Below are 143,647 nucleotides of genomic sequence, written 5' to 3'. Positions count from 1 at the left end.
AAAATTGTAAAATTGGGAAGAATAAAAGACGAAAAGGGAGAAAAATAGAGAGGAGAAGAGTTGAGGAAGCAGCGTTGAAGGGCTGCGATGGGTCTCAAAAAGCTCGAGCTCCCCTTTTAAAAATTCACTTTAGTTGGTTTTTACATATAAGGATAATTACACTGGGAATCCAGTTCCAAGATAACTCCTCTGATAGTATATGGTGTTTTGGGGGAGTCTATGGCCTGACAAGATATCGAGAGAGAAGATCTTTCTGGGATGAGCTTATGGAGCTCTATCGGTCGTGGAATCTCCCCTGGATATTTGCGGGTGATTTTAACGCCATGCAGTTCTGCAATGAGAAGAAACCTCCGTCAAATCATATATCTGCCTCAATGCGGGGGTTTTCGGATTTCATTGGCAGGTGTAATCTTGACGAGATTTCTCTCTCCGGGAAAAGTTGTACTTGGTTTAACAGCCAGCAACAACCTATCCTCTCTCAAAACTGGACCGGTTTTTGGCTTGCCCAGACTGGCTTCAATTTTTGGGTAATGTCTCTGGAAGGGTGCTTAATAAGATGGGTTCTGACCATTGGCCTATCATGCTCTCCACCTCCTTCGAGAAACGGGGGCCTTCTCCCTTCCGTTTTCAAAACTCATGGTTTTCTGATCAAAATTTTGAATCTCTTATTAATGGTTGGTGGGCTGAAGGTTCGTGTTTTGGCAGAAGGGAGTGGGCTTTTCCTTTAAAATTGCGATTTTTAAAGGAAAAACTAAAGGAATGGGCCACAAGTCGTCGTGCCTCTTTGAATTCCGCGAAGGCTACTCTCCTCTTTTAGATTGCTGACCTGGACCAGGTGGAGGAACAAAGGTATTGATCCCCTACTGAGTTCTCTTCTCGAATTTCTCTGAACTCTGATTTAAATAAAATTTTGTATCAAGAGAGGATTAGATGGAAGCAAAGAGCCAGATTTAAGTGGCTAAACGAAGGCGATGCGAATACAAAATTCTTCCATGTCGTTGCATCGGCAAGAAGGAGGTCCAACCGAATTACCTTGCTATGTATTAATAATGAGGTAACGTCGTGTTGGACCTCGATAACTAATGTGTTGATTCAGTTTTTCACAGATCTATATTCAAAGGAATGTTCAAATAGGCCAAAAGTTCAACAAATCAGCTTCTCCCGTCTCTCCCCAACTGCAACTTCCCTATTAGAGCTCCCTTTCTCTGCTGCTGAAATCGAGCGTGCCGTATTAGGAATGGAAAGTGATAGGGCCCCTGGCCCAGATGGTTTTAATGGAGATTTTCTAAAAAAACTTTGGCCATGGCTCAAAGAGGATATTTCCGCTATGCTGCATGGTTTCTTTAAGAATGATATCACCTTTCACAGCATTGGAGTATCTTTCATCAATCTGGTCCCGAAGAAGGTCAATGTTGAAAAGCCAAAAGAATTCTGACCTATTAGCCTGCTTACTAGTGCATACGAAATCATTGCAAGAATTTTGGCACATTGACTAAAAGCCCTTCTCCGGATCGTCACCCACTGCGGACAAGGCACTTTTCTCAAGGGGAGAGAAATTCTTGACTCTACAATGGCAGCACTTGAGCTCATTAATCACTTCAGTCATAGCAAAGAACCAAGAAGCTTGATCTGGAAAAGGGCTTTTGATCAAGTAAATTGGACTATTCTAGATGAGCTTATGGAAAAAATGGGATTTGGCGCAAAATGGAGATTCTGGATTAGGAGTTGTGTGGGTTCGGCTTCCTACTCTCTCATTCTTAATGGCTTTGTATGCAATTATTTCAAAGGGACAAGGGGGAATCAGACAGGGAGACCCGCTCTTTCCGCTACTTTTTAACATTATAGGGGAATTCTTCTCCTCTATGTTTTACTCGGCTGTGAATCTTGGGTGGCTCCCCCCAACTAGCCCCCAACAGGCTTTTAATATCCCCATTCTTCAACATGCGGATGATACCATCATTTTTGGGATTGGAAATATGGATGATGCTAGAGGGATCAAAGTTGTCTTGGGTCTATTTGAACTTGCCTCAGGGCAGAAAGTTAATTGGGGGAAAACTTTCCTCATGGGCTTCAATGTCAGCCCTGTGTTACTAGAAGAGCTAGCGAACATCTTTGGATGTAAAACCTCTAGCATCCCATCAACCTATCTTGGTCTTCCCCTCTTCAATGGCCGCATTAACCAAAGTCTATGGAATCCTGTGGTGGAAAAATTGGAGACCTGTCTGGCAACCTGGAAGGGCAGATTTCTAAGCAAAGCTGGCAGACTCATTCTCTTGAAGTCTTGTATCACAGGCATCCCAAATAATGCTTTGTCCTTTATGCATTGCCTCGCTTCGATTTGTAATACCATGGATAGGTCAAAAAGAAGATTTCTATGGAGAGGATTGAGTGATGCTTTTAAGTACCATTTGGTCAAATGGGAGGATGTCTGCTTGCCAAAAAATATGGGAGGTTTAGGGATTCGGAAATCGAAGGATATGAACCAAGCCATACTCTTAAAATGGATTTGGAAGTTCAACAATGTTTCTTCTAATCTTTGGAAGGAAATGGTATCTGTTAAGCTTGGTTGTCCTTCTCCTTGGTAGACTTCAGGAGGCAATCAGAGATGTCTATCTCCAATTTGGAGATCATTATATCTATTTATCCCCAAATTTTCTTCAGTCGTCAGATTCATTGTTGGTAACTGCAGATCTTTAAAGTTTTGGGAGGAGTGGTGGACGGGTCAGAAGCCTTTACAGTCAACATTCAGGAACCTTCTCCTCCTATCTTTACAAAGGGAAATATCGGTTGCAAATGCTTTTGAAGGGGATGGTTTGAACTTGCACCCTAGAAGGGGTTTCTCTGATACGAAGGCTTTGGAGGCAAATAGGTTGATGGAATCTTTGCAAACCTACAGATTGAGGCCTTTAGTCGCTGACAAGATGATATGGTGGCCTAATAAAAGCGGAATTTTCTCTATGTCCTTTGCTTAAATTTTCATCAGTAGTTGTCATTCAAACCAAAGGGATCATGAGATTTCCTTTTCATGGCGTCTTTATGCCCCGCCAAAGATTAAAAAATTCGTATGGAGCGCCTACCAAGGAAAGATACTCACGACAGATGTGCTCAGAAGAAGAGGACACCCAGCTATTGATCCTCTCTGCCCTCTCTGCAACTATGAGGTCGAATCAGTCAATCACATCCTGCTTCAATGCTCTTTCTCGTGGCATGTATGAACTTCCATCCTTAGTAAGACGGGGTTGCAATTCTGTATTCCTGTGGATCTGATTTCTTTTGGTAAGATGCTCAATGGTACTCCCCTTCCTGGGCTTGGAAAGCTTATGATATCCGCTTGCACTAGTTTCATTCCATGGGGGCTTTGGAATGAGCGTAACCGGAGGCATTTTGATACTAGAAGTAATTATGTGGTAAGGGTCGCTGATTGTGTGTCGGGACTGCATGGCTCCTTACAAGAAGTCTTTCTCCTCCTTTGCTGGTTCATTTATCCGCGATAATTGGAGCATCATTGCAAAGATGCGGTGTGGAACCAAAATCCTAGTCATGCAGGAATGGACCCCCCCGGAGCCAAGTTTCCTAAAGTTAAATTTTGATGGTTCTTCTCTAGGTTATCCCGGAATGGCTAGTTTTGGGGATGTTATCTCGGATTCCTCAGGCAATCAGTGTTTATCGTATGCTGGTTCGTTAGGTATTGTTGACTCAAATACGGCTAAATTCCAAGGTCTCATCAATGGGCTCCACGTTTTCTGAGACAATTATAGTGGCCCTCTTCACATTGAGGGGGACTCGAAGGTGGTACTTGGTTGCAAAGAAACCCCCCCGGTGGCGGCATTGGGATTCTCTTCAGGAAATTCTTGAAATTGCTTCTCAATTTTCTTGTATTTGGTCTCACATTCCGAGATTTGCTAACTCTGTGACAAATGTGCTTGCCAAGTTAGGAGCAACCTTTCAATCTCTTGTTGTTAGGGATTTGCTCCCTGTTTCTTTGTAATTCTTTTTGTTCATATATACATCCTTTTTAAAAAAAAACATATAAGGATAATTATGCCCCATAGTACAAGAATGCTTATATCTCTATGATTACATATCAAAATTAAGTGTAACTTGAAACATAAAGTCATGACAAGTATTCTTGCTTGCTGTAATCAGATGGGACCCATATGAGATGATAAAATGACCAAAATACCCCTGAATTAATATTTTTACAAGGGCACTGACATCTCAAGTGCCTTCAAAAGTTTTCTCAAAAATCTATTGCAGAGTGTTGGCTTATTAATCTTATCATTTGGAATAATTAATTTCCAATAATTTGGTCTAGATCTATTATTCGGAAAAGAGAAAAAAAGTGGCCTAAATTTGCAGCTATGAGTTGCAATCAATATGCTGTGGTGGAAGAATACATAAAAGCAATAATAAAGCTTGTATACTACTATTATCATGTTGTCATTGTGGACTCTACTGGAGTTAGATATGGTGATCTCTCTCTCTCTCGGTTAGATATAGTTAGATTGGCCTATTCAAATTAACACTTTCCCCCTATCCTGGGGGCGCACTCCTTTCCGTTTTGAAAATTCTTGGACCTTGCTGGAAGTTTTTAACTCTTCCATTCCGGTCTGGTGGCAAGAATTGACCCAACACCCTAACCCTGGCTGGAATCTTGCCCTGAAATTAAAAGCTCTGAAATTGAAGATTCGTTCGTGGTATGTTTCCCATCGTGCTGCTGCTGCTGCTACTCGGAAGGACTTGGTTCGTAGATGCATCTCGGAGCTCGACTTACTCGAAGAGCAAAGGTCTATTTCTTCTTCTGATTTAATTCTTAGATCTCAATTAAATTCCGAGCTTTCTACTATGCTATGTTGCAAAACTGTTCGTTGGAAACAGCGAGCAAGATTTCGCTGGATAGCCAAAGGGGATGGAAATACTAATTTTTTCCATGCTATTGCCTCGGCCAGAAGGAGGGTTAACCGTATCACTTCCATCTCTCATGGAGACCAAGTGATAACGGATAGCCCCTCTATCTCTAATCTCTTCGTGAAGTTTTTCTCAGAACTATACGCTGAAGAACATTTCAATCGGCCGAAATTGCATCAACTCGATTACTAGAGAATCTCCTTGTCCGAAGTTGCAGACTTAGAAAAGCCCTTCAACATAGAAGATGTTGAACTGGCTACTATGGGGCTCCCGAAGGATAAAGCCCCTGGTCCGGATGGGTTTAATGGTAAGTTTTATCATAAGTATTGGGATACTATTAAATCGGATGTTTATGCGTTCATCCAAAATTTTCACCAAGTCGGCATCACCCATAAGGCAGTAGGTGCTTCTTTTATTGCCCTTATCCCAAAAAACTCCCCTGCCAATCTTCCTCTGACCACAAGCTACTATAAAATCATAGTCCGTCTGCTGGCTAACCGCCTTCGGACACACCTCCCTAAAATTATTAGCCCCTGCCAAAGTGCTTTTATCCGAGACAGAAATATTCTAGATTCTGCCATGGTTGCCCACGAGCTCTTAGACACCTTCAAAAAATCAAAACAGTCAAGATTCGTCCTGAAAATAGATTTTGAAAAGGCCTTTGATAGAGAAAATTGGAAGCTAACTGATTATCTTTTAGATAGAATGGGTTTTGAGACTCGGAGGAAATTCTGGATGAGAAGCTGCATTTCTTCCCCACATTTTTCTGTTCTAGTAAATAGATCCCCTTGCAGATATTTCAAAGCTACTAGAGGAATAAGACAAGGTGACCCACTGTCCCCATTTCTGTTCACTCTCATGGGGAAACATCTTGCTTCTATGGTCGGATTTGCCAAACGGACTGGTTGGCTTAAGCCTATCTCGACTGATTCTGACCAGGACATTCCTCTATTGCAATATGCTGATGATACTATATTTTTTGGAGAAGGTACCCTTTCTCAAGTCTCCCGCTTGAAAGCTCTATTAAACCTCTTTGAGTTGTCTTCTGGGCAGAAGGTAAGTTGGGCTAAATCTTCCATTCTAGGTTTCAATATTGATCCTTTGGTTCTTAATTCCATGGCAACCTATTTGGGTTGTAAAGTTGCCTCCTCTCCAGGTACGTATTTGGGTCTCCCTCTTTCTCCTGTATTACCCACAAAATCTTCTTGGCACCCAGTCGTTGAGCGACTTGAAGGTAGGCTCGCTTCCTGGAGAGGAAAGTTTTTATCTAAAGCCGGTAAATTCACTCTGATTAAGTCATGTTTACATGGTATTCCATCTTACTTTTTATCAGTGTACTGTTGCCCAACCTCTATGGGGAAGAGAATAGAGTTTTTAAAAAGAAGATTTTTATGGGGTGGGCAAAATGGTGAAAAAAAATATTGTCTTGTAAAATGGGTTGACATATGTAAACCTTTTGCTGAGGGTGGCCTTGGAATTTGCGACACTGCAGCAACAAACTTGGCTCTGCTTTTGAAGTGGATCTGGAAATTCAACATGACCCCGTCTCTGGTTTGGCGAAACATGGTGGCGAGTAAAGCAGATAAGTTCTTGGGATGGTGGACTAAAAGAGGAAGGTATAACAGATTATCTCCTATCTAGAAAAAATAGCTAAGTTGTTGTCTGTCTTCAAAAACATTGTCAAGTGTTATATTGGATCTGGAAGTAGCACAAGGTTTTGGACAGATTGGTGGATAGGTCAGGCTAGTCTAAACTCTTGCTATGGTCAAATCTACTCTCTCGCCAGAAACAAGGAGGCTAATATTTCTACTGTTGGACAGAATTCTTGTGATTGGAACCTAAATCTCCGTAGAGGGCTGACAGAAGCCGAAACTATTGAAGCCGCCGAACTCATTACGAGTCTATCTTCGGCCTGTGTAAAAAATGGCCCAGACGCCCTGATATGGACACTTTGTCCCAAATATACGTTTTCTACTTCATCTGCCTATAAAGCTCATCTACCCCCCTCCCATGCTCAATCCTGTCACCCATCAGCCATTGTGTGGTCTCTACACGTACCACCAAGAGCAAAATTCTTTATCTGGACTGCATGCCAAAACAAAATTCTAACATCGGATGCACTAATTCGTCGGGGAACGCACGTTTTGGATCCTCTTTGCCCGTTCTGCATGTCCTCCAATGAAACTGCGGATCATGTACTTCTGCATTGTAATTATGCGCACTCGGTATAGACAAATCTCATCAACAAAATTGGCTTGCACTATTGCTTTTCCCAAAATCTCGTTTCTACAATCCACACGATTACAAAGGTTAATCTCCCTAAAATTGGAAAGTTATTAATCTCCTGCAGTGTCGGTCACATTATCTGGGGCCTTTGGAAAGAATGGAATAACAGAAGGTTTAATAACAAATCTCTTCCTGACTACATTCTCTGCAATCAGATTGTGGGGCAAGTCACCTCTTGGATTCAGATGAGAAAAGAATTCAAAAGTCTTGGAGGGATCATTCTTAGTGAGAATTGGGATCTTGTTGCAAAATTGTCCTATCCCCCTCGCCCTCTAACTATGGAGACTTGGTCTCTTCCTTCGGTTGGATGTTTTAAACTAAACTTTGATGGAAGTGCGTTAGGTTGTCCGGGGTTAGCTGGATATGGGGGGGGGTTATCCATGACGACCAAGGAAAATTGTTCCTCTCTTTTTGCGGGCCACTCGGCATATCAGACTCAACAACAGCCGAGTTATCTGGGTTGTTCAATGGCCTGAAGTTGTTTCATCAGAGAATGGAAGGACCTTTATTTGTCGAAGGCGATTCACAAGTTGTTATCAATTGGTGTAAGAAGACATGCAAACCCCCATGGCGGCATTGGGATCTTTTTGATGATATATGTACTTTAATTTCCCAAATACGATGTAAGTGGAATTATATTCCTAGATCCGCAAATCACTTGGCGGATAGTCGGGCGAAAACAGGTGTTTTTCTCCAACAGCTTGTTGTGGAAGGTCATGTTTAGTATGGTTTGTATTTTTTCTCTCTCTCAGTAATATATTCACACCTTTTTCAAAAAAAAAAAAAAAAATCTCTCTCTCACATACATAATGATTCTGATCATTTTCTCCTATCGACCACACGTGTCCTTAATAAAACATGGCACATTAAGATCCATTTAGTAATCAATGAAGATTATGTGTTTTATTATTTACTAGCTTTAGTTGATAGTGGTACTGACCTTAATTGCATCCAAGAATGGTTAATTCTGACCCAATATTTTGAAAAGACTTATGCTAGTGGCCATAAGATGAAAATCAATTATAAATTAAATAATGTTGTCATCTGTAGTGACTCCAATTGTCTCCCTATTGACTTCTTATTTGTTAGAGATCTTTTACAGCAAGTCATTCTAGGGACACCTTTTCTCAGTAAAATAATGCCCATTTACAAGCATTACAAGTCAAGGAATAGCGGGACATATTAATGATGCCCCTATAATCTTTCCCTTTGCATCTAGTCCACAAACTAGATTTCTCAATGAATTAAAAACTGTCTGTTAGAAAAGAAAGACAAATCAATTACTTAAAGAGAAGAAATTTTTTATTTCATGATTGAACAAAGGTTACAAACACCTGACATCAAAGATCAGATAACCATGTTACAACAACAATTCACTTCAGAAATCTGCAGTTAAATTCTTACTGCATTTTGGAGTAGGAAAAAACATACTGTTTCCTTACCCTATATTGATAATTTTGGTGAGAAAAATATTCCTACAAAAGCTCGTTCAATTCAGATAAAAAAGGAATATTTAGATCTCTGCAAACAAGAAATTCAAACCTTGTTAGAAAAAGGCTTAATAAAAAAATCTTACTCTCAATGGAGTTGTACAACTTTTTATGTCAATAAAAATGTTGAGAAAGAACGAGGAGTTCCTCAATTGGTGGTCAATTATAAACCCCTTAATAATTGTCTCAAATGGATTAGATATCCTATTTCTAGTAAAAAGTATCTTCTAGACAGATTGCATTATGCTAAAATATTTTCCAAATTTGATCTTAAATTTGGATATTGGCAGATTCAAATTAATGAAAAAGATAAATATAAAACTGTATTTATTGTTCCTTTTGGGCATTATGAATGGAATATTATGCCTTGGATTGAAAAATGCTCCCTTTGAATTTCAAAATATCATGAATAATATTTTCAGCAAGTATAGTGAATTTTCTATAGTTTATATTGATGATATTGTTATCTTCTCTACAACTAGAATCTCACTTTAAACATTTAAAAACTTCCAAAACCATTATTAAATGAAATGGTCTTGTGATTTTTGCTCCAAAAATGAAATTATTTCAAAATTTTATAAGATTTTTGGGCCATGATATTCATAAAGGAACAATTATTCCTATCAGTAGATCAATTGAATTTGCTTCTAAATTCCTTGATGAAAGTAGGGATAAAAATCAATTAAAAAGATTTTTGAGTAGTCTTAATTACATTTCAGACTACTATCCAAATCTTGCCCAGGATTCTAGACTTCTTTATAATAGATTAAAGAAAAATCCCGAGTCTTGTGATTTCTGCTCCAAAAATGAAATTATTTTAAAATTTTATAAGATTTTTGGGCCATGATATTCATAAAGGAACAATTATTCCTATCAGTAGATCAATAGAATTTGCTTCTAAATTCCTTGATGAAAGTAGGGATAAAAATCAATTACAAAGATTTTTGGGTAGTCTTAATTACATTTCAGACTACTATCCAAATCTTGCCCAGGATTCTAGACTTCTTTATAATAGATTAAAGAAAAATCCCAAGTCTTAGACTGAAGCCCATACTAAGGCTATTCAAAAAATTAAATCTAGAGTTCGACAACTTCCTTGTCTTGCTCTAGCCAACCCGCATATTGGATATGGAGGAATCCTAAAACTATTAAATCCTGTTTCTAATAAAGATGAATTGGTAAGATTTAATTCAGGCTTATGGAAACAGTCCCAGTTGAACTATTAGACTGTTAAGCAAGAAATTCTTGCTATAGTGAAATGTATTGGTCAATTTCAGGATGATTTACTCAGTCAACATTTTTTGTTATGAGTAGACTGTTCTGTAGCCAAACAAATTCTCAAAAAAGATTTTAAAAAATTTAGCATCTAAACAAATATGTGCCCGTTGGCAAGCAGAATGAAGTGTTTTTTATCTTGATATTGAATATATAAAGGGGAAAAAATAACTCCCTACCTGATTTTCTTACCCGCGAATTTCTACAAGGTTAAAACAATTTATCATTTTTCCGGCAGGGGAAATGCCTAATCTGCCAAAGGAAGAGGCCGAGGCAGATCAAATAATAGAGGAAAAAATAAAGTTTCCGAATCTTCGACTTCTACGTCAATGAAGGTCGTATTATTATCTGAACCTAATTTTACCACTCCTCAAATTACAGAAGAAATTATGATTATCAATCACAAGGATATGCTCATGACTGCTGATCCTTAGAAAATTATTTCCAAGTGGCTGAAGGATTCATTTTTTCCAGTCACTAATAATAATTGCTGGTTTGATTATGAAGCAATTATGGCTCATATTCAATATGTTACCAATAATCATACATTGTCAAATATTAAAAATCCTGACAGTCCAATTGCCTACAGTCGATGCACTATTAGTAAATTTTTATCTTCATTAGTTGCTAATGAAGAAATTGCACCCAATGGCAAAGTGTATAATTAGTGGGATTATGTCAATGCTTGGTATAATATGTTTTATTATCAAAACCCCTCGCATCGACATTCTTGCTTTATTACCCTAAGTGCTGAAATTAAGAAACATAGACAAGAGAAAATACCTAGTCCTTTATGTGGTTTACAAATGGAGGGTTAAATTTGGTCCTCCAATTTCCATTCTTCCTGAACCACTTCAAGAACTGTATGGTCAATGGCGTCATTCATCCCAGTATTCGAGAGGTTAAACCCATAGTAAAAGGATCTAATACATTTCTTTTTGTTTTGGAATTTTCTATTCCTTGGATATGGAAATAGGACAGTTAAATTGCCTTTAATGAATTGCAACTTTCAATCTTGCAACATAGTTTTCATGTAAGATGGTGGAATAAGTTCCCCGCGTTAGAAAATAAAATTGCAGAAATAAAGTCTGTTATTCTTTAGTTTAAAAAACAAACTCCCAAATTAGTGGAGAGAACAAATATGTCAGCCTTTGAAATTATCAAGGCACAAATCAAATCCAAACTCCAAGAAATATCGGATGATGAATTGTTAATAAAAATCCTCGACTCAATTAAAGTCTTTCTTAACTGAATTTAATAAAGATAACAGAGACAATATGTCTATATCTACCTATGGCTCTTCCAAAGAAAGCAGTGACGGTGAAGGTGATAATGACAATCACGATGAAGAAATCAGCTTTGTCCCCGACTTGAAGACAAAGATGCTTCTATTGGCGATTTTTGGGACGTGATTATTAAGCAAGTTGAGAATAAGACTAAAAAGAGATAATAATTTCTGTAGAATAATGGACTATGACTTAGATGCTATGGTCAATTTCTTGCTCAGTCCGGATCGCTAGACTAGAATATTAATGTTGGACCCCATGGCAGTACGAAAAGCACAAAAGCTCAAACACCATGAAGAATACACAGCTAGCTTGCCCAAATTATGGACAACCCAACAAAAGAGGAGTTGTCATCGAAAAAGAAGATTCCCTAGCACATCATGATGAATGACAATTCAACCATGAATCAAAGTTGCTTTTGACAACTGGCTGACACTAGTAAAAAACAGATAGAATTAGTGTAAAAAATGGACACCTCATCACGGAATTTTATCTTGAAGTCAATGTCAAGAAACTCAATTATGATTTTGAACAATAGTGCTTATTTATTGGGGCACTTGCTATAGCTGGATTGGTGGATCTCAAATTCTTTGAAATCCATCAAATAGTTTTTCTTAGTGTGTAAGGTTTTGCCCTTTAATAAACGGAACCATCTCGTTTGTAAGGCATCACTTGGAAGTGCTCTGAGTTTGTCTCTAAGGTTGCCATTGTATGCTTGGAAGTGCTCTCTCTCTGTTTTTTATAAAAAATTGAGTTTAAGTTTCCTTGTATGATATTGAGCTTTTGAAGTGTTGCATAGTAGTAATAGTAGCGATCCTTACACACTAAGAAAAGTTATTTGATGGATTTCAAAGAATTTGAGATCCACCAATCTGGCTTTAACATGTGCGCCAATAATTGAGCACTATTGTTCAAAATCATAATTGAGATTCCTGAGACCGACTTCAAGATAAGATTCCTTGATGAGGTGTTCTTTTTTACACTAATTCTGTCTTTTTTTACTAGTGTCAACCAGTCATCAAAAGCAGCTTTGATTCTCTCTCGAATTGTCAGTTGTCGTGATGTGCTGGGGAATCTGCTTTTTCGATGATGACTCCTCTTTTGTTGCATTGTCCATAATTTGGCAAGCTAGTTGTGTATTCTTCATGGCCTTTGACCTTTTGTGTTTTTTGTATTGCAGTGGGGTATCCAACATTAATATTCTAGTGTGATGATCTAGACTGAGCAGGAAATTGATAGTAGCATTTGAGTGATAGTCCATTCTCCAGAAATAATTATCTCTTTTAATCTTATCCTCAACATGCTTAATAATTACGTCCTAATAATCGCCGATAGAAGCATCTTCGTCTTCAGGCTAAGAGTCGGGGATGCAGCTGATTTCTTCATCATGATTGTCATTATCACCGTCACCGTTACTGCCTTCTTTGGAAGAGCCATAGGCAGATATAGACGTATTGTTTCTGTTATCTTCTATTTAATTCAGTTAAGAAGGACTCCTTAATTGAGTCTAGAATTTTTATTAACAATTCATCATCAAATATTTCTGGGAATGGATTTGATTTGTGCCTTGATAATTTCAAAGGCTGACATATTTGTTTTCTCTCTCTCTCTCCTAGATTTCCTAGATATCATGTGGGATCCCCTTAAGAGGGAAGGTAACAGGATTGTTAATTCTTTAGGAAATGACATTATGTCGAAACTACATATGATTATCTTTATTGTTCTCTCTATTTTCATGAATAGAGATATCTTCTGTATTTTCTTTCTACTGTTAATATTAATATCTCACTTGATATGCTTGACACATTGTTTGAATTTCAAATATCTATGATGATTTCTCATTTCCTTGAAGGTCTTGTATCAAGATCCTGTTGCAGACATAGACGTCCAAACGAATACTTTGACGACGTCTTCAGGCAAACTTCTTAAGTTTGGGTCTCTTATAATTGCAACTGGTTGTTCTGCTGCAAGGTACTCTATCTGCTCTGATTGCTTTTAATGTGCTTCATCGACCTCTTAAATCTGAGTGCATGGTAAGGAGCCCCAAATAAGTTGTTCATCTTCCTCTCAGGTTTCCAGAGAAAATTGGAGGAAACTTACCAGGCGTTCACTACATCAGGGATGTGGCTGATGCTGATTCGCTTATATCATCTTTGGTATTTGCAACACCTTGTCTATTTCATAGTTGTTAATACAATTTTTCTGGGTTTGGAAAATCTTTTTTCTTTTATAATGTACTCATGGCAGCCCTTTGTGCTCTGGATCATATTCTTATCTTTTTAACAAGGGCTGTGTTGCTTCCAGGTGAAAGCAAAGAAAGTTGTTGTAATTGGTGGAGGTTATATTGGTATGGAGGTGGCTGCTGCAACTGTTGGCTGGAAACTTGATACAACGGTGCCAATTCATTTTATGTGTAATCTTACTTTTATAAGAGCAAGGATTGGCAATAGAGCTCGCTCTTATAGTTTAACTTCAAACAATTGTTTGAGTAGGTCATATTTCCAGAGAATCATCTTATGCCAAGATTATTTACGCCTTCCTTAGCTCAGAGGTATGAAGGGCTTTATCAAGAGAATGGGGTTAAGTTCTTAAAGGTAGAAACCACTTGTCATGCTCTGGGTCATACAGGACAACTTTGAATTGGGCCTTTTTTAACTTGCTCTCCTTTATGTTGATTAGGGTGCTCTTATTAATAATTTGGAAGCTGGCCCTGATGGAAGGGTAGCTGCTGTCAGGCTTGGAAATGGATCCGTTGTAGAAGCCGACACAGTATGTCTGCTATTTTCTAACATGCTGCGCAATCTTAAATCTCTTTTGGTTGAAAATAAATATGCTAAGCATTTGGTTAAAACCTCCCTTTAAAAAGTGAAACTTTTAAGTTCAATACATCTGGAATTATTTTGAAATTTAGGTTATTGTTGGAATTGGAGCAAAACCTGCTGTCAGTCCCTTCGAGGAGCTGGGGTTAAATGCCGCGGTTGGAGGTATACAGGTGTGTACTACTTTCTCTTTTTTCTTTTCATAATAGCCTAAGATTTTATTTTGCCACCTGGGAAGGTTGCTTATCATTGAGAAGCTGGTTCCTGCTTTTCAGAGCTACTGGCTGAACTTTTTTGCTATTTTCGCATATTAACGGCTTGTTGGTGGAGCCACTTCTACATTGCATTTTCTCCATGAATTAATAAAAATTTTTTAAAGTAGAAAAACATTACTGTTGTGAAATATGAAATTGTATGATTTAGTGTGAAAATTCTAACCTGAAATGCTTTTTTCAGGTCGATAGTCTGTTCCGAACTAGTGTGCCCAGCATATATGCCATTGGAGATGTAGCTGCATTCCCATTAAAGGTATAATTATCTTGGTTTAAACATTTGGTGCCGATGGAAATTTGAATGAAAAAGAAGATGATCATGTCAGTGGATATAAATTTTGCTGAAAGCAGATATATAACCGGATTGCACGAGTGGAACATGTAGATCATGCCCGTAAATCAGCCCAACATTGTGTGGGAGCATTATTAAGTGCCCAAACTCATCCGTAAGCTTGCTTATTTTTGTTTCTGTGCTAGTATCCTGTTGGTTTTTTAATCCATGCCATGATACCCCACAATCAAGCGGTTGCACTGATTTGCTTAGTCATAGTTGGATTTGTCTTCTAAGGAAAGCCCATATGATGATTTTCATGGTTAACAGATATGACTACCTGCCATACTTTTACTCAAGGGTCTTTGAGTATGAAGGGAGTTCGCGGAAAGTCTGGTGGCAATTTTTTGGTGACAATGGTAAATAGCTGCAGTACATTTCCTAACTGCTCTAACAGATTTTGTTGTCTTGTCCTGTCTTAGAATATCCACGCATTCCTAATTTCATACATTTTTTCTCTTGTTAAGTTGGCGAGACAGTTGAAGTAGGGAACTTTGATCCCAAGATTGCAACTTTCTGGATAGACTCTGGTACAACATCTTCACATATATTGCATTTCTTTCTCTCTCTTTATGTGTGTGTGTGTGGGTGTGCGTGTGCGTATGCGTATGCAAGCGGGTGTTGATGCATTTACTTTCATGATCTGCTACAGGGAGATTGAAGGGAGTATTCCTTGAAAGTGGAAGTCCAGAGGTATCTTATCTATTTCAGTGCTTAATATGTTTTCTAATACTGGGAAGGAAGCAATCCTACTTGAGATGTAGTGATCTTTATAAAACGTAGGCACCATTTTTATAGAAGAGTAGCACCAACTTGCCTACAGAAAGGAGAAAATCTCTTGAACTTAATGGCTTAATGGGTATCAACCAAAATTGGTCCCAGAGCAAGGAAGATATTTTTTTCAGAGGATCTTTTCTGTGTGAAAAAGGGTTCGGATGCCATATTATGCCATACTTAAGCAGTTCCTATAACAATAGCAGATGGTAGTTCTTTTTTGTGTAGGTAAATATATGGACGATTATATACATACAATAATCATCTTTTATTTTCTGTGATTTTTTGGAATTCCTTTTTGTTCTTTTTTTTTCCTGGGGATTTTTCTTTAATTTTTAAGAATCCTACTCTTAAGATTTAATTTAGAGAGACATTTAGACTCAAACATTTGTGCCCACTAATTTAAAAAGGTATCTTTCAGTAGGAGAGTAATTTGTGTCCATCCTTTGCATGGTTAAGCTGCTAGTTGCCATAAAATTTTCTTTAAACCTGGACAAGCAATTCTCTTCATTTTCAATAGGTTTAAAAGCCCTTTTGCTTACTAATTTGATTATTTGACAATTTTGTTCTGTACCTTTTATCAGGATTTCGCCCTCCTCCCTCTACTTGCTAGAGGCCAGCCAGCAGTTGACAAAGCCAAGCTTCAAAATGCCTCATCTGTAGAGTCTGCTCTAGAAATCGTAAGAAACTCCTTCCAAGAGAAATCTGCGGTCTAGTTCATTTTCTTAAGCTATCCGGAGAACCATGACAAGTGCAGAAGAGAGTTTCTGTTTACCAATTCTGTTCTTTACAGTCTTTCACACCACATAGCTTGAGAATCAGGAGACAGACTAGCTACAAATATGTATTCATAATACTCTCTGCTCTACAGAATAAGAGAAGTTATATCTTCCATTGACTCACTTTTATCACATCTAAGCTTCAGAGAAATCTCCTTCGCTCATTCTTCCTGGTATTTAATGCTAATGTAGGCAAATTACGAAAGATAATAGTTGGACGGGGTTTTTGTTCCGGTAAATGGAGAGACGTGCAGTCCTTTAAGCCTTGATAAAACTTGAGACGTGACTGCCATTGTCTGTCTGAGCCTTGCGGTTAGAAAAGCATCAGCAATGCAAGGGATTCAGAACGCCTTGGCAGCAGTCAATATGGCCATTACGGTGGTTCGAAAGCGAGGTTCACAAGCCAAGAACGCGGCGAAGGAGAGCGGCTTGTTTCATCTTCTCGTCCGGCGATCTATCCCAATTCCACCCGTTATTCTTCTCTTGATCATACTGATCGTTTGGTGCTCTTCCACTTTGTTTTCTGTCTCAATTTTCTATGTCTGCCTCTCCTCTCGGAAACTCAACTTACACTGCGTTACGGCCGGAACTCGACCAGATTTGCTTGGAATCCTATCTAAGAACAATTATGCGGAGAAAAGCACCGCTACCACTGCCACCAATGCCAGTGATGCCGGAAAGTACGAGTATGCCAGTACGAAGGAGATCGATTTTGCAAGCATCGAAGATGCCAGATTAATCCTCTTCTACTGTGATTATACATGATCGAATCTCAATATTTTCTTTTTTCTTTTCTCTTAATTTTCTGTTTTTTTCCTGTTTTTATTGTTTCTTTTTTCCCCCCTCTTCTTCCGTTTTTTCTCTTCTTTTCCTTTTTTTTCCCTCCCTCTTCTTTCCTTTTTCTTTTCCTCCATTTTCTCACTTTGGTTTTCCCTTGTTGCCGCCTCGAGCCGCATGCCCGAGGCATTTTCTTCCCTTCCCTTTTCTCCCTCATTTTCCCCCTTCTTCCTCTCCCCAACATTGGAACTTGCCCCACGACACCACCAAAGCTCACTGCATGATGTCGTTCCTCGTCAGTCATCACGCTCAAGTACATCCCTTTTTTTTTGTTTTGCATGCAGGGAAGAGGGGAGGGACGCGAGTCGGTCCGGGTCGGTCTGGTCTAGGCCAAACATTTCTGGGTCAATTTGGTATGGGCCAAACTTGGCTAGTCTAGTTTGGGCTAGTTTGGGCCTTAATTATGCTTTTAATTCTTGTTAGTGTTGCTTTTAATGTTTTAATTATTTTTAATTGTGTTTGATTAATGATTATTTGTTATGATTTTTAATTATATTTCTTGAGATATTAAAGTGTTATAGGATGTTTTCCATCCGGCAAGGAGTAACTATGGAGGGGGAATACAATGGGATCGTCATGGATTTTATTGTTTAGGGTTTATATTCTAGTGGAAGTCATTGCTTACTAGGTAGGGTGTTCAAGGGTAGAGTATTAAGACTAGTTTGTGTTGGAATTATGGTTTCAAATATATTGTTTATAAAATAAAAGTACCATGATTCATATGGCGTGGGGCCCACTTCTAGATGCTTTGTCATTGGATGTTCAGTACAGGGACTAATAGCCAGCACATCCCCCAGTAGAAGTAGATTAAATGGGTGCATTGACTTAGTGGACACATCCCTTGGGAATAAGGAGATGTGTCTCTCTTGAGGGGATGTATCTCTCCTGAGAGGATGTATCTCTTCTAAGAGGATGTGTCCTTATGAATAATCATTAGTGCCATACCATTTGAAAATCTATAAATTCCTCCATGGTCTTACAAGTGAGGCTAAGGCTGGCTGAACGGGAGCAAGCTTATCACTTGTAAATGAATTATCAAATATTATCTTGTGCACTTTAAGTTGTATTTATATTCTTCAAGATAAAAGGTACGCTCTCTTTATTCTTATTATTTTAATTCTATGATATATGTATGACTCTCATGATAAGAAAAATTATGGAGGATTTAATATTTATTTCTATGATGTTTATTTTATTATTATTAGACATCAAGTCTAACAAATACAAGTGATTAATGTCTCTACTGGTATCATAGAGATAGATTCTAGGTTTCTATATTTTTCCATAATTTTTTGGATTTTTTAACTATTTATTAATGAATGCAAATAAGCCTAGTTCAGGCTTATTGGGTTCTGGCGCCGCTTGCGGCCTGCTGTGCGCGGGCCTGCTGTGTGTGGGCTACTGTGTGCGGGCCTGCTGTGTGCGGGCTACTGTGCGCGGGCTACTATGCACAGGCTGCTGTGCGGGCCTACTGTCCACGGGCTTGCTGGTGCAGGCTTGTGCGGTTCGGGTCGTTAATGACCCAGAACCATGAACCAAACCAGGTTTTACTAAAATAATGAGCCAGAATGTGTTTTAAGGGTTTATTTTACCCAGAATTGTATTTTGAATAGAATTTCCATGTTATTTGGAATTTATTTGGCTATTTGAAGTATTTATAATTTGTGTTATTGCATGCCTTGATATATATTTATGTATTTGTATGTGAAAATTAACTTAATTATTTAGTTTCTCGACCAGATTGAGGCTAAATATGGTAAAAAGTCATCTACTCACATCAATAACTTATGGCAAAAGTTCACTCGTGCCAAATGGGAAGAAAATGTTGATGTGAGAAAACATGTAAATGACATGCTTGCCATGGCAAATGAGTTACAATATCATTGTAGACCAATGGATGAAGAAACTAAAGTGGTCACCATTATCAACTCTTTACCCAAATCTCTCAAATATATTCAAGACTTTTATTCTTTGTCCAAGACAAAGTGGACTATATTTGATTTGGTTAATATGATCGACCACCAGTCTAAAAGACTCAATCCTAGTATTGCGTTAGATAAACCTTCACCTAGTGCTAACGTAGTTTTGAAGCCGAAGAAAAAGAATTTTAAGAAGAAGGGAAAAAACTTTCGATTTCAAAACTTCAAGGACAAAAAGGTCAATCAACAAAGGGTTGAAGTACATGCAAATCAACGTGTTTGCTTCTTCTGTAATAAGTCAGGACATATAAAGAAGTATTGTAGGGCTTTGAAAACCATGCAAGAAGGACAACAGGAGAACACCAGTGAATCTTTATCTCTTGAAACTTGTACTATTTATATCAAGCCTTTTAGTTGGTGGGCTGATTCTGGTGCAACTGTTCATGTATCGAATGAGTTGCAGGGCTTCAAGGAGTTAAGAAAGATTGAGGACAAAACAAGCTTTATTTACATGGGAAATGATGAAAAGGCCATTGTGGAAGGCATGGGAACTTACCGGCTAAAGCTTGTTAATAATAAGTTTTTTTATTTAGAAGATTGTCTTTATGTTCCTTCTATGAGAAGAAGTCTATTATCTGTATCTTGTCTTGAGAAACTTGGATTTACATTTTACTTTGGAAATGGAAAGTTTCTTATGTTACAAGATGATAAAGTTATTTTGAGAGGTTTTCGAAATTCTGGTCTATATCAATTGCAACTTAGTGGAAATATGGTGTTCAATGTTTCTACTTCTTCGGATATTAAAGAAAATGAATTGTATATGTGGCATTTAAGACTAGGGCATATAAACAAGGATAGAATTACAAGACTTGTGACACAAGGATTATTGAAAAATCTTTCACATAATGATTTTCCTATTTGTGAGTGTTGTATATATGGGAAAATGACAAAGATACCCTTTCCATCCAAAGGCTCAAGAAGTTCTCATGTTTTGGATATTATTCATTCTTATATATGTGGACCTATGAACGTGAATACTCGTAATGGTCATTCGTATTTTATCACATTTATAGATGATTTCTCAAGATATGGAAGAGTATATTTACTGCATAGAAAAAATGAGACCTTAGATTATTTCAAAACCTTCAAATTGGAGGTAGAAAATGTCACAGGAAAGAAGATCAAAACATTGCACACCGACAGAGGTGGAGAGTATTGTTCGGAGTTATTCTTTGAATTTTGCAAGTCACACGGGATTATCCATATGTTTAGCATGCCTTATACACCTGAACAGAATGGTATTGCTGAAAGGAGAAATCGAACCTTACTAAAGATGGTAAGATCTATGATGGCACTTGCAAATTTGCCAATATCCTTTTAGGGTGAAGCATTATTGACAGCTACCTATATCTCAAATAGAGTGCCTTCAAAGTCGGTTGAGAAAACACCTTATGAGGTATAGTCAGGCAAAACTCCTAGTCTTAACCATTTTAAAGTATGGGGATGCGTTGCTCATGTTTTAAAACTTGATCCTAAGGAAAAATTGAAGGCTAAGACTCGAAGATGTTTATTCGTTGGGTACTCTGAACATTCGAAAGAATATAGGTTATATGATCCCAAGGAGAAGGTGAATATTGAAAATAGACATGTAAAATTCATTGAGGATAGATTTGATTGTGATGAAGATTTAGGTAAGAAGTCTCACTTGGAAGAATGTGTTGAATTGTCTTCTTCTGAATCTCCTTCTAATATAGAGAATTTCACCCAAATGGATATTCGAATAGGGACTAGAGAAAGAAACCTAGTCAACTTTTATCATCTTCAGATTTTTATACCTATGCTGGAGAAACTTATGAAATAACAAGGTTGAATGAAGATGTTACTGATCCTGACACTTACGAGGAAGCACTCCTTGATGTGGATTCCAACAAGTGGAAGTCGACACTAGAGAAGAGATGGACTCTATGTATAAAAATGAAGTTTGGAGACTTGTTGATCCTCCTACATTGGTTAAGCCCATTAAGTGCAAGTGGATTTTTACAAGGAAGAAAAATGTTGAAGGTAAAGTTGAAAGATTCAAAGCTCGTCTTGTTGCCAAGGGTTTTACTCAACAATACGGGATTGATTATGATGAAACATTATCTCCTGTTGCAAGAATACAGTCTATTCGAGCTCTCCTGGCATTGGTAGCATATTATGACTATGAGTTGTTCCAAATGGATGTTAAAACCGTTTTTCTAAATGGAAATTTGGATGAGAAGATTTATATGGAACAACCACGTGGATTTGTTAAATCTGGAACTGAAGCAAAAGTGTGTAAGTTGGACAAGTCTATTTACGGTTTGAAACAAGCCTCAAGATTATGGAATATCAAGTTCAATAAAGCAATTACAGCATATGGTTTTACTCAGAATCCAGAAGATCACTGTGTTTATATAAAAACAGTGGGAGATCGCATTGCTTTTCTTACTTTATACGTAGATGATATTTTATTAGTCGGGAATGATATTCAGTTACTCCAAGGTATAAAAACATGGTTGTTTCAGAATTTGATATGAAAGACCTTGGGGAAGCTTCTTATATTCTTGGCATTAAAATTTTACGGGATAGATCTTTGCGAAAATTGAGTTTGTCTTAAGAGAAGTATATCGACACTCTTTTGGATCGGTTTCACATGTCTAACTGTATACAAGGTAAAGTACCTTATGATAGCACTAAAAAGATAAGCCATGTGGATTGTCCTTCTCACCTCAAAGATAAGTTGGACAAATCTAAGTATCCATACGCTTCTGCTATGGGGAGTTTTATGTATGCTCTTATATGTACAAGACCTGATCTTGCTTATGCTGGTGGGATTCTTAGCCGATTTCAGGCTAATCCAGGTTTTACTCACTGGGAAGGGGTAAAATGGGTAATGCGCTATCTAAAAAGAACAAAGTCATATGCTTTGACTTATCAAGCAGACAAGTTGGAATTGGTTGGTTATTCCGACTCAGATTATCAAGGATGTATTGATACCTGGAGGAGGTGCCATTTCTTGGAAAAGCAAGAAGCAAGACTGTGTCGCGCAATCAACCATGGAAGCAGAATATGTGGCTATGAACTTAGCTACAAGGGAGGTTGTCTATCTTCGCAAATTCTTACGAAGTCTTCTAGTAGTAGACTGTGTGGAGCGAGCTATTCCTCTCTTTTGTGATAATGAATCTGCTATTGCTATCACGAAATATCCGAAGTGTCACTCCAAGGCTAAACATATCGAAGGGAAATACCACTACATACGTGACATGCTCAGGAAGGAGGAAATTGTTCTTTATAAGATATCTTCTCAGGATAACTTAGCTGATCCACTAACCAAGTGTCTTCCCGTGACCAGTTTCACTTTCCATGTGGGGAACATGGGTTTGATTTGTTTATAATCGATGAGACCAAGTGGGAAACATTGTTTTGTATGCATTACGGTCTCAATGATTTGTAATACTATGTATGTCATGACAATGTAATTTATATTCCATGGAATGATTTTGCAAGAATGCATATGCTTTTGTGAGATAATTTTAGTACTCAGTGTATGCCTTGAGATTCAGCTTCCCTATTAGGTATGCACTTGTACGTGTATATGTGAGGGTCTCAATAGGGAATGACGGTTGAGTCTCTAAATTGTCCAGGCCAATGGGACTGCATAGGCACAGTTTCCTTTACGGCTAATACTCATACTGGTATAGAGCTTTACCCTGAGCTCCTCAAGTATTGAGTATGTTATGGACGGTGAGATGCCTTGATGTCCAACTTTTCTATTAGGTATATACTTGTATGTATATACGGAAGGGTCTCAATAGGAAGGTTGGGTTGGATGTCTAAATTATTCAGGCCTATGGTACTGATTAGGCACAGTTACCTTAGTGGCTAATACTCGAACTGGTATAGAGCTTTACCCTGAGTTCAGGTCCAAGTATGCTATGAATGGAGACCGCTGAATTGGCAAATTTGACAAGTATGGATTTGGTTTATTCCCCAGCCTTGGATATCTAAGATATATATTGTGTAGGCCCGGGTTAACTACACATGTATATTAAAGTGTTTAAGGTAATGCATATGGTCATGGTATGATTTTATGTGTCAAGATTGATTTTTTATGTTTTTTCGAAAATCGGAATTTGAAATGGATTTGAAACCAAGTGGGCGTTTGTTGGAATTATGGTTTCAAATATATTGTTTATAAAATAAAATTACCATGATTTATATGGCGTGGGGCCCACTTCTAGATGCTTTGTCATTGGATGTTCAGTACAGGGAATAATGGCCAGCACATCCCCCTGATCGTGCATAACTAAAACAAGAATAGTGACATAATTTAATGTATAATGATAATAACTATGTTGATTTTCAAGACTCCTTGGATTAGCTCATGGAGAAAAGGAAAGACGGAATGTTGGGTAGAAAATAGGAGGAAGAATGAGGTTATGGACTAGTGTTCTAATCCTGCCTCTAAAGCTCTATTTATTGATGAATGAAACTACAATATTATAATTACACTCCTAAAACTTAAAGTAATTACATCAGTGTCATCTTTATTAGATGACTCCTTATTTACCATCATGCCACCACTGTGTGGGTCTTCCTTGGTCTGTGAGTTTGAGCCCATCGTCCACATATCTTGGACGTGTGCCTTCCTTGGTCGTGTGGGCTTGAACCTATCTTCTAATGCACTTGGATGTGTAAGTTTTTTTTAGTCATGTGAGCTTGGGTCCATCTTCCAACACTCTCCCTCAAGTTGGGGGTGAGAGAACATTATAAACGTTCAACTTACAACAAATAGTGTATAGGATCTTTCTATATAAAATAGCAGTTCATTATATCTTCTAACACTCTCCTTCAAGTTAGTGATCTCTTTGTTCTTGTCAAGAAATCCAACTAACATAATAATGGTGAGAGAAAAAATCACTCCTAGTCGTATGACAAAGCTCCATAATCCAGTCAAATGGTCATAGTCATAAATACTCTCTGTTCAATTTCAAAGGCAAAAAAGTAGCCCAACTGTGGGGCACAGAGTCTACCCACTTTCTTAGGGTAGCTCAAAAAAATACCTCTTTGGTGAATAGACTTGACTCACGTTGGATGTTAGACTTACTCTTATCCTTTGTAGGCAATGGGTCTATAGGCATCACTCAAAAGTGATTTTAACAATTAATAAGAGGATAATATGGAATCACCGGAAGATAATATGTTGGGGCTATCATGTGCTTTCTTCTTCATCAAAATAACCAATGCTAACAACAGTCAACAATTGAGAAGTTTTACTTTAATAATAATGTCTCAGTCAGATACACAATAGCAACAACGGAAATAGACCTGGGCCAAATAACATGTACCAAATAATTAAAGTCCTTAATATGGACCATGAAATATTCCTTAAAGAGTCCATCCTTGAATAATGAACTGAATAATAAATTGCCAATAATTCAAGATAATAATCCAGTCGAAGCCGAGGGACCGAGTCAAACTAAGGCAAGCGATCAAGTCAAACTGATCTAGCCGAGTCACAGGAGAAATTGGTCTATAAATCGGAACCTGGACCCATATAACAAAGGCAATAAGCAAATGGGCCAAGTCATGTTGACCCAAACCGAGTTTACTTGGACCGAGTTCGTCCGAGTTAACTCAGTAAATTAAATAAAAGATGAACTTCTTCCTCCCCCTCGCCGAAAGTTGTAATGGCTAGTGCGACTTCCTCGCCGTGAGAAGTCGTCTCCAGCACTATTTTCGGATGCAGCCCGTTATTTCCCGAAGGTAGGAAAAATAAATCAGCAATGATACAGCAGAGGCAATCTAGAATGAGTTTCCTGAAGAAAAACTTTCGTCATAATGTAATGGGCTGGATGACAACGGATCAATCGGCAATGGCTATAAGAGGAAAGCTGAGCGACAATCAATCGGAGTTAGCTGTTGATTCCAAAAATAAGATATCAATCTCGGTTGAGTTCCTTCCGTAACAGTAGTGCCAACAAAAAAATTCTGGAACTGATGCAGATAAGATCCATAACGAAAATATCCAAAAAATTCCTTTGGTAGAATGAATACGATGAACTAGCTCTGGCGTTAACAGTTGAACCTCCACTCCAAGGCTTGCTCACCTGGTTCTACGAAACTCTTTTGTGCGATGATAACCAGCTCATTAGGTATGTATGGTCACTTATAAGTAGCAATGTGCACTAAGAATGCAAATAAATGAAAATTCTTCCTTTTCCATGTTGAAAATTCTTCAGATAGCCCCCGAAGCTTTCTCAACACCACTATACCCAGTTACCAGAAAAAAAACAAAAAAGCATATTTGGAATAAAAGAAAAATTAACAAAATAACTTATTGCATATTTAAAACAGAGAAACAAATGAAGAACAGGTCGTATCCACATGCATCTCCAACAGGTCTCTTCAGATTTCGGACCGTCCTTGCTGAAGCATCGAAAACTCTCCCAACCAGGAAAAAACTCATCTACTAACAACAAAATCTCGCCCACTGGACTGATAGAGCGAAACTATCACCAGATTTAACTTGATGTCATTTCCAAAAAAATGAACAACTGTTGCTAAAACGATGGCTCCATTACCACTCTGTAAGGGTTCCTCATTGTATCTTGAACAGATTTTTCAGTTTCACTACCAGCTTCCATTCCTCATTAGACAAATCTTCCTGTATCAAAAAAAATAAAAAAAAAAATAAAGACAGGGAAATAATTAGATAGGAGCGGCATACATTCCTCAAGAACAGAAATGCTGCTTTGGCATCTGTTTGAGCATGGTTCAGTTACCCGATAATTGACTTTCAGTACATCAATTGACCGCCTTGAGATATGACTAACAAGCTCATCATCTATCTCAAAATGCCGTCCATACATCTTTTGCTGTTCTTCAGCTGATGCACCAACAATCTGCAGAGGAAACACAGCAAGTTGGAGAAAAACACTAGAAAAATTGTAGGCGAAGCAAAAAGGTTTTTCTTTGTGTTCTTGACCCTTTAAAGTACCTTCATGGCAACCTTCTGCCCCTTCTTTGCAATATCAACCTGTTTGTGATTAATCTCTATAGATGCTATGCGTCCAATATCAATGAAATCCCTGGAAGGCACACATAGTGGAGTCCCCACCTGTGCTCCAAACACATTAAATAAACAAATCATTCAAAATATGGTCCAATTGCCATCAATAGATAATCCCAAACAAAAAGAGTAAAGAGCAGCTGAGAAAACAATAATTCACATTAAATATTCTGGCACATAAAAGGCACACTCGATTTTTTTATTTTTTTTGCAAGACATTCAAAATAAGCACTGGACATCCTTTTTGAAGAAAAAAAATGGATGTAAATAATGCTGATTTTCACCATGCATTTTTTATTTTGCAAGACATTCAAAATAAGCATTAGACATCCTTTTTGAAGAAAAAAAAATGGATGTAAATGATGCTGATTTTCACCACGCATCCATCAAGAAACCACAAAAACATATAGCAAGATAAATCAAGAGGAGCTGAGAGAACCTTGGCAAGCCCTTCAAGAACATCAACTCCCAAAACAATTGGGTCCTTCTTGTTGAAAATACAGTTAGGCATAATCTTTAGCACACAGGGGAAGACGGCTTCCTCTGCAGCTTCCTTCTTCTTTTCTTCCTTGAGATTGTCAATATAGGCCTTAAATTGGTCAAATAAATGATAGATAATATCTGCACAAAATATCTTCACACCCATGTCGTCAGCGAGCTCCCGAGCCTCAGGTGTTACTTTGACATCAAAGGCCAAAATGGCAGCATATTCTTTCTTTCTCTCAAGCATAACACTGGCACGCATTATATCCTTCTTATGGACAGGCCCAATGCTTATCCCACTTACTGGAATTCTCACATCCGGAGTCTTCAAGAACTCCAGTAGGGCTTCAAGTGAACCAAGGGTTGAGGCTTGGACACACACACCCTCCCCACTCTTGTCAATCCTGCTCATAACAGATTTCATGTCTTGCATTGTAGAGTCCTTGATGTCTTCAACATCGTCATCAGGTCCCACTACATACAAACCTGTTCCAGCAATTGCATGTTCAAGGCCCTGCAGAAGATGATAGCACAGGAGCTCCTCAACAACAATGTCCCAGAAAAATAAACCCTGTAATTGAAATCAGGATCCAACATTACCTGTGCAGCTATTTTCACACCCTGTGCAGCCTTGAGTTCCTTATGATGCTGATAAGTTCCCTACATCAGAAAACCACAAAATTAGTCACAACAGATGGGCCAAGTTTTTGAGAGAATCCTAGCCTAAATTATCAGTCCTTAGAATCCCCTCACCTTTACTCGGAGCTCTTTCATTGGATGAGGTGTCAAGAGGGCTCTAATGCTGGTAACAATAGGACCCTGGCAAACAAAATATAATGGGTAAGAAGTTTAAAGATGTTGTGTAAACAGGTACCGGTTGTGAAGGATCCAGTTGAGGAGATCAGCTTTCACTTACCTGCATACCACAGACAACAATCTGGTCTCCCTCATGCAGCACTCCATTGACAAGAACAACATCTATAGTTGTCCCCAGGCCTTCAACAACTTTGACCTCTAAGACCGTGCACTGCAGAATAGTTTCCAAACAACAAGAAAGATATGAAGAGAGCACATCTACACAAAATATGGTAAAGATTTCTAGAGACAAGTTGTGAACCACTAGCAAGAAAATACTTTTCTTTTCCTGAAAAGTCATTTACAAAAACAGAAATAAGAAAAAATGACAAATTCAAAGGAAAAAAAATGTTTCTCAGATGGAAAAGAATCACACCTCAATTTCATTAGAAAACATGAGCTTCTTTTCCATAGTTTTCTGCGTCCATTGTACCAGAAGCAAGAGAAGATCTGGAATTCCTTCACCTCTGATATTATCACGAAATGAACACATCAGAAATCTAAAGCATAGTTGAAAGCAGAACTGTACCACCAACAAGTACCAAACTACATACGTGATAGCACTAGTGGGGACAATACTGAATGTCTGCCCCATTTCTCTATTTTTATAGTAGAGCTCAGTGTTCACGCCCTGCTCCATGAACTGTGTGATAATCTGAAATAAAATGATGATACTAATAAATGAATTAAGTAGGCAAATGAAAGGATGAAGACTTTGGTTCATTGCCTGACAGAAAATAATAAAAAAGGTAACTAAAGAATGGAAAAACAACAAATTACCTGCTTAAGCCTCATTTTGAACTCATTTTGTACATCAGGGACCTGTTGCTTCATAGCCTTTACAATAGGTGCATTTGGGCACGTCTTCCACTGATATAACCTATCCACCTTTGAAATAACAATAGCATCAGCTAAAAGACCCAAAACATTTTTATAAAAAAAAAAAAAGCATCAACCTCTGAATCAACAAAATTTTCAAATATTCAATGAAATTCATAATTCATACCTTATTCAAGGCAACAATAAATTCAGTATTCCGCATCTTCAAAAGGTTAAGAGATTCAATAGTTTGTGGTTCCAGCCCATGCATTATGTCAACAACCAAAATTGCAATGTCACATAAACCTGAACCACGAGATCGTAAATTGGTGAATGACTCATGTCCTGGAGTATCAATAACCAGCAAACCAGGAACCCTCAATTTAGCATCTGCCTTGAGCTCCTTAGTTCTTTCCCTGATGTTTTCTGCTGGGAAGTAGGTTGCACCAATTTGTTGAGTAATCCCTCCAGCCTCTCCCTCCTGAACATTAGTGCCCCTAATACAGTCAAGAAGCTTTGTTTTACCAGTATCAACATGGCCCAGAATGCAACAGATGGGTGAACGTAAATTATCAGAAGTCTTATTTGAGTCAGGTTCAGCTGTCCGTGTATCACGGGTCCTAGTGGCTTCTGTTCGTTTATCCTGCTTCTCAGGGGCTTGAACTTCTGTCATTTTCTCCCGCCTAACTGGGGCCTGAACTTCTATTTCTCTGCCTTTATTTTCAGCAATTTGACCTTTCTGAGGTGCAGCAGGAGCTGGCTTCTTAGGAGCCACTTTCACTTTCTCTGCTTCAAGGGGCATGGCCATATCTACTGAAGCCGGTGCAATCACACGCTTGCTGGTTATTTTCTTCACTGTGGTTTTCTCTTCTTCTTCTTCCTCCTCCTCAAAGACACTCTTAACAGGCAAAGCAACAACTTTTTCATCATCCCAACTCTTTGCATCCCACTCATCCTCATCCTCATCTTCATCCACAACTTCATCCTCAGCAACTTCTTCCACCTCCTTCACCTCTTCTGCAACAGTCTCTTCTTCAACCTTTTCCACTTCCACAAGCTCCTCACTCTCAGGTAGAGTTTCCTGTTGTGCTTCTGCCTCCACAATTTCCTCCTTTTCAGTAGGTCCCCCATTCAATTGACCAAAACCAGGCTTTGATTTCTTTCTTTCATATTTGGGCTTTTTTATGACAGTTTCAGAACTGGGAACCAGCCCACTAGCAAGAAATTGATTCCTCATAGCTTCCAATCGGCGGGCCTCCTCCTTCTGTTTGCCTGTTAAAAGTTTACCCTCCTGTTTCTTCTTCAATAATTTTTCCTTTTCTCTTTCTTTTTTCCTCCTCTTTGCCTCCTCTGCCAGTCGCTCTGCCTCCTCTATCCTTTTACGCTCCTCTTCCTCCTTCCTCAACCTCTCTTCTTCCTCTCTCTTCTTCCTCTCTTCTGCCTCTTTATGCCGTGCCAGTGCTTCTTGCATTTCTCTCACATGCTTTGGAAGTTTCTTGTCTGAAATTTTGCTCTTCATCTCTTCTGTTTTCTCTCCTTTAGCTTCTATGGCAGATGCAGAAGCAGCAGCTGCTGCCGCCTTTTTCTCTTTCTCTTTTTCCTTCTTCTTTTTCTTCTTTTTTGCAGCAGCAGACTCACCAACTTCAGCTTCCCCTTCCTTCTCCTCTGCAGCAGCCTCATTGCTAACAGCATCAGGCCGCAGCTGAACCCTCTCCTCCTGTGGAGGGGTCTGTAGATCTGCCTTTGCACTGGATGGAGCCTCCCCAAGCTCTTCAAGAATCTTGTCTAGGTCTTCCTCCTCCTGGGCTGTTCTTGCACTCTTTTTTTTATTCTTTTTCTGCTTCTTGGTAATTTCAACCACATCCTTACAGTCTTTGGAACCCACTACTTCACTTTCCATTATTTCCTCATTAGACTTTTGGTCAGTGCTACCCTGTACATCTTCCTCTGGAAGAGCTGTTTCGAAAGTAGATGTTGTAGACAACTTATTATTATCGCTCTTTTTTATATTTTTAGAAGATTTCTTTTTTCCTGAGAAAGCAATTGTTACAGCATTGTTTTCTTCAATTTCGTTTTCATTTTCATCATTAAATGAAACTGACGGATCCTCATCAATAATGGGAAATTTCTTTGATGCTTTGGCAGATTTCTTTTTTCCAGAGAAGGCAATTGTTGTTTCATCCTCGTTAACAGAACAAGAGAGGCCCTCATCTAGAGAGGGACTCTTCTTAGAAGTTTTGGAAGACTTCTTCTTACCAGAGAATGAGATTACAGGATCATCTTCATCTTCTTGCTTTTCTGTCAGATCAACATCTTCCTCAAGTGCATGAAAACCAGAACCTGGAGTCTTCTTAGAAGACTTAGAAGACTTCTTCTTACCAGAGAATGAAATTACAGGCTCATCCTCATCCTCTTTCTTTTCTGTCATTTCATCATCATCCTCCTCAAGGGCATGGAATCCACCAGTAGGAGTCTTCTTAGAAGGCTTGGAAGACTTCTTACCAGAGAAAAAAACTAGAGGTTCATCCTCATCGTCTTGCTTTTCTGCCATTTCTTCATCATCATCCTCAAGGGCATGGAATTCGGAACCTGGAGTCCTTTTAGATGACTTCTTCTTACCAAAGAATGAAATTAAAGTCTCCTCCTCATCCTCTGGCTTTTCTGCAACTTCATCCTCCTCCTCAGGAGCATAGGATCCACTACTGGAAGTTTTCTTAGAAGATTTGAAAGACTTGTTCTTACCAGTTAATTGAATGCCAGGCTCATTCTCATGCACCTGGTCTTCTGCCTGTCCGTCACCATCATCATCATCATCAAGCGCATGGAATCCAGAAACGGGAGTCTTCTTAGTAGGTTTGGAAGATTTCTTCTTACCAGAGAATGCAATTGAAGGTTCATCCTCATCATCTGTCTTTTCATCCAGATCATCACTGTCCTCGTCAAGAGCATGGAGCGCAGCAAAAGTACTGTTAGTCTTCTTTGAAGGTTTTGATGACCTCTTCTTGCCACTAAAAGAAAGCAGAGGCTCCTCATTGTCATACCTTTCCTCAGGTTCAGCTTTATCATCATCATCCCCATTATCAAGGGCATCATAGGCGGAAGCAGTAAAAAGGTTCTGACTAGTTTTCTTGGATTTCGGTTTTTTCTTACCAGCAAACAGAATAGGAGCAGGTTCTTCTTCATTAGGATTCGACATGTTATCACGATCATCATCATCCAAAGAGTGAGAATCAGATGTTAGGACTGCCTTCTTACCCTTCTTTTTCCCGGTAAATGCAGTAGCTGTCCTTTCCTCATTTTCTTTCAAAGAATTCTCCTGATTCTGAGCTTCTTCAGTTCCAAGGTGGTACTCGTCGTCGTCGACGACGAGATTCTTCTTTTTGGATTTAGTGACCTGAGGCGGGTTATCATCTTCACCGCCGCGTGCAGTCTTCTTCTTTCCCATAGGGATTGAATCCTCGGTGGCAAATCAGATGCCAGAAGAAAATATTGAAACCCAGGCTGAAAAATCGTCTCTACACAAATCCAGAGTTACGAAATGATCAACCCCACAAAAGAACAGTCATAACAAACTGAAAAGAAATTCACATGTAATTATAGCGCAAGAAAGTGTGTAAGTGATTGAATCAAACGCGTAAATATAAGAAACACACATGGACAGACAACAAAACCAAAGAGAAAGAAGAGACGCCAAGCAAGAAAATCCTAGAAAATAAAAACATTAGATACAAGAAAGGTTCGGAAATATAAAACGATTACCCAAAAACGAGAAACAAAAATTGCTCTCCCACGGGACGTTTAAGTGTCGAGCGATGAAATGGAGAAACGAGTACGGATCCAAGTGCTGGCAGAGGCACTGTTTCTTTCCAGAAGAAGAGAGAAGAAGGAAGAAAGAAGAAAGTAAGAAACGGAACCGGGTGGCAGCCGGACTTTAGGGTTTAGGGTAAGGCTTGGGTTCCCGTGGGCCAGTCAAGGATCTGTCTCAAGCTTCACCATTGGGTACAGATAGAGGAGGGAGTCCCGCCTGAGCTTGAGTGTAAAAATCATTATTATTCATTGAAATTTCTTTCTTTTTGTTTGTATTTCTTTGTCCATTTTACTTCTCTTGCTCCCAATTTCGTTTTCACAAATTCTTTATATGATATCAAAGCATTATAGGGAGATTGACTTAGCTTACGAGCATTATAGGACTCCACTGGTGAGTGATCGAAAAAGAGGTTGCTTATAATATGTAATGTGTTGGTCTAGTGGAGCTAATGGCCATTGGCATCCCTGTAGAGGATTGAAACAGGAGCGGTAATTGAGTAAAAGGGTTTCATGTTAGATTCTAGGGTTGTATGTTTGAGAAGAAGAAAAGGGAAGAAGTAGAAGAAGAAAAGAAGAAAAGAGGGTTTTAGGAGAGGAGCACAAGTATGTAGAGAGAGAGAGGCTTTAGGTAAGAAAAAAGAGGAGCTCGAGTATGAATCTCCTTCTCACTAACATCTTTTTATAATTAAGGGTAGAAACCCTATGTTGACCCTAGGTTGACTCCCACATTACTTCTTATGATAATAAAACTTAATTGAACTAATAACTTGAAAATCTCAAGTATTTCAGAAACTTTACCTTCAAGAGCATCTCAAGGTCTAAAGCTTCAAAGCCAAAATAAAGACCTTAAGCATAATTGAAGAACATCTCTTGAAGAATAACCCACAAGGAAAAAGACAATAAGAAAACTCGAGTTTAAGCATCAAAGACAAACATTTAAACTTGGTCATTTTTTTGTAAGAGAGTATTCTAACTCATATTCCTCAAGTACTTGTGAGATCGGAGTTTTAAGATATAAATTGCATATAGATATGTTTAGAATCATTGTACACATTACATAAAAACATGTTAAAGCACTTAGAGAGAAATTCCCATGCTTTATAAAATATATATTTTTAGTCTAGCATTGGAATGATCGATCAGTTACTGACTGTGATCAATCATCCAGAATTTTGTCGACCAGAAATATAAAGCATGATAGATCAACCATAGTTGATTGATCGATCATCCAGGATATGGCCATTTCATGCTATAACACATGATCGATTCCCTCATCAATTGATCGACCATAGTTGTCCATGCAAGAAGAATTTACATAGAATGATCGATCATCCCTTTAGATTGATTGATCGATCTATCAGAACTTTGCCAGTAAGGGACATCAACCATGATCGATCAAATGAAAATGCATTGATCGATCATAGTTGTAATGCATAGCCAAAGAGAATCTCGATTGATCGATAAACCACTGACAATGATCAATCAACTTAACATTTCTAGATCAATGGTAACATATTGATCGATCAGTCCATCGATCAATAAGTCACTATTTGACAGAAAAGTAGCCGTTATGATCGATTGGCCGATCGGTCATTTACCAATAATCAATTAATCAACAATTTGATTTTTTTTTCAAATGGGCAAATAATGGTTAGTTTGAGTTGGGGAAGCTATAAATACCTCACCAAACCGTGAGTAAAGAAGTGAATAAGCATTAATTGGCATATCCTCAAGGCAAAAAACTTTATTTTACAATTTCCCACCAAAAGTGTTTTAAAGAGAAAGAAAGAGAGTCTTACCATTGAAAATCTTCTATCTCTTTCAATCATCCTTGCATGCATCATAGATAGGGGTGGCATCGAGCCGAACTGAGCCCGAACCTGCCTATGTTCGAGTCGAGTTTGATTTAAATATTTCGAACTCGAGCTCGAGCCGAACCCAGTCTAGAGCCTAAAATTGTTATTGAGCTCGAGCCCAAAATTTTTAATCGAGCTTGAGCCGAGCTCGAGCTTCAACATACATTTAAAACTTTTCAAAAAATATATATCAAATAAATTGTATATAAAATTATGCATACATTTTACATAAAATTGGGCATGACTTCTACTTAAAATTGGGCATAATCTATGTATATAATACCTGTATAAAATTCGGCATGACCTCTACTTAAAATTTGGTATAATCTATATACATAATACCTGCATAAAATTATCCATAAACACTCCATAAAGTTGTCTATACATTCCATAAACACTCCATGAAATTGTTTATACACTCCATAAAATAGCCTAAACACTCCATACATTGCATAACATTATGAATAAACTCTATACAATAATCAAACACAACAAAATTAAATGAAATATCACTATCAATTTACAATCATCTGGGCCGACTTCTATGAAAGAGGGTAGTGACTCTGGTAGAGTTGAGTCACTATTTATGGCTACACTAGAACTAGTGTAATTATTGATGTCAATTGAGGAGGTGTTGACATTCTTACTTCTACAAAAAAACGAAATTACAAATTAAAAACATAAAGAAAAGAAAGCAATCCAAACAACAAAGATCCTACACATAATTTAAGATATTTATCAACAATAAGGAGAACAATGCCTATGAAGATTAACAATTCTAGGGGGAACACTTTAATGGCATTGATAGGAAAAGACAAAACAAGATTATCAAAAGATTCAAAAATGCTGAAGTAGAAACTTGTATGTACCTCCTTAGGGAGGTTTTTACATTAACTATAACTTCATAACACATTATCCTAAAATAAAATTACCCAAATAGCCCTAAACTTTAACATTCTTATAAAATTTAAGCCTAATCTTATTTTATCAAACTTGTCTATTCTTAGAGGAAGGTACGTGACGTTGTGACAGTCGGGAATGACCCTTGTCTTTCAATGCAGTGGGGTCTTTTCGAGCAAGTAGCCTTGCACCCAATAGTTTCCAGTCCAATATACTGTTACTTTTTATATATATATAAATTTAAAACTTCTAAGAAAAGGAAATAAGAACACCAACTCTCTCTCTCTCTCTCTCCCTCAAATAAAAGTGCTTCGGAATTGATCTCATCCCTTATATTGCTTGATATGGAACATGTATTGGCAGTAAGGGTACCCTTGCTGAAAGGAAAGTGTTTTTTGATATGGAACATGTATTGGCAGTAAGGGTACCCTTGCTGAAAGGAAAGTGTTTTTTGATATGGAACATGTATTGGCAGTAAGGGTACCCTTGGTGAAAGGAAAGTGCTTCAGGCAGGGAGCAAGAAACACCTTAGGACCAAGTTTGCTAGAGAAAAAAACACTGACAAGTTTGCTCTTTCACTACTCTTCTAATATTATGATGAAATTCAACCTCAATACCAAAAAATTAATGATTTAAAGAAAGTTATAGATCATGTGCAGAGTGGTCGAACCACACTGGATAATACAAAACATTTTACTTACAGAAACAGAGTGTTCATCGTTCAAATTTCTCCAAAAGCCTTTCCAAGAATGAAGGAGCACTACTGAAACGAAACGAGAGTTAGAGCTTTTGTTAGGTCGGCAACGAAAAAAAAGTAGAAGATTAAATAAAAATCTTACCTCCTTCTGTTGGACTATTGCTTTCGTCTCGTCGGCGAGGAAGAACTTCGGATGAAGAAATCGTACAGAAGATAAAAATGAAAAAAATAATCAACACTTACAAAAACAATAAGAGTGTTCGCCGTTCGGATATCTCCAAAAGCCTTTCCAACCGAGGAAGAACTTTGGATGAAGAAATCGAAGCAGAAGAAGATAAAAGAGAAAGAAATCATAGACGAAGAAATCGAAGTCTGAGACAGAGAGTGAGAAATTGAAGAGGGAGAGGGAGAATGAGGGATATGAAGTGGAAATGGCAGATAAGCATAGGTAATGGCAGAGAAGGCATGAGAGTCCCGAGACTCCTGGAAATTTCCCAAATTCCCCCGAATCCCGCCTCTCGTTAAATTAACGAGCAGACTCGCGAGCTGTCGAGTCGAACCTGGATTCGATCGAGTTCGGCTCGTTAATTTAAACGAGCCGATTCCGGATCTCGAGCTCGAGAGATACTGAATCGAACCAAGCCGAGCTCGATCAAAACAAGCTCCTTGATCATTCCACAACGTGCTACAAAGGAGAAGGCAGTTTGAATCTCTCAAGGAGAAGCATCTCTCCAAATAAGGGTGTATTTTTTTCCCTTTATTTTTATGAGTTTGTGAAAGGTTCAACTAAATTTGTTAATCTAGATAGAAATACCTAGTTAGAGCTAGAATTTAGCAGCAAATCTCTTGGGGAGATTGGCTTGTGTAAAAATTGTGTATTATACTACACGTGACCAAAGAGAACTAGAATCTCTTTGTAAAGTGAATTTTTTTCCAAGCAAGGGTTATTGGATGTGTGCATGTTATTATTCTCATTAAATTGCTTTTATGTATGGTATTATGATTACATGCACAAATCGATTTAATTTGAATATTTCAATTCATCACCCCTCTCTCTTGAGAGGCTACTTGGGCCAACACCCCAATCCATGACAAAAATAAGAAAATAATTAAAACACCTTGTAATTACGAGATATGTCATTCAATCTCAAAATTACAATGTATGCCATTAGTGCTCCTTCAACAACAAGGAAAATAAGGACATAAGGCCATGCAAAGAAGGTCATCCGCCAAGACAATGATTGACCAAACAACCCTATGTAAAATAGTTAGAAGCAAAGAATGAATGAGAAAGAAGGCTGACCAACTGGACAAGCCTCATACTTTGAAATCATATAATTAACTCTAGCATTCATATTTAAAGGGGCTTTTATAAACTATGGATTGTTTGGGGCTGTTTTCTAAAATCCAAGTATCATTGATCAAATGCTTTAAAATATTTCGATTGATCAATAAAATCTAAACTTAAGTGAAATCAAAGTAATTTGTTCATATCCTTGACTAGTGAGCTTTTTATTGTAAAATTAGTCTTGCATTAAGCTATCATTTATATTGAATAGGTACTTAGAATTGGTGTCTCTATCTTTTGTGCTTGCAAAAGGGTCTCAATACAGAGTAACCATTTGATCTCTAAATTGTCCAAGCTTACAAGAATTAGAAGGTATAATGTTCTTATTGGTTAAAACTCAAATTAGTATATATTTCCGGTTTGGTGGAGGTATTATTGTAATATATGCAAGAGTCAAGAGCACTCAGAGCAACTACGCATACTACATAGCTTCCAATTTTCTCGGCGGAGTCTTCAAAGTTCAATCTGCTGCATTCCTCGATTTCATCGACGCCCTACTTTTCCCCGTTGCTTCTTCGATTTAACGGTCACTTCCCTCTCCTTCTCAACTAATTCTCATCTGCCTCGGTGTTGCTGGAAAGCTTACATTTTTCTCTCTCGCGTTTTTCTGGTACTTCTCGTATAACTGTTTCAGATCTAATTTGTCTCTGTTTGCGTTCTGTTTTTTATTAAGTAATTTGCGTCGGTTTCAATCTTCCGTTTCTCTGATGTGTTTTTTTCTTTGATTTTGGGTTTAGCATGGATGCCATGATTGTCTGCAAATCGGTCTGCGCGCCTCGTGTAAGTCACTACCCTTTTCCTATTTCGTTCTTGTAGTTGCTTGTTTTGTTTCCTTGTCATTAGTTCTAACTTAGAAAGGTTGTTGCTTTTCTCGCATCCTGTTCTATGTGGTAGCGGAATAATATTAGTTTGTGTGCGGACTGGATGAATTCTCAGAGGCATTCCCATGGTTACTTTGGTCTTGAAAGGTCTAGTGGAAGTTCCAATTTTCGAGGGTCTTTAGCGAATGGATCGGTCTCTGAAATCTGAATAAGAGGAATCGATATAGACTTGTTTCAGAAGTTTGAGAATTAGCTTTTATGAACTAGAATGTGAAGTTGGTCTGGTTAAGAGTTTCAAGTCCAATTATTAACTGATTAATTTTTTTGCTTTTAATTGTGTGGCTTGTTTTCTTTCACATTTTTGTTTATTGACCCAATCTGGTCTCTACAAATTTAGAATCTCCCCCTCTCTGTAAACAGTAATTTAGAAAAAAGAAAAAGCATTTAAAAAAAAAAGAAAGAAGGCCGAAGTTCATTGCTCTGTTTCCATGCTTAATCACTTGGATTTGCTTTTAACCGGAACATATGCTCTTGTTCTGAAATGGAGTATGAAACAATACTATTTGAAAAAAGAAAATACTGTACCAGGTAGTAAAAAAGAGCCATATATCATTTCTATTTTTAAAAAAGAAAAAATGAAAGACCCACATGGTGTTGCTGTTTTTGGCTTGTAAATCTCATAAGTTAAATACTCTTAAAACTATTTGATCCGTTTTCTTGTCATCTTTCAATTAAGTATTCAAAGCACCTTTTCATTGTTTTGCTACTTTGATTTGTCTCTGATTTTTTGGCTGTGTGGCATCCAGTGCTCCAGTAACAAGGGTTTGTTCGCGGGACAAGCCAAAGGAATTAAGAGCTCACAATGCAGCTTTATGGTTGGAAGTAGTTTGCGTTTTCTAAGTCAAAGAGCAGTTCAACTAAGCCGGAAGTCCAAGAAAATGGGAGGAGCACTGAGTGCAACTTGTCGGAATGAAAAGATTCTAGTAGCGAATAGAGGGGAAATTGCTGTTCGAGTGATTCGAACTGCCCATGAGATGGGAATCCCATGTGTTGCAGTTTACTCAACAATAGATCGGGATGCGCTCCATGTTCGTCTGGCTGATGAGGCTGTATGCATTGGGGAAGCACCTAGTAGCCAATCGTAATTTACCAAAATACCTTTTCTTTTATTGTAGCAACGCAGCGTGCATGCCCTATCATGATTATCTATGATTGATAATTTGACACCAAAATGCATTGCTTTAGAATCACTACTCTTAGACATTTCTAGATGCTGCTCATTTGAATGCAACCAGAATGGGCCATTTGTAGGTCCTGATCTACAGAATATGACAAACTAAACATCTGATTGGTCATAGATGAACTATAGAAAACAGGGTCGTGTGAACAATATTCAAAATTGGTTCTAACCTATTACCAGAATAAGTGTCTCAGAATTTTCAAATCCCTTGTCCTGGCTAGCGTTTAACTTTTTAGTTTATATGGTGTATATTGTCCAGGCTTTGGATTTTATTTCCCATTAAATCCTCATTTGCAATTTTTTTTTTTTTTTTTGTGGTCAGGATTGATTTTGTATTTTCTTTCATGATTTAACAGGTATTTGTTCATCCCAAATGTCCTGTCTGCTGCTGTAAGTCGTCAATGCACCATGCTGCATCCTGGATATGGTTTTCTTGCTGAGAATGCTGCTTTTGTTGATATATGCAGAGAGCATGGAATTAATTTCATTGGTCCCAATGTAAGTTCCACGTAATTTTAAAGTGAATATAGAGCTCTGAATCTTTAGGAATGTTTGCATTATCCATTGCCGAGTCTATTCAAGTTACTCAAGACTTGGTTAAGTCCACTGAACTAGGAAAGTCTTGAGAATATTTAAAATTGAGGATCAGGGATTGTCATAAGACCTTTCCAATAATTGGTTAATACCTAGTTTTCTGATATCTCTGGTGCGAGCATCCATTTTCTTCTTAATTTGTGGTTTTTTTTTTATGGAGTTTGAATTAGAATTGCTTGATGTTCATTGCAGCCAGATAGTATCCGTGTTATGGGTGACAAAGCAACTGCTAGGGAGACAATGAAAAAAGCTGGTGTCCCAACAGTACCTGGCAGTGATGGGTTGGTGCAGGTAGTATATTTTTTAATCAATGTTTATCCTTGTTGTCAAGAAGCTGAAACTATCTCCTTTTAAAATATTCAATCTTTGGAGCTAGTTGTTACTGGTATTATGACTTGATTGGAGAATGGATTTACTTTTAATATCTGTTCAAATTTTCAGTCCACAGAGGAGGCTGTCAAGCTTGCCCATGAGATTGGTTTCCCTGTGATGATCAAGGTATACTACCTCCACATAAAGATGTTTCTGGCATGACCTCTTTTCATGTCAAACTGTTGTTTACATTTATCTGCAAATTTTTACTTTTCCAGGCCATGAATGGGGTAAACAATTGGTTTGGTGGGAGGGTTTCTAATAGATGTATGCAAAAAATGCCTATTCTTATGTTCGATGATATTTTACATTTTCCATTGTTTCCTTCTCAAAAGAATGTTCCATTGTTTGACATCCAAACATTTAAAAACGTACCATTTCCTTATGCGATCGTCACAGTTATCTTATGTCTTCTTGTTTAATAGGCAACTGCTGGTGGTGGTGGCCGTGGGATGCGTCTGGCTAATCAACCCGATGAGTTTGTAAAGTTACTGCAGGTACTCTATTAACCTCTTTTATGTTGTTGGCCATGAATTAAATTTCTTTCATGAGAATTTTTAAAACTTTGGCCCTTGTAATACATGTCTATTCTTTAAGTTTAAATAAATTTACATTGTTCAGCTATAGTTGTGCGTTACAGAAGATGACAGTCTTTTTGGTTTGGAATTCATGTTTATCATTTTAATTTCTGTAGCAAGCCAAGAGTGAAGCTCAAGCTGCATTCGGGAATGATGGAGTTTATTTGGAAAAGTGCATCCAAAATCCTAGGCATATTGAGTTCCAGGTAGACCCCTCTCCATCTCTCTCTCATGCAATGTTTAAGAAATACTGTTGGGTAAGTTTCTTTATTTGATGCTTTTTAGAAGGGCCCTCACATCAAACTAGTTAGATTAAATATGCTGATAAATGAATGCAAATAATATGCCTGTGTCAGATTGGCTTGTCGCAAACTCTGTATATCAAATTACATTAGATATGCATAATGTTGAATTTAACGGTATGTTTATCCATTAAATTATTGGGTAGAAGGCTAAAATTGGCTGAAAAATTTACTCGTCTTATTGGTGATCAATGGATGCTCCAAAATAGAGAATTTTTTTATGAATTCTTAGAAAGTGATTAGCTAAAGAGATACATAAGTCAGCTAAGATGAAGGCTTCTCTCTCTCTCTCTCTCTCTCTCTCTCTCTCTCTAAATATATATATATATATATATATTTATGTATATCTATATATATATTTATGTATATATATATCTATATATATATATATATATATATATTTATGTATATCTATATATATATATTTATGTATATCTATATATATATATTTATGTATATTTATGTTAAGGAATAGTCCTACATAGATTAGTGAGTACAAAGATCTTGAGTTTATTAGTTGGTAAATAGGTTTCCTAAGTTGGCTAGTCATTTTGGGATAGGGTCTTCGACCCAATTTAAGATGGTATCAGAGCAGGTACTCATATGTGGGCTTACACCTAAAAACTATCTACTTGTAGAGCCACAAAAGAGGGCCTACACCTAAAAACTATCCACTTGTAGAGTCACAAAAGAGGGCCTACACCTAAATTGCTTACTCCTAAATTATCCACTTGTAGAGCCACAAAAGATAGTCTACACGTGAGGGGGAGTGTTAAGGAATAGTCCCACATAGATTAGTGAGTATAAAGATCTTGAGTTTATTAGTTGGTAAAGAGGTTTCCTAAGTTGGTTAGTCATTTTGGGATAGGGCCTTCGACCCAATTTAACACACACACACACACACACACACACACATACATATTTTCATAGACCTAATTGGATCGAATCTTCAGGTTCTTGCAGATAAATATGGAAATGTTGTTCACTTTGGAGAGCGTGATTGCAGCATTCAGGTACCACTGACAGATACTTGAGACTAGTGATGAGCAAAATAACTTAGCTAGAGGCAAATATTGTACAAATTTGCAGAGCAATCTTCATATAAGAGTAAATATTTTGTAGCACTTCTTCACTGCAAATGCAGTATGTCACTCTTGAATGATTTAGGGTTTTGATGGGCAGACATTATTGTTATTTGTTGCTCTAACAGCGGAGGAATCAAAAGCTGCTGGAAGAAGCTCCATCTCCTGCTCTTACTCCTGAACTGCGGAAAGCCATGGGGGATGCAGCTGTTGCTGCTGCAGCATCAATAGGATATATTGGTGTTGGAACGGTGGAATTTCTACTGGATGAAAGAGGTTCTTTCTACTTCATGGAAATGAACACCAGAATTCAGGTAAATTGTTGCTAAGATTTCAGAAAGACTTCTCTTGGCAATGCAAAATATGTGAGTGATAACTTTTTTTCTGTAAAATTGCAGGTGGAGCATCCTGTCACTGAAATGATCTCTTCAACTGATTTGATTGAGGAACAAATTCGTGTGGCACTTGGAGAAAGGCTCAGTTACAATCAGGTAAATGATCATTTTAAGTCAAGCACCTTTAAATTTATCAATGTGCAGATTTTTGTAATGGTCTTCTCTTCTACAGGAAGATATTGTACTTACGGGACATTCAATTGAATGCCGCATTAATGCAGAAGATGCTTTCAAGGGGTTCCGACCAGGACCTGGTATGCTCAAGTGTGTCTGTGCATGGGTGGAGATTCCACTCTTGACTGGATACCTTCTTATTTGCAAAGCTGCTAGACAAGGTTCTAGCTTTTTGTGAATTCATTTTAATTTTGTCCTCCTTTCTGATGCCAGGGAAAATTACAGCTTACTTACCTTCTGGCGGTCCATTTGTGAGAATGGATAGTCATGTCTACCCTGATTATGTGGTTCCCCCCAGCTATGACTCCTTGTTGGGAAAGGTATGCTAGTTATTTCCCCTACCCACTTCAGTATTCATGTAATCACCAGTATATTCATGGAGTTACTGACTTTTTTCCTTTGCCTTCTAGCTAATTGTTTGGGCTCCAACCAGAGAGAAGGCAATTGAGCGCATGAAAAGAGCTCTTAATGATACAGTCATCACAGGTTGGTGAATGCTTGGATCTAGACAGTATCTCAAACTTTAATTTGCTTTCTATGCAATGTAAAACCTCTGCTGTTATTTCTCATCTTGGCTGACAACCACTCACTTTGTCTTCAGGAATTCCAACGACCATCGAATACCATAAACTTATCCTCGACATTGAGGTAGATGAGCTCCTCCAACGATTGTTTTTGCCTTTCTTATGGGCTTAATATTTTGGATAGATAAGCTCCTCCAACGATTGTTTTTGCCTTTCTTATGGGCTTAATATTTTGGTCACTCAACTGCAACAGAAAGAACAGTGTCGTAAGTTGCATGTGGCTGAAATGTTAGCAGCCTTTTTCCCCTGTGGTAAACTGGGACACTTGACCCATTGCCTCTAGTTCATAACATGACTGTATCGCAACAGGCCTAAGCCTCAGCTCGATTTTTGCTTGGGGATGACATTTAGAAAACTTAATCTAGAAAGAATGTATTTGCCCTTACATCTGTAAATGGTGTGCTTTTCAAGTTTTGTCAAGTTTGATTTGACCACTGGTTGTGCACTTTGTATTGCAGGACTTCAGAGATGGTAAGATTGACACAGCATTCATACCAAAGCATGAGAAGGATTTAGCTGCGGTAAGAATCTGATCTGAATATTTAAGCTGGTAAAAAAATAGGCAAATATTTCTTTTGACCTTTTTCTATTTGAACAACTAGTAAGCCGTTGTGTGAAACTGGTATAATTGATCTGGTGTAAGATTTAACAGACAATTTTAGCCTTTATTTGATATGTATTCTGAAGTGCTTCTTATGTAGTTCTCTTGCATGGAAGTAGGGTATTCTTCCCAACCACCACTTCCACTTTGATTTTAGAAAAATCACGTTGATGAGATCATTTAGTTCAGTTTTTAATTTTTGTTTCCTTTCATTTGAAATCTCTGACTCAATCACTTATTTTGTTTATATTTTTCAGCCCCAAAGTTTGGTTCTATCAAAACCTGAGAAAGCACTAGCCAGCACAACGGCATAACCAGAATTCTGGTACCTAGATTCAACCACTTCCATGTTTTCCCTAGAGTTGAGCGTTCTTTCCTGCCACAGTTTTGAGCAAAGGAACGGTCGTTTTAGTTTTTGGTTATATCAATCCTCAATGGTTTACCTTGTAGCTCTTCCCCTTATTTGTAAAATTATTGGAAACAGAACCTCTAGTTTGTTATGAAAAATCGGTGCTGTGTCAGTTATTTTACTTGATTTTTAAGTGATAATCACTTAAACAACTTTTCATATACTAAATATAAATTTTTAAAAGACATTCATGTGTGTAGATTGTCATTAGGGTAAATAGGGCAACCTCAAATAAGAGGTGACATGACCTTGTAATTATATAAGATGGTGTACATCTTTTGATGTCTTTTTTTTCTTGAAAGGTGTGTAGCCTAAGGGTATTGTTGATATTGTAATCTTCTCACTTTAACTATAAACAGAGGCATGCAGGTATGGGTTAGAGCATTCAGTTCTAGTCTCTCTTCTTTCATTTCTCTTCTTTGCTTCTTTCTTCTTTTCCTCTCCCATGAGTTAAGGTTTCTCCTTTCTCCTTTGTCCTCTCTTTTCTTCTTTCTCTACCTTGTTGTCATCATACTTTGTAAAAATTATGAGAAGGTTCGAGAAATCAACTTGGTATCAAAGCGGGCATAGATTTGACACGGAAAAGGAGAAGACGGAGAAGAAACGGAGGGAAAAAAAGAGTTTTAATATTTTTTACTTTAATCTTCTTTTATCCTAGTTATGTTTTTCATTAGATTTTTCACTATTTTACTATAATTTTCATGTAAAAAATTATATATTATAAAGAATATTTGAGTTCCAATGTAAAGAATTTTCAAAATCTGAGTTTTTTATAAAGAGAAATTATTTGAAGCAACAAAGGTTAGCCAACAAAAAAAATTTAGTAATAAGAAATTTTAATTATTGAGAATTTTTATGCGAAAAAATCAAGAATTTATATTGAGAATTTATAAGCCAAAAGAAATCTCTAGGAATCTAATTTCTAACCCCAAAATCATTTCTCAATTTGATCTTTCTAGAGAGAGATCTCAACATTGGAATAATCAAAGGTATTGCATTTGAAAATCAGAATTTAACCCAATTTTTTCTTCACTTTTTGAGTTACTAATCTTGGTTTGACTAATTTGCTTATTTGTTTTCAAACTTTAGTCAAGGTTTTACCAACTTGAGTATTTTGCCTTCCTGAGTAGTTTATTTTATTTTTATCTCATCTTATTTGAGTTTCCTTAAGAGATGTCTTTCCTCATGAGTTTAATTTTGCTTTTGACAAAGTCATGAAATTTTTGAATTTGGAAGTCTCGTTTCCTCATCCTAAATTCCAAATATTAGTCCTAAATTTTCCTTACTCCGGAATTTCTTTTTTGAATAGTTTTTTTCCAAATTGGTCAAATTGTATAAAAACAAAACAATTGTCTTACATGAGATTCCGATGTTAGAAAGTTTCAATCATCTTTTGTCTCCCTCTTGAATCAAACCTGGTCACTTTTTATCCATTTATATGTCTAAAAGTGTTTCCTTCTTAGGGTTTATATTTATAAATTCTCAAAGCCAAACTACTCATTTTTTTCTCTTTGACAAAAAGTTGAGTTTACATTGATCTATTAGTATAAGTCGATGATTGATCAATCGAGTGTAATAACTATTTTTTTGTCAAAATGTGTCTTATTAACCGATGGTATGATCAAACAATATCTTCCCGTTGAGTTGAAATTTTAAGTTGATCGGTCAATGACATGGTATGATCGATCAATCAGAATTCCCTCTAGCAGTTCAATACAAGTATTTTAGGACTTCTTCTTCAACAATAACGTCTGATCCAATTCCAAAATAACACATACCAAATATGTTGTTATATAGCAGTTGATAACTAGTAAATAGTAAAAATCCTTAAGACTAATAAGGACACATGAAATAATCTGGAGCAAGTTCATCATTGAATAAGGACGATGTGCACCAAATAATAAGTTGGAATCGAGTACTAAGCTGCCAATAAGTTGAACCAAGTGTTTTTAATCTTCTCAAAAAGAATAACTGAACTGGGTGTTACTGGTTCCAAGAGCAACTGCAAGGTCTTCTAAAAAATGGAGAAGAGTGAATAAAACAATAATACATTTTGCTTCCATACTTACTGTATCAGTGATTAATTCAAACACTAAACCGAGATGGCCCCAACTTTATTTGTCTATAATTTGTAAAGTTGTAGTATACTCTACTTTTACTCCACAATCAATATTTCTAATTTCTAATTTACTCCTAGGGAACTCTCTACCTAAAATTTAGAACATCCACCATCAACAATCAACACGTTTGCAACAACAGACCACAAACGTCCAATTAGAGTACCTACCGAACACATGGGACTTATGACAAATTGAGACTAGGTACAAGCATCTAGACCTAATAAAAAGATTTTCAATAACTACCAATTAGCTTATCCAAGTCTTGATTTGTTTACAGCTTAACCAAGGACAATTTGAATTTTAATTAAGCTCAAATCCTCTAAATTATGTAGATATTGTTGGGAATTAGATGCTCTAATTCCAAACTAATGAGAGCAATAATAATAAATACAAAAGAAGGAAAAAACGAGCATGAGAATATAAACAAGACTTATACAAGTTCGCCGCAAAGTGAGACTCCTGCATCATACTACTGATATATATTGATGACTTGTTGATAGCAAGTGTTTGCAAACCGGAAATAGATAAGTTGAAAAGGGAGTTGTCCAAGAAGTTTGCAATGAAGGATTTGGGTGCTGCAAAGCAAATCGTTGGGATGAGGATTACTAAGGATATTGATGTCTTGAAACAGTCACAAGACGAATATGTGAAGAAGGTGCTGAACAGATTCAACATGAATGATGCAAAACCAGTGCGTACTCTTTTGGCTAGTCATTTTATGCTATCTAAGGAGCAGTTACTTTCTACAGAGCAAGAGCGACACTACGTGGCCAATGTGCCTTATGCTTTTGCTATTGGTAGTCTCATGTATGTTATGGTGTGCACTAGACCAAACATAGCTCATGCAGTGGGAGTTGTGAGCAGATATATAAGTAATCGGGTAAACAACATTGGGAAGCAATGAAATGGAGTCTCAGGTATTTGAGACGCATAGTAGACTCATCCTTATGTTTCAAAAAGTCAGACTTGGGATTATAGGGTAATGTAGATGCTGACTTGGCTGGAGACATTGATGACAGGAAGAGTACCACTGGATATGTATACATATTGGGTGGTACAGTTGTTAGTTGTATCTCTAAGTTACAGAAGATAGTTATTCTTTCCACCAGAGAGTCAAACGATGTCGTTGTGATCGAAATCAGCAAAGAGATGGTATGGTTGTTATCTTTCTTAGAAGAATTAGGTCTCGAGCATGGGAAGAATGTATTGTATTGAGATTGTTAGAGTGTCATTCATTTAGCAAAGAACCCTATTTATCATGCCAGAACAAAGCACATACAAGTGTGTTACCACTTTATTGGATCAACTCTTGAGGATGGAGTATTAGCACTTGAGAAGATGCAAGGGAGTCAGAATCTGACTGATATGTTGACAAAGACTGTTACGATTGAGAAAATGAATTTGTGTAAAACTTCAGTTGGACTTTTCTCTAAGGATTGAGAAGTTGTTGCCGTTGTAGAGGAGATATTGATGATGGATTAGTCTCCAAGTTAGAGATTGTTAAGTTGTGGAGCCAAAGGGTAGTTTGGAGATTTCACACTTGCAATTCGGTTGCCCTAATTTTCTCTTTATATATGGGGGCCCCATTGTTAAGGTTTTATCACCTTGACGAGAATCATCACCGAGAAGGAGTTGGAGTTGCATCCCGGGAGGTTAGAAAAAACACTTGTAAGTGTGTGCGATTTCTCTTGTAAACTATTTCATCTTTATAGTAGATTACTGCAACAACGGAAGGTAAGACGTAGTCTCACCTTGAGGCAAACCTGTATAAATCTTTTTGTATTTCCGTGCTTGTTTTTCCTTTCTTCCTTGATTATTATTATTGCTCTCGTTAGTTTGAAATTAGGGCGTCTAATTCCTAACAATAATGGCCTCAAACTAGAACATCTTTGATAATCCCCCATATAATCTCATGCTCCTAGCACGCTCGTTCAAAGTTTTGTTCGTCCTCTCAGCCACTCCATTCTATTGAGGTTTTCCTGGAATGGTCTTCTTCATCTTGATTCTTTTATTAGCACAATACCACTTGAAATCAACATCTATGTATTTTCCCCTATTATCTGACTACAAGCACTCCACCTTCAAATTTGTCTCATTCTCAACCATTGCTCTCCATCTCTTGAATATATCAAAGACATCATATTTATTTTTCAAGAAATAAACCCATACCTGTCTACTTGCATCATCAATAAATGTCACATAGTAATTTGAACCACCAAGGGAGGTAACAACTGAAGGCTCCCACACATCAATGTGAACCAACTCCAATTTTGCTATATTTTGCTCCTTTTCATCCTTAGAAAAGCTAACCGTTTTTGCTTACCGAAAATATAGCCTTCACACAAACTGTTGTTTATAATTTTCAACCCTGGCAGTTTTCCTTTGGTTTGAAGCACTTTCATTCCCTCCTCATTCATGTGACCGAGCCTATAATGGCACAAATCAGAATCAGTAATAGCATCAGCAACTGCAACCGTGTCTCTGCAACTGGAAGTAATAAAGAGTTCCAGTTTTAACTCCTCGCACAACAACCATGACTCCCTTAGTGACTCTTCTGGTAGCACCATTAAAAGTCACATTATAACCTTCATCATCAAGTTGCCCTACTGAGATCAAATTACACATCAATTTTGGTACATGTCTCACCTTGTGAATTTTCTACACTGTCCCATTTGACATCCTCAAACTGACATTACTAATACCAACAATATCCAAAGGTTCTCCATCAGCAAGATACACCTTTCTGTGATCTCCAACAACATAATTCTCCATGATCTCGTGATGTGCAATAGTGTGAAAAGAAGTTCCTGAATCTAACACTCAAGAGTTAATAGTGCTATCAACCAATAGGAGTAAAACATTTTGTACTTCTTCAGTCACCACATTTGCAACATCGCTTTTCATTTTATCCTTCTTCGGTGCTCTGCAGTTCTTCTTTATGTGACTAGACTTGCCACAATTACAACATTCCACATTCCTGCCGAATTTGGACTTGTTTCTACCATTCCTTAACTTTCCTCTTCCATTGCCCTTGTTGGAATTCCTCTCGAAGTTCCTTTCTCTAGTATCGACATTTAGGGCAGAATTAGATGTCGATGATTCTCCAGAGTCCTTTCTACAAAATTCATCTGTGAGAATGGTATCCCTAACATCATTAAAGATCAAATTTCCATTGCTTATAGAGTTGCTAATCGTAGTCCTCATAGGCTCCCAATAATTTGGCAAATACACCAAAAGAATTAAAGCCCAAACCTCATCATCAAATTTAATTTGAACGGAGGTCAATTGATTGACAATCGTGCTAAACTCATTCAAATGTGATGCCACTGATGTATTTTCTGTCATCTTTAAATTTTTCATGAGATGTACCTTATTATTTACGAAAGACTTCTCATACATATCCAACAAAATCTTCATCATCCCCACTTTGGTTTTCTCCGATGCTACATTGTGAGCAACATTCTTTGACAGTGTTAACCGGACTACTCCCAACACCTGTCTATCGAGGAGATTCCAATCATCATCTTTCATATCTTCTGGCTTCATATCCAGAAGTAGTGCATGCAGCTTTTTACTGTGCAAATAATATTCGATCTACATCCTCCAGAACGCAAAATCCATACCATCGAACTTGTTGATTCCAAGTGCTGATCCTTCTCTGCCAGTCATTGCTCTCAATCACGGATCAATGCTCTTATACCACTTGTTACGAATTAGACATCCTAATTCCAAACTAATGAGAGCAATAACAATAAACATAGAAAAAAGAAAAAAACAAGCATGAGAATACAAACAAGATTTATACAGGTTCGCCTTAAGGTGAGACTACGTCCTATCTTCAGCCATTGTAATAATACACTATGAAGATGAAATAGTTTACAAGAGAGATCACACCCACTTACAGGTATTGTTTTGCTCTAACCTCTCTCCGCCATAACTAATACTCCTCGTCAAGGTGATAAAACCCTAACAACAGTGCCCCCATATATAAAGAGAAAATTAGCACAACGGATTACAAGTGTGAAATCCCAAAACTACCTTTAATGACACATCAATCAATATATCGTGGACCACAACAGAGTGTAAGGTGTTAATTAAGCTCCACAACTTAACAAATATTACAATATCAAAGCTCAACTAGAACTACACCCAATCTTATGTGATTCTACCACAACAAATAGCAACTCAACTCAAATTTCAGAAAGTAAAATTTAAAATGCAAGCTCAAAGAGATTACAAGAACTAAATGTGCGGAGTTTGAAAGATATGGAATATCTAATGTTGAACTCAATTCAATCTATTTCAAAGTATGCAAAAATATGTCCAACAAGAAAAAGAAGTAAGTATTCAAAGAATTTCAAATTCGAAAATTTGAATACTTAGTTTTTTAAACAACTTCTTATATGATGCAATCTGAATTTGATTTGAAAGTATGTGGGCACAAGAATGCAATGGTAGCTTCAAAATTGTAGGAGTTGTCATTAGCAGTGAAAAGCACAAAATCATTTCAATAGGGTTGATTGAAACAATAAAAAAATAGTTATTAAAGTGCCATTTAACCCAGAAAATTACACTTTATCATTATGCAAAGTTCAGCCAAATTGATTTAAAAAAGGAAGAAATAATTAACTTCATGATTTGAGTTTGATCAAATTACCTTCGATTGGTCAGTCTTCCTATATAATGTTTGTGCATTTCAATCGATGACTCCTTCAAGCGCTTATCGAGTTTTTCTTCTAATATCATCCAATCAACTTATCATTAGTTGATTTACGTTTTATAGTGTATTTTCTCTTGCAATCTTTGTTCACCTTGTTCTTCCAATGATTTAGGTATATGACTTCAACAAAGAGTTTTTTTTATCTCCGATCGTTCGCTTAAGTTAATTTTTGTCAAATTTATTCATCGACAACAAAAAGACTTGAGTTGATAATGCAAAACATAATTATACAAAAATCAGACCTATTTTCAGCCAATCCCAGATTTTAAAAAATCAGACCTAATTTCAGCTATTTATTTTTAATAAAAGTATTGTATTTACTTGACAAACTAATACCTTGCGGCTAGGTTTATAATAGAATGCCAACAGCAAGTATTCTCTTTTCTTTTTTTCCTCAGTAAAGTGGATGGTTTTTTGAAAGTGGATGGTTTTTTGTTTTGTAGCCAATCCTGAGTTAACGTTTCTTGTCCCGTTGCCAAAGATGGCGAAGTATAGAGATCTAACCAGTAGTGGCTAAATGATTGTTAGGAAAAAGAAAAAGATTGAAATGACTAGAGGCCGTGGACTGTCCTGTCTGCAATGTCTCTTACAGAAAGCGCAGAGATTCTGAATAGAACTGACTGTATCACTTTCTGTTTTCTTCCCCCGAGAAGCTTATTATGATCGAAAGCATCTCATCAATGTCCTGAAAGTTAGCCTAATCATAACATGATCCTAATACCTAACCGGACAAACTCTGGAATCTCGAGCTGCACTCTTGTCTCCTCAATGCTGGAAGGAATGGCTTTAACGAGTTGGTGTACGCAGTGCAGAGCCAAAGAAGTTAGGAGATGAGGGCTGATAAAGAAGTCTGCAACGAAAACGAAAGCTCACCTCATTCCACCTCACCAGATTCGTCTTTAAAGAAAGAACGGAGAAGACCCTTCACTAATTGCTCCTTTCCGCTCTATCTAGGCTTATTATGCTTCCAAAAGCATCTCTCTGATTACAAGAAAACTGACGTTCCAATTTGGTTGTTTTGTCCTCACGCTGAGAGAGACCGGCGACACTATCAAGATGGCTGTCACCTAACGACCGTTAAATTTGAATGTGGAAACCCAATATCAAATATAAAAACCGATTATAATCTAATTATCGATTGAGATAACCATTGATCATACTTCAATCGAATTATCGATTGAGATAACTATTGATCATGATCGAATATTTGAGATAAGTATATTTCGTACTAAATATCTTTTCATATTATTAGATATCCCTATTAGTTTGTCAATGCCTACCTCTCACGAGTTATTGCTAAACTAATGTATTCACTGGCCCCAATTATGAGGAGCGCAAATGTTGATAGTGAGTAAATTAGTTAGCAGTTCCAGCTTAGACGTTGATGAGGTCAAATTGTGACCGCAATGGTATTTGTGAAGAAACTGTAAAATGAAGGCAGGGTAGGGGGCGGCAGCCCCGACGGGGGGTCCAAGGGGGTTGGCTCCCTTGGCAGCGGGGTTCGGGGAGACCCAAAAATGAACGAAAATTAAAATACTCAAGTGTGAAAGGGAATTAATGGAAGCAGTGGGAAACAAAGGCGAACTCTGTATTGACTGTCACATCAGTCAGAGGCCTCCATCGGTGCCGGAAGAGATAGGAAGCTTCCTATCTCTCATTTCCGCAGTTGTCTTCCTCGATTCAGTGCTACAAAATCACCTATAAATAGAGGTATTCTTTAGCAGCAACGGGCATCTAGAGATTAACCTATTCCCTGTTCGTTTTCCTTTTTAGTTTTTTTTTCTGTAAGTCCAGAAGTCATTGAAGCTCTTCTAAGAGCATGTGGTGGACGAAATTAGTTTTGTATTGAAATAAAGTTCAGCGTTGGTTTTCTTCTTAATTGCTGTTGAGATGTTCCTGGGTTGAGCTTACTCTGTTTTATAATCCCTTGTGGAAAACCAACCAAAATCTATCTGAACTTAAGTTTAATCGTTAAAATTCATTTTTTTTTTTACTTCTATAAATAAAATAATTTATCTATTTAAAAAAGTTGAATGTAATGAAACTTAGAATTGAGTCTAACCTCCTTTTCTTTCTTTCTTGTGATATTCAGCTTTTAAAAGGTAGGTAACATCACTTTTTGCTAGATTTGAGACATGTCGAGACCACATGTAGTATGTAGGTTGATAATCCCATGGGTGAAGATAAGCAATGGTTTTTTGACAACTAAGAAGTGTCAACTTGCCAAGTTGAGAGAGAAATTTTTTAGGATTTTTGTTATTTGTAGCAATAGTAGGATAGAATGATAGAGTAGGAATAAAATCTCTTAATTTCAAGACATATCCCAGCCTACCTACATGACTTCTTATCAAATAATTCAGGATAGAGCCGGAGGCAAGGTAGAGTGACAACTGAATTGACTACCATAAGTTGTCCACCCTTACTCTACAAGCTTAAGGGTCTGCTTGGAACCCTTAGAAAAGAAAAGAAAACGAGAATTTAATTATTATTATTCCCAAAAATAGTTAGTAAAAAAAATTGATCAGTATCTCATTTTCACTAACTATTTTCACTTATTTGAATGAATCCACATTAAACATTTGATAAGAAATAATCTTATTGTTATAGGGGTATTTGTGTCTTTTTATACTTCAACTATAGAATTAATTAATAAAGTAATTAATTCTTTTTTTATTTCCTTCTCCCCTTGTATCATCACTTAATGGATAGTAGTTGAGTTGGTGGTGTAGCCTTAATGAATAAATGCACCAAATCATACTTTGAACATTACCACATTTGTTGGCTTAATAAGTCTGATTGGATTTGGTAACTAGACTAATTAAATAAAACTTTAACATATGGTTCAAATTGGTTCAAATTGATCTAAAGTTAGATCATCCATAGTTTCAAAACAAAAGTCGTGCCTCTTGTCTTGATAATGAAAATTTTGGCTAATTTTATAATTCGACGTTCTTAAATGCTTTTATTTTTTAATATACTTATTTAAATATATTAAATTTTTAAATACAATCACTAAACGTACATAAAAAAAATGTATTTTCTATTATTTGACAGCAGAGAATCATTGAAATAAAAGAAAATAAGAGAGAAAATCTCTTAATTAATAAATAGAATTTGGAGAAAAAAAATAGAAACTCGAAAGAAAATTTTAATAATAAATTTTTTAAAATATTAGTATTTTTATTATTTTCCACGTGTATCCAATTAAGAGGGCTCATTGATGATAATAACGTTAAAAAAGAGTCAACACACAAAAAGTTGATTCACATCAACTTTACTTATATATTTCACTTCATACGACTACAGACCACGACGACATCATGATTTCTCACAAGAAGAAAAAGTAGTAGAAAGCATTACAATACAAGTCTAAGGTTCTCTTTATTCCAAGTCTTCAAAACCCCACTACTAACTGCGGCAGCGTCATCACTGATCGCTCCGGTAACTGATTGCTCCTGCTTCAGTCAAACGACAATCTCTCATCACACCAAACATTATTTATTTATTTTTTTTGCTTTTTTTGACACTTTCAAGGCGTCGACTTTGCGTTCCCAATGCTTTTTTTATTCAGACACTGCTACTAGACAGTGATGGTCCTGATATGCATAATGGAGGGAGGGCGATGGGTCCTGCTGGTCGTCCATCGGACTGTTAATTTCTAGCGACGGAAGCTCCTCACTGGGCGAGGGGTCTCCCCCTCCTCCGTCCTCAGCTTCACTAATGTGTAAATGGCGGCGCCGAGCAGAGCGCCGACGGTGGGCGCCACCAGGTAAATCCACACGCTTCTGTAGTTTCCGGCCGCCACGGCCGGTCCTAGTGTGCGGACCGGATTCATGGATCCGCCGCTTCCCGGCCTGTCGCCAATAATTTGAACAAGGAACAAGTCAACCATTACATTTATTGCAAAGAAAAGAAGATGAAGCCTGCTACGGGGTGGTAGTGTACGTTCACACCCTGGGTTCGTATTCAAATTACTTACCCGGCGATCAGAATGTTGAGGGTGACGGTGGCTCCAACTGCTATTCCCGCCAACTCTCCTACCTGTAGCATTTACGCCATTCGTGCATTGAAAATAAGAGATAAAATCATTAAAAAATAAAAAAACAGGGATGTGATGAGAGAGAGCGGAAATCGTTTGCAGTACCGCGCGGGTGTCGGTGGCTACGGCGGTGACGACGAACATGAGGTTGAAGGAGATGATGAGCTCCAGGAAGAAGGCCTGGGCGATGCTGACGTTGGGGACAGTGACGCCACCGGCGAGGAAAGGATGGAAGACGCCTTTGAGGGCGAACGACGCGCAGATGGAGGCGGATACCTGAGCCACGATGTAGGCCGGAACGTGGGCCCAGGGGAAATGACGGAGGCCTGCGAAGGCGAGGGTGATGGAGGGGTTGAGATGGGCGCCGGAGATGTGCCCCGTCGACAGAATCACGATCATCACGGCCAATCCCGCGCAACCGGCGTTCCCCAGCAACGTCTCCGCCCCGTTGTACTTTTGGTTCACAATCGGCGCCGCCGTTGCGAAGAAGATGAGGATGAAGGTGCCCACGAATTCCGCTCCCAGCTGCTCCACCAAAACCCAGACCCCACATCCACCATTAAATTAAGAAATAACATAATACCCAGAAACGTCCGTTCCATTACCATTTATTTCATGCGTGACGCCTAGCGAAACCAAATTCAGAGCTTAAAGGTTTGAATATCACAGACTCTACAGACTGCAGAATCTCTTTACGAAAGTTCTTCCTTTCTGGAGCAGGCATAGAAAAACGGAGAGATGGGGAGGTCGTGACAAAAGTGACACAGGAGGGAAAGTGATAAGATGCCTTCGTAGAGTCGTAGGTGGACGGTGATGAGCAAGAAAGCTCCAGAGAAATTAAAAAGAAAAATCCAAGAATCCCACTGTTGTCATAATAGGAAGACACCCACTTCATCCTTTGTTTTTTTTTTTTTTTTTCCAGTTTAGATTCCAGTTACAAGTTACCAGTTCCAAAGAGGAAGTCCGAGTTTAATATAAAAATAGATCAGATGAACTACTCACTCGTATTTAAAAAAAAAAACCGAGAAAACGAGTTAAAAAAATATTATCTGAACAAAGTAGGTAAAAAAATGGCGGAGGAAGGATAGCTTGCACGTACCTTGCGGGTTAGGGAAACGTCAGGCTTGGGAAAGTCGGAGATGCACGTGTTTTGTGGAACCCATCCGTCGACGGAGAAGCACTTGTTGCAGTGAGGCATCGACTTGCGGTCGTAAGACAGGGAGTCGATCCGGTGCGACGTGAACAGCGGGGCTCCAGGCGTACCTGGTGTCGCCGGCGCCGAGACAGTCGGTGTTCCAGTCTCCTCTTCCGGCATTTCGGTCTCGCAGCAGAAACCGAACCACTCTCTCTTTTTTTTTTTGGGTTTTTTAAATCTAGATTTGAGCCAATGCTAAAACATTTTTTTTTTTTTTTTAAAGTTTTGGTTTTTTGGAGATTGAGAGAATTAAGAAGACAGATTACATGATCTGAAGATTTTTATAGAGGCTCGGCTAAATCAGGTTACGAATTTTGGCCAGAACGATAATAACAATGGGTATCTCTTTACTGGAAATACATGAAACAAGAGCGGTAACAAACAAAGATACTACTTTTTTTTCTTTTTTCTTTTTTCTGAAAGATAGAAGAACGAACTCGGAGCAAAATTACATGATTTTCAGGCTTTTATAAATGTCTCTCTAAGGACAAACGAAGAACAAGAAATCCAGTTTAACAACTACAAATAACAACACAGTCGATCACCAAATCAATAATGACGGTAAACAAGAGTAGAATTTTTTTTTTTTTTCCTTTTTCGATTGAAGTTCAAACACTGAAAGACTGAAATTACATGCTTGGAAGGCTTTTATAAAGGTACCGTCAAGGAAGAACAAAAACCAACTTACCCAGCTTCACGAACCCAGAAACTCTACAAAAGAATTTCACACATTGACTATCCCACTACAAGGACAGATTTCTAGAGAGAGATTCAGCAGATGCTCGACTCAAAACGAAAAGCGAGATTACTGATAGGGAAGGTATACGCGCATCTGGGTGTTCTAAAAAAACCAGTCAAATGAGGATCAGCGAAAGCAGGGAAGAAGAGAGGATGGAGAGAGGGAGGGGGAGGAGGGGAGTATTTGTGCTATGTGGGAGGGAGGGGCAGAGAAGGTCAATGGCTTCTAATGACGGCCAACTCCACGAGACAAAAATGAAAGTTAATTAATAATGGAGATAAGGCAGAGATAACGCAAGTAAATAATTGAAACTGAGTTGAGATATTTGGAGGAGAAGGAGTGGTTTTAAATTAAAAATTTGTTGTATAGTCAATGTGATATTTATATTAAAACAGGCGTAAATAATCTTATTATATAACGACGTGATGTGGGGAGGCGACAAAAAAACAGAAAAGATGGAGATTGGCGGATGAGAATGGTGCAGTAAATTTGAAGATTGAGAGGTCACTTCAGAGAATGCCGGTGGGCGGCGTCTAAAGACTTCATGTAATTGACACCAAATTATGAGTTATTATAATATAATTTAAAATATATTTTAAATATCAAAAAGTGATAATGGATAGCTGATTCAGTGGAGTCTTATTATTATTATTACGGAAGACTTAACTAATTATACGAATTTTTAAAGAGTCACAAGTATCTCTGCTCTTTATGACCCCTCGAGATAGGTCACCCTTAGAGAGGTTAATTTTGTCTCTTAGCAATTGAAACTGTGAAAGTGACAATGGCTAGGTATAGAGATCAAACCCGATGAAGAGAGTTTCAAACTAAAACTTCAATGAGAGATAGTTGGTATAGGTTAGTTTGAGAGGAGTTTGTGTAGAAATATTGATGGTAATAAAATGAAATTTGTTGTTGTTATGTATTGTTGAGTGTACTGGAGTATTTGGAGTTTTGTTTGTAGTGGTCATAGTGATTGATATGGCTAGGTCGATATACGTAAAATAGGCAGTGAGCTAGAACTAAAAACATTGAGCAGGTAGTCGTCGAGATTGAGAAAAAAAATTTCTTTTTTTTTCCTTTTCTTTCCCGCACGTGCAACTCACTTACGCACACGCTTCATCTTCAACCTTTTGTTGATACAGTCAGAAGTGGCAATTGTACTTTAGCGCCTGAGTAATCATTGCCATACGTCAAAACACCATTTTGAAGGCTTGATCGGGGTCGTCAGAGGCACACGAGTGTTTGTGGTTGTGCAGAAAGGAATGTAGGTAGCAAAGAGTGCTCGAAGCTTTTTTACGGAGTCTATTTCTTTTTTTTTTTTTTTTGCTTCCAATTGCAATTGCTTTGTCGTTGCACTAGGCAAGCTAGTGTAGGCGACAAAGAAGAAACAGTTGGTGGCAATAGAGACTCAAACAAGTTGTTGAAGAACAACAAGTTACAGGCACTGATAATGATGTCAATGGTTGTTGCAAAGATGTCACGGGTGGAGAGGAAGAGTTAGAGATCTCAAAAAAAAAAAAAATTGATATGAAAGAAAGTATAGAGAAGATGATTTAATGAATTTCTCTAATACCACATGAGAAACTGTTGTTTGATTGAATTGAAGCACGATTTTGTATTGATTTAGAGTTATATTTATATACAGATTTACAATAAGAATCCCCTAAACAAAAGGATAATTCAAAAGAGTCCTATTCTTATAGAAGACTCAACTAATTAGCTAATCTCATGTATACAATTTTTTACTATCTCTGCTCTTTACAGGTTAGCCATCTTATAGGTCTGGGTAGACAAAGCGTATGGTCTACTTGGCCTAAGTTAGACAGTTTGACAAATGAACCAATTAACTTGACATGGTTAGCTGGGTCACTCGTCAAACAAGAGCAGGATGCCACAACACGAAGGTGGTGGCGTTTGTCCCTTATATCTGTATTTGAGACCATCAAGGAGGAGGATCCTCTGTCCTAATCTTCAATTTGGAGGGCATGGGTCGTCTCTGACAAACCCCACGAAATGAGAGGAGAGGGCAGTGGGAGTTAACATGTCAGATGCACGACCATGATGTGGCTCACATGAAAGACCATTCTCAGGTGGAACAGAGTGATTAACCCCCAAATAATGACATTAAGCTTTCGTAATTAAGGACTTAAAATAAGGAAAAGACGCACCTTTTGATGATTAGAAACCACTAACTTAACAACTTTGATCTCTTTTTATATGCTTCTTAATTCTCGTAGTTAAAACTAAACAATGAATGTATGGTGAGAGGACACAAAGCGTCTTTCTTGTGGGCCAATATGCACCCAAAGTTGAATCTTATTTGATTCCTTCCCCTCTCTATTATTTTCTCAAAGTGCTTCATTAGCCAACCAAATGGCTAATGTGGGAATGCGTCAGAATGTAAGTAAAATACTGTTAATGACAGATGCATTAGCAACTTTCAGACGTTCAGTCGCCTGGTTGCTTTGATTCCTGTTACTAAATCGCCATTGAATAACAGATGTTCATACGGTACGAATCTGATACTGAAGTGGGTTATCGGCATTCTCAGTCAAAAGCTGTGGGAGCTTTTAGAGGAACATGAAATGAGGGAGCACGGGTTATGATCCCTTTTTGCACTGGCTAAAGGAATGATTCGATATAGACACAAGTTTGAAGTTCTTCTTCTGCTTCTGCACTCCATTATTGAGACCCAAGTTTGGGCTCCGTTTGAAGTTCTTCTTTTGCTTCCGCACTCCATTATTGAGACCCAAGCTTGGGTTCCGTTGAAGTTCTTCTTCTGCTTCTGCACTCCATTATCGGACCAAATCTGGAATAAGCGAGGTATAAGAGTGAGTTGATACTACTGAAAGGAACCACCTACTCAGACAACCCAGTTGGCTCGATGAGTTAGAATCATAGATACACTTACAAAGTGGACACACTGTGTTTTATCTTCTGTATATTGGTAAATAGCTTCCTATTGACCTTGACCAACTGAAACAAGGAATATTGTTCCAGGCATCAGAGTGATCACAGGAAGGAATACAGTAGAAGGATCCTCTTCAAGATGCTTCAATGATGAAACTGGTTATAAAGAAAAGTTAGAAAACCCCGTCCACTATCTCCATTCCTTGCAGCACTTAGAATTCCTTTTTGATTGGGAGTCTTAAGGATGCTGCTCTCCTGCGCAACCCACCTTCCCCACATAAGAACAAGCTGTGAGATGATTCTCCAGATTAACATAAAAAAAACCAGTCATCATCGTTTTTGGAGAAGCTGAATGAATCTGTGCTTGCAAGGAAGTCAACAATGAATGCTGTGTTGACCTTAGGAATACTTCAAATCCAGAGGGAAATGGGAAATGAACTTCTCAGTGCGTTAAAGTGAGCCCCAATTCAGATCTGTTCACACTTTTGAAAGAGTGGTGGTGGCTTAAAGAGAAAAAAAAAAGAATCATAGTAATAGAAAATGCTTATCTCTCTCTCTTTATTACTTTACCACTAACTTGCATGAAAGCAAGTCCTCAAATCATGCTTCTGAAATATAATGAATAGGGTTCTTGGTGCATGTCAAATTATGCATCAGGCCAGAGTGGGGAAGGACAGTGGAAACTTCTATTTCACGTGTAGGAGAGGAGCAGAGAAGAGAGAAAGTTGGAGAGGTGTCTTTTCTTCTGCCGCTTCTAATCTTGTCAAGAATAATCCATTGATGTGAACAGAAGAGAGAATTCAGTGTCTAAGAATGTGCTTGGCACCATCTAATCGGTGTTGGGATAACAAAGCCTTTTTTAGGAATTCAAAAAGATTGCATTCCATTCAAGGTGAAATCATGCCAGCAAATGATGCTGGGTTGACAGCATTGAGATTGCTTTTGGAAGGAGTAAAAACCATATGCTTTTGTGACTAAATGTTCCTACTTTAATTCCTATGTGGTGCAATTTTTGAAACTAAATGCTCCAAAGGTTATTACTAAATATTAAATAGTGAAGGCTTTTCAAAATTTAACAGTTTTGATGGTCATTCTATCAAAGTTTGTGGTAATTCTTCTACAGTTAAAAATTACAGTAGCGTTTTTTTTTCTCTTGCAACACATTTTCACTAACAATGCAACTTTTTAGGTTCCGTTAGTGCCCTTAGTGAAAATTTATATCATGGGAAAAATTAGAAATATTTTTCCTAGGATACACATTTGGAAGAAACCTTCATATAAAATCCTATTAGTACCTTAGTAAGAAATTGCATGAAAATTTTTAGAAATTTCCAAGGAAAATTAAATGAAGATGTTAGTGTATTTTTCCAGGGAAATAAATGGAAATTAATAATTGATATCATACATTACAATATTTATCCATATTCCTCAGTTAAAATTGCAACAACAATTATCAAAGACTTATTCAAAAATTCTCTAAATGGTTTTCCGACCTATCTTGGTTGGAAAATTTTACCTGAAAATTATATAATTTTCTTGGTAAGAATTTCTAGCTAGAAAAATGTTTCCAAAAAACATGAGGCACTAATGGTCCCTGGAAACGTATTTCCACTAGAAATGACTTTCCAACATTTTCTAGAAAAGGCACTAACGGGACCTAAGTACTATACTTTCCATCGCGGCACTTTTTCTAGTGACACATTTTTTCCCTAATGATGCACCTGCTTAATTATGGAATAATATTTTGGAAAAAATATATAAAAGATTCTTCTATAAAATTTGTTTCCAAAAAACTTATTGACCAATTTAATTATTCTAGTAACATAATTATTGAACAACAAAATGTTTCTTTTATCCTGTTCATTATAGGAGGAAATATGACCTTCTCCACTACAAGAAAATGAGGAATTGGTGGCAATTATTTTTGTGGAATTATTTATACAAGTAAAAAAAACTATTTATTAGTGAAAATAAATTCTACAAAAAATATAATCAGTATCTAATGGAAAAAATTTCACTGGCAAATTTCTTCCCATCACGAGTTTCCCTCATGAGGGAACTTTTTTTTGTGGTACTTATTTTTTTGTCAAAGTTAATACTTTTAGATTTTTCAAAAAAAAAGGCAAATTTAAATTCCATCTAAAAGTATGACAATTGTGTCGATAATCATTTGTCGAAGATTACTTGTTCCTCATTTTACCTTTTTCCTTTCTCTCTTTCTTTTTCTTTCTTCTTCGTCCGTCTCTTTCTCTCCCCAAATATCGTTGACTAATTGATTGAATTTACACAACCAAGTGACCAGTCGAAGGAACTCGATTTTAGGCTAACTTTTTTTTTTAATCCCTACCATTGAGGGAACTTAGCTAGTGGTGACAGTGGCAAGGCAACATCCACAAGTGAAGAGGTGCTTAGGGGTGGGGAGGGGTGCAATAGCATGGGCAATTAGGATATGGGGATGCTATATAATGAAATTATTTATTAATAATAGTTTTCATGCACTAAGTTAATTTGTTATAAAAATATTGTATTCATATAAAAAAATATTTTACATTAAATTATATAATAATGATGTAATTATTATAATAAAATTACTTTAAAGTGTAAAATGAATTATAATAATTTTGTTTATCGTATATGATCTTATGTTATAATAAAGTGTAATATAATTTCAAATAAATACTACTAAATATTTAGTTTCTCAAAGATCAAGTTCTTAACGGGTTTCCATTAAAACCTGAATATTAACTTTATTGGGTTCTTACTGAAAACCTATTAGACTTTTCTTTTTTTTAAATTGAGTTTGAGTTTGGGTAAACCGAACTTATTCATAACCCAAGTTTTTTAACATTATGAAGACAAGACTTTAAATTTTAATCTAGGGACAACAATAGAGCAGGTTCAACAGAAATCCTATGTTGACCAATCAACCAACTTGAGGCAGCAACAGGTTGAGCCCTAGAAAAGTTGTGCTAGGTTTGGTCAAGGATGAAGTTAACTCTAAAAATCCAATGTGACATAAAGTAAATATTACTGTTATGGCCTTACATGTTATTAAAATGACGACATAAAAAATGAAATAATGAATTTTTTACTACATTGTGAAAAAAGGGAAATGGGCACTTTTTCAAGGACGGTATACATTTTTATATTTATATTTTAATTTAAATATAATAAAATATGCTTTTATGAAATTTAATTTCAATCTATTATTATTTAATTTTATTATGATTTTAATTTTTTATTTCACATAATATAGTTGTAAAAGTGACAAATTGAAAATATTAATATTTATTAATTATATATCTTAGTTATTTGAATTAATAATAAATTTATATTAATTAATTCAAGTAAATTAAATAATTTTTTAAATATAATAATGTAATAATCTATTATTTGTATTTAATTTAAGCAAAAAAACATTAAATTTGATTGAATTTTCAATTAAAAATTAGCTTAATAATTGTATATTTATATTTAATTTAAATATAATTATTTTTATTTGATTGAATAATGTTTTTATATATTTATTTTTATTTAAATTTAGTTTATTATTATTATTATTATTTATTTGAATGTAATTAGCATTTTTATTTCACATAATATAGTTTTAAAATTATCTAATTGTAATAAATTATTCAATTTAATAATTTAATAATATTTTATGTTTGAATTTAACTTAATAAAAATAGCATTAAATTTTCTTGAAGTTTAAATTCAATTTTCACTTATTATTTCAAAATTATTTGTATATTTATGTTTAACTTAATATAAATAAAGTAATACTACTTTTACTTTGGCTAAATAATTGTTTTTATATTAATATTTAATTTAATTTATATAAAAAGTAATTTAAATTTAGTTTAACTAAAATTAATTTAATTTGGTGCTTTATTTTTATTTTATCTCTCTTTGTTTTTATTTGATTTTTCTATTGCCTCCAAAACAATTGAAAATTTGTGAAATAGATATTTATCTCACTTTTTTTATTTGCCAAAACAATTGAAAATTTGACTAATAAAAAGTGAATTTGGAATTTTTCTAGGGCCAACACATAAACATAAAATATCTCAAGGGAAGGAGAGAGGAAATAAACTCTAGCTCTTGGGAGGGAGGAGAGAAGAAACCGAGGGAGAAAAAGAAAAGGAAAGGAGAGAAGAAACAGAGGGAGAAAATGAAAAGGAAAGGAGAGAGGTGTAAGGACGAATTTGAGCCAAGAGGAAGAAACTTGAATGCCCTACCCATGCCTTGATGTTGTATTTATAGTTGTGGGAAGGTGTTTACAATGACTACAATGCCCTTAAAGTTACATGCTTTAAAAAGAAAAAGAGATAAAAAGACATTCATCAACTTGTATAATTTCAATTCTATGTCATTTCTATGAAAGTTTTCCTTATTTACTAGTCATACCACCCCTACACACATGTGTGTCTTTTAACAATTACCATAACTCTTAATATATATTTTTTTCTCATTTTATCTTTCTCCAAGATAAATCTTTCTTGAATGATGGGCTTTCTTAGGGTCATTTGCTCTATGTCATGGGACACCTCGCTAGCTTTTCTCTCGGTCAATAGTTTTTTAGACTTTAAAATTTCATTCCCTTCTTAGAGTTCTGGGGTCTTTTCACATACATTTTCATATTCTTCTCTCATCTCCCCGAAGACATACTTCTGCACATTTAGCATTGAGCTTGTCATGTTCTCTCTTTAACTCTTTCAATTTCGAGGAACTCGATTTTAATCTCACTTTTAACTTAGTGAGTTGCACACTAATTTCATTGTTCTTTTAAAATTTTCTCCTAAGGACAATTCTTGATTCATTTAACAAGGATATTAACATCCACTCCTCCCCTCACCCATAATTTCATCATAATCCTCTAAGATGATATCCCCAATCAGATACATGTACTTAATAAGCATTCAGATTGACAAAATTGCACTCCAAATTTCTTTAACTGATTTGCATGACCCACTTAATTAGTTATTTCATTGATCAAGGCATTAAACAATTGTCACATGGCCCTAACACTGTCATTTACTTTGACAATATCCATTTTGTCTAATCACTTACATACCCGGGGATCAATCTACCATTTGCTTTTTGCGACGGGAGATGAAGTCCACTGTATATGGATTCTTACAAGTTTAAACTCTTGAACAAAATGAAAACTCTTATTCTACATACCTAATATTTATATAAGAACCATCAAACATTGAAGGGGCAAAGGGGTTATGGCCATCCAAGAATGTGAGTCTCATATGCTGCCATGTCTCTATACAGACTCCTAATATAGTAGAATTAATATGTTGCTATCTTGAACTTCAATACTCAACTTGGAATCAGGGTTTTAGAGGACACTTACTCTAATATTGCTTATTAACTCTTCACTCAACATGGAACTAGGCTTTTAGAGTACACTTGCACTAATACCACTTGTTAACTCCATTAAGGAACAAACCTAGAGCAAGGGGGTGAATAGGGTTCTTTTCTTTTACTACTAACTTTGACTCTTTTTTTAATTATTATAAAACCTTGATATCTATTTAATGTGGAAAGTCAATTTCATAACTAAAAGTGCATACACATGCATTCAGATCTACAAATAGCACACATAAAGTTAATTGTGGTTCACAATCCTATCTTGGGTTACTAATCGATTGTTAAAGTGTTTTGCACCTTGGGATTCCACTACTACGAGTGGGTTTCCAAGTGGTATTACAATAAATTACATTTAAGGCTAGTTCCCTATATAGGGACATAAGCCAATCAATTGACTACAACAACCAACTTACATAGTTTTACCTTCACACAAATTTAGAACTATAAAATAAGTGCACAACCAACAGTCACAAAGAGATTTTCAACAACTACCTGGGTAATCCTACCTAGATCCAGAGGGATTTATAACGATAACTCATTGGGAGCACCTAGCCTAGACCCAAGAGATAGATTTTCAAAGCCACCTATCTACACAAGGACTTACGGCTCAATGACAACAATGACAAGGCTTCATAGTATTTCTTTAGGAATACTACAACCAACTAAGTAACAACTTAGATCCAAAAAGGATTTTACATCAACTCATGTAAAGCCACATAGGCTTTTCTCAATTTAATTGAGATGACGATGGACTTGTCTTGCCAAAGGAGTGACCCACTTTGCAAGTTTACTTGCTTATAATTGTACCCCAAAATCAATAACTTCTCAATAGGCAAATATCACAATTTAAGTACAATAAATAGATTCACCCAATCTAATCTTCCTATTCTATATGATAGCAGATCAAGTAGTCCTTAATGACTTGATTTTCAAATTTTGAAGATGAAGTGTGTTGGAAGATAGGCCCAAACCCACACATCCAAGGAAGACCCACATATCTAAAAGTATTATAAGATGGGTCACACGACTAAAGAAGGCCCACAAGATGGGCCCAAACACATAAGAAGTAGGACCTACCATGATTACCACGAACTGAAATCCTTATCACATAAGTTGAAAGATTAAGGACTCACAAAGGCATCTTTATTTTAAGGTTACGTCCTAGAAGAGTTCTAGTTTGAGTTATGTTTGTCTATTATTTAATTATGCTAGGACTTATCTTTTAAGTGTTAAAGTTTGGGTGTAATTAGGACAAAGGTAGTTTTATTGTAATTGGACTCTACTACATTCCTCTATTATAAATAGAGGTTCATGTACTCTAATTATAAAAAGTTAATGAAGTATTTCTCTTTTCCATAAATTCAACAAAAGTCAAATTAGTTTGAAATAAGGGGGCAACACTTAAAAGTAACTCAATCTAAAACTAATTTGACAATGTCAGATCACAAGCAATGACCTGAATAGACTGCCTTAGCTTTCAAGGTATAAGGACTTAAGTTCATATTTGTTTAACCAAGATGTATCAAAATATTTGGATTTTTTAAAAATAAAATAATCAATACTTTGTGAATGCCCCTTCAAACTGGAATACTAAAACGAGTAATATGATTTCAAATTATGAGTATAAAGATTCTAATACAAGAGATGCTAATTACAAAAAATAATTAGACCTATACCATCTGACTTTTTAAAAATTTAAATCCAATCTCCAAATTCTGTTTCATAGTATAAGAACGATTTGGAGTGGTTATTTTTGCCTTCAATGTCAAGAGAGATAAATCTTGGGATGAAATCAACTTAAAAGATTGAGTTCTCAATGTTAAAATATTGAATCGTTGAACTCATAAAAGGAATGTTTTGTCCCTTTCAAATCTCGATAAAATCTTGATTAAAAATCACTATAAAATACTTAATATTTTTGAGAAGCTAATCACATAGATATGTCACAAATTTTGGAAATTTATCTTGGTTGAATCAAAGCCTTCAATCTTATTTCTCAACTTTTTGGAACGTTCTATTTAGACGGGTGTAGACGAGGTGGATAGACTTCATCGGATGTTTCTTTTCATCTATTCTAGATGTTCGACTTCTATGACTTGGTTGTTTGTTCATTTGGGCGAACAATTCCAAACAAAACCTTTTATATCTCAAATTAGTTTGGAGGGGATAGTTTGGTTGGTTGCGCTTTGTAATCTAAATCCTATGTCATCTTCAATGTAGTCGATCAAATGATTAACGAGTATTTACAATACCTTTTTCTCTCTCATGTATTACGACGAGTACAATCCACTCGAACGATTTTATTCACTTGGACTTGTTTTTTTTTTTTTTTTTGTTTTTTACTTTCTTTGGAGAGAATTCTCAAAGCCTTTTCCTCTCTTTTGGCTGGTTTAGGATAATTCTAGCTTTCCTCTCTTTTGACATGGTGCTAGAAATTTCTTTTGAAGGTGTTTTTACTTGTAAGATATATTTAATGCATATCAACTAATAACTTTAATATTTATTATCATAAAAATTATTTAAATGAGGATCCTAAAACCAACGCTAAAAACTAGTGAGTTATAATGTTTAGATTTTTCATGTTTGTTAATAGGGGTGGCGATGTAATGGGTTAAATGGGAAATCCAACTCAAGCAAACCAATCTTTAGAATTCAGAACATCATTAATATCCCTCTTTGCTTCGAATAGAGGAGGATATGGTTTACAGAACAGGGGTAACAATAACGAATCCCTCGTTTGTGAGAGCTGAGAAATCCGCGCCTGTTGATCTTTCAGTCCATCGTTTCATGGACGGAGCTTCCCGCCGGCGAGGTGATATCGTATTTGTCATCAATCCAAAGGGTACTTCATTTTTCTGAGTAATTTTCTTGTACATTTATCGTAGAGGTTGTTTGATTTTGATTTTAAGTTTGTTTAAACTTTTTTCTCATCTGATTGTAGGAGCCAATGGCCGGACTGGCAGGGAATGGAAGAAGCTTCTGCCCTTTCTTAGGTCACGCCTTGGCAGTGATTGCAATGTGCGTCTTGTTTAATTTTCTCTATATTGTTAGTTATATATATCCGTTGTCTGCTGGTGTTTCGTTTGTTGCTTCTTCGTGGATAAGTTATGTTACAGTCTTATGCTACTAAACTAGTTTCTGTATTATCACCAGATATGCGAATCATTGACTTCAGGTCCCTCTCATGCTATTGACATAACAAGGGAGGTACACATTTTAGTTAGAAGTACGATCCATGAGCCTAGATTACTCTGTTCAGCTTTCTAGGATCATTGCCAGGGAAGTAAATATTGATGCTTGAAGTTTTTGTACCGGGGAGATACTCTAGGCTATACGAGAGGGAGCTGATGCAGTAGTGGCTGTTGGAGGGTACTCTTCATGAGGTAATGAGTCTATTTCAATTACAAGCATGGAGTGCATAATGTGTATTTGCTGTTCTCTTGATAATGCTTCGTTGTGGTTTTGATTTTTTGTATAACTACAGCCATGGTTGGGCCTGAATATCCTATCTATATATAGATATTTATGAGATTTCAAAATTTTATATGTTAACTAATCATTTTACATTTCTTTCATCTCCTGGACATAAGCAATAGTTTAGCAGGGCTGTTGAACAGTTTGACTATGTGAATCCCAATTTTATAGTTCTTATATTTTCCAAAAGAATTTTTTAATGCATTTCACTCACTCTTTGCACTTAGCTGTCGTGTACAAATCCAAATCTTCTTGAGGTTTGTGATCCCATGTATGTCTGGATTGGTATTGTGTGCATCAGCTTAATAAGGAAAATAAGTGCTGGAGCTAATGGCAGTCTTGTCGTTGGCCTTTCTTGAAATGCTATGAAACTAAGCACACTCTAACAATCTAAGATCATAAGGTGTAGTAGGAGAGCAGACATTATGTATGTTGAATGGGAAACTGTTTAGTTGTGCTTTTCCTGCGCATCTCTTGCTGCTTTAATTGTAAATCAGATGAATGAAATCTAAAGAGCAAAAATGCTTAAAATACTTCTATGATCCACAGAATCTGAATGTATTTTAGTACTTCAGCTAAACATTGAAGCTAAGGCCTTTTTTTGTTGGAATCTTAGGGCCTCATAAGAAGGAGAAACAGAGTTTGTAGAGCTGGAATAAGTTGTAGAAGTAAGAGTAATCTGTAAGTGTGAGAGGAGGAAGAAAGAGAGAAGAGAAGATGAAGGAAAGAAGAATAAAAGAGAGTATGAGTGAAAAAGAGGCTATTGAGCGTAGCCTACTTGACGTCTCATGCTTTACATTAAACATTATCTAACCAAATTTACTCAAGTACCCCTGACTTAAGTATTAAGTACATGTACATAATGACCTCATATGTCAATTACATAATTATCCCCATTCAGCAATTTTTTCTCAAACACTTGTGTATTTGGGCTTTCACAGTGACCATAACCTACTCTTGTTCAGGATAAGACAATCTTATGAGGGCTTCCTTCAAGACATTTTAGGGAATTTCAACCAGGATAAGTAGGTGGGTACAAAATTGCAGGCATAATGCCTGATTTCGTTCAATTAAATATAGTTGATTTCCATTGTTTGGAACTAATTAGTAATGTGGTTGGGCCTTCGGCTCAATGGCTGCATATGGGGGTTTCCTAGTGTGAGAGCTTGGGTTCAAATCTCGCCGGGGTATCTGTGTAGTCTGCATTATTAATCAACATTTGGAAAAGAAATCATGGTTCCAACTGGTAATATAATTAGATTCATGAGGATATTTGGCATCTTATACAAGAAACATAATTCTCACATTGTTGTATTAGTAGCTGATAACAAATATGGAGTTAAATTAATAGGCATATGGATGTAAAGTTTAATTCATGTATTTTTGTGAATGGACCTCACTTTTAGGGGATTTCAAACTTGGTTACTTGCATTATTTTTGTTAAAATGCAAGTCCAGAGGTATTTTGGTCATTTTTTAGATTTTCAACATTACATTTTTCTCTTATAGTATGACTATTAGATAGAGAATGTCTTATTTTTATCTCTAGTTAATTTTTTATTCAATTTAGACGTGTATTTTAGGAGATATGTAATTTTGAGTATTGAGGGGCGTTTTTGTCCTATTGTAAAATTTCACTTAAACCCTGATTATAAAAAAGCAGGAAGGGCCTTTTTGGCTCGAATTCCAAGGCAGCAAAGCTGCCTCTCTTCCAGAAATCCATTTTCTCTTCTATTTTCTCCCCAAATTATCTATTTTTCATTGTATTAGAGCAGCAACGCAAGTCTTGGACAAGTTTCTTTGGATTTTGTGGATGTTCTCTCCATTTTTAACAATCTCCTTGAAGGTTTTCCCCACATTTCTTGACTGGTAGGGTAAAATTTATATTTTTTCCCTTTTTCTGCTTATCTTAGCCTATTGGCTAATGATTATTGCTTCTATTTGATTGAATGTTGGGATTTAGAAGTGTTTAATGATCCCAATTTGAGAAAATTTCTCAAATCTGCATGCGTCGTCAACCTAATGCTTGCGTTATCATCCATATAGCCTACACCATCTTGATTTCTTGCAATTAACTCATTCTTTCATTGATTTATGGTCTCAATTGTTGGAATTGATCACAATTGGTTCTAAATTGAATGAATTGGGTGTTGCATTGCCCTAATTGAATTCGGTGTGGGGCCCACTTGATTACGCAAATATTGAAATTTGGGAAAAGTGTGTCTCTTTGGTTAATTGATGCTCTAATGTACTGAATTGTGGTGTTTGGTGATATTTAATGGCTGATTCCAGCACACGGGTTGCTGTCCAAAGGACTGCTGAGAGCTCAGATGTGAAATTCTCTCAGTCTATTTAGATAACTATGATCCGGTTGAATGGATCAAATTATGTAAACTGGTTTAAATCAGTTTTGATGTATTTGAGGACCAGAAGAATGGCAAAATATATAAATAATGATCCCCCAGTACCTGTTACTGAAGATTGGGTGGCAGAAGATAATTTAGTAATGACCTGGTTGGTCAATAGTATGGAATCCAGATTTAGTGATCAGATTTTGAGTTGCAATACTACTAAGGCAATGTGAACTACATTGATTTCCATTTTGTCTCAAGAAAGTAATTTATCAAGGATCTATGAATTATATGTGAAGTTCTTTAATATGAAGCATGGAGGTAGATCAGTGACAAATTATTTCACTGAGATGAGGGGAGTTCTACAGGAGATTAGTACATTCCATCCTTTTACTACGAATGTTGAAGACATCTGTAAGAAAAAAAATCAGATTCAAGTTGCCCGGTTTTTGGATGGTTTGGGGTATGAGTATGATACTATTAGAGCCCAATTGTTGGTTAACGAGGATGTGACCACTCTTGAGCAAGCTTTTAACAGAGTTTTTCGAGTTGAAGGTGCAGTTGTAAATAAGAATGAGTCAGGTAGAACCCTCTCAAAAGCAATTGCTCTTAACCTTCAATCTTCTACTAGTAAGCCCAACGGTCAGTTTCATGGTAGTAATAATAGTGGTAGAGGTCGCTCTTACACAACCCGTGGTCGTGGCCGAAATGATCGGGGGGATCGAAAATGTGTTTATTGTGGTAGCACTAATCATATTTCTGAGAAATGCTGGGACAAATTTGGTAAACCTACATGGGCCAATTCTATAGTCACAGATAAGGATGCCTCCTCACATACTGGATCGTATGAGGAAATTCAATAGTTATTACAGCGACTGGGTCAACTGACTGCTTCATCTACTGCTTCTCAGATTACTGAAACTCCTCCTTCTTCCTCAGCGAGTGCCACGATGGCTAGTACATTAATGAATGCACTAAATGTGTTTCATTCCCCCTCTTGGACCATTAATTCAGGAGCCTCTACACACATGTCAGGTATGTTCTTTCTATTTCAGTCCATTAGTCCATCTCATTCATATCGTCGAGTTACTTTAGTTGATGGATCCACCTCTCCCATTCAGGGGGAGGGTATAGTTCACACTACTTCACAAATATCCTTAGATTCTGTTTTATTTGTAACAAAGTTTCCAGTTAATCTCTTATTTGTGAGTCAAATAACTAAATCCTTAAATTGTTTAGTAAACCTTTATCCCATTTCTTGTGTTTTCCAGGACTTGCAGACGAAGAGGACGATTGGTTCAGGACATGAGAAGAGAGGGCTCTACATGTTGGATGATGTATCCGCTTCTCGAGCTATAGCTCTCACTACTACAAATTCTTCTTACTTTTGGCATCTGCGATTAGGACATCCCTCACCAGCTAAGTTGCGTAAGTCTTTTCCTTCTCTGCCAGCCAATATTTCATTTGATTGCGAATCTTGTCAGCTGGGAAAACATTGTCGCTCCAGTTTCCTAGTTAGTTCTAGTCAAAGCACCAAGTTGTTTGAATTAGTCCACTCTGATGTATGGGGTCTATGTTGGGTTCCTAGCCCATTTGGTTAGCATTAAGTGATAGCATTTATGTCCAGTCTGATGGAGAACATCTAGGGTTTCTTCCAAGAATTTTTTTTATCTTACCTGGTGCAATTGAGATGCTTATGTAAGGTTCAGGGCTTCCTCGTCATGCTGAAGCTTGTGATGTAGACTCCTTTAGTACTCTCTGATGGCAAATGCAATGCCTACCTCAAGATTCAGGTTTGTTGGTATTTCCTGATTGTAGTTCAACCCCCTGATCGATTTACTTTTAAGCTTTGGAAAACTGCCTTCGTATTTCAAACTTACGACACCTTTATTAAGAATGATCAGTCAGCCATATATCATCTATGAGATAGTGCTCCTAGGAGCTTTTTCTATTTGTGCTGTGTTTTACCTCTCAAAAAATTTGAAGATTTGTTTTGTATTTCTTTGAATGCTATGGTCACCTCACATTCACACTAAATAAATACACTTCACCGTCTCAATTTTTCCTTGTAATGCGATATCAAAATCCTTTTGGAGCCAGCCATCTCTCATACCATTTTGAGGAAAGTTGAGCAAAGCTCGGGTGGACGGAGTTCTTTGGATGTGAAGGGAGGTACTTGTGTAGCGCAGTTGAAATGTGCTGCCTTGATTTTGGTAAGATCAAAACGAGTTGTCTTTTTCTTGGAGAAAATGATATTCCAGCCTTAAATTTGTTGTTGCAATCATTTCCAGTAGAGTTTCTTGCAGAGATTCATAGGTCTTCAAGCGGTGCTTTTTGGTTGAGTACTAGGAAGAAAGGTGAGGGGAAGGAGAGGCTGCAAGACATTGATAAAAAAGGAGTACTTGATTCGACCTAAAAGGAGTCTGTATGTAGGTGAAGAACATTGATCCAGTCTCGTATCCTTCCCCCTACTTTAGGTTCCTTTTAGCCCTGATTTGACCTTAGGGAGTCCTTCGGAAAAAAACCCCTTGCTCGAGCACCCACTCAAAATAACCTAAATTTCCACTTAGTGATGTCCTTAGCGGTTTCCATAAACTGGAATCTCTATTATCAATGTTCTACTATCATAGTTAATCATGTCAATAAAGATGAAGAGACCGATTTTAAAAACATTATGAGCTTCAGCAAATATAAAATATGGAATTTGTTAACTCAACTATAGCAAGATGGAAGGTTTCATCTATGTTTAAAATAGCTTGTAATACTTCCTTCTCATAGCAAAATGTCGAACTGTAGAGAGATACACAGTCCAGAAACTAGAAGAAATAACAAGTTGCTTACAAGAGGACAAGGCTTTTGGTCAAGGAATAACAATATCAAAGATTTCATCTTGCCTGGCTAGATATAATTTTATCAAACTTGGCTGAGAACCCTTCCTAGGACATGGCATGCCCCAAATAATTTACCTTAAGAGCAGCAAAGACATTTGGATAACTTTACATGGAGATGATGAGCATGGAGAGTTCAAAAAACATCATGCAAGTGACCATAATGTTCGTAAAAATATTATTGACCAATATATTATCAAAGAAGACCAACACAAACTTGAGAGTTTTGTTAGTCACATTCATCTTTTTAGGTTTGACCCATTATTAGGTAGTTTCCCTTAGAAGTAAGGATAATGGGTAATTACAGTTTCATCCTCTTTTGATGGGAAAGAGAGTTTTGAGAAATTGATGTTAAAAAGGATTTGACTTAGCAAAGAAGCTTAGTGTTTTCCATCAACGGGATTTTGGATAGACTAGACATTTTTTCTGGAAATTCCAAGAATCTAACTGCCATGGTTGGAGGTATGCATCATGGGCTTCTGTTTTTATTTTTATGAATTTCATACTTGCTTTAGAAATTCTGGCTTTCATTTGGTATCAAAGCAAAATTCTTTGGTATGGTTTTCGATTCCATTGAAGTTTTCTGGAAATTCGTTAATTGTAACGTTGAGAGGCGAGGTCACTATGCAAGGTTGAGAGGCCTCTTTTCCAAGACGAGCTCGAGCCAGAGATGTTGCGAGAGGTGTTGTGTGCGCCAGATTTGCGCACCAGTAGAGTGCAGTGACTGATAGAGCCGCTGTGCACACCAGTCTGTCGAAGGCACTATGGAAAACAATTGTGGCGTCGGCCGAGAAGCTATTGCGCAGTTACAACATGGCTTCGAGTTCCGCCTCGTCGATGGGATCCCATTCATGCAATTCTTGACCATCTTCCATTTTTTGCCGATTGCTGATTCCACAAAGGTGGTCTTGTGGCGGAGAGCCGAGTACAAGGGTCCTCGTCACTGCTCGGTTTGATGCTAAGATGGGCAAAACAGTCTACACTCGATTTGGGCTCACTGCGATGCACCGAGCGGTGCATCAGAGTGGTGTTGTGTGCATCGGCATCGAGCGCACGATGAACAATGGGTTTGGACTCCCTTCGTCCAACACATCCTTGGCTTTGCGACATATCGCGTTGATGGAAGCCCCTGATAGCGACTAGCCAATACAACCCAGCAGACCGATCTGTTAGGTGCGGAAAGCTACCACCTACAAGAGTAGATAAAACTACTCTGACACCCACCCCGGCCATTCTTGACCACCTCTCACGGGATTTGAACGCGGGATGTAGTGTGCCCAGCTCTGATACCATGACAACGGCTAACCAATACACCCAAAAGACCGATCTATTAGGTGCAGAAAGCTACCGCCTACAAGAGTGGACAAAACCACTTTGACACCCACCCCGCCATTCTTGACCGCCTCTCACGGGATTCGAACGTGGGACGTGGCGTGCCCAGCTCTGACACCATGACAACGGCTAACCAATACACCCAAAAGACCGATCTATTAGGTGAGAAAAGCTATCGCCTACAAGAGTGGACAGAACCACTCTGACACCCACCCCGCCCATTCTTGATCTCCTTTCGCGGGATTCGAACGCGGGACGTGGCGTGCCTAGCTCTGATACCATGATAACGGCTAGCCAATACAACCTAACAGACCGATCAGTTAGGTGCGGAAAACTACCACCTACAAGAGTGGACGGAACCACTCTGACACCCACCCTGCCCATTCTTGACCGCCTCTCACAGGATTTGAACGCGGGACGTGGCGTGCCCGCCTCTGATACCATGACAGCGGCTAGCCAATACAACCCAATAAACCGATCTGTTAGGTGCGAAAAGCTACCACCTACAAGAGTGGACAGAACCACTCTGACAGCCCCCTGGAAAGCAGCAAGGCAACTGAAGGAGGAAGAAGATAGAAATGAGGGAGGAGAGGGGTTGTGGGCATCTAGCCCAAGGTAGGGGAAGTGAACAAAAATATGGCAAAAGAAAAAAGAGAAAGAAAAGGTAAAAAGAGGGTGTCAAAGATGGAAAAAGGAAAATTAAAAAGGAAAAAGAAGAAAAGAAAAAGGGAAGGAAAAAAGAAAGAAGAGAAAAAGAAATAAGAAAAATAAGAAACATATGGAAAAATAAAAATGAAATATGAAAAATGTAATAAAAAAAGAAAAGGAAAAAGAAAAAGAAGAAAATGGAAAATAGGGAAAAAAAGAAATAAAAAAGGAAAAAATATAATGAAAAATAAAAAAGGAAGGAAGAAGAGGAAAAAGAAGAAATAATAAGAAAAAGGGAAAAATAAGAAAATAAATGAGAAAAATAAAAATAGGAAAAATAAAAAGGAAAAAAATAAGGAAGAAAAGAAGAAAAAAGGACTAGAAGAGTTGACGCACTCAAGGCTCTCATGATAACCATGAAAGAGTCAGAAGTTGCCTTGTTTGGTTACCAAAGCGCAAGATGAAATCTTGCCCAAAGACTAGAGGTAGGATTCTCTGTTCCTGTTGGGGATGATAATAGTTCATTCAGAACAAGTAGAAGCATCTAATTGTGCTCATTTTTGTTTCATTCAAATATCTTATTGTGTTTGGAGGGAGAATTCCGAGGCATGAGACCCTCTTGGAGACTTATATATAAGTCTCATTACCCTATTTCAACCAAAACATCACCTCCTGCATGGAGCTTTAGATTATCGAGCGAAAATGGTCTTGGGTACTGTTAGCAACGAGATTGTTTCTGCCGTTCCAGTTCCAAGGCTGTGGAAAGCTCTTGTGAAGGATTCATCGAGTCTAATACCCAAGATCCTACCAGAAGTAATATCCAAAATTGCAATTCTTGAAGGAGATGGTGGCGTCGGCATCATTGTTCACACAGATTTCAACCCAGGTACTAGTAATCTAAACCCATTCTTCTGTCTTAATCAATTCCTTTCTTCTGCTATCCTGCTAAACATGTTATAAACAACATTATGCAGCTGTGAAGGAGTTGAGGTACTGGAAGCACCGAGTGGACACGATAGACGATGAAAACTTCGTATTCCTCTACTCCATTATAGAGGGGGGTCTGATCGGAAAGAAAGTGAAATCCACATGGTTTGAGCTCAAGTTCGAGGGAAATCCTGATGGCACAACTTCATGCAAGTTGCTCGGGGAGTTTGACACCCTCGGCAAAACCCTCCCATTGGAAGAGGAGAAGGAGATGATGGGTGGAATGGTGGGCATGTTCAAGGCCGTTGAAGGATATCTCCTAGCAAACCCTAATGCTTATGCCTAGATAAGTATCATTAGTGACATGTTATTCGTCTCTGTAAATTGCAATGTTGCAGAATAGTTTGTACTTGTCTTAAGTTGGAAGCTGTTTACACTGGTTCGAATCGAATGAAGTAAAATTGCAATTTTTGTGTTCTCCACCTTCAACCCTGACTATTCACGTATTTAAATATAGTTGTGGCCAGAGAGTTGAGCCACGAGCTCGGAAGAACGATCGCTTGAGGTTCGTCAAAGTGGATGCGGTAAGTAGATTTGGATGAAATTACCTTGTCTATTTATAAATGACTTTGAATCTATGTTGAACCTCATAGATTTGGGTTTATTCACTGACTTGATTGATAAATTGAGCTTGTTTCAAATTTAACATATGATAAGTCACTAAATGAAAATCCCTTCTACCAATCAAAACACCCATGAATGAATTTAAATTCGCTGACGAAAGTCCTCTCTTAGGAAACTTCTACATTCATTAGGAGAAGTTAACTTTTTTTCCGAAAAATTTTAAGTTTGTTGGTAGGAAGTAATTTCCTTCAATGGATTTTTACTTCACCGGTAGAAATTCGCTCCTGCCCATGAATTTTTACTTCGTTGGGAGAAAGTAGACGTCTCCCAACGAATTTTTGGGATAAGTCTTCTTTTAAAAAAAAAAGAGGAAAAAAAAGAAGATAAGAAAGATAATAGGAAAATTGGAAGAAAATACAAAGAAACCAAATTTATGCAAGGCAAAAAAAAAAAGTAGGATAAAGAAAAACAGGAAGGAAAAAGAAAAGAAGAAGAAGAAAAGGAAAAAAGAAAGGACGAAAAAGGAAAGAAGGAGATGAAAGAAAAAAAGAAGAAGGAGAAGAAGGGAAAAAGAAGAAGAAGGAAGAAGATGAAAAAGAAAAGGAAAAAAGGATGGGGAAGAAAACGAAAAAAAAAGAAAAATAGAAAGAGAAGGAAAAAAAGGGGAAGAATGAAAAAAGAGAAAAAAGGGAAAAAAGGAAAAGAGGAAAAGGGAAAGAAGAAGAAGAAGGAAAAAAGAACGAAAGAGAAGAAGGATAAGAGGGGTAAAGGAGAAAGAAGAAAAGGAAAAAATAAAATAGAGAAAAAAGACTTTTTCGAGCGAATTTTAAATTTGCTAGGAGAAAGTAGACTTCTGAGAATGTTTAATTCCCTGGCAGGTCATCTTTGCCAGCACATTTTAAATTTGTTAGTAGAAGGTGCCATTGGATTTTAAATTCCCAAGAAATTTTTTTCTTCTTTTCCTTTTTATTTTTTTTTCATTTTCTTCCTTCTCCTCCAATTTTTCTTTTTTCATTTTCTTCCTCCTTCTCAATTTCCCCTTATTCTCCTCCTTTTTCCCTTCTCATTCGTCTCCTTTTTCCCGTTTCTCTTTTTCCTTTTCTTTTTTCCTATTTTTTCTTCTCCTTATTTTATTTTTTTATTTTTCTTCTCTTTTGTCCTTTTCCTTTTTCCCCTAGGGTGTAAGCCCTAGGTTTTTTCTGAAGAGTAATAGGTCGGGTATCAAATAAAGGACAAAAAATAGGGGGCGGGGAAAGAAAGCTTACCTCAGATAAATTTGGAGGCTTCACAGGTGTAGTGTAGGCCAATGATTTAGGGGGTGGGGCAGGTACATCAATATGGCCATGAGGTGTGAGGTCATCAATTGTCACAATAGATTTAGGAAACTTATTGACTGCAGAAAAACCAAGTGGAACACCAGTGGATGGATAATAGGGTTGATCCTAAAAAAATATGACATCACTAGAAACAAATAATTTCTAAAGAGACGGATTGTAACAGACATATCCTTTCTGAGTATGAGTGTACACCAAACAAATACATTTAAAGTGCCCCAATTTAGTAGTTTGTGTGGAAATATTATGAACAAAATAGGTACACCAAAAACTCTCAAAGAAAGAGAAAACAACTCATCACGAGGAAAAAGACAAGAATATGATGTCTGTTGACCAAGTACTGAAGAAGGTAACTGGTTTATATGATAATAGGCGGTGAGAACAGTATGGGGACAGTAGAAATGAGGCACATGCGTATGATGGAGTAGAGCATGAGCAACCTCAAGAAGGTGTCTATTTTTTCTTTCAGCCACACCATTTTGTTGTGTAGTGTAGACACATGAGGTTTTGTGATGCCTTTGTCCTTGGAAAAAGTTTTAAAGTCTAAAGACAAATATTCATTGACATTATCAGAGCGAATAGTCTTTAAGGTAGTGTTGAACTGGGTAGACACCGTAGCACAAAAAGACTTAAAAAAAGAGGTAAGACTTCTGATCTCTCTTTTAATAGGAACAACCATGTAATTCCGGAGTAGTCATCCAAAGAGGTAAAAAAATACTTAGACTGGGAAACATTAGAGATGTTAATAGGGTCCCATATAGTAGTGTGAACTAAAGAAAATGGGGCAACACTCTTTGTGTCACAATGAGGAAAATAAGTATTCTGCTGGTGTTTACTCACTTGAGAATCTTCACAGTTGAGACTAGAAATGAACTGTAATGTAGGAATAATCTGTTTGAGTGACTGAATGGAAGGATGTCCTAACCTATAGTGCCACTGAGGGGCTGTTTTTTTAGCACTAGTAGTGGTTGTTAGTGCTGGTGAATCAAGATAGTAGAGCCCCCCTCTTCCATGGCCTCCACCAATAACCTGATTTGTCTTCAGATCCTAAAGCCCACACGACGTGGGACAAAAGGTGATGGAACATTTAAATTTTTTGGTGAGATGACTCATAGATAAAAGGTTTAGTGGAAATTCATGGACAAATAGGACATCTTTTAAATGAAAGATAGGGGTAGCAAATGTGGACCCCATCCCATGTGCCTTGGTTTGGGATCCATCCGCTACAGAAACAAACTTGTTAGGTAAAAAAAGAGCTATAGAATTGAGGAGGGTACCATTACCTATCAAGTGCTCTGAGGCCCCATAGTCAATGATCCAAGATGGAGAAGTGACTGAAACCATACCGGTTATAAAAGTAGCAATAATAGGAGAAATCTTGTTGGAGGTGGCCTGATTTTTTGTATAAGTCATCAGATGCTTGATCTTCTGATGCTGTGCAAATTCGGCGACAGAATAGACTTCTGGCCTCTAGACTTCTGGCCATAGTAGGGTAAGCTAAGAATAATAATCCAAAAATAATAGTCAAGAATAATCCAAGGTAATAATTAAGCCGAGGAGTCAAGCCGAGTCAAGAGACCAGGTTGAGATGGCATAGTTAGGCTGACTTGTGAGTCCGAGTTAATGCGAGCAACCTGACAGCCAATATGTAGTTGGCTCGTGATTCACTGGTTCAATGGTTTGTTGGTTCACTAGTCTGAGTTTCCGAATATGTAGTTATTCTTGGCTGAGTGCAGATATGTAGTTCACTGGCAGAGCAGATCTTTCTGAGTTGATTTTAGGCTTGAGATGGAAACCAAGATCGAAGTCTGCTAGATAGTAAGCCACCAGATGTACCGAAAATTGCTGGAGACATCTATGTACAAAAAATTCTTTGCTAAAACGATTCTCTTATTGACATTCAATAGTCTTCCAAAAATATGATAGATGATAATGAAATGAAGACAATTTTCCAAGATATGATTCTATAGTAGATACCACTTGCTGGATATCTAATGAGCTGGTCAAATAAATAAGCTTAAGGAAGCTATAGCTGGTCAATGACCAGTCTATTTGCTGAATGAGTGGTCTATATGTTGAATATACAGATGATACCAAGCTGAAAATACTGTTGGATCAAGCCAACCACGTTTTGCCAACCAAATTCCAACCGAGCAGACAAATCCAGTTACAACACTAAACTGAGTAATGCTACATTGATCAAAGGAAATTGATAGCAAGTTCCTGTCCGACAAAATTGACGAAGATACCCAGAGGACCGACAATATCAATCTTCGAGGTTGTATACAGAGTAACAAGTTACGAAAGCGATCAATTACAGAGCAAATGAGTTATTCTAGCAATAGTGGAGCAGAAGGTAAGGCACTGATACTGTTTTTGCTTGGGTCACACAAGATCACCAGAAACCAGAAACTAGAAACACGAGAGAGAAATTTTGGTCTCGGTGTGGCCCTCTTAAGTCAAACCTAGGCAAAGGATTCGACCCCAAATCTTGTAAGTGAAAATAGTATTTTTTTCATAATTTTGGACCTTTTTTCTCCTCTTTATGTTAAATGCCAAAAATAGCATTATCCATTCGTAATGACTAGTTTTTAAACATTGAGAGATGTTTTAGATATACCAAATTCATCCCAAACTTTGAAACCTACATGAATTCCTAAGCTCTCAGGTGCTCGCATAGTGATTTGTAGTTCTTTCAAAAGCTCAAGAAAAAGTAATTTTGCCAAAGGTTTTAAGTGAAAGCTAAGTATCTTAATTCTTTGATTTTAATATCTAATTTAAATACTTAGTAATTTGCTTATTTGTCACACTGCTTTGATTGCAGGTGAGTAAAACATTCAGTTAAGGTGCCAAACCATCTGATATGTCTACCTAAATGAGGTTTGAAGGGAGGGTTGAGGTGCCAATTGCCTAACCATGCTTCCAAGTGCAAAACTTCACTAGAAGGTATTTTTATTTCTCAAAATGGCAAAGCTTCGTTAGTTTCCAAGTGCAAAGCTTCATTAGAAGGTATTTTCACAGTCGTACATATATTTGATACTTGTTTCAGGTTCATTTAGTTTTTGATTAGTTATTGTGCAAAAAATTTGAAAGGAAGACGATAGAGGAGAAGTCGCGATCAGGCTCCTTGCCAAAGACCAGAAGCAAACTGATCAGGCTCCTTGCCACAGGAACGAGACCACTTCCGCGCTTCTGGAAACTGGAGAATACTTGGCTACCAAGCGAAAAATTCACGGTTAACAATTAGCCGAAGCGGCTGACCAAAATTAATATTTTGAATCCCAGAAACCACTCGTTGCCACCCTATAAAGTGCAGGCAAGAAGACAATACTCCCACCACACACTGAAAAGAAAGTTCTCAAATATCTTCTTCTGAGACTCGTCCTCCTGCTATCCATGGAGGTCTACTCTTTGATTTTTCTTTCTTTCTTCATCGCCGCCGGCCTCGCTTTTTTTCTGTCGAGAAAAGAGAAGGAAAAAAAGCTCCCGCCGGGACCGGTTGCACTACCCATCCTCGGCAATTTTTACTGGTTAACGAGGTCATTGCGTGACATAGAGTCAATCCTCAAGGAGATCAAGAGCCACTACGGCCCTATCATCACCCTCCGAATTGGATCCCGTCCGGTTATCTTCATCTCTGACCATGTCCTGGCCCATGAGACCCTCATCGGCAAAGGCGCTACCTTCGCCGATCGTCCGCCTGCGACTCAAGCCGGACTATTCCTCGGCGCAAGTCAGCAAAACATCAACAACGCTAGCCACGGACCGGTCTGGCGTGTCCTCCGCCGCAACCTTATGTCTGAGATCCTCCATCCTTCGCGTGTCAAGTACTTCGGCGAGGCACGCAACTGGGTTTTGGAGCTTCTGATCCACAAGTTCACATTGGAGACCCAAACGTCAGGTAGCGTTCGCGTCATGGAGTCTTTTCAGTTTTCCATGTTCTGCTTGCTTGTGTTTATGTGCTTTGGGCAGAGGTTGGATGAACCGGTGATTAGGGAGATTGAAAAGGCACAAAGAGATATGCTTTTGAATCTCCCCAGATTCAATATAATAGCTTTTTCCCCTCGGATCGGGAAATTGGTGTTCCGTAAGCGGTGGCTCCTTCTTTTGGAGCTTCGAAAAAGACAGGCAGAAGTTCTTCTACCTCTTATTAGAGGAAGGCAGGAAACTAAGATGAACGGAGGGCAAGAAGAAAATGACGGAAAAAACAACTTGATGTTTTCGTACGTCGACTCGCTTCTCTCCCTTGAGCTTCCAGTCGAGGGAGCAAGAAAGCTCACTGAGGAAGAGATGCTCAGTCTCTGTTCGGAATTTCTGGTAGCAGGGACGGACACCACATCAACGGCTATGCAGTGGATAATGGCGAATATAGTCAAATACCCACAAGTACAAGAAAAATTAGTGGAAGAAATCGAAAGTATCGTCAGAGAGAGGAAATCCCATGGGGGGGAAGAAGAAAGTCACGATGATTTCATTAAAGAGGAGGAATTACAGAAGATGAAATATCTGAAGGCCGTGGTGATGGAGACCTTGCGTCGCCACCCACCAGGGCATTTTGTGCTGACTCACGCGGTGAAGGAAGAGGCGGAGATTAATGGGTATATCATCCCAAAGGGGACGTCAGTAAACTTCATGGTGGCCGAGATGGGGATGGATGAGAAAGTCTGGAAGGACCCCAAGGAATTTAAGCCGGAGAGATTTCTGGAGGACGAAGAAGTGGATATAACTGGTACTCGGGAAATCAAGATGATGCCATTCGGCGCCGGTCGGAGGATCTGTCCAGGGATTGGTCTCGCAATGCTGCATTTGGAGTGGTTCGTTGCCAATTTGGTGAAGGAATTCGAATGGAAGGCAAAAGATGGAGAAGAGGTAGACTTCTCGGAGAAGCAGGAATTTACGATTGTCATGAAGAATCCTTTGAACGTCGTACTCCGCCGGCGGAAGATCACATAGAATTGCTGCTAGTGAAAGGGCTTTCCAATAACCAGAAAACTTACCATGGAGAAGATGTTTGAAAGGGAAAGCTTTCGACTGTGTTCCATGTCTTTCTAATATGCTCCCTTGTAATTTTGTTTTTCACAGGCTATTTAGCCATGGCACATGAACATGGGTGTCTGTATATATAAATTTTTAGTAATCTCAGCTCTCTCTTTGTTTTACTTGTGGGAAAAGCACATTCGCGTTCCTTTGCACATTCACGTTCCTAATTCCAATTTCCAAAGACCCTACACCTCCGAGAGAGCTTAGACTAGACTACTTCCAAAGCAGCAAGCCAATTAAGGGTTCCGGTTTTATGGGTTGGAGATGGTTTTTCCAAACCTGACCCACATATGAGAAAGATAGAAAATGGTTAATTCGCAGCTGAACCGATGCTAATGTCATTATGAAGATTTTACCAAAAAAAAAAAAGAGGAAATATGTGTTTAATTGAGGAATGTTGCACGCCCAATTTTTGACTTACAACGGCAAAGGTGGGGTGGAACCCCTTCTCTCTCGTCCTTCCACCAATGGCCCTTGCATTACCCTTTGCCATGCACAAGTTCCATCGGATCGAGAAGCCATGGGGACGATGGGGAGAAGAAGGGCTCGTCCCCCTAATGACAGGGAGGTCATTGGGCGAGTATAAAGGAGGTTGGGCGATTGCTCCGTTGACGTTCACATAGGGGAAGAGTGTAAGAATCTATACGAAAATGAAATTCAGTATAGCAAAAACAAAAGGTACAGTTGTTTTTTTTTGCATATTTTGATCACGTGAACGTAATCCAAGGACGAAAAGAAAGATGGGGAAATTTTATTGAATCAGGATGAATTTTTACATCAATTATATGCTTATTTAAACACTAAGAAGAGAACATTCAAATCCTTTATCAAGGATTCAAATTTCCTTGAAATATGCAACCAATTACTTGGTTTGCATAATCAAGGTAATACAAAAAATTTCTCTTGAATTTTGGCAATTAAGAGAAATCAATCTCACTTTATTTTTGCTGATTTATTGAATAAATTAATTAAAATTTTATAAAATTATTTCTCTCATAACATCCCTCCTCAAATTGAATTGGGGTAAGAGGAAATTCAGCTTGCAATTCTTTAAACCTTCATCTTATGTATGGAGCATCTTAGTAAAAAAAAAAAATATTTGATAATTTTTTAAATTCAATTGTAAAACTTTGGTAAAAAAAATGAGGTGGACCAGACAAGTTTTCTTTTGAACTATTGAAGAAACCATATTAAGGAGTCTAAGATAAGTCTTTTGCAAAACATATCTCACAAGCTTCATGGAATCGAAACTGAATATCATGCAAGACAAGTCTTACAGGAGAAGCAAGCTCAAAGCAAAAAGTTAGAATAAAAGAGGAAGATTTCCTCTTATTCTCTCAGTTTTAGTTTCCTTATTATAACTTATTCTTATTAGATTTAGTGAGATATTCTTGGGTGTGATTGGAGACCTTGAGAAAGTTTTATTTTTAGTAGGATTCAAGTTGTATTATTTTATAAAAGGACATAATGTAAGAGAGCAAGATATCTCTTTCATTATTCTCTCAAATCAATATCAACTTGCATCTCCTTGTGCTCTCTTTTCTCTTTCAAGTTTCTTCTCTTCTCTTATCTTCTATCTTCCATGCATCGTCTTTGAAAATTAACAAAGCCAAAACTAGACCAATTCATGTTGGCTATTGAGAAAGAATTAAACTAAACAATAAGAGGATAGGTTGTTGAGTGAAATTTAACAATGCATAACCTCAAAACTTCAGATTTATTAAATCCAGATACTGAAACAGATCATCACAGTGGACAAACACATACCCACAAACAGAGTACACAAACAGAGTATTAAACATAAACAAAACTTGAAGGGAAAGAACCTCCTTTAGCTGAGGCGCTCCTTGACTTCCGGCTCGGGGACGGTGACTATCAGCACACCGTTCTCTGTGGCCGTCTTCCCTTGAACCACCTTCGCTTCCTTCGGCAGTCGAAGTCGTCTCAGAAACTCGCCACGACTTCTCTTCACGCAGAGCCTCTTGACGCAGTTCTCCTCTTCGGTGCCCTGGTGCCCTACCTTTCTTTTCTCCTCTCTGTTTCTCTTCAAAAATTTCGTCCCCTTTCTGTTTCTGTTTTCACGACACGCTTCTTCTACACCTTTCTGAAATTAAAATTTCCCTTTCACATTTCATTAAGAAGCTACCATAGTTTGGGCTTTTATTTACCTTGGGCTCAAATAGGCTAGGCTTCTTAGTGGGTTGGAGTTGATTTTCAACACCCCCTCAACACCAGCTCTCAATAGTTGCACTATGCCGAGCTGATAGCGAAGCATTTCGAACCTACCCGTACTCAAACTCTTTGTGAACAAGTCCGCAACTTGATCATCCGTCTTGATCTGTCTCATCTCAATTTCTTCTTGCAGAACCTTTTCACTGATAAAATGATAGTACACTTCAACATGCTTAGTTCTTGCATGAAAGACCGGTATCTCCACCAAAAGAATTGATGACTGATTGTCACAATACAAAGGAACTGCATAATCTACTGGTTGATGTAGATTATTCATCAGCTGTATCAACCATGTACTCTCTTGAGCTGCCAGTGCTGCTGCTCGATACTCAACTTCAGTGGTTGACGATGATACCGTAGGCTGTCTCTTGCTACACCAATAAATTGTTTCAGACCCAAGCTTAAACACATAACCAATTGTTGACTTTCTGGTGTCATGATCTCCTGCATAATCAACATCACAGTAGCCAACTAACTTGCAGTTTTCACATTTCTTGTACAAAAGACCATAGTCAATTGTACTCTTCTCATATCTCAGAATTCGACGAACTGCTTCCAAATGAGGCTTCTTTGGATCTTGCATGTATCGACTCATCACACCAACTGCATAAGAGATGTCAGGTCGAGTCAAGGTTAAGTAGATCAGACTACCTACCAATTGTCAATACATCGTCGCATCTTCCAAATCTTTTCCTTCATGTGCACACATTTTGGCATTAGGTTCCATTGGCGTATAATCAGCTTGCATTCAAGCATTCCGAACTTCTTCAACAAATCTTTGGCATATTTTTGTTGACAGAGAAATATTTCTTCTTGTGTGCAATCAACCTATATTTCTTCTTGTGTGCAATCAACCTCTAGACCAAGAAAGTGCTTGAGCCGACCAAGTTCCTTCATCTAGAAACGAGTTAATAAATTCTTCTTCGTCTGAATAATTTCTGCCTCATTATCCCTAGTTAGGATCAAATCATCCACATACACTAGTACGATAGCTAGCTTACTTTCATTGGCATTGACAAACAAGCCGAAGTCTGCAAGTGTTACTGAATAATCACTTTGCGTTAAAAATTCTACAATCTTACGATTGTAAGTTTTGCCACTGGACTAAATGTTTCATCATAGTCTAGTCCGTACTATTGAGAGAAACCACGAGCTACCAATCGTGCCTTGTACCTATCAATTGATCCATCTGGACGACGCTTGATCTTGTAGACCCACTTGCACGATATGGGTTTCACATTTTTTGGCTTTAACACTAGATCCCAAGTCTGATTTTGCTCAAGTGCATCAATCTCTTCATTCATAGCTGTCCTCCACTCAGACCCCTTGGCAAACTGGCTAGCAAAATCATAGGTGGGTCGGGTCAGATACATTATAGGGATTGTGCATCGAAGTTGCATGTGGGATCAATATGTAGCACAAAATTCAGATTTCCACCTTAATACTAAAGTGGATTTGTAATTGCACATTGGATTGCGTAGTAGATTGACGTGCTGGATTTGGACTTCTGCATCCGATCGAGTAGCAATTGAACACCACAAACCAGGTACAATCATATTGGGTTTGAGTGTGGTTCCTTTGCTGAAGCCAATTTTTTAAGCTTGATTGAGGAGCAATGCTCATTTACTTGTTGAAGAACTAAGACATAGTGCCTAAAAATCAGCATTTGTCTGCCATTTTTATAGTTTTTGACAAAATTAGAGGCCAATGATCTAATTTTCATTATCTCAAGTGGTTTTTCAATTTTGAGGAAAATGCATGATATCATGAAAAATGAAGGGTTCCAAAAACCAATCTTCTATCCGTGAAAAACTTGAAATTTTTTGCCATTTATCAAGATTTTATATGAATAAGAGGTGAAATGTTCAACATGAATTGATATAATCTAAAGGATAAAATAATTTGAATAAAAATAGAATCGATATGTTGAAAATTTTGTGCGATAAATTGATGAAAAATAAGACTAAATCTATGATCAAACCTTTGGCTTTGATCCCATGTAAGAATATATATGGAAATAAAATTGGATAATGTTAAAAGACACCCACAAGTGTAGGGGTGACATGAATAGTAAATAAGGAGAACTTCCATAGAATGGATTAAAATTGTAATTATGCAAGCTGGTGTATGTCATCTTATGTCTCTCTCCTTTTGAAACATATAGCTTTAAGGATATTATAGTCATTATAAACACCTTCCCACAACTATAAATACAACCTCAAGGCATGGGGTAGAGCATTCAAGCCTCTTCCTCTTGGCTCAAATTCGTCCTTATTGCTCTATGTCTCCTTTCCTCTTCTTTCTCTCCCTTTTGTTTCTTCTCTCCTCTCTTCCAAGAGCTAGAGTTCATCTCATCTCCCCTTGAGATCTTTTGTATTTATTTGTTGACCCTAGAAATTAACATGGTATCAGAGTGGTTAAAGATCTAAGATGGAAAAGGAGAATAAGATGGAAAACAAAGGGATGAAGAAGAATAAAAATAGAAAAAGGAAGTTTCTTGTTTTTCCCTTTAGTAGTCTTTCCCGATTCCTATTTTTTGTTGGCTTTTTCACTCTTAAACATAAGTTATATATAAAAAATTATATACGGTTGGAAATATCTATGAGTCTAGTTTCCAATTCAAAAATACTTTTTGCAATCATATTTTTATAGAGAGATAAATTGACATTGGAAGCAGTAAAGGTCAATCAAAAGAAAAGTTTCAAGTATTAGTAGAAAGCGTCAATTTTCTGAAGGGGTTTGTACTAGTATGACTAAGAATTTATATTGTGAATTTTGTCTCAAAACAAAGATATCAGTGTCTACTTTCTAGCCAAATAAACGATTTCTCAATATAATATTTCTAAAGAGAGATATCCATGTAATATCCCATTGCATGTGAAAATTAAAATTCAAGCCAATTTTTTTCCTTCACTTTTTGAGTTACTAATGTTGGTTAACTTTCCTATTTATTTTCAAAATCTAATCAAGATTTTACCAACTTGAGTATATTTCCTTCCTTCAAAGTTTTCTTTCTTTGATCCCACATTACATTAGTTTCCTCAAGAAAAGTTTTTTCTTATATGAGTTTAGTTTCCATTTTGACAAAGTAAATAAAAATTGAATTATAAAGTCTTGTTTCCTCATTCTAAATTCAAAATATTAGTGTCTTAAATCTCTCTTATTCTAGAATTTATCTCTTCAATATTTTCGTTCCAAATTGGTCTAGTTGTGTTAAAAAATAATTGCCTTGTATGAGAAGTCTATGTTGAGAAAGTTTCCATTGTTATGTTCCATTCAAAAATTTCTTGTTGGAGATTTTATTTTTATTTTTCTCAATCATCATATTCATATAGGAATTTCTTTTTTTTATTACTTTCTTGAGTCAAACTTGGTCACCCCCCAAAAGTCATACTTGTTCAAATTTAATAAGTTAATTCAATTCTATTGTTATAGTCTCATCTAGTTATTAAAAAAATAAGGTCACAATCTAGATTCATTTGGAAGTATGAGTGTTGCATAGTCTCCTCCTTCTAGTTAAAATTATTTTTCTCTAGTATTTCTTCAGTTTATCGTCTTGTGTTTTCATCATTACAGAGCAATGCCTAGACTCACTACCTAAAAATATAGGAGTGTGCCCAACATCCAACTTAAGTCAATTATTTTATTCTCACCCAGGAGGTGATTTCTATTTGAGCAGCTCTTAAAAAGTAAGTAGTCTCTTTGTTGTGCCCTAAAGTTAGGTTGTTTTGCTACTATTAAAATTGAGCAAAGTGTGTTTCAAACTATGACCATTTTGACTAGTGTTTGGAGCTTTGTCGTACGAGTAGGAGTGAATTTTATTCTCTCACCATTATATTATGCAAGTAGGTCTCTTGGTAAAGAACAAAGAGATCCCCAACTTAATGAGGAGTAGAAGAAGAAGTACAAGAAAGAGGTAACCAACAATGAAGAATTTCACGTGTTGTGGTAATCAAATTTATGTGACTAGAATATCCTAGTAAGGAGAGAACAAAATGAGAACAAGATGATGGCTACAAGCAAGATGTGAACGAGAACAAGTTGAATCAAAGCAAGATAATCAAAATTTATTTTCAAGCATACAAGTTTCTTGACCAAGACTATTTGCAAACTGATGTTACAAACATCAACTTGAGGGGGAGTGTTAAAAGACACCCACACGTGTAGGGGTAGCATGACTAGTAAATAATATGAACTTTCATAGAGATGGCAAAAAATTATAATTATGCAAGTTCTTGTATGTCCTCTTATGTTTTTTTCCTTTTGATGCATGTAGCCCTAAAGGCATTATAGTTATTATAAACACCTTCCCACAACTATAAATACAGCTTCAAGGCATGGGGTAGAGCATTCAAACCTCTTCTTCATGACTCATATTCGTCCTCACATCTCTCTCTTTTCCTATTCTTTCTCTCCCTTGGTTTCTTCTCTCCTCTCTCCTAAGAGCTAGAGTTCTTCTCTTCTCTCCTTCCCTTTGAGATCTTTCGTATTTATGTTGGCCCAAAAAATTAATAGATATATGAAAAATAATGGGCACAAAAAAGATTTACATGGTTCGGTCCTAGGAGCCTAATCCATGGATGAAGAGAGAGAGAGAGAGAGAGAGAGAGAGAGAGATTTTATTGAATCATAATAAATTTTTATATCAATTACACACCTATTTATAGCTAAGAAGAGAAAATTCAAATCCTGAACAAGGAAAGTTTCTTAATTTTTGTATTCGATTATTTGCATTGCATAATCAAGTTAATCAAGAGGGGGGGGGGGGGGGGGGGGGGGGGGGGGGGGTGATATATGCTGCCCACTCCTCTCCCATTTAGCATCTACAATAAAGGAGCCTATGCAATATCTATTCTCCATGTGGGGATGGTAAAGTCTCCTACCTACCTACCAAATTCAAATGGAAGGGAAAGGGAGAACCCTCCCCTATTTCACGGCCCCCCTGTGCAATGAGTGACTCGACTAACCAGGACTGGTTAGTCGATTCACCAATTGAACTAGCGAACCTGACTGAGTCAGTTGGGTTATGACTCTTCTCAAAGTTTGTAAGACCTATAACTTGGACAAGGGATTGGGTCCAATTGAACTCGATTGCCTTGGTCAGTCTGGTGTAGGTTTTATAACAAAAGTTCATACCTTCTGAGTAATATATTTTTTTCATGAAAAACATTGCTTTTTGAGGTCAGATTTGTTAGACAATATTTTACCAATGGGGTTGGTTCCCTCCAACCATATGAGGAGGATAGATGGTACTCATTTCTTCTTGTAAATAGGTCACATTAATCCTCTCCATGTAATCCTTTCGTATCTAATAACATTATTTTTCTAAAAGTGAATAAACTACATGAAAAGGGCATCACATGTACCTAACACAATTTTTTTGACTTGGCAAATCCTTATTGGCTTTTCAAAAGGTCCAAAAAATACTTGATATGATTGCCAAGGATGTGAATGAACACAAGCTGTCCACCGAATAGCCAAAAAACTAACCTAATTAGTGATTCTTTTCCATTTCTCTAGTTTTGTTGAAATTTCATCCCGTATGAAGAAAGATATTCTTTCCTTTTCATAAAAATCCTATAATCCATGTAATTGTGTAATAACTGTAATCTCACTCAATCATTCCATGTATAGATTATTACAATCTATAAATCAGCTATTTAAGCCTGATGATGTGAATACAATATATACAGAAATTGAAGTCTTATTTTTAAGTTGGTATTAGAGAAGAAGAATCCTTCTCCTTCTCCTTCCTGTCATTGAAGAATAGAGTAGCAGCTTTGCCTCGTATTAATCTCATAGCAACAACTTTGTCCTGTAGCTTCCCTTCGCCGAAGAATAGAGCAACAACTCTGTTCCGTATGAATCTCAATCCCTTCCCATCACCGAAGACTGTCCCGTATTAATCTCAATCGTAAAAAAAAAAAAAAACAGAGCAGGTCTTCTCTATTTCACCTTGAGAGCACTGTTTAGAAGTTCTCTCCACGAAGAAGACGATGAACTGCCACCACCCTACTCCGTCGGAACTTCCGGACGTCGCTGACGACTACAACCGAGCCACCGCTTGGCCTTCCAGCAAACCGTAGCCAAACCACCAGCCCGGCAAAGGAGGATCCACACTAGATTGTCTCGCCGAAGCAGACGAAGAGGTATGAGAAATTTTTTTTCTCCGTGCTCGTTTCCTCCTGGCCACCACCACCAATGTCTGAGCCAAACTCCGATAGGACTTCCGAAAGCCGCTGATGAGCTACAGGCCCCGGCGAAAGAGGAGCCACACCAGTATGTCTCGCCAAAGAAGACGAAGAGGTATGAAAAAAAATTCCGCTTAACATAGGTCCCGCATTTTATTTTTCTATTGACCCGGACTTGGACCGGACCACGATCAAAAGCCCAAACCGGGTCAGCCAAACCGGACCAGTTCTTGGACCGGACCGGAATCAAAGACCCAAACTGGGTCAACCCAGGGGCAGAAAGCGGACCGGACTAGTATATTTGGGTGATTTTATTTTGATTCAACACCCATTATTCATATTCAATCCGAAAACTCTATTTTTACAACCAGCGTCATTCTTACGGAAGTTAACTACAATATATGGGCCCAGATCATGGAGATGCAAATTGCAGAACATGAGAATCTTGAATATATTATGGGAAGAACACCAATCCCACAAGAAACTGATGTTTCCTATACGAAGTGGTATGCTAAAAATCAAAAGGTCAAGGGGGTGGTTGCTAACCTCTATGTCACCAGATATTATGAAGCGCTATATTCAGCTGTGCACTGGACGCGAAATCTAGAATGCTCCGGCCAAACATTTGTACAATGGGTAAGTTGAATCACAAATTTTTTCATTAAATCAGAGAGCTTTCTCCACAAAATAAACTGGTTGCCCTCTGTCAACATATTATGGTAATCTTACGGAAATTTTCCAAAAACTTGATCGTCGTGCCAGGAATTTAATGAAAGATCCTGATGACATTATCGCCTATAAAAAATCCATTGAAAGATTGCGTGTACACATTTTCTTAAATGGATTGGATACAGAACTCAAACAATTCTGAGGCAAAATTCTCAGAAAAGACCCGATATTAGATATTGAAGAAGCCTATGCTTACATACGTCGTGACTCCATTCGCAGAACCACTTTAAATGGCGAAGTTGATCGTGGTGAGTCATTTGCAATGGTGACACGTTGAGCTAAGCCTAAAATAGGGGAATGGCCAAGGCAATATGTGAATTATTATGGATCAAGAATATATGCTTTGGACTTGTTGAAGAACACTAGTATGACAACATGTAGTTCAGTCAGTACTCTCATGGAAGAAAATCAGAACACATTCAGATCAAGTCCCAGCTAACAAGGAGCGTTATCAGAGACTAGTCGGGAGATTAATGTATCTTGCACATACCAGACCAGATTTAGCCTATGTACTTGGTGTGGTTACTCAATTTATGCACTCTCCAAGTGAAGAACATATGAATGCCATCAACCGTATCTTGCGCTACTTGAAATCATCTCCAGGGAAAGGAATTTTATTTAAAAAAGGAGGCGACTTGAAAATTGAAGGTTATACTGATGTCAATTGGGCTGGGTCAATAGAGGATCGAGGATCTACATCTGGATACTTTACATTTGTAAGTGGAAATTTGGTCACCTGGAGAAGTAAGAAACAAGAGGTGGTGGCTAGTGTTATGGTCCTGGGTTAAGTACCTATGCCTTCCGCTCCTAACAGGCTAATCTTTTGGGTAGTATTGGTTAGGTACTTAACATTTGGTATCAGAGCGGGCTCCCACGTCGCGAGTTCGATTCCTGGGGCGCGCAAAGACTGGATTAAAATTACTGGTAGGTCGCAGAAGCTGGATTAAAATTACTGGTAAGTCGCGCCGCCGTTGCGAGTGTTGGTTGGGCCAGTGTCGTTGCGCCGCCGTGGCCGTCGGCTTGTGAAGGTGGGGTGTGATGTTATGGTCCTGGGTTAAGTACCTATGCCTTCCGCTCCTAACATGCCGGTCTTTTGGGTAGTATTGGCTAGGTGCTTAACAGTTAGATCATCAGTTGAAGTCGAATACAGGGGAATGGCCAAGGCAATATGTGAATTATTATGGATAAAAAACTTGATGTAAGAACTATAGATTGAGCAGACAAGTCCTATGAAATTATACTGTGATAGTAAGGCAACATGTGATATTGCCCACAACCCAGTCCAACGTGATAAAACTAAACACGATTGGCATTTTATCAAGGAAAAGCTAGAAGCAAGAATCATTGAAGTCCCTCATGTTCGGTCTAAGGATCAGTTTGCCGATGTATTGACCAAGGCAGTGTCTTACCGAGCTTTTATCAATTGTCTTGACAAGTTGAGCATGAATGATATCTATGCACCAACTTGAGGGAGAGTGTTGAGATTTCCTCCCGTATGAAGCCTTTTCTTAAAAATCCTGTAATCCCTGTAATTGTATAATCACTATAATCTCTCTTAATCAATTCATGTATAAATTATTACAATCTGTAAATCGGCTATTTAAGCCCGACGATGTGAATACAATATATACAGAAATTGAAGTTTTATTCTTAAGCATTTTAATAGATAGGAGACTGCCATGGGTTTGGTTGAATTAAACTAGTCAATTTGGTTTGAGTTTTGTACTATGGAGAATATAAATTTCAACATTTTACCGAAAAAATGCACTAAAAATGTGGAAACCTAGTGTATCCCATGGATTTGCGTCATTCATTGCATGTGGAGTATTGAGAGCAGCTTATTACTCTTTCACATGCTTCCTAGAGAAGATTCTACAATGTGGCTCATGAAAATTGGGATCAATGTGAATTGTCGTATTTTTACAAGTATAACCATAGGAATAATAACTTTTCTTTCTCAAAGTTTCCTCAATAATTGTTGTACATTTGTTGGAGGGCAACAAACTCCTTTGTTCCAGTAACAAAATGGGGAAGGTGGTGGACTCCCACCCCTCTCCTCTTCTCATTATATCAGTGGGAAAAAAGCCCTTCCTCTGCCTTCCTCCAATCATTTTTTTAATTTTTTAATTTTCTAAAAATAAGTGTAAAATTTAAATGCTCCCCCCTTTTCCCTTCTTCTACTTCGTTTCCTTTTTTATTTTATATTTTTCTTTTTTTCCTCCTTTTTTTCTCCTTATTTTATTTTTTCTTTTCTTCTTTTCTTCTCTTTTTCTCGTTTTCCTTTCTCCTCTTCTTTCCTTTTTCTCCTTTTATTCCCCTCCTATTGTTTTTTTTTTCATTTTCTTACTTTTTTTCTTCTTGTTTCCGTTTTTTCTTTTTTCTTTTTTCTTTTTCCTTTTTCTTTTCTTTTTCTTTTTCCTTTCTTCCCTTCTTTCCATTTCCTATTTTTTTCTTCTCCTCCTATTGTTCTTTTTTCATTTTTCCTTTTTTTCCTTATTTTCCCTTCCCTATTTTCTTTTTTATTTTCATTTTTTTTCTTTTTTTTCCTTTCTCCCCTTATTTCCTTTTTCTCTTTTTTTTCTTCTCCTCCGATTGTTCTTCTTTTCATTTTATTCCTTCCTTTTTATTTTATTTTTATTTTCCCTATTTTCATTCCATATTTTCTTTTTCCTTTTCTGCCATGTTTTCCTTTATCCGTTCCTTTCATTTTCCTCCTTTTCTTCTCATCTTATGGTTCTTTTTTCCTTTTTTTTTTTTCCCCTATTTTCCTTCCTAGTTTTTGTTTTTGTTTTTGTTTTCCTTTTCTTATTTCCCTTTCTAAAGTCTTTCTTTTTTCTCCTTTTTTGGTTTCTTTTTTTCCTTTTCTTCCTTCTTCTCCATTTTCTCTTCTTCTCCTCCTCCTTTTTCCCATCTTCTCCTTCATTCCTTTTCCTTTTTTTTATTTTTTCCTTTCATCCCCTTTTTCATTCTCACATGTTTTCTCTTTTGCTTTCTTCTCCTTTTATTTTTTTCCTTTCTTCCCTTTTTGTTTTTCCTTTTTTTCCTTTTTTTCCTCTTGATTGAGGAGTAGAATTGTTTCCTTATCCGGAAGAGTAATATACTCTGGTTCTACTTCAAGTGTCTCTTTATACGACACTGGGGCTTTGCCCTTCTTGTCTGAGGAATTTCCTCTTTCTGGATTCTTTCGGCCTCGGCCTCTTGATTGTTGATTTCCATGTCCTCTCATTGGGAGTGGATTGCCCCTTGCGGGGTTATACATGATTTTGACCCTGGAGAAATTCACGGGTTAGAAAATCAGGTAAGGAGTTCAATTCTCCTTTGATATGTTCTATATCAAAATCAAAGGCGCTTAATTCCGCCTGCCATCTGGCAAAGATTTGTTTGGAAGTAAGATTCTTCACGTCCTTCTTAAGAATCGATTTGGCTGCCAACTCTTAAAAGGAATTTTTGATTTAATAAATCATCCTGAAATTTATGAATGTACTTAATTATTGCCAATATTTCTTGTTTTACAGTGGAATAATTAAGCTGTGCATCATGCCAATTTCCAGAGGTAAATCGAACAAGTTCTTCTTTACCTGATGGATTTCTTTGTTTCAAAATGCCACCATAGCCTATATGGGAGGCATCTGTTTCTACAACCTTCGGATAAGAAGGATTAGTGAGGTTAAGACAAGGGAGTTGTTTAACCTTACTCTTAATTAGTTGGACTGCCTGGGTATGGTTGGGCGTCCAAGGCTCAGGATTCTTTCTGAGTCTTTTATGCAATATTGCAGAATCTTGTGCAAGATGAGGATAATAATCTGCAATATAATTGAGACTTCCTAGAAATCTCTGAAGTTGAGTTTTCTCCAGTAGTTCATCCGGGAACTTAGAGGCAAACTCAATGCTTCGATCAATGGGAACTATTTTTCCCTTGTGAATATTGTGACCTAAAAATCTAACAGAGGTCTGGAACAATTTCATTTTCGGTGCCGATATCACCAACCCATGTTGTCGAATAACTGATTTGACAACATGTAAATGCTTAAAATGAGCATCAAGAGTTTCTGAATAAACAAGTATATCATCAATATAAACAATGGTAAATTCAGAATAAGGAGCAAATATATCATTCATGATATTTTGAAATTCAGATGGAGCATTTTTCAAACCGAAAGGCATAACATTCCATTCAAAGTGACCAAAAGGGACAGTGAATGCAGTTTTATATTTATCCTTTTCATTAATTTGAATTTGCCAATATCCAGATTTCAAATCAAATTTGGAAAAGATTTTAGCAGAAAACAATCTGTCTAATAAATCTTTTTTATTTGGGATGGGGTATCGAATCCATCGCCAACAATCATTAAGTGGTTTGTAATTAACCACAAGTCTGGGAACACCTCGTTCCTTCTCTGCATTTTTATTGACATAAAAAGCAGTACAACTCCATGGGGAGTAAGATTTGCGAATTAATTTTTTATCCAATAGATTTTGGATTTCCTTTTTGCAGAGGTCTAGTAAAGCATGTTTCATTTGACTAGGCCTAGCTTTGGTGGGAATGGTTCTTTCATTGAACCCATCAATATATGGTAAGGACACAATATATTTATGTCGATCCCAAAAAGCCGTAGGAATCTCACTACAAATTTCTTGGGTTAATAATTTCTGCAGAGAACTAATTTTCTCTTTGATATCTAGAGTTTCCAATTGTTGTTCAAGGGTTAACAACTGTAATTCTTTGTGCAGGAAACTCAGATGATGTTCTTTAACACTTCTCAATTTTATTTTATATTTTTCTTTTTTTCCTCCTTTTTTTCTCCTTATTTTATTTTTTCTTTTCTTCTCTTTTTCTTGTTTTCCTTTCTCCTCTTCTTTCCTTTTTCTCCTTTTATTCCCCTCCTATTGTTTTTTTTTTCATTTTCTTACTTTTTTTCTTCTTGTTTCCGTTTTTTCTTTTTTCTTTTTTCTTTTTCCTTTTTCTTTTCTTTTTCTTTTTCCTTTCTTCCCTTCTTTCCATTTCCTATTTTTTTCTTCTCCTCCTATTGTTCTTTTTTCATTTTTCCTTTTTTTCCTTATTTTCCCTTCCCTATTTTCTTTTTTCTTTTCATTTTTTTCTTTTTTTTCCTTTCTCCCCTTATTTCCTTTTTCTCTTTTTTTTCTTCTCCTCCGATTGTTCTTCTTTTCATTTTATTCCTTCCTTTTTATTTTATTTTTATTTTCCCTATTTTCATTCCATATTTTCTTTTTCCTTTTCTGCCATGTTTTCCTTTATCCCTTCCTTTCATTTTCCTCCTTTTCTTCTCATCTTATGGTTCTTTTTTCCTTTTTTTTTTTTCCCTATTTTCCTTCCTAGTTTTTGTTTTTGTTTTTGTTTTCCTTTTCTTATTTCCCTTTCTAAAGTCTTTCTTTTTTCTCCTTTTTTTGTTTCTTTTTTTCCTTTTCTTCCTTCTTCTCCATTTTCTCTTCTTCTCCTCCTCCTTTTTCCCTTCTTCTCCTTCATTCCTTTTCCTTTTTTTTATTTTTTTATTTTTTCCTTTCATCCCCTTTTTCATTCTCACATGTTTTCTCTTTTGCTTTCTTCTCCTTTTATTTTTTTCCTTTCTTCCTTTTTATTTTTCCTTTTTTTCCTTTTTTCCTGTTCCCTTCTTATTCTATTTTTTTCACTTTTTCCTTCTTTTACTTTTTTTTCTTCTCTTTGGACTTTCTCTCAGTTAAATTGGTAAACTAGTTGGCAAAAAGTTCCCTCTCCTTCTTGTGCTTTTTTTTTTCTTCTGCCCCTTTTCTATTCCAACATTCCTTCTATTTTTCCCCCTTTTCCCTCTTCCTCTCCTTCTTCATTTTCTTCTTCCTTCCTCTCCTCCTGCGGCTTTGGAGGTCTTCGCCCCCACCTGGCACACCACCATTGTTGCTCACCACCACTATCACAGGTTGTCCAATGGCCTAATGAGGTAATGACTATATTGAGTTTGAGAAGGACATTGACACGATCTAGTGTTTGGAATTTCTTCCTTGCTCTATATATTTTCCAATTTTATAATCTCCTCACGGCTTCATGAACTAGTAAAATATGATATTGTGGCTTCATGTTCACTCGTTTTACACTGGAGCAAGTATACCTCTTTACAACTAGAGGGCCTTGAGGTGAGCCATGAAATCATCTGGATCGTGCTTAATAGTAAAAACCCATTTACAACCCATGGGTTTATTTCTAGCCCGTTTACTGGAGGAAGTGGTACCAAGGCCCCAGTTTGATACTCATACAAGGCATTCATTTCCTCTTCCATTATTGCTTTCGATTTTGGATGTCTCAAAACCTCTAGATACAACTATGGGACATATGTAGAAGAGAGAGATGCAAGAAATTAACAGCAAGAATAAGACAAATGATGGTGAAAAACAAAATTTGATGTAGGATGAGAAGTAGAGGCCTAGTACAAGTCATAGGTTCCTTTCGAAGAGCTATGGGCCTAGTATCAAATGGTGGAGCAAATACGAGAGGGGAAGATGGACTTACTTCGGAAGTATCCGTAAATTCCATATGTATGGTATCAACCGATGTTGCAGGGGTCTGAATAGAGAGACATGCATCAAGGGGAACAATAGGCTTCAGAGCCGCAAAAACAAATGAAAGACTCGGAGAACCATCTTTTGAGGAATAAAAAGGTGTATAATAGTTCATTCAGAATGAGAAGCATCTAATTGTGCTCATTTTTGTTTCATTCATATATCTTATTGTGTTTGGAGGGAGAATTCCGAGGCATGAGATACTCTTGGAGACCTATATAAATCTCATCTTCTTTTAGTCTCATCACCGGAGTTTCAACCAAAACATCACCTTCTGTAGGGAACTTTAGATCATCGAGCGAAAATGGTTGTGGGTATTATCAGGAACAAGATTGTTTCGATCGTTCCAGCTCCAAGGTTGTGGAACGCTCTTGTGAAGGATTCACCGAGTATAATGCCCAAGATCCTATCAGAAGTAATATCCAAAATTGAAGTTCTTGAAGGAGATGGTGGCATTTGCACCATTGTTCACACAAATTTCAAGCCTGGTACAAGTAATCTTAACCCATTCTTCTCGTTTAATCAATTCCTTTCTTCTGCTATCCAGCTAAACATGTTATAAACAACATTATGCAGCCGAGAAGGAGTTGAGGTACTGGAAGCACCGAGTGGACACGTTAGACGATGAAAACTTCGTATTCCACTACTACATTATAGAGGAGGGTCGGATTGGAAAGAAAGTGAAGTCCACCTGGTTTGAGCTCAAGTTCAAGTGAAATCCTGATGGCACAACTTCATGCAAGTTGATCTGGGAATTTGACACCTTTGGCGAAACCCTCCCATAAGAAGAGGAGAAGAAGGAGATGATCGGTGGAATGGTGGGCATGTTCAAGGCCATTGAAGGATATCTCTTTGCAAACCCTGACACTTATGCCTATATAAGTTTCATTAGTGACATGTTATTCGTCTCAGTAAACTGCAATGTTATTCATCTTAGTAAACTGCAATGTTGCAAAATAGTTTGTACTTGTCTTAATTTGGATGTTGTTTACATTGGTTCGCATCGAATGACGTAAAATTGCCATTTTTGTGTTCTCCACTTTCAACCCTAACTATTCACGTATTTAAATATAGTTATGGCCACAGACTTGAGCCACGAGCGCTGAAGAACGATTGCTTGAGGTATAACCATTGGTCAAAATGGATGTGGTGAGTGACTCTTCATACTTGAGGAAAAAAATATTGGTTCCAACGATCTTCTGCTCGATGTCGTGGTGAAATTACTTTGTCTATTTATATGAGTTCCATATTAATAAAGAGACTTTTAGGTTTTTACCTAATTTTAAAACTTAATTAGATAAATAACGACAATTTGAACTTATTTAGAAAAATACCTAACTTTGATCGATCAACTATGCATGTGTATAGTCAAAGGTGACAGGTAGGCTTTGACCGATTACGTGTCGTTACATCATCAGCACTAGGTGAGTTGATTGACACGTTGACTGCTACATCACCATTTCAACATGTCAACACCCAAGTAAGATGCCATGTCATTATATATTAACACTCATCATGCCATGACATCTCGTGCCACATAATCCCTCATCACCTCCTTATTTTTTTTGTTCTCTCTCTCTCTCTTTCGCCGCTCTATCTTTCTCCTCTTCTCTCCTCTCTCCTTCTCGCCCTCTCACCCTCTCGCCTTACTAGTTGTCGCCGCTCCCCACTGCTCCCCTGCTGTCGCTACTCCCTACTACTCCCCTGCTGCCACCGCTCCCCGCTACTCCCCTGCTATCCCCACTCGGACTAGGCCTTGCCCTCGACGACCCCCTCTCAACCGCCCTCTCTTCCTCTCAACCCAAACTTCGTCTCAACCATATCTCTCACTCTTCTTCTCTGTTCCCTTCTGTTCATCTTCTCGCCGCCCCTTTCTCAAAATCGAAGCCTATCATTTCATCTCCTCACTGCCCCTTCTCTCAAAACCGAACCCTATAATTTCCTCTTAGCACCCCCTCTCTTAATACCCTAACATTTCACCCTTTCACCGCCCCCACTCTCAAAACCGAAGCCCTAATCACCCTCCAAACCTAAATTTGAATTTCAGAAGCCGATTTAGCAGGGGCATTTTTTAGGGCTTTTGTTAATTGAATCTAATTACTGTGTTTAATTATCATGTTGTTTTTAATTTAGGTATTTAATTAATGTCTTGATTTTTTGTGTGATTTACTTTTTAATTTCTGATTTTATGTTAATGAAATTTCTGTCAATTGCAGATAAATTAAAATTATTGTAAAGTTTAATTGAAACTTGATTGAATTGATCTCTGTATGTATTAATTTTCTGTATTTTAGTATATGGATTCATATACCAACTATTTTATGAAGTTGCTAGTTTAATTTTAGTTTAATTTCTGATTTATGCATTTAGTTTAATTTTCTGATTTATGAAGTTGCAGTTTACTCTATCAAGATGAAATTTGCAGGATTTTTAGTTGCTTGTTGTTGTTAAATAAATTTGAAGTGTCATGGAATGATCATGCCATGTGGTGAGGAGATTTGGGTGTAATAAATATCCACCACATGGTTTTTTTTTTTTTTTTTATGTTTTGTTGTGTTTGCTCTAGTTACTAGGATGGGTACAAAGTCTAATTAAGAGTAGGTTGGGTAATGGAGGGTGGGTAAAGTCTAGTTCAAACTAGGCTGAGTTGCTTGCACAAGCGTCCATTAGCCAACGAAACCCGACACCCATCACTGACGAGGTACGGTTCGTAGTGACTGCGAAGTCAGATGGGGCTCTACCAGGGGTGTTCGGTGAATTTGGACTTAGGTGTGTTTTTGCATTGTCAGGACTAGTCATCTGCTATAAAATTAGTTTGATTAATTTTTAAATGTTGTAGAATGTTGTTGAATAATTTTGAAGTGCTATGGAATAATTTTGCCATATGGTGAGGAGATTCGGGTGTTATAAATAACCACCACATGGTATTTTTTTTGTCTATTTTTATTGAGTTTCCATGTGTCCCTAGGGATGGGTAGAGAGTTTGATTAAGAGTAGGTTGGGTAATGGAGGGTGGGTTGTGTCCAGTTCAAACTAGGTTGAGTCGCCTGCACGGGTGTCCATTAGCCAATGAAACCCGACTGCCATCACTGACGAGGTACGGTTCATAGTGACTGCGAAGTCATAAGGGGCTCTACTAGGGGTGTTCAGTGAATTTGGACTTAGGTGTGTTTTTGCATTGTTAGGACTAGTCATCTGCTATAGAATTAGTTTGATTAATTTTTAAATGTTGTAGAAGGTTGTTGAATAATTTTGAAGTGCTATGGAATGATTTTGCCATGTGGTGAGGAGATTCGGGTGTTATTAATAACCACCACATGGGATTTTTTTGTCTATTTTTATTGAGTTTCCATGTGTCCCTAGGGATGGGTAGAGAGTCTGATTAAGAGTAGGTTGGGTAATGGAGGGTGGGTTGTGTCCAGTTCAAACTAGGCTGAGTCACCTGCACGGGCATCCATTAGCCAACGAAACCCAACCCCCATCACTCACGAGGTACGGTTCATAATAACTGCAAAGTCATATGGGGGAATTCTTTTAAAATTGATTCTAAATCAACCTATACTAATCAATGTGTCTTGTTAAATGGATCTGAACCAAAGTTCAGTTCCAATATTATATGAAGTGGACTTGAATCCTTGTACTTTTGCCATACTGGCCAAAAAAAACTAATTATTTCTTCCTTGTTCGGCATCGGCGATTGACCGAAAATGGGTATTTGAGGGAATCATTGATTTCTTCCTCTCAGTCTAAGTCTCCGATTTCTTCCTCAGGTCAACTATACTCTTTTTATGGGCTTTTGTTGCATTTTGTAGTGGAAGAAGAAGCGTATGAGGAGACTCAAGAGGAAACACTAAAAGATGAGGCAGAGATCGAAGCAGAAATTTTGTTGGGAAGGCAAGATCGATTTTCTCCTTGTTCAGTACTCAATGCGTTCGGTGCTTCTTGCATCGGCTCGCCCCACCTTTCCTTGTTGACCTACCGAGAATGCTATTAAAACGGTTAACATTTAGAGTACCCAAATCCCCCTCCCTTATTTCAATAAATCCCCAACATATCCTTCTCTCTGATTGACCAAACTACCCTTCTATCTCTTTTACGTAAATTTTTATATTCTTTGACTTTTTGATGTAAAATAAATTATTAATATATGACTACCTTTTACATCCATCTTTGCTTAAATATAAGGTAATAAAATGTGTATCGATAAATTTGATTTTTAATCTCTAAAATAAAATTTTCAAACATTTTTTCAATTAATAAATATTCTAAATAAATAATAAAAAGTATAAAATAGGTAAGAGTAAGATTTTTAATTAATTAATTAATATACTAATTTTATATTCTAATATTTTAAATATAAGGTAAAAAAATTTGTACCGATAAATTTGATTTTTAAACTCTAAAGAAAATTTTTAAAATTTTTTTAATTAAAAAATAGTTTTAATCGATAATAAAAAAAGTGTTAAATAGGTAAGAGTAAGTTTTTTTAATTTATTAAATTTTTTTAATATATTAGTATTTTAAATATAAGGTAATAAAAAGTGTACCGATACATTTAATTTTTAAACTCTAAAATTAAATTTTTCATAAAATTTTAAGTTAATAAATATTTTAAATTGATAATAAAAGGTCTAAAATAGGTAGAGTTAGATTTTTAATTAAATAAATTTTTTTAATAATTTATATTATAAAAAATTTAGATCGATAATTTTTTTGAATAAAATTTATTATTTTATAAAATTTATTATTTTTGAATATTTTTTAAATTAATAAAATTTTAAAATTGATTATAAAATGTGATAAATAGGTAAGAGTAAGATTTTTTAATTAATTCGTATAATTATTTTATTTTTAATTATTTTAAATATTATGTAATAAAAGTGTATGGATAAATTTGATAAAAAAATGTACTGATAAATTTGATTTTTGAACTCTAAACTAAATATAAGGTAATAAAAGATGTATCAATACATTTAATATTTAAAATCTAAAAAAAAATTTTCATATTTTCCAGTTAATAAAAATTTTAAATCGATAATAAATGGGTAAGAGTAAGATTTTTTCAATTTATAAATATTTTAAATCGATAATATTTTAAATAGGTAAGAGTAAAATTTTAAATAGGGAAGAGTATACTTATTTTATTTTTTATTATTTAAGATATAAAATTTATTTTTAAACTCTAATATAGAATTTCATATTTTTTTCAATTAATAAATATTTTATGGATAATAAATGGTGTTAAATAGGTAAGAGTTAGTTTTTTAAATTAATTAATATTTTTTTATAATTTATTATTTAAATATAAGGTAAGAGTTAGTGCATTGGTGGAATTACCTTGTGTATTTATTTGAGTTCCATATTAATAAATGACTTTGAATCTATGTTGAACCTCATAGATTTCGGTTTATTCACTTAACTTGAATGATAAATTGAGCTTGGTTCGAATTTAACATATGATAAGTCACTACACGAAAAAATCCCTTCTACCAATAAAAACACCCGTGAACAAATTTAAATTCGCTGATGGAAAGACCTCTCTTAGGAAAGTTCTAAATTCATTAGGAGAAGTTAACTTTTTGCCGAAAAGTTTTAAGTTCACTGGTAGAAAGTAATTTCTTTTGGCGAATTTTTACTGTCACTAACAGAAAGTCATTCCTGCATTCAAATTTTTACTTCACCGATAGAAATTCTCTTTTGCCAATGAATTTTTACTCTCGTTGGGAAAAAGTAGACATCTCCAAGCGAGCTTTTGGGAAAAGTCTTCTTTTTAAAAAAAAAAAGAGGAGAAAAAAAAGAAGATAAGAAAGATAATGGAAAAATAGGAAGAAAATACAAAGAAAACAAATTTAAGCAGGGGAAAAATAAAATATTAAAAGTAGAATAATTAAAAACAGGAAAAGGAAAAAGAAAAGGAGAAGAAAAGGAAGAAAGAAAGGAAGAAAAAAAAAAGGAAAGAAGGAGAAGAAAGAACAAAAATAAGAAGGAGAAGGAAGAAGATGAAAAAAAGAAAAGGAAAATAGGAAGGGGAAGAAATGGAAAAAAAATAAAAAAATAGAAAGAGAAGGAAAAAAGGGAAAGAATGAAAAAAGAGAAATAAAAGGAAAAAAGGAAAAGTGGAAAAAGGAAATAAGGAGAAGAAGGAAAAAAAAGAAGAAGGATAAGATGGGAAAAAGCAAAAAATAAAAAAGACAAAAAAGACTTTTTTGAGCGAATTTTAAATTAGATAGGAGAAACTAGACTTCTGAAAATGTTTATTTCCCTGGCAGGTCATCTTTGCTAGCAAATTTTAAATTCATTAGTAGAAGGTGATCTATGCCAATGACTTTTAAATTTGCTGGAAATTTTTTTTCTCCTTTTCATTTTCTTCCTTCTCCTCCAATTTTTCTTTTTTCCATTTTCTTCCTCCTCCTTTTTTCCTTATTCTCCTCCTTTTCCTTTTCTCTTTTTCCTTTTCTTTTTTCCTCTTTTTTCTTGTCGTTATTTTATTTTTTATTTTCTTCTCTTTTTTCTTTTTCCTTTCTCTCCTAGGGTGCAAGCCCTAGGTTCTTTTCGAAGAGCAATATGTTAGGTATCAAATATGAGACAAAATAGAGGGGGTAGGGAAGGAGAGCTTACCTCAGATAAATTCGAAGACTCCACATGTGTAGTGTCGGCCAATGCTTTAGGGAGTAGGGGCAGGTACATCAATACGGCCATGAGGTGTGAGGTCATCGATTGTCACAATAGATTTAGGAAACTCATTGACCACAGAAAAACTAGATGGAACACCAGTGGATAGGTAAAACGGCTGATCCTAAAAAAATGTGACATCACTAGGAACACACAATTTCTGAAGAGACGGATTGTAACAGACATATCCTTTCTGAGTATGAGAATACCCCAAAAAAATACATCTAAGTGCCCTAGGATCCAATTTAGTAGTATGTGTGGAAGTATTATGAAAAAAATAGGTACACCCAAGAACGCTCAAAGGAAGAGAGAACAACTTATCACCAGGGAAAAGACAAGAATATGATGTTTGTTGACCAAGTACTGAAGAAGGTAACTTGTTTATAAGATAAAAGGCAGTGAGAAGAGCACGAGGTAAGTAGAAATGAGGCACATGCGTATAATGGAGTAGAGCTTGAGCAACCTCAAGAAGGTGTTTATTTTTTCTTTCACCCACACCATTTTGTTATGCAATGTAGACACATGAGGTTTTGTGAATGATGCCTTTGTCCTTGGAAAAAGTGTGGAATTCTGAAGACAAATATTATTGGCATAATCTGAGTGAATAGTCTTTAAGGTAGTGTTGAACTGGGTAGACACCATGGCACAAAAAGACATAAAAAGAGGTAAGACTTTTGATCTCTGTTTTAATAGGAACAACCATGTAACTCAGGAGAAGTCATCCACAAAGATAACAAAATACTTAGACCGGGAAACATTAGAGATGTTCAAAGAGCCCAATATATCCGTGTGAACTAAAGAAAATGGGGCAACACTCTTCGTTTCACAATGAGGAGAATAAGTACTCTACTGGTGTTTGCTCACTTGATAGTCTTCACAGTTGAGACTGGAAATGAATTGTAATGTAGGAATAATTTGTTTGAGTGACTGATTGGAAGAATGTCCTAACCTATTGTGCCACTGAAGGGTTGTAAGCTGAGTACTAGTAGTGGTTGTTAGTGTTGGTGAATCAAGATAGTAGAGCCCCCCTCTTTCATGGCTTCCAGCAATAACCTGCTTTGTCTTCAAATCCTGAAGCACACATAAAGTGGGAGAAAAGTTGATGGAACATTTAAATTTTTGGGTGAGTTGACTCATAAATAAAAAGGTTTAGCGGAAACTCATGGACAAATAGGACATCTTTTAAATGAAAAATAGGGGTGGAAAATGTGGACCCCATTGGGATCCATCCGCTATAGAAAAAAACTTGTTAGGTAAACAAGGAGCTATAGAATTGAGGAGGGTACCATTACCTATCAAGTGCTCAAAGGCCCCAGAGTCAATGATCCAGGATAGACAAGTGGCTGAAACCATACTTGTTATAAAAGTAGCAATAATAGGAGAAATCTTGTTGGAGGTGGCCTAGTTGTTTGTATAAGTCATTAGATTCTTTGTCTTCTGAAGCAGAGCAAATTCGACGATAGAGAGAGACTTCTAGCCTCTGGTGTTCTTAAGGGCCATCGTAGGGTAAGCCAAAAATAGTAATCCAACAATAATTGTCGAGAATAATCCAAGGTAATAATTAAGCGGAGGAGTCAAGCCGAGTCAAAAGACCAAGTTGAGATGGCAGAGTTAGGCCGACTCGTGAGTCCAAGTTAACGCGAGCAACCTGGTAGCATATATGTAGTTAACTCATGATTCACTGGTTCAGTGGTTTGTTGGTTCACTAGTCCGTGTTTCCTGATATGTAGTTATTCTTGGCTGAGTGCAGATATGTAGTTCACTGGCAGAGTGCTTATTCTTGGCAGAGCAGATCTTTCAGAGCTGATTTCAGGCTTTAGATGGAAACCAACATGGAAGTCTGCCAGATTGTAAGCCACTAGATGTACTGAAAATAGTTGGAGATGTCCAAGAACAGAAAATCCTCTGCTAAAACGACTCTCTGATTGGCATTCAATAGTCTTCCAAAAATATGATAGATGAATATGAAACAAATAAAGCTTAATGAATAAATAGATACGACTTGCTAGATATTTGATGATCTGGTCAAATAAATAAGCTTAACGAAGCTATAGTTGGTCAATGACAAGTGTATTTGCTGAATATACAGATGATACTAGGATGGATATATCGATGATACCAAGCTGAAAATATTGTTGGATCCAGCCAAACCACATTCTGCCAACCAAATTCCAACCGAGAAGACAAATCCGGTTATAACACTAAACTGAGTAATGCTACATTGATCAAAGGAGATTGATAGCAAGTTCTAGTCCGACAAAATTGACGAAGATACCTAGAGAACCGACGATATCAATCTACCAAGTTGTATACCGAGTAACAAGTTACGAAAGCGATCAATTACAAAGAAAATGAGTTATTCTAGCAATGGTGGAGCAGAAGGTAAGGCAGTGATGTCGTTTGTGTTGGGGTCACACGAGATCACCATAATCCAGAAACTAGAAACACTAGAGAGAAATTCTGGTCCCGGTTGGGCCCTCCAAGTCAATATGAGCAATTTTCATGTACAACGATGACTAAAAAGCAACAACAGATTAACGATAGAAATAAGTTTCCATTGACTCCCTTGTACATAGATAATCCTTTGGCAAACTCCTTCAAAACAATAATCAGGATTCGGAGAATTGCGATATAAAACCTCAAAATAGGTTAATTGTTTTAGTAGGAGATAGAGATTCACTTTGGTGTTTTTGTAGTGATCAGTGTTGAAACTATGGACTGATGAATTTGATAAGTGTGAGTTTTTTTTAAGAAAATTGAAAGTAAAATTTCAAGCATGTGGATTCACTTCGGCAACAAGCTTTATGCAGACATGCGTTGTTATTAAAAAACAATTGTATGAGACATGTATGACTCACGGTCATTTTTAAGCTTTAATAACTCTGCTTGGATGAATTATTCCTCATCGGAGATGGCTAAGATTACAAGCCAATTATCACACAATAGATAATCGATTCGTTCTCTAGATGACAATCTTCTGATTATCAGCCAATTAGACTAATAAACATTACCAGGCATTTAGAGAATGATTAAAGGCAAAAAATATCAACATTGCTTTTGTTGTTTCTGCTCTCCTCTCTCATAAGATTCATAGGTATCCTGTAAGCATATTTATCCAGCAAGTAAGCAAAACCAATTTATGACATGATACTTTTCTAACATACTCTGAATCGTGATAGTTTCAATAAAAAACACACCTTGTGTAAGTCTTGATTAATGCGTAGTAGATTAATCTCTTCTAGTAACCAACCGAATTGGAATCCTAAGCTATTTGCTTTATACTATGTTACAACTTAGGATTCCATGATATATGATCAAAATAGAAGAAGATTAAGGGGTGAAAAGAAGAAGAAGAGTTGTGCAAAAAAGATTTAAGAGGAGAAGAAGTGTGAGAAATTTGGAGAAGGAGAAAGAGGCAGGAGAATGAGGGTTGTGTTTAGTACGAAAACCTTCCCCCTTAACCTTTATTTATATATGTCAAGAGTGCATAAACTACAAGCATACCCTTTACCCTAGAGAGAGTAAAGAAAAGACAAAGAACATAAGATTTTTACAACAATGCCACCTAAGTTTGTCTATGCCTTTCAACAGAAATCAACCCCTTTAGCGAAGAACATACAATAGGAGTCAACTACATGAGAGGATCCAACCCCTTCTCAGTGAAAATAACAAAAAGGATTCAACTCCACCTAATAGAAAGTTTTAAAATAGAAAAAAGAGTCGACCTATGTATTGTGCAAATGGAAGAGGAGTCGAACTCAAGGGAGGATTCAACAGTAGAATCAAACTATTGGAAGTAAAAAAGAATCAAACCTAGGCAAAGGATTCGACCCCATGCTATAGATTTGAAGTTTTTTAGTGATAGAACCAGATCTAGATGTTCTGAGTCCTCAAATCTTGTAAGTCAAAATAGGATATTTTCTTAATTTTGAACCTTTTTTCATCTCTTTTTGTTAAATGCCAAAAATAACATTATCCATTCGTACGGACTAGTTTTTAAACATTGGGAAATGTTCTAGATATATCAAATTCATCCCAAACTTTGAAACCTACATGAATTCCAAAGATCTCAAGTGCTCGCATAGTGATTTGTAGTCCCTTCAAAAGCTCAAGAAAAAGTAATTTTGCCAAAGGTTTTAAGTAAAAGCTAAGTATCTTAATTCTTTGATTTTAATATCTAATATAAATACTTCGTAATTTGCTTATTTGTCATTGCTTTGAGTGTAGGTGAGTAATACTGATTAAACTCGAACGATAGCTACCCAGAAGTTTCTCAGATGTCCACGTTTCAGCAATTGTGACGTCGGCGGTGAGGTACGCCTGGCCAAAGAGATTATCTTTCTTCTGGTTTGTTTGACCGGTAGGCAAAAGAAACCAAAAGAATGATACACCGTGAAAGAAAACGATAAATGATAAAAAAGATAAAATAGTTTTAGCCATGGAAGATCGGTCAGAAGCGGCTGACCAAAATTATTATTTTGAATCCCTAAAAAGTGCAGGAATGAAGACAATATCTGCACAAATTATCAAAAGAAAATTCTCAAATATCTCCTTCTGAGACTCGTCCTTCCTGCTATCCATGGAGGTCTACTCTTTGATTTTTCTCTCTTTCTTCATCGCCGCCGGCCTCGCTTTTTTTCTGTCGAGAAAAGAGAAGGAAAAAAAGCTCCCGCCGGGGCCGGTTGCACTTCCCATCCTTGGAAATTATTACTGGTTAACGAGGTCATTGCGTGACATAGAGTCAATCCTCAAGGAGATCAAGAGCCACTACGGCCCTATCATCACCCTCCGAATTGGATCGCGTCCGGTTATCTTCGTCGCCGACCACGCCCTAGCCCATGAGACCCTCATCGGCAAAGGCGCTACCTTCGCCGATCGTCCGGCTGCGACTAAATCCGGACGACTCCTCGCCGCAAGTCATCAAAACATTAACAACGCTAGGCATGGGCCGCTCTGGCGTCTCCTCCGCCGCAACCTTATGTCTGAGATCCTCCACCCTTCGCGTGTCAAGTACTTCGGCGAGGCACGCAACTGGGTTTTGGAGCTTCTGATCCACAAGTTCACATTGGAGACCCAAACGTCAGGTAGCGTTCGCGTCATGGAGTCTTTTCAGTTTTCCATGTTCTGCTTGCTTGTGCTTATGTGCTTTGGGCAGAGGTTGGATGAACCGGTGATTAGAGAGATTGAAAAGGCACAAAGAGATATGCTTTTGAATTTCTCCAGATTCAATATAATTGCTTTTTCCCCTCGGATGGGGAAATGGGTGTTCCGTAAGCGGTGGCTCCTTCTTTTGGAGCTTCGGAAAAGACAGGCAGAAGTTCTTCTACCTCTTATTAGAGCAAGGCAGGAAACTCAGATGAAAGGAGGGCAAGAAGAAAATGACGGAAAAAACTACTTGATGTTTTCATACGTCGACTCGCTTCTCTCCCTTGAGATTCCGGCCGAGGGAGCAAGAAAGCTCACTGAGGGAGAGATGCTCAGTCTCTGTTCGGAATTTCTGATAGCAGGGACGGACAACACATCAACGGCTATGCAGTGGATAATGGCGAATATAGTCAAATACCCACAAGTACAAGAAAAAATAGTGGAAGAAATCGAAAGAATCGTCAGAGAGAGGAAATCCCATGGAGGGGAAGAAGAAAATCACGCTGATTTCATTAAAGAGGAGGAATTACAGAAGATGAAATATCTGAAGGCCGTGGTGATGGAGGCCCTCCGTCGCCACCCACCAATGCATTTTGTGCTGCCTCACGCGGTGAAGGAAGAGGCGGATATTAATGGGTATATCATCCCAAAGGGGACGTCAGTAAACTTCATGGTGGCCGAGATGGGGATGGATGAGAAAGTCTGGAAGGACCCCAAGGAATTTAAGCCGGAGAGATTTCTGGAGGACGAAGAAGTGGATATAACTGGTACTCGGGAAATCAAGATGATGCCATTCGGCGCCGGTCGGAGGATCTGTCCAGGGCTTGGTCTCGCAATGCTGCATTTGGAGTGGTTCGTTGCCAACTTGGTGAAGGAATTCGAATGGAAGGTAAAAGATGGAGAAGAGGTAGACCTTTCGGAGAAGCTGGAAGTTACGATTGTCATGAAGAATCCTTTGAACGTCGTACTCCGCCGGCGGAAGATCACATAGAATTGCTAGTGAAAGGGCATTCCAATAACCAGAAAACTTACCATGGAGAAGATGTTTGCAGGGAAAGCTTTCGACTGTGCTTTTGCAATTAAAATTATAGAAGAATAAAGAGGCATGCATCTTTGGCGGCGTTCCATGTCTTTTTAGTAAGCTCCCTTGTAATTTTGTTTTTCATAGGCTGGCACATTAGCGTTCCTTTGTTTTTAGTAATCTCAGCAAGTATACCCCTTTGCAACTGGACGGGTCTTGAGGCGAGCCATGAAATAATTTGGATTGTGTTTAATAGTAAAAACCCAGGTTTCTTTCTGGCCCATTTACTTGATGATGTGGAACCATGGCCCAAGTCTGATAGGTATTCATTTCCTCTTCCAAATTTGCTTTCCATTTTGGATGTCTCAAAACCTCTTGACTATGGGACAGATGTAGAAGAGAGAAATGCAAGAAATTAATAATAAGAATAAGACGAACGATGGTGAGAAACAAAATTTGATATAAGATGAGAAGTAATGGACCTAGTACCAGTTATAGGTCCTTCCGAAGAGCTATGGGTTTAGTATCAAATGGTGGAGCAAATACGAGAGGGGAAGATGAACTTACCTCGAAAATATCCGTCAATTCCATATGTGTGGTATCGATCGATGTTTCAAGGGTTTGAATAGAGAGACCTGCATTAAGGGGCACAATAGGCTTCAGAGCCGCAAAAACATATGAAAGATTTGGAGGACCATCATTCAGAACAAGGAGAAGCATCTAATTGTGCTCATTTTTGTTTCATTCAAATATCTTATTGTGTTTGGAGGGAGAATTCCGAGGCAAGAGACCTTGGAGACTTACATAAATCTCATCTTCGTTTAGTCTCATCACCGCAGTTTCAACCAAAACATCACCTTCTGCAGGGAGCTTTAGATTATCGAGCGAAAATTGTCGTGGGTACTGTCAACAACGTGATTGATTCTGCCATTCCAGCTCCAAGGCGGTGGAAAGCTCTTGTGAAGGATTCACCAAGTCTAATACCCAAGATCCTACCAGAAGTAATATCCAAAATTGCAGTTCTTGAAGGAGATGGTGGCGTCGGCACCATTGTTCACACAGATTTCAACCCAGGTACTAGTAATCTAAACCCATTCTTCTCTCTTAATCAATTCCTTTATTCTGATATCCTGCTAAACATGTTATAAACAACATTATGCAGCCGTGAAGGAGTAGCGGTACTGGAAGCACCGAGTGGACGCGATTGACGGTGAAAACTTCGTATTCCACTACTCCATTATAGAGGGGGGTCTGATCGGAAAGAAAGTGAAATCCACCTGGTTTGATCTCAAGTTCGAGGGAAATCCTGATGGCGCAACTTCATGCTAGTTGATCGGAGAGTTTGACACCCTCAGCGAAACCCTCCCATCGGAAGAGGAGAAGAAGGAGATGATGGGCATGTTCAAGGCCGTTGAAGGATATCTCCTCGTAAACCCTGATGCTTATGCCTAGATAAGTTTCATTAGTGACATGTTTTTCGTGTCTGTAAACTGCAATGTTGCAGAATAGTTAGTAGTTGTCTTAATTTGGAAGTTGTTTACACTGGTTCGCATCGAATGAAGTAAAATTGCCATTGTTGTGTTCTCCACCTTCAACCTTGACTATTCACATTTTTAAATATAGTTGTGGCCGGAGAGTTAAGCCACGAGCTCGGAAGAACAATTGCTTGAGGAATCAACATTGGTCAAAGTGGATGTGTTAAGTAGATTTGGGTGAAATTACCTTGTCTTGTTATATGAGTTTCATATTAATAAATGACTTTGAATCTATGTTGAACCTCATAGATTTGGGTTTATGCACTTGACTTTGATTAATAAATTGAGCTAGTTTCGAATTTAACATCATCATCTCACTATCGGCAACTCTTTTCCTCTATGACGTTTCTTTCTTGTAGTTTGGTTTTCTTTTTAGGGTCTGTTTGGAACCCTTTGAAAAGATAACAAAAGAAAAAAAACGAGAATTTTACCATTATTTTTTCCAAAAATAATTAGTGAAAATGAGATAATTATCAAATTCTTCTTTTCACTAATTATTTTTGGGAATAATAATGCTTAAATTCTCATTTCTTTTCTTTTTTTTTCCATGGGGTTCCAAACAGATCCTTAATGTAGGCTTCCTTTGTTCCTTCACTTTTTTGTATTTGCTGCAGTACTCTTTGCCTGATTGCCCCCCTTAAGTATATTTGTATTTTCTCCTATACTGTTGCTCTTAGATTTACAATTTTATACTTTTTAAGTAAGAATAAGTAATATTTAGAATAAAGAAGACTTACTTGCAAAAGATTTCCCTGAAGTAAACTCTCCCAATAGGGAACTATTGACAAACTAAGCAGTTGCTTAGAGTGGGCAGCTGCTTACTTTCCCAAAGTAGGAAATATTGAAAGTGAGAAACTTTATGTTAATAGGCTGCTTTTTTGTCCTTCCTTTTTTTCATACTTTCAATTGTTTTGATTGATTTTGTCTTTTCTCATGTTCCTTGAGCAGCCTACTATTATCTTTAACTTGGTTAATTTCTCCTGTTGCTTAATTTTTCGCTATTTCTTTCTCTTACTATTTTGTTTCTTCTGCCCTTTTTTTATTCCAGCATTCCCTCCATTTTTGCCCTTTTCCCTCTTCCTCTCCTTCTTTCTTTTCTTCTTCTTTCCTCTCCTTTGGAGGTCTTCACCCCCACTTCGGCACACCACCACTGTTGCACATCGCTGTTGTCACACACTGTCCAGTGGCCTAATTAGGTGATGACTAAATTGAGTTCGAGGAGGACATCGACACGATCTAGTGTTTGGAATTTCTTCCTTGCTCTGTATATTTTCCAATTTTCTAATCTCCTCACGGCTTCATGTGTTAGAGGTGGTTCCGGTCCACCTCTCTTCAATAGGTTGGCTTGCCGTATTTAAACGACTAGTCTTTTACGTTGTATTGGCCAACCTCTTGACATGGTATTAGAGCCAGGGCCGACACGTCCCTCCTTCGAATCCCACGGGGAACGGTAAAGGGCAGGGTGGGTGTCAAAGGTGGTTACAGTCCACCTCTCTTGAATAGGTTGGCTTTCTGCACCTAAAAGACTAGTCGTTTAAGTGCGGAAAGCCAACCTAATTAAGAGAGGTGGACTGAAACCACCTTTGACATCATGTTCTAGTAAAATATGGTATTGTGGCCACAAGAAGAAAAAGTAGACGTAGTTCTAGGTACAAAGCAAGAAAAGAAAGCAGATGGGTGGTATTCAAGGTAGAGGTAGTACTAGAAGAGGTGAATTGCTGACTTCTCCAACAAAGGATAAAGCCGATTAAGGAGAAAATCGTTGGTACAAGGTGCGAGAGCGAGCAAGAGAACTAGGTTCTGAGCAACATGTTGTTGTGCTCATAGTAAAGGACGTTGAGTGGAAGCGTGAGAAGAAGAAACGAAAGAAGGAGGCCCGAATGCTGAAAAAGAAACTTGAAGAGGAAGAAAAGAGAATTCGCCAACCAGAAGAAGAAATTACGATGATGCCAGTGGAGGGGGAGAGGGATAAGGAGCTGCAAAATTTGAGTGCACTGGAAACTATTTTCTTGTGTTAGTACACAAAATGGAAAATATAGTGAAAATAAGAGAATGAGTTACTTTTTATAATATGGTTACTTTATACTTAGTAATTTAATATTAGATTAAAATGAATTAACATAATAAATAATTAAGTAGGGTATTTTATTAATAAATTAAGACAGATTATAGTTTATTCTAAATTAATATAATAATTACGAATTAAAATTAAATTATTAAATTAATTATTTATAAAAAATAGAATAATTTAATATTTATTTTTTATATTATGAAATAATTAAGAACCATCTATATTATGTTTAATTTTTTTAGTTTAACTATATTATGCACTAGAAAGTATTTTCTTGTGTTAGTGCACAAAAAAATAAATATAGTAAAACAAGATAATGAGTTACTTTTTATAACATGGTTACTTTTATACTTAGTAATTTAATATTATATTAAAATGTATTAAATTAATAAATAATTAAGTAGGATATTTTATTAATAAATTAATATAGATTATAGTTCAGTCTAAATTAATACAATAATTATGAATTAAAATTAAATTATCAATTTAATTAATTATAAAATATAGAATAATTTAATAAATATTTTTTATAATATGGAATAATTAAGAACCATCTATATTATGTTTAATTTTTATAAATTTAACACAATATAGAATAAATTAAAATATTAAATAATTATAAAATTAGAATAATTTAATATTTTATTAATAAATAATTTTTTCCCTCTGCAATTCGATTGTGTTCTATATGTTTACTTTTATAATGTAGGGAAAAAATATAGAACACGATCAAATTGCAGAGGGATAAAAAGAAGACAAACAAGAGAATTAATAGAAATCTCCAAATTTTCCTTCTACTGAAAGCGTCTTCTTTATGGGGACATTGATTATTCTCCCTTCTACCATTGCTTCCATGTCAAAAAGCATACAGAATTCCCCCGTCCCATCCTTTTGCTTTTGTCCCAAACCTTCCCTCATTTACCTTCCTTTCCCTATCTTCCCTAGTTTTTAATGGCGGCCACTTCGCTTCTGTAGACACGGTTTCTTACTTTTTGAATTCTGGGTTGACTCTGAAGAGGCAACTGTTTGGGGGGATTATTGTGGTTGTGCTGGAATTGGATTTTGATAGTTTTTCGCCATTATGAATTTCTACGTTTTGTTTTATATGAGACCATAGGATTTCTTCTCTTCCATCGTTTCTCCTATTCCGAGTCTCTTACTCCGAACAGTTGCCTAACTTTCATGAAACCTATCATAGTGGAGAATGCAGAGTTTTTGCATGCGATGAAGTTGGATCCTATTTCCGAGATTTTGATTGCAGCGAGAGGTTGAATCGGAAGAATAGGTGATCCGATAGAGAGCGAGAGACGAAAGAGATGAGGGTTGGAAGAATAGGTGATCCGATAGAGAGCGTCAAGAGAGAAGAGGGTGCAGGGAGTGTTGAGAGAAGGAGGAAGTAAAGAGCATCGAGTGAGCGACTGAAAGTGAATGAACTACCTTTACCCTCAGAAATCACTTTCACTCGTTTTACACTGGAGCAAGTGTACCCCTTGGCAACTAGACGGGCCTAGAGGTGAGCCATGAAACTATCTGGATTGTGCTTAAAAGTAAAAGCCCATTTATAACCCATGGGTTTCTTTCCAGCCCATTTATAGCCCATTTACTGGAGGAACTGAAACCAAGGCCCAGGTCCGATTCTCATATAAGGCACTAAATCCCCCTTCCATTGTTACCTTCCATCTTGGATGACTCAAAACCTCCTGATACGACTATGGGACAGATGCAGAAGAGAGAGATGCAAGAAATTAACAACAAGAATAAGACAAACGATGGTGAGAAACAAGATTTGATATAGGGTGAGAAGTAGAGGGCCTAGTACAAGTCCTAGGTTTCTTTCGAATAGCTATGGGCCTAGTATCAAATGGTGGAGCAAATACGAGAGGGCAAGTTGGACTTACCTCGGAAGTATCCGTAAATTCCATATGTATGGTATTGACTGATGCTTTAGGGGTCTAAATAGAGAGACCTGCATCAAGGGGCACAATAGACTTAGGATAAGTAATTTCTTATAAGTTCACTGGTAGAAAATAATTTCTTTCAACGAATTTTAACTTTCATTAATAGAAAGTCATTCCTACGTGCAAATTTTTATTTCACGGATAGAAATTCGCTTATGCCAATGAATTTTTACTTTCGTTGGGAGAAGGTAGACTTCTCCCAGCGAACTTTTGGGAAAAGTCTTCTTTTAAAAAAAGAGAGGAAAAAAAGAAGATATGAAAGATAACAGGAAAATAGAAGAAAATACAAAGAAAACAAATTTAAGCAGGAAAAAAATAAAAGAATAAAAGTAGGATACGGAAAAACAGGAAAAGGAAAAAGAAAAGAAGGAGAAGAAAAGGAAAAAAGAAAGGAGGAAAAAGGAAAGAAGGAGATGAAAGAAAAAAACAAGCAGGAGAAGAAAGGGAAAGGAGAAGATGGAAGAAGATGAAAAATAAAAGGAAACAAGGATGGGGAAGAAAAGGCAAAAAGAAAGGAGGAAAAAGGAAAGAAGGAGAAGAAAGAAAAAAAGGAGAAGAAGGGAAAAATGAGAAGAAGGAAGAAGATGAAAAAAGAAAAGGAAAAAAGGAAACATATAAAAGAAGGAAAAAGGGGAAGAATGAAAAAAGAGAAAAAGGGAAAAAAGGAAAAGAGGAAAGAGAAAAGAAGGTGATGAACGAAAAAAAGAGAAGAAGGATAAGAAGAGAAAAAGAGGAAGGAAGAAAAGCAAAAACTAAAAAAAAGATAAAAAAGACTTTTTCAAGCGAATTTTAAATTTGCAAGGAAAATGTAGACTTATGAGAATGTTTAATTCCCTAGCAGGTCATCTTTGCCAGCAAATTTTAAATTTGTTAGTAGAAGGTGATCTATGCCAATGAATTTTAAATTTTCAAGAATTTTTTTTCTCCTTTTCCTTTTTCATTTTTTTTTCATTTTCTTCCCTCTTATTCAAAATTTATTTTTTCATTTTATTCCTCATTCTTTTCTCCTTTTCTTTTTTTCCACTTTTTTATTCTCCTTATTTTATTTTTTATTTTTCTCTTTTTTTGCCTTTTTCTTTTCTCCCCTAGGGTGCCAACCCTATTTTTTTTTCGAGGAGCAATAGGTCGGGTATCAAATGTGCAGGGAAAAAGAGCTTACCTCAGATAAATCTGGAGACTCCACGTGTAGTGTGGCCAATGCTTTAGGGGGGTGGGGCAGATACATCAATATAACCATGAGGTGTGAGGTCATCAATTATCACAATAGACTTAGGAAACTCATTGACTGCATAAAAACTAGGTGGAACAACAATGGATGGATAAAAGGGTTGATCCTAAAAAACGTGACATCACTAGAAACAAACAATTTATGAAGAGATAGATTGTAACAGTCATATCCTTTTTGAGTACGAGACTACTCCAAAAAAATACATCTAAGTGCCCTGGGGTCCAATTTAGTAGTATGTGTGGAAGTATTATGAACAAAATAACTACACCCAAAAACTCTCAAAGGAAGAGAGAACAACTTATCACTAGAAAAAAAAGACAAGAATATGATGTATTTTGACTAAGTATTGAAGAAGGTAACTTGTTTATAAGATAAAGGGTTTGAGAAGAGCATGACATCGATAGAAATGAGGCACATGCGGATGATGAAGTAGAGCATGAGCAACCTCAAGAAGGTGTCTATTTTTTCTTTTAACCACACCATTTTGTTGTGCAGTGTAGACACATGAGGTTTTGTGAATGATGCCTTTGTTTTTGCAAAAAGTATGGAAGTCTGAAGACAGATATTCATTGGCATTATTGGAGCGAATAGTGTTTAAGGTAGTGTTGAACTAGGTAGACACTATGGCACAAAAAGACTTAAAAAGAGGTAAGACTTTTAATCTCTCTTTTAATAGGAACAACCATGTAACTCGGGAGAAGTCATCCACAAAGGTAACAAAATACTTAGATCGGGAAACATTAGAGATGTTCATAGGGTCCCATATATCAGTGTGAACTAAAGAAAATGGGGCAACACTCTTGGTTTCACCATGAGGAGAATAAGTACTCCGTTGGAGTTTACTCACTTGACAATCTTCATAGTTGAGACTGGAAATGAACTGTAATGTAGGAATAATTTGTTTGAGTGATTGAATGGAAGGATGTCCTAACCTATTGCGCCAGTGAAGGGTTGTATGCTGACCACTAGTAGTGGATGTTAGTGATGGTGAATCAAGATAGTAGAGCCCTCCTATATCATGGCCTCCACCAATAACATGTTTTGTCTTTAGATCCTGAAACACACACTAAGTGGGAGAAAAGGAAATGGAACAGTTAAATTTTTTGGTAAGTTGACTCATAGATAAAAAGTTTAGTGGAAACTCATGGACAAATAGGACATCTTTTAAATGAAAATTGGGGTTAGAAAATGTGGACCCCATCCCACGTGCCTTGGTTTGGGATCCATCCGCTATAGAAACAAACTTGTTAGGTAAACGAGCTATAGAATTGAGGAGGGTACCATTACTTGTTAAGTGCTCAAAGGCCTTAGAGTCAATGATCTGGGATGGAGTAGTGGCTAAAACCATACCCATTATAAAACTAGCAATGATAGGTAAAATATTGTTGGAGGTGGCCTGGTTGTTTGTATAAGTCATCAGATGCTTGATCTTCTGAAGCAGATCAAATTTGGCAACAAAGACAGACTTTTGGCCTTTGGTGTTCTTAGGGCCATTGTAGGGTAAGCCAAGAATAATAATCCAACAATAATAGTTGAGAATAATCCAAGATAATAATTAAGTCGAGGAGTCAAGCCGAGTCAATAGACCAAGTTGAGATGGCAGAGTTAGGTTGACTCTTGAGTCCGAGTTAACGCGACCAACTAGATAGCAGATATGTAGTTAACTCGAGATTCACAAGTTCAGTGGTTTGCTGGTTCAATGGTCCGAGTTTCTTGATATGTTGTTATTCTTGGCTGAGTGTAGATATGTAGTGCAGATATATGTAGAGCAAATCTTTCTGAGCTGATTTTAGGCTTTAGATGGAAGCCAAGATCGAAGTCCGCCAGATAGTAATCCACTAGATGTACTAAAAATAGTTGGAGACATCCAAGCACAAAAAATCCTCTGTTAAAATGACTCTCTAATTGGCATTCAATAGTCTTCCAAAAATAGGATAGATGACAATGAAACAAAGGCAATTTTCCAACATGACTTCTCCGGTAGATACGACTTGCTAGATATCTGATGAGTTGGTCAAATAAATAAGCTTAACAAAGCTATAGCTGGTCAATGACCAGTCTATTGGTGGAATGACGAGTCTATTTGTTGAATATACATATGATACCAAGATGGATATATGCATGATACCAAGCTGAAAATATTGCTGGATCAAACCAACCACGTTTTACCAACCGATCAGACAAATCCAATTACAACACTAAACTGAGTAATGCTACATAGATCAAAGGAGATTGACAGCAAGTTCCAGTCAGACGATATTGACGAAGATACCCAGAGAACCGATGATATCAATCTACCAGGTTGTGTACCAAGTAACAAGTGACGAAAGCGATTAATTACAGAGCAAATGAGTTATTCCAGCAATGGTAGAGTAGAAGGTAAGGCATTGATACTGTTTTTTGTTAAGGTCACACAAGATCACCAGAAACCAGAAACTAGAAACACTAGAGAGAAATTCCAATCCCGGTTAGGCCCTCCAAGGCAATATGAACCTTTTTTTATGTACAACGATGACCAGAAAGCAACAACAGATTAACGATAGAAATAATTTTCCATTGACTCCCTTGTACAAAGATAATCCTATAGCAAACTCCTTCAAAGCAACATATCAGGACGCGGAAAATGGCGACATAAGACTTCAAAATGGGTCAATTGTCCCAGTTGGAGATAGAGATTCACTATGGCGTTTCTGTAGTGATCAGTGTTGAAACAATGGACTGATGAATTTGATAAGTGTGAGTTTTTTTAAAGAAAATTGCAAGTGAAATTTTAAGCATGTGGATTCACTTCGACAACAAGATTAGGCAGACAGATGTTGTTCTGAAGAAATAATTTATAAGACATGTATGACTCACAATCATTTTTAAGCTTGAATTGCTCTGGTTGGATGAATTATTCCTCACCGGACATGGCTAAGATTCCAAGCCGATTCTCACACAATAGATAATCGATACGTTCTTTGAATGACAGTCTTCTGATTATCGGCCAATTAGACTAACAAACATTACCAGGCATTTAGAGAATGATTAAAGGCAGAAAACATCAACGTTGTTTTTGCTCTCCTCTCTCATAAGATTCAAACGTATTCAATAAGATTACTTATCCAGCAAGTAAGCAAAACCAGTGTATGACATGATACTTTTCTAACATAATCTAAACTGTGATAGTTTCAATAAAAAACACACTTTGTGTAAGTCTTAATTAATGCATAGTAGATTAATCTCTTCTAGTAACCAATTGATCAGGAAAAAAATTGGAATCCTAAGCTATCTGCTCTATACCATGTTACAACTTAGGATTCCATGATGTATGATCAAAGTAGAAGAGGACTAAGGGGAGAGAAGAAGAAGAAGAGTTGTGGAGAGAAGATTTAGAAGGAGAAGAAGAAAAAGAGTTGTGGAGAGAAGATTTAGAAGGAGAAGAAGAGTGATGAATTTGGAGAAGGAGAAAGAGGTTGGAGAATGAGGGTTGTGTTCAGTACGAAAACCCTTCCCCTGAACCTTTATTTATCTATGTCAAGAGTACATAAATTACAAGCATACCCTTTACCCTAGAGAGAGTGAAGAAAAGACAAAAAACATAAGATATTTACAACAATGCCACCTAAGCTTGTCTATGACTTTCAAAAGAAATCAACCCCTTTATCGAAGAACATACAATAGGAGTCCACTACATGAGAGGATTCAACCCCTTCAGAGTGAAAAATGACAAAAAGGATTCAAGCCCACCTAATCAAAAATTTTAAAATAGAAAAAGGAGTCGACCCTTGTATTGTGTAGAAGAGATAGGAGTTGAACACAAGGGAGGATTCAACTGTAGAATCAAATTATTGAAAGTAAAAAGGAATCAAACCTAGGCAGAGAATTCAACCCCATGCGATAGATTTGAAGTTTTTGAGTGATAGAACCCGCTCTAGATGTTGTCGGTCGTCAAATCTTGTAAATGAAAATAGTATATTTTTGTAATTTTGGACCTTTTTTCACCTTTTTTGTTAAATGCCAAAAATAACTTTATCCATTCGCAATGACTAGTTTTTAATCATTGGGAAATATTCTAGATATACCAAATTCATCCCAAATTTTGTAGTCCCTTCAAAAGCACAACAAAAAGTAATTTTGCCACAGGTTTTAAGGAAAAGTTAAGTATCGTAATTCTTTGATTTTAATATCTAATATAAATACTTAGTAATTTGCTTATTTATCATTGCTTTGATTGTAGGTGAGTAAAACATTCAGTTAAGGTGCCAACCCATCTGATATGTCTACCTAAATGAGGTTTGAAGGGTCAAGGTGCCAAACCATCTGACATGTCTACCCAAATTTGTCCCTCATCTGGCATGTCTACCTAAATGAGGTTAGAAGGGTTGAGGTGCCAAATTTTGTGGTGTGAAAAACCACACACCATAATTGTATCTAAGCGGTCGTATTTGAAAAGATGTGAAAGGAAGAAAAGATGTGAAAGGAAGACGGTAGAGGAGAAGTCGCGATCAGGCTCCTTTGCCAAAGACCAGAAGCAAACTGATTAAACTCCAATGATAGCTACCCAGAAGTTTCTCCTATGTCAACGTTTCAGCAATTATTTTAACATTGACGTCGGCGGTGACGTATGCCTGGCCAAAGAGATTATCTTTCTTCTGGGTTTTTTGACTGGTAGGCAAAAGAAACCAAAAGGATGATACACCGTGAACGCAAAAAAATGATAAAAAGCCATGGAAGATCGGTGGAATCTCGAGGAGATCCCAGATAGAGATAGCAGGATTTGATCTGTCAATCAACGAGGTTGGAGTAAGCAGAAATAAACCATTATATTTTCTTCTGAATCGTCCTGTTTCTTCTTCTGATCTTCAATTCAGACCTAAAGAAAAAGCCCTGATCTTCTTCTTCGATCGAGGTCAGATGCTTCCTGATTTTCATTCAATATGTAAGCCATTTTGGTTTACTGTTTGGGTAAACCGATAAAATTTACGCAGACAAGAGTATTACTTTCGTCATTAAATCACTAGATTTAGATTCTTACACACGCAGTGTTTGTTGAATTGCTGCAAGTTTATAAATTCGGATGCTCAGAAGATTGCTGTAAGTAATCACCGAATCCCCAGAGGGTGGGTTTGAGGATTTTACCGTTCCAGTTAGAAGTCAAAACAGAGTCCACAGGAACGAGACCACTTCCGTGCTTCTGGAAACCGGAGAACACTTGGCTACCAAGCAAAAAATTCACGGTTAACAATTAGCAGAAGCGGCTGAAATCCACTCGTTGTCACCCTATAAAGTGCAGGCAAGAAGACAATACTCCCACCACACAAATTACCAAAAGAAAATTCTCAAATATCTTCTTCTGAGACTCGTCCTTCCTGCTATCCATGGAGGTCTACTCTTTGATTTTTCTCTCTTTCTTCATCGCCGCCGGCCTCGCTTTTTTTCTGTCGAGAAAAGGGAAGGAAAAAAAGCTCCCGCCGGGGCCGGTTGCACTACCCATCCTTGGCAATTTTTACTGGTTAACGAGGTCATTGCGTGACATAGAGTCAATCCTCAAGGAGATCAAGAGCCACTACGGCCCTATCATCACCCTCCGAATTGGATCCCGTCCTGTTATCTTCGTCTCCGACCACGCCCTGGCCCATGAGACCCTCATCGGCAAAGGCGCTACCTTCGCCGACCGTCCGCCTGCGACTCAAGCCGGACGACTCCTCGGCGCAAGTCAGCAAAACATCAACAACGCTAGCCATGGGCCGCTCTGGCGTGTCCTCCGCCGCAACCTTATGTCTGAGATCCTCCATCCTTCGCGTGTCAAGTACTTCGGCGAGGCACGCAACTGGGTTTTGGAGCTTCTGATCCACAAGTTCACATTGGAGACCCAAACGTCAGGTAGCGTTCGCGTCATGGAGTCTTTTCAGTTTTCCATGTTCTGCTTGCTTGTGTTTATGTGCTTTGGGCAGAGGTTGGATGAACCGGTGATTAGAGAGATTGAAAAGGCACAAAGAGATTTGCTTTTGAATCTCCCCAGATTCAATATATTAGCTTTTTCCCCTCGGATCGGGAAATGGGTGTTCCGTAAGCGGTGGCTCCTTCTTTTGGAGCTTCGGAAAAGACAGGCAGAAGTTCTTCTACCTCTTATTAGAGGAAGGCAGGAAACTCAGATAAAAGGAGGGCAAGAAGAAAATGACGGAAAAAACAACTTGATGTTTTCATACGTCGACTCGCTTCTCTCCCTTGAGCTTCCAGTCGAGGGAGCAAGAAAGCTCACTGAGGAAGAGATGCTCAGTCTCTGTTCGGAATTTCTGGTAGCAGGGACAGACACCACATCAACAGCTGTGCAGTGGATAATGGCGAATATAGTCAAATACCCACAAGTACAAGAAAAATTAGTGGAAGAAATCGAAAGAATCGTCAGAGAGAGGAAATCCCATGGAGGGGAAGAAGAAAGTCACGCTGATTTCATTAAAGAGGAGGAATTACAGAAGATGAAATATCTGAAGGCCGTGGTGATGGAGGCCCTGCGTCGTCACCCACCAGCGCATTTTGTGCTGCCTCACGCGGTGAAGGAAGAGGCGGAGATTAATGGGTATATCATTCCGAAGGGGACGTCAGTAAACTTTATGGTGGCCGAGATGGGGATGGACGAGAAAGTCTGGAAGGACCCCAAGGAATTTAAGCCGGAGAGATTTCTGGAGGACGAAGAAGTGGATATAACTGGCACTCGGGAAATCAAGATGATGCCATTCGGCGCTGGTCGGAGGATCTGTCCAGGGCTTGGTCTCGCAATGCTGCATTTGGAGTGGTTCGTTGCCAATTTGGTGAAGGAATTCGAGTGGAAGGCAAAAGATGGTGAAGAGGTAGACCTCTCGGAGAAGCAGGAATTTACGATTGTCATGAAGAATCCTTTGAACGTCGTACTCCGCCGGCGGAAGATCACATAGAATTGCTAGTGAAAGGGCATTCCAATAACCAGAAAACTTACCATGGAGAAGATGTTTGATAGGGAAAGCTTTAGACTGTGGCGGCGTTCCATGTCTTTCTAATATGCTCCCTTGTAATTTTGTTTTTCATAGGCTATTTAGCCATGGCACATGAACATGGGTGTCTGTGTATATAAATTTTTAGTAATCTCAGCTTTCTCTCTTTGTTTTACTGGATCTCTCTTTGCTATCTGATTTCTTTCTCCTGTTCAAAGAAAGAGTTAACACCTCAAGAGAGCTCAGACTAGACCACTTCCAAAGCAGCAAGCCAATTAGGGTTGGGCATGGGTCCGGTTTTACGGGGAATCCAACCCAACCTGACTAAAAAAACCTGGGTTTTGCTTTGTAATTTTACCCTGTGAGTTGGAGATGGGGTTTTCCAAACCTGACCCGAATCTAACTCGAACTCGACCCACATATGAGAAAGATATAAAACAGGGTTGAGATGGGTTGGGTTTCACGAGGATGGGCTATTGTTGCTGCCAGCATAAGAATTGATGCTGCCACATCGGAAAGAAAAGCCAAATTCAAGACAATTTTTTTCTTTCACTTTTTGTGTTACTAATGTCGGTTAAGTTTCGAATTTGTTTTCAAAATCTAATCAAGATTTTACAACTTGAATATATTTCCTTCCTTCAAAATTTCCTTAAGAAAAGTCTTTTCCTATATTAGTTTAACTTCCTTTTTTACGAAGTAAAAAATTTTGAATTAAAAAGTCTTGTTTCCTCATTATAAATTCAAAATATTAGTGTCTTAAATCTCCCTTATCCTAGAATTTATCTCTTCAATATTTTCTTTCCAAATTGGTTTAGTTGTGTTAAAAAATAATTGACTTGTATGAGAAAGTTTCCATTACTATGTTCCATTCGAAAATTTTCTTATTGAAGATTTTTTATTTTTATTTTTCTCAATCATCATATTCATAGAGAAATTATTCTTTTATCACCTTCTTGAGTCAAACTTGGTCACCCCCCAAAAGTCTTACTTGTCAAATTTGTTAAGTTAATTCAATTCTACTATTATAGTCTCATCTAGTTATTCAAAAAATAAGGTCACAATCTGGATTCATTTGGAAGTATGAGTATATAGTCTCCTCCTTTTCGTTAAAGTCGTTTTTCTCTAGTATTTCTTCAGTTTATCGTCTTATGTTTTCATCATTTAAGAGCAATGTCTAGACTCACTACCTAAAAGTATAGGAGTGTGCCCAACATCCAGCTTGAGTAAAGTATTTTATTCTCACGCAAGAGGTGATTTCTATTGGAGTAGCCCTTAAGTGAGTAGTCTCTTTGTTGTGTCCTAAAGTTAGGTTATTTTTCTGCCATTAAAATTGAGCGAAGAATGTTTCAAACTATGACCATTTTGACTGGAGTATGGAGTTTTGTCGTACAACTACAAGAGAATTTTCTTCTCTCACCATTATGTTGTGCAAGCCAGGTCTCTTGGTAAAGAACAAAGAGATCCCCAACTCAAGGAGTAGAAGAAGTACAAGAAAGAGATAACCATACAAGTTTCTTGACCAAGACTATTTGCAAAGTGATGTTATAAAAACCAACTTGAGGGGAGTATTAAAAGACACTCACACGTGTAGGGGTGGTATGGCTGGTAAAAAATAAGAACTTTCATAGAGATGACATAAAATTATAATTATGCAAGTTGTTATACGTCCTCTTATGTTTCTTTCCTTTAGATGCATGTAGCCTTAAAGGCATTGTACTCATTATAAATACCTTCCCACGACTATAAATACAGCTTCAAGGCATGGGGTAGAGCATTCAAGCCTCTTCTTTTTGGCTCAAATTCGTTCTTACACTTCTCTCTCTTTTCCTATTCTTTCTCTCTTGGTTTCTTCTCTCCTCTCTCCCAAAAGCTAAAGTTCCTCTCTTCTCTCCTTCCCTTGAGATTTTTTGTATTTATGTTGGCCCAAAAAATTAATGGACATATGAAAAATAAGGGCACAAAAATTTTTACACGGTTTGGCCCTAGGAGCCTAATCCATGGATGAAGAGAGAGAGAGAGAGAGAGAGAAATTTTATTGAATCATAATATATTTTATATCAATTACACACCTTTTTATAGCTAAGAAGAGAAAATTCAAATCCTTAACAAGGAAACTTTTTTAATTTATGCATTCAATTATTTGCATTGCATAATCAAGTAAATCAAGAGATTTTCTCTTTACGTTTAGCAATCAAGACAAAACAATCTATCTATTGATTTTTCATTAATTTTCTAATTTATGAACTTATAAAATTATTTATCTCTTAACACGGGAAAGATGACAGACCTCCTCAATCATACTCCCTCTCTCTAAGTTCTCTATGTTTTTAGAGAACTAAGAGAGTAGGAAGGGGGGTGTGAGATGCTGTCCACTCCTCTCCCATTTAGCATCTACAATAAAGGAGCCTATGCAATATCTATTCTCCATGGTGGGGATGGTAAAGCCCCCTACCCACCAAAGTCAAATGGAGGGGACATGGAAAACCTTCCCCTAGACTGGTTAGTTGATTCACCAATTGATCCAGCCAACCTGACTGAGTTAGGAGGGTTATGACTCTTCTCAAAGTTTGTAAGACCTTTAACTTGGACAAGGGATTGGGTTCGATTGTACTCGATTGCTTTGGTCAATCTGGTGTAGGTTTTATAACAAAAGTTCATACCTTCTGAGTAACTTTTTTTTTAATTAAAAATAGTGCTTTTTGAGGTCAGATTTGTTAGACCATATTCTACCAATGGGGTTGGTTCCTTCCAACCATATGGGGAGGATAGATGGTACTCATTTCTTCTTTGTAAACAGGTCACATTAATCCTCTCCATGTAATCCTTTCCTATCTAACAACATTGTTTGTCTAGAAGTGAATAAACTACATGAAAAGGTCATCACATGTGCCTAACACAATTTTTTTGACTCGGCAAATCCTTATTGGCTTTTCAAAGGTCCAAAAAATGCTCGAATATGATTGCCAAGGATGTGAATGGACACAAGCTGTCCACCGAATAGCCAAAAACCAACCTAATTGGGGGTTATTTTTCCTTTCTCTAGTTTTAACAGATAGGAGACTAGCATGGGTTCGGTTGAATTAAACTAGTCAATTTGGTTTGAGTTTTGTACTATTGAGAATATAAATTTCAACATTTTAGAGAGAAAAAAATGCACTAAAAATGTGAAAACCTAGTGTATCCCATGGATTTCCGTCTTTCATTGCATGTGGAGTATTGATTCTACAATGCGGCTCATGAAAATCGGGATCAATGTGAATTGTCATATTTTTATTATTGAAATAAATATAAAATCAAACTCTTGATTGTAGTCCCAAACAATTTGATTCATCTCAAGTACTCGAGTGCAACATAGGGAGTTGACATGTATTTGACCTTGGTGGTTGAAAGTGCCCGCACAATTTTATTTCTTTGAGATCTAGGAGATTAGACAACTCCAAAAAAATTGACATATGCTTGATGTGTTACTCCTATCATCAAGGATACCTACAAGAGAGAAATAATTAGTCTTAGGTTAAATAAGTAAAAATGAAGAGTTCCCCTTATATATCTAAAAGTTATTTCCACAACAATTGCATGAGACTTTTTTGGATCTTATTGTTGAAGAAGCACTACTGATATATCTTGTAATTAAGTGGTTGAGTTCATTGTAATTACTAAGTGTTTTAAGCACTTTTTAATCTTTATCATGTGTTAGGATTTCTATCCTTCATTATAAATAGGATATCATAGAGAAGGGAGGCTCATAAACAATCGCCTTGTTCCTTGCCTCAGTTCTTACATGTCTAGTTTTTCTCTTAAAACCCTCCTCTTCGCCTTTTCTCTTCTACTTCTTCCCTCTTCCTTTCCCCTTCTTTTTCAATTCTTTCAACTCTAAAACATTAGAATCTAATATGTTATCAGAACAAGAGTTCCAGTGTTTCAAACAAGTTACTATGAGTTTAAGATAACTTGAAAAAGGGTTGCCACTTCAACCTTTAGAAGATGCAAGTCGTCGAAAAACATTTTCAGCAAGGCTCTTAATCAGCTAAGGTCTATCTCCTCTTGCATTTTTTTTTTAATTCATCAAAGTCCAGCCTTTAAAGTTCCTAGTTGGACACCAAAATCAAGGCATATGTTGTCCTAAAAATTTTGAATTTTTTCATTCAATAATGGATGCTCGTTGGACTAAGTTGAGGTAATAATTTCTCTCTCTATTAAGCCCTTGAAATTGAGGTAAAAAATCCACTTTTAAAATTCGAATACTCCTCTTGGTTGCTGGATGAGGAGTCCTTGTGTTTGAAGAGTAATTGGCTCTTCAAGTTCATGGAACACTAAGTTAGGGTTTGTTGATAAAAAGTTAAAGAAAAGTGTCCTCCTTAAGTTGCTTTTAAGTACTTTTAATCCAGCATTTTCTTGATTTTTTTCAGCAATTTTCTTCTTCTTAAATTTCTCTTCAAAGTCTAAGTTGGTTAGTCCTATCTCATGATCGTGGAGTTATGTTATTCTTGACACCTTATTCTCATGAGTTGTCTTTTGGTTCTTCAATCTCGTGAGTGTCTGAAATTGTTTTTTTGGATGATTAACAATGGCTCAAATTTCAAGAAAGTCACCACCTTCTTCATCATATACTAATTTCAGAAAACAAGAATTTTGAATTTAACTACTGTTCCACTCAAGGGTTTAAGCAATTAATCTTCTTGGTCATAATCTATTATACGTTTTCTAATTACTAGAGACCTTTTCAAACATCTAACTCAGCCATTAATTAGTGAAGATGATCCTTCCTATAACTCATGTGTGAAGGAAGATACTCTAATCTTGAGTTGGTTGATAAACAAAATGGAAGAATCAATTGGAAATAACCTTGTTCACTTGGATACAACCAAGGATATTCGTCTTAATTCTATTCCATCTATAACAACTTTCAAAAGATTTATGATATATTTCAAGAGATGTATGTGACAAAGTAAGGTGATAATCTTTATGAGTACTTTGTCAAATTCGGAGGTCTTCAACAAGAATGGAGAGTTACTCAACAGATATAGCAACTCAAGATAAACAAAGAGAAACCCTTGTCTCTACTATTTGCCTTACAAATTTGAAGCCATATCTAGATGTTACAAAATCTCAGCTACTCAGCTCTTCAGCTAGACCTTCTTTTGATTCTGCTTGTGTAACTATACTTAGGATTCTAGCGAAGGGATCGATATTTTAACCAGAACAAGTAGGAACTTCTGCCATGTTCTCCCAGGGAACAGAGAGTAGCAACTATGATAGAGGAAAAGGAAGTGGTGGTAGGTTAGGTGGTAGAGGTAGAGAAAGAAGTGGTAGTGACTCCACTTACAACTCCTCTAATGCAGGTCAAAATAGAAAGTGTACTAATAACCATGATCAAGACTTGATTATCATTGAAATTTATGTGGATGATATCATATTTGGTTCTACAAATCCCTCTCATTATCAAAAAAATTTCTAGTGTAATGAAAAATGAATTTAAATAGAGTTTAATGGGTGAACTCATATTCTTCCTTGGACTTCAAGTAACACAAACAGAAAATGACACATTTATAAATCAGTCCAAATACACTACGGGATTGATTGAGAGATTCAACATCGAGAATCTAAAGTCAATTAGCTCACCCATGAGTTCATCCTTGAAACATGACTCGGACAACTCCGGTAGGGCCATAGATCAAAAACTTTATAGAAGCATGATAGGATCCCTACTATACCTTTCAGCCATTAGACCAGACATAATGTGTTCAGGGTGCCTACATGATAGATTTCAATCCGATCTTAGAGAATCTCACTTAGTGCCAGTGAAAAGAATTTTTCGTTATCTACTTGGAACACCCAACTTAGGCCTTAGGTACTCAAACTCTTCAGCCTAGTTGGTTACTCGGATACTGACTTTTTTGGTTACAAAATTGACAGAAAGAGTACTAGTGGGAGTTGTCAATTACTTGGAAACATGTTTATCTCTTGGTTTTCCAAAAAACAACATTCATTTGCACTATCCACTACCGAAACTGAATACATAGCATGTGGAAGTTATTGTGTTGAACTTCTTTGGATGAAACAACAACTAGATGAGTATGACTTAAAGCAAAAAGAAATTTCAGTCCGCTCTGACAACATGAGTGCCATAAGTCTAAGTAAGAGCCCTATTCACCACTCTCTATTAAAATACAGAGAAATTAAACATAATTTTATCAGAGAGTTGGTTAAAACCACGGTCATTAAAATTGAGTTTGTCCCCATCGAAATCAATCAGCAAATATCTTTACAAAGCTGTTAGGATTTGACCGTTTCTCTAAGCTTCGAGGAGAATTAGGCATAAGCAACCCACCTTAATTCACTTAGGTTAAATTTTTTGAGTTTAATGAACACATCACATTATTTTAGTGCCAATAGAGTAAAGTGGAATCAAAAGATTACATTGTAATCACTCTGTACAAGTGATTGATTGATCAAAGTTGATCCATCAACTTAAGCATTTGATTGATAAATTGAAAAAGAATGATCGGTCATTCATGATGTGAATAGAGAGGATAAAGAGTCGAAATCAAATTTGTAATCCATCTCTTCATCTCAAATCACTGTAAAACCATATCCAACGATTTTTCAAAGCTCCAGTGACTCCAAATCTCCATTCCACCTTCGATTTTGAGAAATTTCCCATCAAATCCGAAGCTAAAACCCTCACTTTTTTCTACTTTCTCTAAAAAAATGGAAATGAGGTATAATGGTTAGGACGAAGGTCATTGTAAGGAAGAAGACTCCAAGGAAAGATAGTGATGTTTGAGAGAAAATGCCAAACTAGAAGGAGTACTTTCGTACTAGACCTCTAAGAGACAAATATTTCTTAACTTTTCCCCTTAAAAGTGTCATTGAACCAACGAGAGTTGACCTTCCCTTTTGTGAGAGGGAAATTAAAGGCTTTGTAGAATTCTTCCAGTCTTATAGACGCTTATTGGAGAGAGAGGAACCAGTGTATCCCCTTCTCGTGAAGGTGTTTTAGACTAACTTGGAAATGGAGGAGCTTGGGCCTCCTAGTCTCAAGATTTCTTTCTGTGAAGAAAATGCCCATTTCTATTCAGACTCCCGCTATGAATGATCTCCTTGGCTCCACCACCATGGGTATGATGAGATATGTGAAATTAAACTAGTCAACAGCTATCCACGAGAACCTCTCTCAGAACATTCAACATGTTATCTTTTCACTGTCTTTGGATAGAAAGCCTGGAGCTCCTATAAGTTGAGGATACAAGACCTCACCATGCCTCAGAGAGTCGACATGGAGATAGTGATTCATGTGTTGAATCCAAGGAAGGTAGCCTTCTTCACGACTCACAACATCTGACATCTTTAGGATGATGGCGATCTTCCAGAAATTTCCCTTGGACGATGGATATTTCATGGCTAATAGGATGGCTGATATTGTTGTTAGCTAAAGGGAGAATAGTCCATTGGAGAAATCAAGGGTGGAAGATTCAGGTTTGCCAAATGGCGAGGTCAGTGGATTCAAAAAGAATAGATACTATTAGAATGTGGGACCCACCGTGGTTACACAAGCTGGCGGGATCCACTGTGCTCGAGAGGTGTCAACAAGAATCCTCATACAAAGTGGCTCGAGCTAAGAGATAAGGAACATGTGCTAAAATAGAATAGAAGATTAGAAGATCAAGTGGGACCCACAAAGATACCACTAGCTGGTACCTCTATCTACATGAGCTGGAAGATCATGTAGTACCCACAAGATAAGACCATGAGTTGGCTCTCTAGCTTGATTTACTTCCTTAAAGAAGGTATTTGTAGTTCAGTTAAATTAGTCTCTTAGAGATATGGCCACATTAGAGACACATGCTTTCACTTGAAAGAATGTTCTATATGTGGTAGATTGGGCCACTCTCGCGAAAGATGTTATAAAGCTAATGAGAATAAGGCTAACCAAGCCTTAGTGAGTGATACAAAAGTAGAGCAGTCTACCACAACAACTGCAAAGAATACTTTTACTGATGAAGACTATGAACTATTCCAGAAAATGGTCCCCCCCAAGTACTTCTTCACCAACCATTGCCACCACCTCTTCAGGTATATTTTCTGCCTCCTCTTCATCCTCGATAATTGACTCTGGAGCCTCCGAGCATCTTACAGGTAATAGACATCTACTATACTCAGTTTCTCCATGTCTTTCACATAAATTTGTTACCATTGCTAACGGTTCACGAACTATAGTTCAAGGGAAAGGATCCATTTCTGTTACACCATCACTTTTGCTCGCTGATATCTTTTTCGTTCCTACTTTCCCTTTGAATATTTTATTAGTTAGTTAAATCACCAAATATTTTAATTGCTCTATCACTTCCTCACCCACTTAATGTGTGTTTCAGGATCTTACAATGAAGCGGGTGAGGCCATGAACAAGGGGGGCTCTATTACCTAGATGTGCACAAGTAAATATTGCATCCACCTGTGACACTAAAACCAGATTATGGCACACCCGGTTGGGACATCCATCCACCCAATCTCTTCATCATATTTTTTCTAAAGCGCGGTTGGACCTTCATTGTGAAGCATGTCAAATGAGTAAACATCAGAGGTGTACATACTTACCTCGTCCAGAAATTAAAAGTGTCTCTCCTTTTTCATTAATTCATACTGATGTATGGGGACCCTTGAGTGTCTCCAATATTTCTCAAGTGAAATATTTTATTACATTAATTGATGACTTCACTCGTACCACTTGGTTATTTTTGTTTAAAGAGCGTTCTGAAATACCATTGTGTAGAATTTAGGATCTCATGAAAGGAACTTTAGATCAACAAGAAAGAAGAAGAAGAAGAAGAAGAGAGAAGGAGAAGAGAAGAAGAAGAACGTGGAAGAAGAGAGTTTGGATTAAGGGAGAAGAGGGTTGCGTCAAAAAGAAAAATGAGGGTTGGACGAATTTGTGGAAAGAGAGGAGAGTGTTTCAATGCCCTACCTCTTAGCCAATGCCTTTATTTATAGTTTTACAATACTCTTAGGGTTACAACTTGATAAAACAAAAGACATAAAAGGAACACATATTTACACTTCTATGCCATCTTTATGGAAAATACCATATTTTACACATGTCATTCTTTTGACTTGTGGGCTTCTTGTCTTGAGCTCGTGGGCTTGAGCCCATCTTCCAACAATCCCCCTCAAGCTAGAGGAGAAAAGACATCATAAATACCCAGCTTGCTACATATAAACGATAGGATTTTACATGTAAAAGGTTTAGTGAGAATATCAGCTACTTGCTCTTGAGATGACACATGTTTGAGAGAGATTATTCCTGCTTGAAACTTCTCCCATATAAAATGACAATCCACCTCATTATGTTTAGTTCTTTCATGAAAAACTGGATTTGAAGTGATATGAATGGCTGCTTGATTATCACAATGCAGATTCATGGACCCCTTTTTATAAAAACCTAGTTCGGTAAGAAGGGTCGTAATCCATAAAAGTTCACTAACGGTATGGGCCATAGCTCTGTATTCTGCTTCGGCACTAGATCTTGCAACCACATTTTGCTTCTTACTTTTCCATGTAACCAAGTTTCCCCCAACCAGAGTACAATATCCTGATGTAGATTTTCTATCATCAGGAGATCCAGCCCAATCTGCATCTGAGAAGCCTTCTATGTTGAAGTGTCCATGTTTTTTATACAGCAATCCTCTTCCTAGAGCTCCTTTTAGATAACGTAATATTCTCTCTAAAGCCTGCCAGTGGGTAATTTGTGGTTTGTGCATGAATTGACTCACTACACTTACATCATATGATATGTCTGGCCTAATTACCGTGAGATAAATCAGTTTTCCCACGAGTCTTTGATATTTGCCAATATCAATATCTTCTTCATTTGTCGTACATAATTTTACATTTGTATCCATAGGTGTGTCAACTAGTCTACAACCCTTCATTCTTGTTTCTTCAAGGAGATCCAAGACATATTTCCTTTGAGACAATATTATCCCATGTTTGGATTGAAGAACTTCTATACCCAAAAAATATTTAAGCATACCAAGGTCTTTAGTCTTGAATTCCTGACATATCATCTGTTTCACCTCTTGTATGCTCAAAGCATCATCACCGGCTAAGATAATATCATCCACGTATACGGCCAATAATATTTTCCCTTTCATTGTATCTTTATAATATACGGAATGATCAACTGAGCACCGATGAAAACTAAACCGTAGGAGTGTTTGACTAAATTTATCAAACCAAGCCTGAGGGGATTGCTTAAGCCCATATAAAGACTTTTTTAACCGGCATACTGACTCCCCCTCAACCACATAACCAGGTGGTTGAACCATATAAATTTCCTCACTGATATCACCATTTAAAAAAGTATTTTTAACATCCAACTGATAGACGGGCCATGAGGAGTTAGCAGCAATAGATAAGATGATGAGTACCGAATTCAATTTTGCAACAGGAGAGAAGGTCTCCTCATAATCTATCCCATAGCACTGCGTATAGCCCTTAGCAAGCAGTTGGGCAACCAATCCATCCGGATTATGTTTCACCGAAAAAACCCATCGACAACCAATTGGTCTTTTACCTTTCGGGAGTGATGTTAAGTACCAGGTTTGGTTTTCGTATAAGGTGTGCATTTCTTCATCCATAGCCGCCTTCCATCCTGGATGTCTCAGGGCCTCCTGATACGACTGCGGAACAGAAGTAGAAGAAAGGGAGGCAAGAAACTGAAAACACTCGGAAGACAAGCGATGGTGAGACATAAAATTTGAGATAGGATGCGAAGTAGTATAGGGGCAATGTTCTTTTCTTAAAGCAATAGGCCGAGTATCAAATTCAGGCCCATACATAGGAGGAGAAGGACTTACCTCGGGTGGATCTGACAACTCCACAAGTGAAGGTACGACCGGTGCATCAGGGGATGGATCCACGTCAAGATTGAACGACACAAATGGACAAGGAATAGTAGAAGGACAAGTCCATCCTGGAGGAGCATCATGGGAGGAGTAGAAGGGAGTGTCCTCAAAGAAAGTCACATCCCTAGAGATAAACATCCTCCGAAGGGTAGGATTGTAACATACATAACCTTTTTGGGTGCAAGAGTATCCCAAAAAATGCACTTCATAGACCGAGGATCAAGTTTATTTTTATATGGAGATGTAACATGAACAAAACACGTACATCCAAACACTTTCAAAGGAAGATAAAAAGGATCTTCACCATTAAATAACATAGAGTAAGGAGTTTTATGATGAAGGACTGATGAAGGTAACCTATTAATGAGAAAGCATGTTGTAAGTATAGCATGAGGCCAATAGAAATAGGGTACCTTCATGGAGTAGAGGAGGCCCCGAGCAACTTCAAGAAGATGACGATTCTTCCTTTCAGCAACACCATTTTGTTGAGGAGTATAGGCACATGATGTTTGATGAATAAGCCCATTACTCTCACAAAATGATTTGAAGTCATGAGACATGTATTCCTTAGCATTATCAGATCTAAGGGTTTGAATTTTCTTCCCAAATTGTGTCAAGACCATAGCATGGAAATTTTTAAACAAAGGAAGAATTTCAGAACGCTCTTTAAATAGATATAACCAAGTCACTCGAGTAAAATCATCAACAAAAATAACAAAATATTTAACTTGGGAAATATTTGAGATACATAAGAATGTATTAGCTCAAACAAAGCAATACTTGTAGTTGTAAGACGAGGAGAGTATGTACTCTTGACATGTTTACTTAATTGACAAACCTCACAACTGATATTAGAAAGTTCTTTTAAAGATGGAACCAAAGAACGAAGTGAAGGGGTAGACGGATGACCAAGTCGGTTGTGCCAATGTTGGGCCTCAGATGTAGTGGACGATAATGCAGCTAATGGTAGAAGAGTGAAGTAGTACAAACCCCCCTTTTCATGGCCACCACCAATCACCCGTTTCGTAGTGAGATCCTGAAAGACACAAGAAGACAGTGAGAAGGTGATAGAGCAATTTAATTGTTTGGTCAATTGGCTAACCGAGAGCAAATTTAAAGGAAATTGAGGAACAAACAAAACATCTTGAAGGGAAATAGATGAAGTAAGAGAGGAGGAAATTTTGCTAAGGACCTTGGTTTGGGTACCATCAGCAATAGTAATGAATTTATGAGGATAACAAGGAGATCAGGACTGCAATAAGTGTTTATTACCTGATAGATGTTCAGAGGCCCCGGAGTCGATGATCCAAGAGGAAGAAGAAGAAGAGGAAGAAACCATACCTGAGGCAATAGTACTGGCAGCAGTAGATGATGAGAGAATAGATGATTCCATGAAGGACTTCATTTTTTGAAATGCAGCATAGTCCTCAACCGTAAGAGTCACATTTTCGGATGATGATTCAGCCTTATCTTCATTTTTCTCAACGTTAACTGAGACTGGGTTAGTTGTGGCCCAATCAGGCTTGCCATGAAGTTTCCAGCATGATGCCACAAGGTGGTTCTGACGGCCACAATAAGTGCAAAGTTGAAGCTCAGTACGAAAAGAATTCTGACCCGTTCTACCACCTCTATTTTCAGCCCCTCTCATAGTTCGACCCCCTCTCATATTTCTGCCCCGTCCTCGGAATGAGGAAGATGTTCCCCGATTGCCAGAAAACATCACCGATGGAGCATCAATAGGAGAAGGAGGGGATGGATTTGGTATCCTAAGTAATGTAGCACTAATATCATCGAAGGATGGAAGAGCAGAAGAACTTAGAAGTTGAGTTTTGGCCACCTCAAGGTATGGTTTAATATTCGATAAGCAAATGGTTGCTGCCAAAGCTTCTCTTTGTCGTTCTTGAACGGCAATATCAGTGGAATATGGCTGAGCTAGTTTCCATTCTTGAAGAAGACCGCGAAACCGTGCCAAAAATTTGTGAATATTATCTCCATGTGTTGTATGCAGCATGTTTTGTAAGACAACATATATTTTTTGTAATGAAGCAGTGCTTGAGTAAAGCTTGGCACATGTGTCCCATATGTTCTTGGAGGTTTCCAAGTGGACCACATTGTTGGCCACCTGATCTTCCATGCTATTAATGAGCCAACTTATCACCATGTTATCATCCTTAACCCACTTGTGGTAGGACACATCTTCTTCATCAATCGGAGGAGGAAAGTTAACAACGTGGCTCAAGAGGTCACGAGTAATAAGAACCCTTCGAACCGATTGTGACCAGCTCATGTAATTGGAGAGACCACTCAGTGGAATTGTAGTAACACGGAGTATATCACTCTTATTATTATTGTATCCAATCTCCATGATGAGGCAAGTAAAATATGGAGGTCAAGGGAAAAGGCCTTCTTCAAAGAACAATTACTCTATGTAATTTGAAGAACCCGTAGACCAAATCAATCACCAACAAAAGAGAACAAGAACCAATTTATTTCACAAGGGCAAACACCAAATTATCAACAAATTTATGCCTTTAGAAAGTGATAATAACATCCAGCCATCACTCAACTTCTCTTGTATTCATAAGAACAAAGAGAAAAAAGTAGTTGCAACCGATTAGGCCTTAATCCAAACTCCAACACAAACGAGCAATAGGCAAAAATTTAGAGAAGATTTAACGACAAACCAAGACACTTGGAAGAGATTTATCTTCAGCTCATGGGAGACTTCAACGTAAGAAAAAATTCAATTGTTGAAGTTAAAAAAAAAGGGAACTACAAAGGGTAAATGGTTGTTGGCATTTCATCAAACATATAATGGGCATCCAACAACATAACACAAACCCATGAGCAACCTAAAGTAGGAGAAGATACAACAACATGTGCTGGAATTCTACCTCAAATGAGATGGATCCAAATTACATAAAGGTAATTGAATTTCACCCATCAATCTTAATAAGATGCAAACAACAAATGATCTTGATCACTCTTATAATTGGTTTACAAGGAGTCAAGATTATAACATCAATTTAGTCATAGAAATAAATCTTTACAACATATAAAGATTGATCTTGACTTGATGTGACTCAAAATTCAAGAAGTAAAGAAAAACAGTAAAAAGGAGTATGTAAATAAGAAAAGGAAAAAAAAACGTAAATAAGAAGATGATGAACTTATCTCTCTATGGCTGAACTCCTTTTACAACTTCTTGAACAGATTTCATAATAACTCCATGAAGACATCCTAAACTACTTGTTCTGATACCATGTAGAATTTAGGATCTCATGAAAGGAACATTAGATCAACAAGAAAGAAGAAGAAGAAGAAGAGAAGAAGAAGAAGAACGTGGAAGACGAGAGTTTGGATTAAGGGAAAAGAGGGTCGCGTCAAAAAGAAAAAAGAGGGCTGGACGAATTTGTGGAAAGAGAGGAGAGTGCTTCAATGCCCTACCTCTTAGCCAATGCCTTTATTTATAGTTTTAAAATACCCTTAGGGCTACAACTTGATGAAACAAAAGACATAAAAGGAACACATATTTACACTTCTATGTCATCTTTATGGAAATTACCATATTTTACACATATACCACTCCTTTGACGTGTGGGCTTCTTGTCTTGAGCTCGTGGGCTTGAGCTCATCTTCCAACACATTGATATTTAAATCTTTTCATGCAATGGTACTTACTCAGTTTGGGCAGAAAATTAAAGTCCTTCAGTCGGATAATGCCAAAGAATACACATCCAAAGATCTTGACTCATTTTATCAAGAAAATGACATTATTCATCAGACATCATGTGCCTACACCCCTCAACAAAATGGTGCAGCCGAACGAAAGAACCATCATATTCTTGAGGTAGCTCGCAGTTTCCTATATGTCATGCAAGTTTCACACTTTTATTGGCCGCATGCAGTTCTTACCTCATGTTTTCTTATAAACCGGTTACCCTCTTCTGTTCTTGGTAAAAAATCTCCCTACTTTCTATTATTACCTGATGATGATTCTTTTCCACTGCCCTTGAGAGTCTTCGACTATCAATGTTTTGTCCATATTTCCTCCCCAAAACACAGTAAACTTGATCCCAAATTTGTGAAGTGTATCTTCTTCTTATGATACTCTCGCACACAAAAGGGTTATGTTTGCTATAATCCCTCTCTTCAGCGTTTACTTGTGTCTAGGGAAGTCACATTTTTTTAAGACTCTCCATATTATTCTGATAATGCTCCTCCAGGTTTATCTTCAGTACCAAGTTCTCCTTGACCAATTGTGCCCCATGCTGCAAAAACTACTCAGCCCCCAGAACACTGGTTGAACCACACCTATTGAGTTGTCGGATCCTACCGAGGTAAGTCCATCTTCTCCGATTATTTTTGGCCCAAAATATAATACTCGTCCTATTGCCATTAGGAAAGAGCCCATGTGATGCACCTTGCCTTCTACTTCTCATCCCTTAATAAACTTTGTGTCACATCATCGTCTATCCCTTGTTTGTTGTCAATTTCTTTTAGTTATTTTCTCCGTACCTGTACCACTGTCTTATCAGGAGGCTCTCAAACATCCAGGGTGGAAGGCGGCTATGGATGAAGAAATGTTGGCCCTTTATGAAAATCAGACATGGGCTCTAGTCCCCCTTCCTTCAGATAAGAAACTCGTCGGTTGCAAATGGGTGTTACAGTGAAATACAATCCGGATGGGTCCATGGCTCGATTGAAAGCTCACCTTGTTGCTAAAGGCTATACACAATGTTATGGCATTGATTATGAAGAAACCTTCTCTTCGGCGGCTAAATTAAACTCGGTACGTTTGTTATTATCTCTGGCAACTAACTCTTCCTGGCAGGTCTATCAACTTGATATCAAAAATGCTTTTCTAAATGGGGATATAAAGGAGGACATTTATATGCAACAACCACCTGCATAAGAGGTTGAGGGGGAGTTCATATATCGACTACAAAAATCTCTCTATGGTCTCAAACAATCGCCTTGTGCATGGTTTGAAAATTTTAGCCAAGCACTCGTATAATCTAGATTTCACAGATGCTCTGGAGATCACTTTATCTTTATTAAAGACACACTGATGGGCAAGGTAATTCTAGCCGTATATGTTGATGACATTATTATAATTGGCAGTGATCTCGAGGGCATCCAAAAGACAAAAGAAAGGATATGTGTTGAATTCAAGACAGGAACTCGAATTGCTCAAATATTTTTTGGGTATTGAAGTACTATAATCCAGACATGGAATTAGAGATGTAGATGTCAGAAAATATTAAAGATTGGTGGAAAGACTTATTTATCTCTGCGTAATGAGGTCAGATATTTCATATGTAGTTAGTGTGGTAAGTCAATATATGCACAAACTACAACTCAGTCATTGGCAACCACTAGAACGGATATTACGATATCTAAAAGGAGCACCAGGAAGAGGGTTGCTCTATAAAAATCATGGACACTTCAACATCGAAGGATTCTTAGATGCAGACTGGGCCGGATCCCCAGATGACAAAAAATTTACTTCGGGATATTGTACGATGGTTGGAGGAAACTTGGTTTCATGGAGGAGCAAGAAACAGAATGTAGTTGCATGGTCTAGTGCAAAAGCAGAATACAGAGCCATGGCACACACAGTAGTGAACTCCTTTGGATCAGATCTCTCCTCACTGAACAAGGTTTTTACAAAGAAGCTCCAATGAACCTATATTGTAATAATCAGGCTGCAACTCACATCACATCAAATCTAGTCTTCCATGAGAGAACAAAACATATATAAATAGACTGTCGCTTCATACGAAAAAATTCATTGCATGTATCTTATCTCTCCAGCATGTATCATCACATAACCAAGTTGCAAACATTCTCACCAAACCAGTCACTCACAAAATTTTGTCGAACATCTGCAACAAGGTGGGCATCTACGATGTTTTCTCACCCCCAGCTTGAGGGCGAGTGTTACAATGCGGGACCCACCATGGCTACACAAGTTGGTGGGACCAACCATGAGCTCGAGAGGTGTCAACAAGAGTCCTCATACAAAGTGACGAGATAAGGAACATGTGCTGAAATAGAATAGAAGATTAGAAGATTAAGTGGGACCCACAAAGATACCACGAGCTGGTACCTCTATCTACATGAGCTGGAAGATCATGTGGGACACACAAGATAAGACCATGAGCTGGCTCTCTAGCTTGATTCATGTCCTTAAAGTAGGTGTTTATAGTTGAGTTAAATTAGTGTCTTAAATAAATAATGTAATATTTTCATAATAGGTTTATCTTAGAGAGTTCTAGTTGGAATGTAATTAGGACTCCTAAGGTTAGTTGTACATAGACTCTATCACCTTCTCAACTATAAATAGGGGTAATTGTAACTCAGAAATATCAAGCAAGTCTCTTCTTTTTTCTCTCTCATGTGAATCACTCTCTCTAATCCCCTTTATTTTCCTTCTCTTTTCTTTCTACCCGAGAACCTTTCTCTTTTTCTTTTTTTCCTTTATCTCTCCACTTGTTCGAGGTATTATTCCTGCGGTCCTAAATTCAACAGATACCAAAGGAGTCTGCCCTGCAGCCTACCACTTTTAGAGATGAGCTTAGTCTGAAGCCTCTCATGGATTAGTTCGAATTTGTGAAGAGGTAAAGAACAGAAGAAGACAACTCGTCATCCATCAATCGTCTCTCCACACTAGAAGATGTCATGGATGATGTTCAGGCTACCCAAGTAGTAGTTCTATCCATAGTGGACAAGTTGAAGACAAGACAAC

The 143,647-nt window shown here is 37.2% G+C and overlaps 9 protein-coding genes and 1 pseudogene across 11 annotated transcripts in view; 8 read left to right on the top strand and 2 right to left on the bottom strand.

The window, feature by feature from the left end:
• The window catches only part of LOC137933995 (monodehydroascorbate reductase, chloroplastic/mitochondrial), a 19,577-nt gene extending 3,193 nt beyond the window's left edge, over positions 1–16,384 (top strand). For all 3 annotated transcript variants that reach the window (XM_068778163.1, XM_068778164.1, XM_068778162.1), the window contains exons 6-17: positions 13,098–13,216; positions 13,317–13,401; positions 13,550–13,639; positions 13,738–13,839; positions 13,925–14,014; positions 14,157–14,237; positions 14,521–14,592; positions 14,688–14,782; positions 14,938–15,026; positions 15,135–15,197; positions 15,320–15,360; positions 16,026–16,384. In XM_068778163.1, the coding sequence (XP_068634264.1) occupies positions 13,098–13,216; positions 13,317–13,401; positions 13,550–13,639; positions 13,738–13,839; positions 13,925–14,014; positions 14,157–14,237; positions 14,521–14,592; positions 14,688–14,782; positions 14,938–15,026; positions 15,135–15,197; positions 15,320–15,360; positions 16,026–16,157 (1,059 nt within the window). In that variant the 3' untranslated portion in view covers positions 16,158–16,384. The remainder of the gene's footprint in view (positions 1–13,097; positions 13,217–13,316; positions 13,402–13,549; positions 13,640–13,737; positions 13,840–13,924; positions 14,015–14,156; positions 14,238–14,520; positions 14,593–14,687; positions 14,783–14,937; positions 15,027–15,134; positions 15,198–15,319; positions 15,361–16,025) is intronic.
• An 8,802-nt stretch (positions 16,385–25,186) lies between these two features.
• On the bottom strand, positions 25,187–32,179 carry LOC137935163 (eukaryotic translation initiation factor 5B-like). Its single transcript, XM_068779847.1, has 12 exons — positions 31,986–32,179; positions 28,414–31,741; positions 28,188–28,295; positions 27,962–28,062; positions 27,784–27,874; positions 27,469–27,579; positions 27,306–27,371; positions 27,153–27,212; positions 26,509–27,066; positions 25,998–26,117; positions 25,783–25,902; positions 25,187–25,664 (listed from the first exon to the last, which is right to left on the bottom strand). The coding sequence occupies exons 2-12, from the start codon at positions 31,669–31,671 to the stop codon at positions 25,599–25,601; spliced, it is 4,659 nt and encodes a 1,552-aa protein (XP_068635948.1). The 5' UTR covers positions 31,672–31,741; positions 31,986–32,179; the 3' UTR covers positions 25,187–25,598.
• A 5,088-nt stretch (positions 32,180–37,267) lies between these two features.
• LOC137933972 (biotin carboxylase 1, chloroplastic-like) lies at positions 37,268–44,370 on the top strand. The gene is made up of 17 exons (XM_068778130.1): positions 37,268–37,444; positions 37,572–37,614; positions 38,462–38,796; positions 39,252–39,393; positions 39,682–39,780; positions 39,931–39,987; positions 40,287–40,358; positions 40,556–40,645; positions 41,695–41,754; positions 41,952–42,137; positions 42,222–42,314; positions 42,391–42,472; positions 42,606–42,712; positions 42,803–42,878; positions 42,994–43,040; positions 43,435–43,497; positions 43,835–44,370. Exons 2-17 carry the CDS (start codon positions 37,573–37,575, stop codon positions 43,889–43,891), a joined length of 1,608 nt encoding a protein of 535 aa, XP_068634231.1. The 5' UTR covers positions 37,268–37,444; position 37,572; the 3' UTR covers positions 43,892–44,370.
• A 9,702-nt stretch (positions 44,371–54,072) lies between these two features.
• On the bottom strand, positions 54,073–57,078 carry LOC137934510 (probable aquaporin NIP5-1). Its single transcript, XM_068778896.1, has 4 exons — positions 55,965–57,078; positions 54,971–55,390; positions 54,806–54,867; positions 54,073–54,680 (listed from the first exon to the last, which is right to left on the bottom strand). Exons 1-4 carry the CDS (start codon positions 56,178–56,180, stop codon positions 54,485–54,487), a joined length of 894 nt encoding a protein of 297 aa, XP_068634997.1. The 5' UTR covers positions 56,181–57,078; the 3' UTR covers positions 54,073–54,484.
• Positions 57,079–68,074: 10,996 nt separating this feature from the next.
• On the top strand, positions 68,075–83,827 carry LOC137935010 (cytochrome P450 89A2-like). The gene is made up of 4 exons (XM_068779633.1): positions 68,075–68,109; positions 68,245–68,474; positions 81,493–81,614; positions 81,718–83,827. Exon 4 carries the CDS (start codon positions 82,065–82,067, stop codon positions 83,619–83,621), a length of 1,557 nt encoding a protein of 518 aa, XP_068635734.1. The 5' UTR covers positions 68,075–68,109; positions 68,245–68,474; positions 81,493–81,614; positions 81,718–82,064; the 3' UTR covers positions 83,622–83,827.
• LOC137935534 (major strawberry allergen Fra a 1.08-like) lies at positions 76,484–77,223 on the top strand. The gene is made up of 2 exons (XM_068780186.1): positions 76,484–76,669; positions 76,758–77,223. Exons 1-2 carry the CDS (start codon positions 76,486–76,488, stop codon positions 77,054–77,056), a joined length of 483 nt encoding a protein of 160 aa, XP_068636287.1. The 5' UTR covers positions 76,484–76,485; the 3' UTR covers positions 77,057–77,223.
• A 15,886-nt stretch (positions 83,828–99,713) lies between the features above and the next one.
• LOC137935370 (major strawberry allergen Fra a 1.08-like) lies at positions 99,714–100,125 on the top strand. The gene is made up of 2 exons (XM_068780028.1): positions 99,714–99,903; positions 99,986–100,125. The coding sequence occupies exons 1-2, from the start codon at positions 99,714–99,716 to the stop codon at positions 100,123–100,125; spliced, it is 330 nt and encodes a 109-aa protein (XP_068636129.1).
• Positions 100,126–110,660: 10,535 nt separating this feature from the next.
• Positions 110,661–112,456, top strand: LOC137935044 (cytochrome P450 89A2-like). The gene has a single exon (XM_068779681.1). It carries the CDS (start codon positions 110,661–110,663, stop codon positions 112,215–112,217), a length of 1,557 nt encoding a protein of 518 aa, XP_068635782.1. The 3' UTR covers positions 112,218–112,456.
• Positions 112,457–112,924: 468 nt separating this feature from the next.
• LOC137935369 (major strawberry allergen Fra a 1.07-like) lies at positions 112,925–113,699 on the top strand (annotated as a pseudogene).
• Positions 113,700–124,288: 10,589 nt separating this feature from the next.
• Positions 124,289–126,167, top strand: LOC137934038 (cytochrome P450 89A2-like). Its single transcript, XM_068778233.1, has one exon. The coding sequence runs from the start codon at positions 124,400–124,402 to the stop codon at positions 125,954–125,956; it is 1,557 nt and encodes a 518-aa protein (XP_068634334.1). The 5' UTR covers positions 124,289–124,399; the 3' UTR covers positions 125,957–126,167.
• The last annotated feature ends 17,480 nt before the right edge of the window (positions 126,168–143,647 follow it).

This window comes from Aristolochia californica, unplaced genomic scaffold (assembly GCF_029961685.1).
Source record: "Aristolochia californica isolate CCGP_79_NKW_82.1479 unplaced genomic scaffold, dmAriCali1.0.hap1 SCAF_6, whole genome shotgun sequence".
NCBI classification, from domain to species: domain Eukaryota; kingdom Viridiplantae; phylum Streptophyta; class Magnoliopsida; order Piperales; family Aristolochiaceae; genus Aristolochia; species Aristolochia californica.
This window is presented reverse-complemented; position numbering and strand designations above follow the sequence as displayed.

Coding starts and splice junctions, on each gene's coding strand:
- LOC137935163 (XM_068779847.1), bottom strand. CDS start 31,671: ATGGGAAAGAAGAAGACTGCACGCGGCGGTGAAGATGATAACCCGCCT. Junction 27,580..27,783: donor TGTTTTCTAATGAAATTGAG/GTGTGATTCTTT, acceptor ACTATTCTGCAG/TGCACGGTCTTAGAGGTCAA. Junction 25,903..25,997: donor GGCAGAAGGTTGCCATGAAG/GTACTTTAAAGG, acceptor TTTCCTCTGCAG/ATTGTTGGTGCATCAGCTGA.
- LOC137933972 (XM_068778130.1), top strand. CDS start 37,573: ATGGATGCCATGATTGTCTGCAAATCGGTCTGCGCGCCTCGT. Junction 42,315..42,390: donor AAAGGCTCAGTTACAATCAG/GTAAATGATCAT, acceptor TCTCTTCTACAG/GAAGATATTGTACTTACGGG. Junction 43,041..43,434: donor AACTTATCCTCGACATTGAG/GTAGATGAGCTC, acceptor TTTGTATTGCAG/GACTTCAGAGATGGTAAGAT.
- LOC137934510 (XM_068778896.1), bottom strand. CDS start 56,180: ATGCCGGAAGAGGAGACTGGAACACCGACTGTCTCGGCGCCGGCGACA. Junction 55,391..55,964: donor ACGTTTCCCTAACCCGCAAG/GTACGTGCAAGC, acceptor TTGGTGGAGCAG/CTGGGAGCGGAATTCGTGGG. Junction 54,868..54,970: donor TAGCCACCGACACCCGCGCG/GTACTGCAAACG, acceptor TAAATGCTACAG/GTAGGAGAGTTGGCGGGAAT.
- LOC137935534 (XM_068780186.1), top strand. CDS start 76,486: ATGGTCTTGGGTACTGTTAGCAACGAGATTGTTTCTGCCGTTCCAGTT. Junction 76,670..76,757: donor TCACACAGATTTCAACCCAG/GTACTAGTAATC, acceptor AACATTATGCAG/CTGTGAAGGAGTTGAGGTAC.
- LOC137935010 (XM_068779633.1), top strand. CDS start 82,065: ATGGAGGTCTACTCTTTGATTTTTCTTTCTTTCTTCATCGCCGCCGGC.
- LOC137935370 (XM_068780028.1), top strand. CDS start 99,714: ATGGTTGTGGGTATTATCAGGAACAAGATTGTTTCGATCGTTCCAGCT. Junction 99,904..99,985: donor AAATTTCAAGCCTGGTACAA/GTAATCTTAACC, acceptor AACATTATGCAG/CCGAGAAGGAGTTGAGGTAC.
- LOC137935044 (XM_068779681.1), top strand. CDS start 110,661: ATGGAGGTCTACTCTTTGATTTTTCTCTCTTTCTTCATCGCCGCCGGC.
- LOC137934038 (XM_068778233.1), top strand. CDS start 124,400: ATGGAGGTCTACTCTTTGATTTTTCTCTCTTTCTTCATCGCCGCCGGC.